General features: G+C 40.6%; 6 protein-coding genes and 1 long non-coding RNA gene across 13 annotated transcripts; 3 read left to right on the top strand and 4 right to left on the bottom strand.

Annotated features, from left to right (window-relative positions):
- Positions 1 to 18,464: 18,464 nt before the first annotated feature.
- On the bottom strand, positions 18,465 to 49,712 carry RTF1 (RTF1 homolog, Paf1/RNA polymerase II complex component). Its single transcript, XM_032188208.1, is given in 19 exon segments — positions 18,465 to 21,289; positions 22,607 to 22,718; positions 23,005 to 23,100; positions 24,208 to 24,285; positions 24,861 to 24,918; positions 25,270 to 25,391; positions 26,520 to 26,597; positions 27,174 to 27,281; positions 27,367 to 27,454; positions 28,956 to 29,038; positions 30,000 to 30,177; positions 30,680 to 30,815; positions 31,666 to 31,777; positions 33,302 to 33,416; positions 36,060 to 36,264; positions 37,768 to 37,915; positions 47,158 to 47,268; positions 49,501 to 49,611; positions 49,614 to 49,712. Coding segments are annotated over 19 exon segments (2,145 nt in total). The 3' UTR covers positions 18,465 to 21,182.
- Positions 49,713 to 49,742: 30 nt separating this feature from the next.
- NDUFAF1 (NADH:ubiquinone oxidoreductase complex assembly factor 1) lies at positions 49,743 to 55,066 on the top strand. Of its 3 annotated transcripts, none has more exons than XM_032188391.1 (5): positions 49,743 to 49,758; positions 50,245 to 50,866; positions 52,673 to 52,858; positions 53,014 to 53,088; positions 54,631 to 55,066. In XM_032188391.1, the coding sequence occupies exons 2-5, from the start codon at positions 50,357 to 50,359 to the stop codon at positions 54,769 to 54,771; spliced, it is 912 nt and encodes a 303-aa protein (XP_032044282.1). In that variant the 5' UTR covers positions 49,743 to 49,758; positions 50,245 to 50,356; the 3' UTR covers positions 54,772 to 55,066. The 3 variants fall into 3 exon arrangements, with proteins under 3 accessions (XP_032044282.1, XP_032044281.1, XP_032044280.1); XM_032188390.1 differs by lacking the exon at positions 49,743 to 49,758 and adding an exon at positions 49,834 to 49,949; XM_032188389.1 differs by lacking the exon at positions 49,743 to 49,758 and adding an exon at positions 49,956 to 50,035.
- A 69-nt stretch (positions 55,067 to 55,135) lies between these two features.
- Positions 55,136 to 68,588, bottom strand: NUSAP1 (nucleolar and spindle associated protein 1). 3 transcript variants are annotated; one of them, XM_032188386.1, is made up of 12 exons: positions 68,479 to 68,588; positions 67,166 to 67,231; positions 65,911 to 66,096; positions 64,703 to 64,877; positions 63,023 to 63,112; positions 62,263 to 62,375; positions 61,507 to 61,569; positions 61,128 to 61,315; positions 59,072 to 59,247; positions 58,150 to 58,260; positions 57,481 to 57,592; positions 55,136 to 57,013 (listed from the first exon to the last, which is right to left on the bottom strand). In XM_032188386.1, exons 1-12 carry the CDS (start codon positions 68,569 to 68,571, stop codon positions 56,926 to 56,928), a joined length of 1,461 nt encoding a protein of 486 aa, XP_032044277.1. In that variant the 5' UTR covers positions 68,572 to 68,588; the 3' UTR covers positions 55,136 to 56,925. The 3 variants fall into 3 exon arrangements, with proteins under 3 accessions (XP_032044277.1, XP_032044278.1, XP_032044279.1); XM_032188387.1 differs by having other exon boundaries at positions 64,718 to 64,877; XM_032188388.1 differs by lacking the exon at positions 61,507 to 61,569.
- A 324-nt stretch (positions 68,589 to 68,912) lies between these two features.
- On the top strand, positions 68,913 to 73,282 carry OIP5 (Opa interacting protein 5). The gene is made up of 5 exons (XM_032187993.1): positions 68,913 to 69,171; positions 69,251 to 69,317; positions 69,803 to 69,925; positions 70,487 to 70,568; positions 71,312 to 73,282. The coding sequence occupies exons 1-5, from the start codon at positions 68,913 to 68,915 to the stop codon at positions 71,477 to 71,479; spliced, it is 699 nt and encodes a 232-aa protein (XP_032043884.1). The 3' UTR covers positions 71,480 to 73,282.
- A 1,232-nt stretch (positions 73,283 to 74,514) lies between these two features.
- Positions 74,515 to 88,518, bottom strand: LOC116490018. 2 transcript variants are annotated; one of them, XR_004253330.1, is made up of 5 exons: positions 88,413 to 88,518; positions 87,032 to 87,267; positions 85,550 to 85,586; positions 84,758 to 84,984; positions 74,515 to 83,538 (listed from the first exon to the last, which is right to left on the bottom strand). It is a non-coding gene; the product is annotated as an uncharacterized LOC116490018 (long non-coding RNA). The 2 variants fall into 2 exon arrangements; XR_004253329.1 differs by lacking the exon at positions 87,032 to 87,267 and having other exon boundaries at positions 88,413 to 88,511.
- Positions 88,519 to 90,156: 1,638 nt separating this feature from the next.
- CHP1 (calcineurin like EF-hand protein 1) lies at positions 90,157 to 108,196 on the bottom strand. 2 transcript variants are annotated; one of them, XM_032188433.1, is made up of 8 exons: positions 107,989 to 108,053; positions 104,593 to 104,730; positions 103,283 to 103,355; positions 96,928 to 97,008; positions 95,515 to 95,642; positions 94,752 to 94,813; positions 93,605 to 93,727; positions 90,157 to 92,156 (listed from the first exon to the last, which is right to left on the bottom strand). In XM_032188433.1, the coding sequence occupies exons 2-8, from the start codon at positions 104,651 to 104,653 to the stop codon at positions 92,103 to 92,105; spliced, it is 582 nt and encodes a 193-aa protein (XP_032044324.1). In that variant the 5' UTR covers positions 104,654 to 104,730; positions 107,989 to 108,053; the 3' UTR covers positions 90,157 to 92,102. The 2 variants fall into 2 exon arrangements, with proteins under 2 accessions (XP_032044324.1, XP_032044323.1); XM_032188432.1 differs by lacking the exon at positions 104,593 to 104,730 and having other exon boundaries at positions 107,989 to 108,196.
- Positions 108,197 to 108,309: 113 nt separating this feature from the next.
- Positions 108,310 to 128,128, top strand: EXD1 (exonuclease 3'-5' domain containing 1). The gene is made up of 11 exons (XM_032187992.1): positions 108,310 to 108,436; positions 109,117 to 109,185; positions 110,209 to 110,260; positions 111,852 to 111,988; positions 113,302 to 113,366; positions 114,531 to 114,617; positions 115,697 to 115,801; positions 115,920 to 116,000; positions 119,922 to 120,065; positions 121,681 to 121,872; positions 127,635 to 128,128. The coding sequence occupies exons 1-11, from the start codon at positions 108,310 to 108,312 to the stop codon at positions 127,941 to 127,943; spliced, it is 1,368 nt and encodes a 455-aa protein (XP_032043883.1). The 3' UTR covers positions 127,944 to 128,128.
- The last annotated feature ends 5,117 nt before the right edge of the window (positions 128,129 to 133,245 follow it).

Here is a 133,245-nt window from a genome sequence, read left to right as displayed (position 1 = left end):
GGAGAACTCTTCTGCCCCCTAACCTACAACAGAGACCAAAGCTCTGCCCTGCTGCAGAGAGCTCGCACCCCCAGGGTCGCTGCTTCTTCACCCCTGACAGTGAATGCTGCACCACGTGTGCAGCAGTGGCCAGGGACAGCCAGAAAGGATGCCTGTCATCCTCGAGGCCAACAACTGCTAGAGGAGTGCTTCCAGAAGTCTGGCGGGCACACATTAATCTCTCAGGAAAATATATCTTTGATTTTTGTCCCCAACTTTTTCCCAATTAAGTCATAAATGAAACAAATTAAATTTATTTCAGACATCACCCGTCAGCATGCCAAGAGGATTATCTCGTCACACAACTCTATGGACATGAATATACTCCAGTTTGTGCTACACAACATGTAAAGAGAATGCATTAACAAGACAGAAGATTCAAAACATGCAAGATGTGAATGCCACAGAAGACTTGGGAATAAATAAATCTGTACCTGCCTTGCAGCCACCACTTTGAATTCCACAAAAAGCTCAGCCCAAGCTCATTGTAGTGAAGCACTAGTTTATAATTTGGTTTCTCTCGTTGCTGTAAGTTGGACCGCTCTGGAACTGGCTGGCCAGCAGTGAGAGGGGAGGAGAACTCGAAGTTCCACCAGCTGTGGCTGAACTGCAAAAAGTGCTGGCACCAGTCACTATAAGCATATCAGAAAGCTTCTGATAGTGCTCTACTGGCTGTGACAAATGCAGTAATCAGTATTGTGGTTGTCATAAGATAGAGTGATTTTTTATTAGCACCTAATTAGTATGATTGTAGTGTAGGTGAACAGTGCTTGGATCCCAAGCACTACAGCTCTTTACCCACAAAGCCAGTCCTCTTTTATTTGAAGAAAATAAAACTTCTCCTTGTCCCAACTCTATCCAAACATTTTATCTAAACTGAGATCAAAGTTTTCCAATAGCCTGTATGATTTACTTGGAATATTGCATTCTCTGCTCAAATCCTGCCATTGTGCTGATAGGCAGTAAGTCAAAGACTATGCAGTCACCAGAAAAAATCCAGAAAAGTTGGTCAGAAGGGGTCTCTGGACATCACCTAGTCCAACCCACCACTTGAAGTGGTAAATCACCAACACCAGATCTGGTCAGCTTTGTCTGGCCAAGATCTTACAAACTTAAGGACAGCTAGAAGGTGCTGCAGGAGGGTACCTGGCCTACCGCCCACCACAAGGGCAGACCAAGGTGTGAAACTGCTGCCTGCCTGTTCCTGCTGCTCCTCTCTTCTAGTGGCAATACAGCTCACAGTGCTTGTGCTTTCTCAGTGGGAACACTGCACTAAGAAGTATTAATGGTAAGAAGACAAAAGCCCTTGGACACTGTTCTGGACACAGGCGTTTCTACTCCGTAGTCTGTTACAGCACACGGGTGTTTCAAGCCACCGCGCAAGATACCGGCTGTGATCCCAGTATGTCAGCATCACTGTCTGCTACTGAGAATAGGACATAGGACTTTAGACTATTCTGACTTAGAAGGCATACACTTTACCACTGTCTTTCTTCAGGAAAACAACAGATAGGAAGAAGAGAACTGCCAATTAAAATTCATCTTTGAGGATCTACATTTACGTTTGCATTAGCTGTGTGCTTAACATTGCTGTCATAAAATCTTAGAACAAAGTTCGTATTTGTGTTGAATGATCAACAAGGCGTACTAAGATGTGAAGCAATATTAGACAATGCTATTTAGTCTGTTTCATTGTAATAAAGTTTCAGCCTAAACAATTGTTCCAAATTATGAGTTAAAGCCTCATGAATGGTCGCAGATGAGGCTTCACTCCTAGTAGAAATGTCAGCTTCAATGAAAATAGACAGTGAGACCAGAAGTGAAATCAGAGATGGGGCTGTCAGCTAGAGGGTTTGGAAACTGCTAATGAGAAGTTTTTCCCAACTCTTAGAGTCAGTTATCCCATTGAGGAGGGATCAGTGCACACTCACTAGATTCAGGCAAGTTCAGGAAGGCATTATGCCTAGTGAAGTCTTGCCAATAATCCTAATACACAAGGAAAGCAGTGCAATAGTATCTCTGGTAATAATCACCCAAGCCTTTACTCCTGACCACCTCCACCTGTCCCAAAAGAGAAAAGAAGGGTGGTTTTTGGTTGTTGTACGTCTGAGAACAAACCAATGAGTTAAATCAAATTGCATGTACATTGTGCAGCACCAGTGACACGGTTTTATAGCCTTAAACAGCACTGAAAGCGTACAGTGCTTACTACGGAGGCCCGTTAGCACTTTACCAAACAAACACTTCCTGATGGGCTGTGCTGAGAAGCCCAGATCATCTTGAACGAGCCTGCCATATCCAGATAGAGTCCCTTGGCTACTCTGCAGCTGGTGTTTACATTGAGGGTGGCCCTTCCTCACCATCTTACACCTGCTCCTGAGAAGAGTGAGCCAATGTGCCACAGAGTATAGCCATCAAGTACCTGCAGCCTGACAGAGGGGCTGCCTTGGTCCCACACACGGCACCTCCAAGAGTGCCAGGAAGCTGATTAAGCCAACTTAATTACCAGGAAAATGGTTTGCCACATCCCATTGGTGATAGTGAGGAGAAGCAGTGAAATCAAGGGCTTGGTATGCACAGCCAGTAGTCCTGATGGGAGCTGGCAACAGTCTGAGGAGGGAGCTTTCTGAGGAGACAGAGAGTGCTCTTGGCAGGCTGCTTTCGAAGAGACGACGAGCTAATATACTTTGAACTGTCACCTCAGAGCTGGCCTGGAAATCAGCGTGTTAAAGGAGGGAGGTAGCTCAGGAACCCCTTCAAAGATGCAGAGAACGTTTCCTTTTTATCACCCATGTTTCACAACAGTAGTCTTTTTTTTCTGCTGCCACAAACAGGCCTTCAACCTTTGCAGAAGAATGGGAACTTGCACCAGTATCATGCGGTATAACACATAAGCAATTGTCTGAGAAATTGGAGAAGAGGGTAAGTAAGGAAAAAGAAAGAAAATATATGACTGAAAATAAATAAAAAGTATCTTCCTACACCAATAACACAAAATAGGATGTGCTTTTGCCCACAGCTTGGAAAGATTGTATCTGAGGTCTTCAGAATTTGTTGAAGTACTTAACTAAACAACAATTTACCTACTCAATGTATATGACTGCTTAGGACAACCTTTACTACTGTTTATCACTTCATACTGACATGCTCGACAAACATTAACGAACTTGTAAAATCCTATTAAATAAAACAGGACACTTGTGCCTACAGAAAGATTAAATATCTCCTCTAACAAGGTTGCCTAACGGGCAGAGTGGAGCTGGGACGTGGCTCAAACAAGTGCAAGTACCCTGCAAGTATTATGTTTTTTCCAGACACTCCTATCAGATCATGGCCTGAAAAACATCCTTGCAGATGCCCAAATAAACTTCGGAAAACAACTGAAAATGGTAGTGATTTCAGGTATTTAAAAATAAATCTTTCCTTCCCATAGTGAAACTAATAAAGCATGGCTGTCACCTGCTGTTCCTCTGAAGCAACAAACAAGTCTCTTCTTCTGAAGGAGCAAGTGGCATCATCTTCAGCTTAAGAAGTTCCTAGCCACTGACTGTAGTGTGGAAGCAACATTTGAACCTGTTCTATTTCTTTTGCCCTTTTTTTAAAAGATCAACTATTGTCCTTTTAGGACACAATACAGAGCTAAGATGAAGCTTTTAGCTAGCATGATCATTTCAAGGCTTATGGAGGCAGCACCATTAGTATCAGAAGTATGCATGTTTTTCTTATGTGCTTAATATAACTGCCTGCTAAAAATTCTTTGCTAGCAAGCAGGGCACCGTAGCTCTGTGCTGCTTTGGTCATTTTGATTCAATATCGTTTCCCTTTTCTTCACAAGAACAGAGCCTTGTCTCAAAAAACTGCTGGTTCTTTCCTCCTGTGCCCTATTTTTGCTCAGATTTCTCTATAATTAACACCACATAAGAAGGTAAAGTAACAGCCCTGTAGACACACCTCTCAGTTACACTGAGATGCAAGTATGACTTTCCAAAAGTCTAGTATTTCCTCACCTAAAGCACAAAATGTTGGGCATTCATTAGAAATTCATCATTTTACTCATGTTCACAATGTCTGGAGGACTGGGGGAAAAAAAAGATCAAGGCTGCACCTACGCTGCTGAGAAGCATTTGAACTCAGGGTGCCTGATACAGCCTGGTACACATAACCCAGTAGGAATTTCACTGGTCCTCGCATGGCTCGTAACATCAAGCACTGATAGAAAGGACTTTGTGACTACTGCAAGAAGAGATCCTGGTTTATCTTGTTTTTCTTCCTTGATATCACTACTGCAAGCACACATGGATAACTGGATTTTTATTGCCATATGTACTCCTGGTGAAAAAGGCACCCTGAGGCACCCTTACAAGAAGGTAGTCTTGGCTTTCCTGTCAGAAATCTCAGAAAAATTGAAGATCTAGTCCCAGTTGTTCTTCTAGAGGAGGAAAACATGTTTATTTTGCTCTCAAGACTGTCCTAGAAGGTGAGGGTTGGGCCCCATACTCCAATATAATATACTCATCACCTTATCTGATATTAAGCACTGTCTCTGTACTATCCTAATTTGAAGCAATATGGTTAATAGAAACAAACTAATACGGAGGATCTGAGCAATCACCACATATTTTTAAGCATGCCTAAATACTAAGGAGGCTCTAGAACAGTAATTCTAAGTCAGGCTAAACATTGCTGATTTTAATCCCTGTACTCTGCTTAAGAGAGATACCAGACACCCAAGAAGTTTTCAGCCAGAAAAAAACAGAAACCACATCTGATAGAGATTTCAGACTCTGTTGGCAGGAAGTTGGCTGAATATTGTTTTGTGAAGGCAGCCAAAAAAAAAAGAAGCGAAGAGATGAGAAAGTCTTCCCTAAACATAGGTCCCCCACACTTAAGGAAAATCCTAAAGTAGTACAACACTGGAGGTGCCTACCAAAAAGAGGTTAGCTGTGAAATGGAAAATTATCTTAGTTTTCATTTATTCAGGAATGCATGACAGATATCTTTACGCACAGAATTAGACAATTTGCATATCTACGTTTTCTGCCAATTTTTCTCCCTCCTACATAACTTTCAACGCTGGCATCTGTCTGTAACAACAAAAAAAAGAGGGAGAGGGGGGAGGATCATTCCTGAATTTGATGTGCTCAAAAGCTGTAGTATCTGGGTTTCTCCTGGCTTAGCTATCCTATAAAATCTAAAATTATGTGTAGTCAAGAAAGCCAGTATAATGTCTTTAAAGTTTTGTAGTGTAACTAAATCATCTGAATTTCTCCATGAAGGTGGGTCAGAACTGACTAATGGGACTTCTGCTGAGTGTTTCGCTGATCTTGGCAAGTTCTGCACTCTATTATTAAAAAGGCAGTGAATTAGAGAAGCAGTTGTCACACTTCAGTGAGGCTTTCTACTGATCGCTGATGTCAGACAGTCATTTTGCCAGGCATTTCTATAAATAAGGTGAGCTGGATCTTCTAGTATAAGACAACCAAGGACAGGAATTTTTACAGATTCTGCAGTGTTAGATTTAAACCTTCCCTTATTAATCTAGAACATATTGGATTCTGTTTGGGGAAGAAAAGGATATGTTTTAATAGAACAAAACAGAAGAAGAATTACAGATAAAGCACTCTAATGTTCAAGGAACCACCAAAGCAGAAGAAAAATATATTTTAAAAGTACAGAATATATAAGAATTTACAAATCAAGGTTTTTAGCATAAGCTATGTGGGAAAGGGATTTAAGAATTGCAAGCAATCACCCCAGACATGAGTTAGGTGGTTCAAGTGACCACAAACAAATATGAGGCAAAGTTTTCATCTGTCTTGCTTAGAAACAAGGAACCAATTAAATACAACTACTCACCCCCTTACTTATTCACAGCCGCACATCTTTGCACTGGTGATTAGATAATAAAACTGCAACCTCTCCTCAGGCCAGCGTTTCTGGCATGAAGCCTGTGTTTGCAGAGAAGCTCTCACCTCCAGACCATCAGGGGCTCCATGGGTCATCAGGGCCTGCCCATCCACCCCCTGGCAGACATGGAGGCCATGTCCCACCACAAGCCCAGGCCAAACAGGCCCAGCATCACGGTGCTGGGGCAGGCCAGGCCAGAAAGACAACTCACGGCACAGGGCTAAGGCTGGGGCTGTGGCCAGCTCCAGTCAGAGCCATAGGGACAGGCCACATGGGGATGCGTCCTGAGGTCCCGAGCAAGAGGCACCAGAGGCACAGCTGAGCCAGGGGCCAGCAGCCCTCCAGCACGATACAGCCCAAGCAGGGACTGAGGGCCCTGGGCTGAGCTTAAACAGAGGCCTTGGGCCCATGGCTGTGGGGAGGCCCCAGGTGAGGCTTGCCAGGGCTCGGTGCTGCCCTCAGGCCTAGCACTCCTGGTCCATAGCAAGCGCTCAGCTGGTGTTTACAGCAAGCTACGGACCTGAGATATGGCCAGCTGCCAGTCTTCCTTAATATCTTTTAAATTGCTTGCTGCACTTTGTGAAAAAAACAATTTTCAGTAAAGTTCTTTAAAATCGATCCTTTCACTCAGGCCAGTTGGTGTTGGCAGCGGGTAGGTTCCCGCTCTCCCCTGAGGAGCTGCAGCTTCTTCACATCTATGGCTGTGAGGGAGACTGGATGAGCGCTGGGGAAAGCCAGCAGCTCCCAAACCCTGCTTCTGGCCATCCTACTTCCCCTAATGTAATTCCTCTACATCTGTTCTTGTAACTGAAGCATCCATAAGGTACCAGCCCTTCAGTGAGTCTTTGTGCTCTAGGCACAACATTGCTCCAGGAATGGTATTTTCTTCATCCTCTAAGTGCGTGTTTTTTTTTTTTGTTTGTTTGTTTTTTGTTTTTTGTTGTTTTTTTTTTATCAGGGCCTCTATCACCAGATAGATTTACAGCTTAGATGGTAATTATCAACTAGATGGTAATAATCAACTTCACCTAGTACAAGCCTGCCAGTATACATTATTTTTCCACATGCTTCTTTGTTTCTGTCTACGCTAGGAAAAAAAAAAGGATGGGTGATGGAGCGGCCTCCTTTTATGAGAATACCCTGATGTCCAGGCACTGGAGAGCCCATATCTGTATCAGAGCTGAACATTTCTCCCACTTAAACCTCAGTTAATGCAAATTCTCTGGGGCTGCAACAGTCTTCACACCATGTTCACCTCATGCACCCATCTCCCTTGCAGTGCTAAACTATTATATGGATGAGATAACAAGGCGTTGGTTTCCAGTGAAATGCCCAACAGCTCTGTTTTTCTTGTGTGCTTGGAGTTAATCATTTTTGAAAAGCAACGTTCTCAACAAATTTTCATATCTACCATTGTATTTTTAATCTCATTTGCTGAAGAAAGATAAACAGTGAATGGAAATAATCATGCCACTGTGCCATAACTGCATGTTTTCTTTTCATTCAGCTTCTAACAGACCTTTAGTTAATCCTCTGAAACGTTCAGTTAGCAATTCAAGTTTAAAATCTTTTTTTTCTTCCTTGTCTTATTTGTTCAATGCCTCACTCCCACTATTCTACTGAAAAAAAGGACAGTGTGAATAACTAAGCCAGAAATAATGCACGTACCAAGCTGCTACGATCAATCCACGAGTAACTGGGTAATATAATTAGACAAACATGGTCTAATTTTAAACTCCGGACGGTCTTCCTTAATTTACTTTCTGTATACAACATAGCAACCTCTTATCTATCACACTGAAACCTCTGCACTCTGAACCTAAAACTAGTAAGGAAAGTGATTTTTAACAAAGTTAAGAGACTGTAAAAGAGGAGCTCAGGTTGGAATGAAGTAGTGACAGAAATCCTGTGTATCTAATACTGCCCCACATCAACAGCTGATTTGGATTGCTCACATCAGTTTCAGAAAGGGAAAATTATATTTACATCTCTGCCTTAAATAAAAAAAAAAAAAAGGTCACATAAGGCATATACCACTCATCCTCAAAGTTTCTCTGAGTTGTCTTTTCATTTCATGACTCCAAAACAGCTCCTAAAGTTTACTCTCTTCAGTCTTTGGCTCACAGTTACCTACCAATACTCTCAAATTTTAACAGCCTATGTTGTGTTTTAATTGGAAATAACTAGTTCTTTTTTTCTTTTCTCATTTTTATGCAGGAATGGAAATATTAGCTATTCCTTTTATATACCTGACCACATTAAACAACCATCTTGTAGGACCTCAATGAAAATACAGAAAGCCTAGTCTTTTTCTACCTTATTTGCTGTTGCACTGTCTCAGGTCTCCTTTTTTCCTAGAATATTTTCAGTTTTATTCTTCCCTTGTGTATGTAACAGATCACAATACTCACATTTTTAATACTGCCTATATTAATGTAAAGAAGCTCAGTTCTCAGCTTTCTACTAAAAGCTCCCTAGTTTCAAAGATTTTTAGCTATGCCAGTTAACAGTTTGGGCTTAACTCTCTAGTCTTTTAAAATGTTTGTTCTTTATTCCCCAAGACTATTTGACTGTGGATACTCTATACTCTATAGAAAATACATATAGTCATATCCTTTTGCAAAACATTGAACTTACAAATGAAATGGGGAACCCACTCTTTACTGGTTACAACTGGTAGGCTGTTAACACATTTAGCATGCCACATACCAGCTATAATTTTTTTTTAATAAGATTACAGATTTAGTACTTGAACTCTGAATTATGTCCAAAGAAAACAATCCAGACTGGTACAGAATTTCTTTCAGGCACATGCAAGAAAATCTAGGCCATTTTAAATTGCAGATCTTAAATTTCCACAACTGTCATGGCAAACATTTCTTTGGCATTTCTGATTTTTTTTTGTTACGCATTCTTTGATATACTTCTACATCTACCTTCATTTGAAGCCAATAGTTTACAATTTGAGCCATTTTTATATGGCTTTTTTCATTGAAGCTAAAGCTAAGCAAACCTTTACACCTTCATTTTCCATAATTACTACAGAATTCAGCCACTTAGTAGGCTTTTCTTTAATGTTCTATTTAGCAAATTCCTCTCTAAGTTTTTGCTGAAGCAGTAAAGATGCTGGTTTACATTTGTAGAATTTTTTTTTTTTTTTTGCAGTGTAACTGTATCTTATATCAAGCAATTTCCTTCTCACACCTTTAAAATATTTGTTCAGCACACCTGTGAACTCCTGTCTACCTACCCATCCTCCTGACACGCCCTGCCATGTTTATAAGCACAGAACAATCTTTAATCTCTAAAACAATCAGAAGCTATTTATTTACTCTATTTTATTTTACCTTTCTATCTAAATTACTTATGCATGGGCAACGGTTTCCCTGCATTACGTTCTGAACTGTGTTTAAGAGCAGTAAATTTTTCTATCCTCATTTGTTTTAATTAGCACACATGAACTTTATGCCTCACCACCTGATAAATGCATGTCAAGATTTCAACCAATAAGCAGATGTTCTAACTCCCTGAAACAGCTCTCCCTGTCTTCAAAATAACTTCTGTGTTGTACAAAATGTATGTACTTAGTGTCTTTTAACTTCCTTTAACGTCCTTTAACTTCTATTCTCCTCTGTCCACTCTCATTGTTTTGATTCTGCTGTTTAATACCATCCAGGATAACATAGGCTTTCTCCCTTCCAAGACGTGGTGCCTCAATGGTTTTATTTTGCATCCTGATGCAGTTTCATTGTACGTTTGTGTCTTTTTTTTTTTTTTTTTAAGTGTAATATGCATGCATATTTTCCTCAGTTTTAGATGTCCACATCCATTTGCAAAATGCTCTTGGATTAGATACCCTCCTCCAACATCTTTTTATTCATTTTTTATTTTTAAAGGCTGTACCTATATTTCTTTCCTTCTGGAAATACAATATTCTTTGACACCTGATTGACTTTTCTCAACTTAGCTTGTAGGTTTTGACAAATATCTTGCCTCTGATACAGCAACTTTTTTAAGAGCTGCTTTAGAGGTTGAACCTAAACCAAAGTCAGAAACCAAACTCTGCTTCTAGTAAGTGAGGGGAGCCCTGGCCCCCCATCTCTGCATCTTTCCCCGGTTTCTCAGTGGTGGGGCTGGTAAAAAGGCCCAGCCACAAGACAACAGTGCTGGGTGATGAAGCAAGCTGCGGAGCATGGGACACGCTCCTTGAATAGACAAAGGACTCGCAGGGCTGCAGGACAGAAACTGCTTACCAGCAGCGTTTGCCCAGAGTAAACACAGACTAGTTTATTGCGGATTATAACATTGGCAAACCAGGCTATTGTACCATTTCAGTTCCTCCTCAGTGAAATTTAAATCTTTCTGTAACGCCATTTTCCTTCTTTCTGGATTAAATTATTATCCAGTTTAAATTTATTATCATAAACCTGGACAACAGGCTCTTTTTGAATCCAAAAGGATAGATTCACTGTAGAGAACAGAACAGCTTTATTTATTCCTTTTACTATTTCCCATGAAATTCAAATTGTGCATCTCAAAAATATTCAGTCCTAACACTAATGCATTTAATGTCTTCATTTAGACCAGAAGGATAAGCTGAAAGCATGTTCAAACTTGAAGAAAGAGAGATGATGAAATCACCATTGAGGTACACCATTGTTTGACTACTTGAGAACTCTATGACCTTTTAGTTTATTGGGAAATATTAATAAATATGTGAACATACCAAACCATTTCTCTTTACTGAAAGAGTATTGTGTTGTTCAGGTTTTTGGAATAGACTTTTGTAACGTTTGTGTCAAAGATAAGAGACAATCCCTCTTAGCTACCTTTACATAGCACCATTGCACACATTGTGCAGTCTTTCCTGTAGAGCATGAGAAGAAACAAACTCCAGTAAGTATAAATAGTCTAGGAGAGAACAGAATTTTCTGTCCTGATCGTACATTCATATGATATAACATTTTTCTTCTTCTCCCAGGAGGCTCAAGCAATTCTGCAGGAAAGATATTTGAGAAGATGGCACAGAAAGTTATGCACATTATGATGAGGAGTTTTACCAGCAGCCCAGTGAAGGAGTGATAGTGCTCACAGGAAGGGGCCTAGGGTGATGTGAACAAAAGGAAATGTTTCCAATTTATACCACCAGTTCCTACGCTAATGAGATCCTGACATTTTTCTTATATTTTTCTTATTTCTGGTTTTAAAGCATCCTGAGATTTTAGGAAAAAATGCTACAATTAATCATCTAGTTACCCAGAAAAGACTGAAAAGAGAATATGTGATGCATGGAGTTAAATAAAAATAGTTCAATAAATAAGTGCCACTCATGAACATTTTCTTACCCTGCTGCATTTGTGCAGAACACAGTTGCCTATGGTGCTCTGTGATGGGGAATAACAATCCTCCGTTCTCTCCTCTGAGAGGAACCCCTTAAACTTGGCCTAGACTGCCTGAAGCACACTTTTGGCATCTTGCCCCAAGGCCTCCTACTTGCCTCAGTTAGCATAGTGAATATTACAGTGATCATGGAATGGGGACATCAGTTTCTAACAGCTGAACAGTATGGGCATAGAGTCATCCTGAAATCAGCAGATTCCTGGCATTCACATCATAGTACATTGTTTTTTTCCCCTCAGCCACAGCCTTGCTCTCATTTGCCAGCACAGGCCCATAGGAATATTGCAGGGTTCAGAAGCTCATCTTTGTAAGCTGAGACCAGCTGCTCAAGGGGATGTCCAGGAAATAGCACTTTGGTAGAACTGTTCAGAAAACCCTGTTGTAGCTCAGGAGGGAAAGGGCTTGATCTTTTCCTACACGATTCAGAAAGGTCCTGCTCAAGCACTTTTGGTGGAGCAGAAAGATGCTTCTCCAGCCTGCACAGCCACATGGCTCCCAGGAGGTGAGCTCGTAGTGCTGTTTTATGAGAACAAATCAACCTGAAATAACTTAATGGTTACTCTTTTTATTACCATAGACAAAAAGTTATGATATCACCTTAAGAAACCATAAATCTATATCCTAGGACAAGTAAATATTTAAAGCCAGTATTATTTTTTTTTTATATCTTTCCGATAGACAATCCATAGCACTGCAATTTCTGACACTGTGCCCACAACATCTGTGTCTATCACTAAAATAGTTCTACTAAAACCAAGTTATTACACATTTTAATTATATTATTGTATTTTGATTTATAAACACTGATAGTGAAAAGCAAATAGAGAACGAGGATAAAGAACAAATACTGAAGGTTTCTCCATACTAGTTATTCCACACAGGCAAGATATAGTTGAAGCTGGCCTTCATGCACTGTAGTAGCGCTGCAAGGAAACAGCAATACTTGAAAACAAGAAAAAAGAAAACTTCACAGGAAAATTCCAATTTTAATGGAACACAGTGTGCTTAACCATGAAAACATAATCAAAACCTGACACTTGGTTTGCCTGTAAAACACAAGGCTGCAGGAGCCTGGGCTGACTCTGCAGGTAGTGCCACTGCTGAATGCAGGCTTGAGAACACCGTGGAAAATCACTGCTGCTTGCTTCCTCTGGATGGCTGCAGCCCCTGCACTGAGCTGCTCTGCCCAGGGTGGAGCAGGGCAGAAAGCTGGGCCCAACAGGCTGGAAGGTGAACAGAAGAGATCTTGGCTGGAGGTGGCAGGGTATGGGACTGAGGCCCCTGGGCATGAAGATGCAGTCGAGCTCAGCAGAAGAAACCAAAGGGTGATTTCAGAACCCTTGAGAGAGTTTGCACAAAGCTCCACTGAAACCTGAGAAGCAGCAGGGCAGAAAGCATGAAGGAGCTTGTCTGAAAGACATTTAAACCGGCCATAGATTAGATGCAGGAGTCAGCATCTCATTAATGAGAGATGATTAGTAGGGTGGGGATAAGTGGCAGAGAGCCTTGAAAGTAAAGGCATATAGCCCACATTCAATGTGCTTAGAAAAGTATATGCCAGAAAAAAGGAATCAAAACAAAAAAGGGATCATACATTATCAGCTTGACTGCAAGAAATGAGATTTTATGACACATCCCCAACAGAACTGTCTTAAAGAAACTGGCAGTGTCACACAGACAGCATGACAGGCTCTCTAACCATTTCCCCACAATCTTTTCTCAAGACAGCACAGTTCAGCCAGCCCGGCAGCACAGGAGCTGGTGAACACAACTACCTGCCAGAGGAATGGTGCTCGTTCTCCCACATCAGCAAAAGCCCCGCACTGGTTCTGCTCACACCTCTGCAAGCAGCTCAGGCCAGCAGCCAGCTAAGCTTAAAGCAGCCAGGCTGAGGTTGATGGCCAGGCAGGTGCTCAGCCCGTACGCTGCTCACATTGCAGTTTGCTGTCTTGTTCCCAATAAGAAGTGGAGACTTTGAAAACTATCACTGTCATCTGCTCACCAGAAACATACCTGGGCTACCCAAACTGAGAAATACTTGAACTTCCATTTCCCCCAGTTATCAGAAACTTTGTTCCTCTTAGTTCCTCTTCAGACATTTATTGCATGGCAAAAGAAAGAGAACATCAAGATCTTTAGCAACAAGTCAGGTTCTTTAAAGTCTACAAACCCATCCCACAATTCCTCTGCAAATGTTGGATGCAATGAAGACCATCACAGTTTGTTGTTGCACTTCGCTCCTCCTCCCATAGGCTCTTACTGGTGAGTCTTAGAGTGCTCCTCTCTCATCTCTTGGCTTCTACCCACTTGGAAAACTGCAGTTGTTTGTGTCACTTGCTCTTATATTGGTTCCAAAAGAGACTGAACAAACCCAGAAAAGCTTGGTCCATTAGGGATTAAGTGTAAACCATTTCAAAACCACCTCTTGTTCCGGATGCCCCTGAACTGCGGATGTTGAGAAGCTGGAGTAAGATATTAAGGGGGAAAGAGAACTCCGTGCCCTATTTCTTATAACACTGCCCTAGACAGGATAACGGCCTAAAGGGATATTTGATTAGACTCAGCATCGTGGCTCTGCTGCCCTTCCCCACCTAGAAGAGGAATGCTATTTCTCACTAGAAAAAAAGTGATGGAATATTCCCTGGCAAAACTTCTGACAGTAACTGCCTTCTTGTGGGAGCCCTTCCCCATCTGGCATCTCTCTTTCTCCACTTGACTGATTTGCAGGATTTTAAGTCCCTCCTGTTGGTAATCTATTAGAAAACCTACTCTATTTCTCCCTCACCACAAAATTTTCCTGTGAAATATCCAGCCCCTTGATAGAAAAGAAAAATCAGTCTCTTACAGCCTGGTGAGACGTTTATGATGGCTGTATGTCTGTCCCTTGCAGGAATTCTTTACTTTTTCAGAGAGATCCTTACAAGGATCGATTGCAGAAAGAATATTCTGCAAAACTTCTGACCCTCCAGACTGATTAACAGCTTCAAGATTCTCCATGCTTAATTTGTGGAAACTGAATGCAGTGCTCTCTATAGCAGAGAGCATTCTCCCTTCACAATCCGCTATTGCCCAGAAACAAAAATTTCATCTTTAGATTTTGGTAAGTGTTGTACAATAACAAATAAGCATTCCTACTCTTTTTCTTCTTGATAATGTAAGAAGTGGCTATTTGATTAAATTACGTTTTTTTCTTAGGTCTGTTCACATCTATGAAGGTAAAGCCTAGGATCGAGACAGAGACAAAAATAAAACATCTAAACATTTCTTTGGTTGTAAGCTAGAGCGTCAGTCTAATTCACTCAGCAAGAAAGCCAAAAGATCCTTCCACAACCAAGCAAGCAAATGGAACGATTTCACTCACGTCCAGAGACTGCAGTCTTAGTCCTCCCACACCAAGAGAAATCCCCTCAAAAGCTGACCATTCACTGTCCTCTGTCAGCATTAAAGCACCTTGCCTTATAACAATAACCCAAGTGCTAATCCATTTAAAGGAGATTGGTCAAATCATGTGGCTCATTTCACTTTCAAAAAAGTAGTCCTCCCTTGATTCTGTTTTTGTACATGTTTGTTTCCTCTTTACTAATACCTACTCTATTGTCTCAAATTTTTTGAGCAGTAGTTTCAGCCACAGAACTTTTGGACCAGAGCCACTCGATGTTCTAAATACTGAGCCTTCATTGTCTTCCATTTATAGACACAAGTACACTAAGACATTTTCATCAACTTTATGTGAATTGTTTTATTGAAGAACCTACAGGCTTGCGATGTGGTTGATTTCCTGGATGATGTGCATGCTGTAGCCATTTATTACTCATTTAAAAAAAAAAAAAAAAAAAAAGATTTGCAAAGCCCCACAGGCTCCTCAAAGTGACATTTTTGTGTGTGGTTGCCCAGGTGGATGGTTACCAAGGCTACCTGACATGGCTGAGCGGTGCTTTGCCTCTGATTTGTCAGGTTCAGCTTGACAAATCGATTCTTTTTAATACTGAATGATTTTCTACAATACCATGTTGGTTTTTTCCCAGGATTAATTTTCAGCTACAGTAATAAGTTAAGAGCAAAAATATGCATATAGTTTTATAAAGAAACGAAAGGCAATAGGAAAATCCAAGCCCATTTTTTCCAGCATCTAATCAGGTACAGCTGTGCACACTGTACAAACCAGTGCCAAAAAGCTTGTGAAGGCAGTTGGAGAGGGGTGCTTAGAAACCACCACTAAGCTGAGGGAGTTGTTCAGCATATTCAGTAGCAAAAGTTGACTCCTCATCCTCCTGAACTCAGGTGACTGGAAAAACAAGTCAAGGGAGCTAGAGAAGAACAGTTCCCAGGTTTCTACAGGTCAGCCTTTGAGACGCTGCTTGTCACTCTCCTTGTGACTCAGGTACTGCAGCCCCAGTATTGCTGGATCGATGCTCCCTGCACCACAGACGTTGCTTTCATGGAGCCCAGCGCTGCCCCAGCACAGAGGGACATACAGGACAAGGGGACCATTGGAAAAGTTGCATTACTGACAGGCTCTCCCCTTAGTCCAGTTTTTTGGATGTGATAAAACAGTTGGTTTCAAGGTGGAAGTTGAGGAACAGAAAAAAACAAAGGGGCAATAAGCAGCCTTCAGAATGCAAATGCTCTCTAAATTTGAGGTCATAACTTATAGTTAACAACCAAGCATCACTAAGTTCATTATGACCCATTCTATGCTGGGTAACAGTGGATCCCACTATGAATCACTTCCTGAAGAGAGCAGGACCAGAGAAATCACCCAGGCTGTCTCTGCTCACCATTCAAAATTTTGGCATGGGGCAGTCTGCAGAGACCTCAGTCTCAGCTTCCAGTAAACAGCACAAAATAGGCACCAAGGGACAGTCTTGAACTGTGACTTTGCAATTCAGGTCACCTGCAAATGAAAATATTCTCCATTCTCTCTATTTACTTCACTATCCTCAGCTTCTTATCTTTGATCACAAAATATGATGAAACTTTGCCATGGAAATTAAAAAAGCAACTGAATTGATCAACTAATCCAGATACAAAACTGAAAATGATTGCTGTTTTTGAACTTCATTTATTCTTTCTCAGAGGAAGAATGCATTTACTCAAATCTTCAAGTTTGCCGTGATAATGGAAAAACAGATTTGCCTCTATAGCCTGTTATAATACTTCGTGGTGTAGAACCTCATTACACAAATATCTACTGTTTTTCATGACTGGTATGCCTTCAAGGCCAAAGAAATAAAACTTTTTGCTTTTTTAGTGCTTATGTTACATACAAGCTACTTTTCTAGTCACAGAGATCATTTTTCCCCCAAATCAAGGGGAGTCTACAGTGTTACACCAACTGCTGAGCATGTATTTGGGCTAACTGCAGCCAAAGTAATCACTGCATTAGGGACACTCTTGGGATAAGATCTTATTTTCTATCATGATGTTCCAAAGCATAGTTGGGATGCGAGCAACATTTTTGTTCTGTCATACTACCAAACATCAAAATAAATCAGTTGTTGCTTGAATAAAATGAGAAATACCTGGGATAGGTAAGGAGCTGAGGATGAACTGCCACCTTCGAGCAGTGCCCACATGTGAGCTGCCGAGTCATTCACATTCAGGCTGCTGCTTCCCAACAGCTTCTACTCCTCCACTACAGCTTCCAGTGGAAGGCCTAAAAACTGATAGCCATGCATCTGGTTTTAGGAGCTGATTTTTTTATTATTATTATTTTTATACAGCAATTTCACTTTGATAAATTATGCTAGTGAATTACCTGTTGGCAGACCTGCCACCAAGAATTACAAAGAAGTGATGAAGTTGATATTTATGCTGCTGCACTGGAGTCCAATACACTTTTGTCCCCATTTGGGGCATATGGAAATTACACATTTATCTGCAGTCATGAAGGAGAGCAAACAAATGATTCAATAACAGTCCTTTCATTAAACACAGTCACAATAATCAGGGATTTCAGATAAAGCTTTATCTGTTTGATTTTGGGGCATGTTTTACAGCTGTTGAAATCCCCCTCTCCCTCCTGCACTCTTAAATGAACATCTTAGGATTTCTTTACTGCAACTTGCACCATAGAACAAGTCACAATAATCTTACTTACATTGTCTGCAAAGGCAGACCTCTCATATTCTGGTCATTATATGACTACAGCCTCGTGACAGAAAATAACTTGTATTCTTTGCTTCTGTGTGCATTACTTAGCATTAGGTTGTACTTACGAATATCATCTGAAACAAGTAACGTTGCCAGTTGTTAAAACTACACCTGCAATGTAAGTTAAATACCCTATCCATCCTTTGTTTTCTGTAGAAAAAGCTGACAGAGGCTTACCAATAAACCAAAAGGCAAAAAGCCAAAATCCAAGATGACCTCTACATGTCTGTTTATTCCCCAGTACGTAAAACTAGTGAAGTATTCTGTAAGCCCCTAATTTTCAGTTCTCACCTTCTGCTAAAGCAGTTTCTCCTCACAGAAATTTAATTCCTTTTCCTTTGAGGGATAAGAGCACATCCCATATTTTCCTTTGAGGGACTATTCCTCCCAAAGCCAGTTAAAAATTAACAACCCACCCGCAAGACTGTTTATGCCAAGATTTCTTTAAAATCTGTGACCTGGCATGGCAGCTTAAAAGCATACTCATTTTAAAAAAAGCTCACGAGGAGGAAAACTTCAAAATGCATTTTGTTCAAGTACATCAAAGGAACACTTAGCTAATCAAGTCTCCGTTACAGTCCTGAGTATAGCCTCACTCCATCTCAATCAGTAGCTCTTCTAAGCTCAGTTACATGCTTTAGCAGCTTTGATTACAGGAATAGCTTGGATTTCTACAAGACAAGCAAAGTTTGTATATTTAACAAGATGCAGCAGAAATGCAAGTGAACTGACCTTCCAATGGGCTCCGTTTGATTCTAGTGGTAAGGAGCAACTCCAGTCATCAGGGAGATCCAGGAGTAAACAGCCTCTCTTGCAAAAGGCCTTGTTTTTCATTAGTTATTTTACAGTGTTAGTATTTTATTTCTTAAATTTCCAGTGAAGTGTTTGTTTCTGAAAAAAATCAAACTTCCACAAACAGGAAGCTCTTAGCACCTCCGATCAAGGGATAAACATAATCAACCTTATTAAACCAACAAACCAAGTTTATTTATAGAAGTCTGTACAATTGTAATGAACTATGCTAGGACACCAATGAAACAAAGCAAACAAATCTCTCCCTAATGAGCGGGAGGTGTAGTCACTCACCTTTACATGCACTTAAAGGAAAAAAGATTACAGCTTTCATACACAGTTCTGTAACTATTCAGAGTACTTTCTTGATGTATTATCCTCAATATAAGAGAGTTGCATGATACTTTGCTGACTGTTGCTTCTCTCAAAAACAGCATTTCAGCAGCATCCAGAGACTTTGAGAGGGTAAGTGGCAGTTTGATAGTTGCAGATAAATAGGACATAGCCCATCATTCATTTCTGCATTCTTAACTCCCTACATCTCCTGTTTTGTCTCCACTAAAAGTTTCTCGCAACACTGTACAGGTCAGGTCTCAGTGATATTTTTGACAGCAGTACAGACTACTTTTGTGTTACCAAACGTAGAAGTTCACTAATACCAATGCATCAAGGGCAAGCATATTAAAAATACTGAATCTGAGTTAACATTACCTTCAGAGACCACTGTTCACTGCACCCCAGAGCTCTGAGGCATTGCCATGGGAAAACCAATTTCTGAGTTGCTTGATTTTGCAATTATTTCTGCAAAGCATTGGAGAGTGATTATTTTGAAAACTGGCTATTGCAAAATAAGTTTTGATTTTTTTTTTTATTACAAATCTTTAACATCATTGAAACTGTTGAGAAAATTAAATCATGTCAAATGCATATCTACACAGTGAATCACAATGTCTCCTATGAAGTTATCACGGTATTCCATGGATTCCATAAATCCACTCCTAAAAAAGTTAAAAGTACATATACGTGAGAGCCTACAACAACTCCAGAGAAGCTGCTAAAAAAGGCCGTCAAATAAAGCAGTCTATGATTACATATTTACAGAATAATCCATGTGTGCTGGAACTATGGACTATTCAGTAAATAAGTACTGAAATATCCCTAATTTGTTTACATGGTAGATTATAGCTGCTTCATAGGTCGATTTTCTTTTTATACACAGTTCATAGTATCAATCTGCACACAATTACATGATGTTTCTTTAAAGCTACTGTTAAAAAAGGAATAAGAGAAAGTTAAATAAGAACTAGATTAAAGTTTCATTAAGAATCCAACAAGAAAGTATCAAACACAGGTTCAGACATAACCAGTGTATGATTTCAGAAAAATAGTAATGCTCTGACACAAAAAGAGCATCAGCATTTTCCTCCTTCGGGGTCCCCCAGAAACATTCCTATCCAGTTCAGTGCTTAAGTTAGCATATTCGTACTGGCCTGAGTAGGAACAAACACGTGCTTGCACGCTTACCTGAACGAGGGCCTCTAACCTTCTAGACTTCTAATTCTCTTTTAATTTAGTTCTTAGCTCCATATATTCAGTTGTATCTTGTTTGGAAAAGCTCTTTTTAAATGTCACTTATATTTACACTTTTTTTTTTTTATTATTTTTTAATTTTTTTTTAAAACACCTGAGTGATAATTGAGCTGTCACTTTGTGTCCAGTCAAATATTCCATAAAGCCATACAATTCTTGTGCTAGTGTTGCACTCCACTTGTACCAGTTTAGATATTAAAAATGCACATCAGCTACCTCTCATACATTACCCACTGACCTTTCTACTGTGTCCTTCCCCTTTCACACAAAGTGATTTTATTTTTTAAATTTTTGTTTGTTTCATAGAAGCCTGGTTTAAATGGTTCACAAAGCAAGAAACAAACATGAGCTAGAGCCCAGTGAAGACACAATGACTTAACAAATGCATAATATTGAAGGCTTGGAGAAGAAACTAAAGCCCAACCAATGAGCACCCCAGGGGCATCCCAGAAAGAGCTACTCCACTCAGTTAAAGCTGGAGACTCCAGATGTGGTACAGATGACAAGTCCCACATCAAGAGCTGTGTACCTCTCTCTCATCAATTAAGTGAAAGTAAAAAAGGGAACATGAAGTTAAACAGCTATATCAGCCAAGCCGTTTTAGTAAGAAGAATCACATTTAATGAGTTTCTTTCTTGCAATTTCAGATGCTCAAGTACAGCTGGTAGAAATTCAAAACAGCCGTAAACTGTGACAGACGGATACAAATAGTACTGCAGCTTAAAAATGATAAAAAACACCTGAAAAAAAGTCACACAACCCTCCCAAAAAAATTTACACTTTGAACCTAAGCCAGTTTTTGAAGATTCCCTTCTCCAAAGCTAGGATGAAGGAGGAAGAAGAGGAGGAAGAAAGTGCAGATGACCTTCCAGCCACAAAGGTCTCGCGCCAATGTTTATTCACTGTGCCTGTGGTGGTATGTAAGGGGAGATCACCAAGTGCTGATTCTGCGACCACCAAGAGATTCCTACGGAAATCCAGACCTCAGGCTAATACTGAACACAGAGTAGACCAACGAGCTGCATCAACAAAATAAAAAAACAAAACTCAAACTAAAAGAAATGGGAAGACCCCAAATAGCACAGATCCACATTTGTGAGGGGGCAGGAGGAAAGGGCAAGAAGGGAGGTCTATACAGTAAATAGTTGAATGGTTTATGTTACAGATGACTGGCAGTTTTAAAGAGTCTCTTCCCAGCTCCATTGCTGCTCCAACCCAGAAGGGAGAACTGAAAAGGGAGGAAGAAAAGGTAGGACATCATCATGGAGCATGCAGGATCAGAAGCAGCAGAGTGGGCATGCTCAAATAAGCCCCCGCCTCTTTTTGTAGTCCTCCAAATTCAACGATCTCCGAGGGGCACCATCTTTTGCTGGTGGAGCCTTGGAGGTGATGGCCAGCGCCTTAGATTCTGTTGGGGATAAGAGAAGAGTGAGGACTAAAATAAATGAGAACTACAGATTTTTACTTCTTGTTTTTACTGACAACTTCACCACAAAATCACATTTGGCTTCTCTGGTATGCATCAGGTTAAAAGTTAACATAGCCAGTATCTGGTTGCTTATCTTCCAAGGTAAAGCACATGCAAATTTCACTCCATTTGTTAACTTGCTTTCTGCCATGAAAAGTACTTTCATTTCTTAAGAAAACTACTCTGCAACATATTGAAATCACAATACACACGGAGCCTTCCAGCTCAGATATTTGATAGATCACCATCTCATAGGAATAGCAAGCACAAAAGAGACAAATAACGAGATGGAAGTAAGACTTCCTACCGATGTCTACAACACACACCTTACACACACTAAATAATCCCCATTCTTCCATTATGAAAGACGACTGCACTAAACAAGATAAAAGTGTTGGCAAAAACAAAAACACCATCCATACTTAAACCTGTATCTATATTGTCTCTCTCTCATACTCTTTTCAGCCTCCTTTCTAGTTTTCAGTGTTCTTCTGTGCTTAGCCTCTATCTGCTTGCCAGCTTCCTGAAGTTTATAATTCGCATTCACACTCCTATTCTTGCCACCCTACCAAATTCTAGTCTTACATCCAGAATTCCAATCTTGATCTAGTTTGGAAAGACTCAACATCTTCTACTTTCCCTTCTTTATAAGATTTTAAATGTATGTCTAAGTACACCTTCATTCCCTTTCCCAATATTTTGGTCCCCATTAAGTTTTACTTCAGCACTATGGGGAATACAAAAGTCAGTGAACAGCAGCTTGATTTTTGAACCTGCTGCTTTACCAATACTTGATCCACATAGTGCATACACAGATTATGGAATAGGACATTACAGATACCCAGAGCTTATCTGGTTTCAAAAGGGACTAGACAAATTTGTAGAGTAAGTATCAGAACAGATATCAAAGCTTATTAAATACAACACATTTAGATGTTCCTCAAGGATTACAGCAGCCACAGATACTGGAAGAATATATCAGACAAACTCTTGTTACCTCATTTTCTCCCTAGGCATTTGGAGCAAGGATACAAGTATATACAGGCTTTCAGTGTACCACAATCCAGCTGCTCTTGTTTTCTCAGTGAATGTCACTAGCACACATACCTCTCCTCCTCAAAAATAAGATACTTGCAAAGAAGACAAACACAGGTCCTTTGCTCCCATTTTCAAAAGCCCACCATTGACTCTGAAAGAGTCAAGTTCTACCATAATGATCTGGGCAATCACATCCCCAAACTCAACTAGAAAACGTACCAGAACTGGGAACCTGAAGATCAATCTTTACATCAAAGTCGTGTACTTTGAAAAGATCTTCCGAGAGATCACTGGCTGATTTAGAGTTCACATCCTTATCCTTCCCTTGACCCTGGAAGAAAAATAAGTAAATTTCCAGCCCTTATGTGTCTAGACAAAGGTAATGACAATACTTTTCACTCCAGCTTTCACCACAAACATATTTAGTTTAGCTTTCACAGTGCTGGAGAAACTTAAGTTTCTTTCCCTGTAGAAGAAAGAGCTGTTCTATAATAATGCTTTGCAGCATACTTATTTCTAGAGCTGAAGTATGCACATCTATTATTAGTCATAAGCTTCTAGAGCAAAGCTGCGATGGTAGGAGGGAACACGAAACAGAATCAGAAAATGAAACTTGCCTTACTCATGTCCTTTGGAGCATCTGGTAGTACACCAGATCCATATTTTGCATTTAGCTGTGCAAGGATGGCAGCTTGTACAGCAGGATCTCTGGACTGCAGGGGAAAATAAAACACTGTATGTAAAGTGGTGAAAAACTATACTGCCATTTTTTGAGACAGCACTCATATCCATTAATATAAAGCCAAAAGAAGATCTAGATCAGTTAGCCCAGTCTTCAGGATCTTAGACATTTTAAGACATCCTGATACCTATGTAATGCATCTGGTACTACTAAACTAAAAATTTCCTCAGAAAGTGTTTCTTTGAGAAGATACCACATTTCTTGTTGATGTGATCTGATCCTGTGACTGGTCTTAAAACTGTCCTCAGGTAGCATTGCTTTTATCTTACAGTTCTGGCTGAAACACTCTACTAGTGATGAAATTATTAAAAGACTTTTCTTTACATGGTAATAGTTGTCTACCATAATAAATCTACTCAACAACTATGATTCTTCTTTCTAATAATTATTTATTTCAGGCCCTGCAATAAAATCTATTTCCTTGTTAATTTGTAGAGACCAAAAAGATCTCACTTGACTTTTTTTTTTTTTTAAAAGTACTGATACCAGAACTGTATACTATTTCTGAACATGCTTCAAGTCAAATCATTTAGAAGTAAGAGCTGATCACTCAACTTTGTTATCCATCATTTATACAGCTATGGATTACAATAGCAGGTTTTGCCACTACCGCAGTAGAAGTTTGTGTTAAACTACTTTATTCATCACAGGCCTGAAATGTCTAGTCTCTTCTTTCCTTTCACATATCTTTAAAGAAAATCTCAACCAACTAGAAGCAAAACTCACACCTAAAGCAAGCTGTCTTGCCAAAGCTAACTAAATGCGTGTAATGGGTAATTCTACATATAAGAATTTGCTACAAAAATCCAAGGCAGAGTTGCACCTCCATGTACATGCTCATATCACTCATGTCTTTTATAGTTTTATGGAGGAAAAAAAAAGTATTGCTTTTTCCTTTTTGGGGCATAGTGAGACTAGGATTTCACTCAATTATATCTCACCCTGGAACCCCCTGAGCATTGATAGCATATGGCAGTTAGGAATGAATACAAATAACATTTTCCTTCCTAATCCCTGCATTGCATTGGTTACCATTTTTCCGCATATTGCTTCAGTTGAACTTGAATATTGCACTCACATTAGACACTATTGTGGGTTTGCACTGCCGCCTAGTAAAGGGGTCCATTTGTTGGTTTTTCATACTGTGACTTTCAGCCTGAAGAAGAAGCACATTGTTTTGCAGTTAGCTACTTGCATGGTTATAAATCCTCCCAAAGCACCACACCCATGCAAGTACTCACCAGCAATATATAATATCAAGGTTAGAGAGACAAAAATAGTAACAGCATTACGGACCAAAAAGATTGTGTAACACCCACAGTCCTACACTTCACAGAGCAAAACTGTCCTTACTGAATACAACAGAATATAGCCACCTAACTTGCAAGGTAACTGAGGCTTAAGTATTCATTAAGAAGCTTAACTATTCTTAATAGAAGTGTCACCACAGAGAATTGACTATTTTGTCTGCTATTTCATTCTCTGAAGTCTCCTTTCCAATTTTTTTCCCCCTTACAGAACGTGCAAAGTCACTATTATAGTCAGTAATCTCCTGACTGAGTTGATCATAAAGATAAAGCAATTAGCTTAAAACAAACAAAAAATCACATCACTTGCCTATATAAAAGGTGTTATAAGATCATTAAAAATGAGTAATTTCATCATGCAATTATCTTGCTATGCGTCATTTCATCTCTCTATGCACAGAAGTATTAATTTGCCATTATTTACCACGAGAGCCTTCTCAGACTCAACGATATTCCACTCTCTATTCCTCTGGTTGATGTAACTGCAGAAGAAAAAAAATAAGAGGGGAAAAAGAAAAAGAAAGTGGCTCATTTATCAACCTCTATAAAACAAAACGCCCATCAGTGTTTTCACATCTCTGTCCGATTACAAATTATGCTTACACAACACAATTGCTATCCCGGTTATGAGTTTTTATTTTTGACAGTTTTAACTGACACATAAAAGGAAGTGGAGGCAAAATTCACAAGTATCATGATATAAGCTTCATGAATACACTATACAAAAAAGGAAACAAAGCCTTACAGCCAGATCACTACTGATTTAACTGATTTCTCTGTGAGTGTTGGCTGATACTGTTTTAGAAAGAAAATTCCCAATAACTGTTTCTTACCTGATTGCAGAAATGTTTTTTGTTCGCTGACGATCCAGGGCTTCTGCTCTTTCCTCAAGTTCATTAAGCTGATCTTGAATCTGTTTGGCCTTATCTTGGTCCCCCAAGTCTTCTGCCATGGCCTTCAACCAAACAATAATTCATTAGGCACTACTCTTTACCACAGTGCCAGTCAGAGAAATGAGTGATAGACGCACAAATCAGCCAGCTAACCCTACTCCAGTTGCAAATGTTCTAACCCCATATACTAAGAATATAGTGGAGAGCTAAAATTTCCTTTCAACTTAAAGCAAACCTGGCCCTCTCATTCTGAAGAATTCCGTGAACCTTTGAAAACCCTGAAAGTAAAGACAACTTAGGAACACTAGTCTCAGCATGACTAGGACAACTCATTTAGATTAAGTTTTAATATTGCTGTTTGTCAGCCCAGGAAGAGACCGATTATTTCTTCGATTGTGAGTCGCCACTTATTTAAGCAAGTTGAAGGGTCCCCTACGAAAACATCAGACAGCCAACAGTAGCTTATTATGCCACCTTGTGGCAACAAGAGGCAATTGCACTCCTCTGCACTGTCAAACTGTTTACAAATTCATGCAGAGTAAAAAATGATCAAACACTACAGTTAAGTCAAAGAATATAGAACTAATGATTAACAATTCTTTGTTTTTACTCTGCATGAAGCATAAGGGTCTTGAAAAAGGTCTGCACAAACAAAAACAATGCTTTAGATCTTTGTCCTCAGAGATACTTAAGACTGGTTGTTTACTTGTCTTCTGGGCTTTGACTTCTCAGAACTGTTAGGTCTATGCATTCCAGGAAGTTTACACATAAAACAGTTTAGGGGCAAGTAAAACCCTTCAGTGTATTCTTTTCAACACAAATTACTGGTCATAACAAAGTAAAAACTCAGTCAACACTGAGCAAAAACAATTTAACACTAGATTTGAAGCCTAGTAACTTTTGAGTGTTACTAGTGAGTACCCTGCAAAAAAGTTAAAATTAGATCCTGAAGTAGAACTACTTAACTTCTAGTATCAGCTAGTATCGTTGGCAATTGTCCTTAATGAAGGAATGCAACAGCTTAAACTGGATTCTAAGTGTTCTGAACCCAGCAGTGAACCTTGAGAGCCGCTTCTTAACTGCATAGTTAAAGTCGAGCTTACTGCTGACTTCTGCCAAAATCCAGATGAGCTCCAGTTCTTCTAAATCAAAGACTGCATTAAGCTTGCAGGCATCATCTCATCTCTCACCTTCTCCTTTAACAGCTGAGTTTTCTTCATAGCATAATTTGGAGGGGCTTTTCTGAACCTTTCCTTCTCTTTCACAATCTGTAAGACCAGAAGAAACAGCAAGGATATGCATGTATGAAACGTCTACTTTAATACTTAGACAGCAGAAGCAACAGATCAGTATCACCTAAGAAATGTACTTACTGCCACAGAATTTTACTCATGCTCTTTCTTTGCTGCTGTTTTTAATTTGTGAGTTGGTAATGAGTTACAGCTCCATTCCCCACACTTACAACCTATAAAAATCTGATGCTAATCACATTCGGTCAATATGAAGCAAATATCAAGCTGCAGAAACTGTGATAAATGCATCTATGACGATGCTGTTAGCTTTCCAGAACATGAGAACTAAGTTGCCACACCTGGGTTAGGAGTTGAAAGCTCTGCAACACAAGTTGTGGAGGAAGGTAACAGGGCACAAAGGATGAAGTAAAGCAGCAATCAGAACCAAACAACAGCTGGATCACCAAGCTACTCTATCCAGTTATGCAATTTAGTTTTCTCCTTAGGAAGAAGATACCACGGTAATTGTGATTCGTAAGAGCTAGTGCTCTACTCCATACGTTCTTTCCACCTTTAAGCATTGCAAGAGCCTCACTACAACACACTGTTTACCTCCTCAATGTCCTGGTCATTAAACTTGTAGTTGAGGGCTTCTTTGATGGACACTTCCTTCTTGTTTATCTCATCTAGTGTAGGTAGCTGCATTCCAGCAGAGAACATCTAAATACAATAACAAGTTTAGTTTTCACTTCGAATACCCTTGGTGGAAGGCTGCTTAGAAGAAATTAAAGTCTGGCAAACTTACCGCTTCCTTCCACTTCATGAACTCACTTTCAGTAAATTCCTGATTTGAGACAAACTCCAAACGAAACACACGCTGATCACTGCCATGCCTGCAACAAGAAAAATGCAACATCCCTTTCTTATGGTACAGAGCTGTGATATTTTATCTTTAAGTAATAAATTGACCCATGAAGTCCTGAAACAGACACTTAAGGCTACTCTTGGCTCACGTGCTATATATTCTTAACTTCAGTAAGGTCTGACAGAGTTCAGGAACCTAAGTTAGCTCTTAGTACCAAACAGTAATACAAAGGAATACTTGACAGCAAGTTTGCAGGAAACAGTTAAGCAAGTAATACACTCAGTAGTAAAGAGAACCAGACTTAAAATCATAGAATGCGTCAGGTTGGAATGGACCTTAAAAGATCATCTAGGTCCAACCCCCCTCCCTGACAAAAAGTCCCTTCTCCTGCTTTCTTTTAGGCCCTCTTTAAGTAATTGAAGGATGCTGTAAAGTCTCCTCAAAGCCTTCTCTTCTCCAAATAAAAGAACCTCAACTCCTCCAACCTGTCTTCATAGGAGAGGTGTTCCAGCCCTTTTATCATCCTCAACTTATCTCACACCTGGACGATAAGTACCCTGTTTGGTGACCTATCACATGATCTTAGGAAACACAAAGTTATTTCATGTTTGGACCAGTAGAAATCCCCTGTAAGCAGTACTGAATTATACATTGCTGGAGCCAATTCCTGCATAATTTCTCATTCATTGGCTAATCAAGGGCCAGTAAGCCTTAGAGACTACATTCTGTGGAGCACTACCAGCTGAACTACCATACTGCTACTAACCAGTACTAAACGTAGTTGTCATAGTGTAAATTTCAATCAAAACACGAGCTGTCTCCTGAGGTAGCCTAAAAAGCTATTCTATGTCATGATGGATTTAGATAAGACTTTTTTTTGTTACTCCACATGTGCACCCACATCTATTCTCCACATACTTATGTTTCTCCCAAATGGTTAATATCTTCTTGACCTATCTTACCAGGATGTTTTGTATTGGAACTGTTAAACCTCATCACACAATCCTTAAAAGGGCTGTAAGAACAACTGAGAAATATTATACTGTATTCAGCTTCTTCCCTACAAAGTACTATTTCTGTCGTAACACATACACCAGACCTCGTCATGTATGCCTTTTGAATGAAGCATATTTCTAAAACCTGATTATAGCAATGGTGGTGAAAACATAGGAAAGAATATGGCAAAGTTCAATAGGCCTATATGAGCAATCATGGGTTACTAGTGCAAATAAACTGATCGGCTGTCAACACAAACACAAGTCCCTGCATGAGATTTTTTATGATTTAATTATGCATACGTGTTAGAAAACAGAATCACAGAATCACAGAATTTTCTAGGTTGGAAGAGACCTCAAGGTCATCGAGTCCAAAAACAAGCAATAAAAACACAAAAAAAAGCATCCTAACAGTAAGAGTCATTGCACCGCCCGATTTGTTTTTTTAGCTCTCATCTCCAAACCACCCAGGAAGCACTGAATGCTATAAGGACACTGATTCATGAACTGATGACGGTTACTTTGGTTTCTTACCGCAACTGTAGTCCTTTGTTTGTCCGGGTACCACCAAGTTGGTAAACCTTTGCGGTCTCTACCACACCAGTTATTTCAGCAACCTAGATGCAAAAGAAAGGATGCAAGAGGTTTTTGTGTGTGTGTTCCTAGAACATACCTGACACATTTAAGCCTTTTCACTAGACATCAAAAACCTTATTCTTATCAACAATTCTAACTATATCAAAGAAAGCAGTACTTTTCAGTGTACATTATCAGGTACTGAATCAGCTCATCATGTATCACCTTCCAGTTGGAAGGCTCTATAAAAAGCTTGATGCATTTTTGTATCTTTTCAGTCTAACTTCTAGCCAAATGATGTGCACCTTCCTGTTTTCTTTACAGGAAACTAAACTAGGGTTAATTGAGTGTTCTAAATGAAATACACCATAGCTATCCACATACTAAATGCAGCCCTTCTGGGGACCATTTTAATGCGATTTTAGATGATATTATTGCATCCTATGATTGTGCAGTTGGAGCAATGAAGCAGAAAAACAAAACTGTGTTCTAAATCACCTTCTATTCTGCAGCTCACTGATGTACTAGAAACCCTTTGTAAAGTGAGAACTGAGACCACACAATAACTTGGGAATATACCCAGAAATAAGGAATGACTCTTACTCATCCTTACTTAGTCAAACAGAGTCCTGAACTCTAGTTTGCAATACAAATGAAGAGATAAGACAGCATGAACCAAAGCTGAAAGAACAGGCTTTGTTAGTGCTCCATGCTCATTGTACATACACACATGTATATGTCTTGTCATCAATTAGTTTGATTTAAAGGTGAAAACTTGGAAACAATTTACTGGCCTCATTGGTCCCATTGATTTATTTACCTTTAATGCAGTCTCCACTACTCCTGCACCAATTATGCTTTCTGGTTATAAACGTTTAATTTTTTTTTTTTTTTTTTTTTTTTTACATTAACCACCCAAGCAACCATAGGTACCACAGTTTATGCTAAGCTGCAAATACTGTATTACAGAAAAAGAACTAAATCCTTTGGAACTGAACTCACCCGATAAACAGGTTTGCTGTTGTGATTTCCAATACCAATTCGGACAAAGCAACCAGTGACTGTCTTGGCAAAGAAGGGCATATGACACCAGCGTTCCAGCTTGTGTCGTGATAACCGTACTCGGTTCAGTTCTTCAGGCAAGGACACTGGCTGGGATTTAGGAGGAATTTCTTCTTTCCTGATTTGGTAAAGTTGAGAAGGACGAAGGATGATTATGTCTCTATTTTTTCAAAAAGGAGCCCTGAGCGAGATGCTGCGTAAATTCTACTTAATAAAATTACTAGTAAAAGAAGTAATTCACCACACTCTAGTTGACCATAGATATATGAATCTCGCATTAAACTTTTCTTAAGGAATACTAAGTCCTAGTGACTACACTTGTTACCCACTACCTCTGCTACCACAAAACAGACTTATTAGCTGCCACCAAGGCAGCTTATAAGCTAATGCTTTAAAATAAGTCAGCATATCTTTCTTATCTGCTAATATGCCAGGGTTCTGTAGCTGCTGAACTACAGGACTACACAAATCTGTAAACAGTGTAAATGGGGCTCAAGGCAACACCTTAGACACACTGATCTGCTCCCAATCAATTCTCTAAAGTAGTATGTACCTACATAAGGTGATTACCTGTGTTAATGAACGCACTCAATAATCACAGTCCAGCATTTACTACTTACTCTTCCTCTTCATCAGAGGATGACGATCTGGATGAGCGATCACTTTTCTCACTAGACTTGTCATCCTCTTCCTCCTCTTCATCGTCAGAGTATACTTCACTAGTTTTTAATGGCTGTTTTTTTGCAAGCAATTCAGCTGGGGAAGGGAGGAGAGAGAACAAGGAAAAGCAAGGTGTGATTTTTTTTTTTTTGATGAAAGCTTTCTTTTAGAGATGAAACCTCATTGATTAAAGAATTTTAGAAAGCAGCAGTAAAACAGATATATCAAATATAAAACTGACAGCTAAGTGCCACATGATTAAAGTCACTGATAGGCTAAGAATGCCATTATATATATTCAAACTGAGAAACTAAAATAATTTAAATGCATCTTAGATCTCAGTTATATTTATCTTCTGCCTCCCAACACAACTGCATGTGCCATACAAGATAGGCATAAGAATTGAATATATACAAGTTAAAACTATCTTGATTGAACACATTTTTGTTATGAGACTTTTTTCCTGTGTATAATATTTGGGGTGGACCACAATTAAAACCCAGCAGTAAAACAAAATAGGTCATGTTAAAAGTCCATGGCAAGAAGGACAAGATGACGTGCCAGTGAAAAAATAATCAAATGTATACAAAATAGCTTAAGTACAATAAACATGGTTTGGATTATTCAGAGATTAATTAAGAGAAGCTAAGCAGCCAATTCAAACACATGAACTAGATATAACTTAGTAAGTGCCATTCAGTGGACTACTAAGAAAGTTTGCTTTGTTCTCAGACCATTCCGCACAGGGGAAAACAATATGAATAAAGAGCCAAAGGTGCCAAGTAATTTCCTAGGTAATTACGTTGGTCAAAAGACCAAGGAAGATGCAGAGAAGTTCATTCATCCAAGACGCAGGATTACTACATTAGTTAGGAACAGATAGTAGCACTCAAAATATTGTAATAAGGTCTCAAAAATTAATAGTTAATGCAACAAGCCTTCATACCTGTTCTGTTCTTCCTTTTCTCTCTTTCTGCTTTTAGCTCTTCCATTGCCTGAGACTTCTTATCTAGTTTCTCATCCCGCTTTGATCGCCGCTCTTTGTTATGTGACATGACCTAAAAACACGCACAGAAAGTCACTCCACATTGAAGTGCAATTCATAAATTGAAATGAATTAGAACAGCTTGTTTGCAGACCTTGAAAACTTAAAATGGAAGCTAACAACAAACTCAATTTTAAAACTGTGGGGCTTTTTTGAAGTTTGTTTTTTCATAGTCTAGAGAAGGGGAAATTGATCTGAAGCCTATTTCTTTTTTGTATTTTGTATCAAAAATAATAAACATTTATTCCTCAACATTTCTGCCACCAAGTTTTAGTCCCCAAACTCCTCCTTAAGATAATTAAAAAGGACTAGAGAAATGAAATTGAACTAATTACATAACTAATAAATCATGAAGAAAAATTGGATAAACGTTAGTCTCACTGACTACTACTTCTGCAAGGCCAATGCACTTCTTTTGTCTTTCCTGAAGACAAAACATCTGTTAAGAGTACTAAAATCAGAAACAATGCAAGTCTTCTAATATTTTCAATTTCTTACAGGTCTGTCAATAAAAGCAAGTAACACAGAATGCAGCTTCTATAATGAGTATAGGATGCAGTCATTTAAGTCAAGTTGTTTCTGTAAGGCACCGTAAAAGAACCCTGCACACAATGGTTTTATATTTAGATCTGCATGTGTGCACATGCACTACATACTATGTATACATATATATGGATTATATGTGTGTACATATATATGCACATACATGTGTGGAGCTAAGAGGTGCCCAGAGATGAGACTCATTCTACCTAATATGTGCCTGAAGGAAAATTCATCTTATCCAACCTTATTTAAGTGTTAAACTCCTATTTCACTAGAAAATAATGTACGCTGAATTGCCCTCTGGAGATGTCCTCCTCTGTTGCACAGAGACAAGTGACAAATGCTAACAACTAGTTCGTTGACTGCAAGTTAGGCAAGATGAATCCCATCCTATTCTGGGAGTGTAACTGCCCAGACTTTTTAAGTTAAGGGTGGGATCTCAGCTTAGAAACTCAGCTATTTGAAAATATAGTTCAATTACACAGGCCTCAACCCACCCCCCAGCCCCCCCCCAAAAAAAGCAATCGTCCCCTTTATGCTACAGATGGAAAAACTATAGAATTACTACTTAGTATGACTTCTTATAATTACTTCCTTAGCATTCGAGCTTTGCCTTCACACATCATTTAAAAAGCTGAGAAATTTCTGGCCTGCTCTCTCAAACCTTGACTTGTAGAAAAGCCTGCATGCAAAAAAAATCAGACCACATAACAGGTCTCGTCCCAAGAACTTTAGATGTAGTCACAACTACTTCTTTGTTTTGCATTTTCCATTAAGTTATCAGTGCATTCCACAGCAGGCCAAAGATGTTAATCTCTTTAAATCAACTGAAAGGCTAAAGATAGCTCAAGCATCTAAATGAACCAAATTCTGACCTGCTTACCTTGCTGTTTGACATTAAGGGTAAAATGGCAGGGGTAAGGAGAGGCAGCATCCCATCCCCTGCTGCCAAGGGAAAAAAGAGTTTATTACTACAGGCAGTTTCATTTCCTACCTGGGATTCTTGTATCTGTGTGAGTTTTTTCTTCTCCTGCTCTTCCTCTTGCTTTTTCTTTTTCTCTTTCTTTTCTTTCTTTTTTGCCGTTTTTAGTTTCTTCTTGATTTCAAACCTATTAGCAGATATTTGAAACAAAAAGAGTACATGAGAGAACACTCCCTCCCTGAGTGAGCAAAATACCACTCAGATGCTATGTGAACAATTTATGCTATCTTATATGGTTAGTAAACCTCAAGGAACACTTCCACTGCTAGGAATGATGGTTTTTATGCTGTTCCCCATTCCCCATCTCTATCTCCTCCCTTCCTCAAGCAAGATAATATAAAGAGAAGCTGACCACAGAAAGATGCAGGCTTACCGAAGGCGAGAGCTAACCTGAAGGGCTGGGAAGATCACATAACAGAATCCCCAGAAACCAACCCATACTTTATCTTTGCCAGGAGAACGATCACTGCATGCTGCCTCCAACTATAAAAACATTTGGCTATTTCATGTAACTTGAATCTTAACAGCTAAAAACTTGGTTCTTTAAAACCATTATTATGCTAGCTTTTTCCTGTTTAAACTTGACCTTTCTACTGGCTTTGGTCTGAATAAGAAAAAGAAGTCATAGCGAGTACTCCTTCAGCTGCTACAGCACATTCCATCAGGCTCAGGAAGTTTCTTTCTGTGATTTAAGCACTTCCATTTCTAACTTCCCTAAACTTGTCATCCTGAAATCTCATTTTCAGCCCCTGTATTCAGAAAAATAGTGATTCCACTGGAACCGTCCTATGACAGATTCTACTGCAGCATGGATGGGATGTTGCTTTAGCGAAGTGTGCATGTGAACTAACACCAAAAAAAAGCAGCAAACCAAACAATCAAACACAAACAAAAACCACTTATCTTCCAGTAACTGAAATTTCAAATGTGTTATCCACATGCACATTACATGGTGCATTCCTTTCAGTCCTTTACAACTGGATTTTGTAGACAAGAAACTGAAGTGCCAGATGAGATTGTTGCCCTTTTATGCCTTAAACATGAAGCATAACACACAGGGCACAGGCATCGTACCACATACAAAGTCTGCTGTAATCCCAATAAACTGCCAGGAAGACATATATATAGGCAGCATTTTGAAAGATTCAACTTATAAAAAGTGAAATTGCTGTCATTCCCAGCCTCCACTTATTTCTACCTGCCAACTCCTTTACACAGAACAGGACAAACTTGTTTAAGATTAAATCAGAAACTCAAGCTTAAATTGTTTAGCTCATTTGTATCAAGTGTTCTCCAGTGGTCATCTTAAAACCAAAATATTCTGTTACCATGGACCTATGAATGAGAATCAGAGAAGCGGTGGCCTTTTACCTGATTTAGGTCCAACCTTTCACCTATTTTAATCCCTTTGAGGAGGGCAGCAGACTAGAGAAGAAGCTGAAAGTAGTATTAGAAGCATATTTAGACAGTGCTTTAGCTATGGTTTAGACAAATGAGTAGTTAATTGTACTGGCTTGATTCACATAACAGATGTTAGTCCTCTAGGGAAATTTCTCAGCAACTAATAGAAAGAAGTCATTGAAGAGGGAAGAAATTGGCCCAGACTTGCCCCACTTTCACCAAATCTTTTGTTAGATGTATGGGGAGGAAAAAATACTACAAGGAAACTGCCTGACAGGGCAATATTATAGTAACAAATAAAACTACAACACCTATGGTAGAAATCCACAAATGACCCCTTGAATATGACGTCCAACACCACTCACTCTTCTTCCAACATCCCTCTCTTTTCTATTAGTCTTCCAACCAATTTCATATCCACAAAGAGGTAAACCCTAAAACTATTCCGTGCTTCACCACTGTCTTTTGAAAAATTGCCAAAGCTCTTATGCGCCTTACGCTTTGTCTATTTCTAAAGTATCAGCATCTGATGGCCAATACAGAAAAGACAGAAGAGAAAGCAGTCCTACTGATTCTGTTTAGACACCTAGTATCTAAAATGGTATATACACAGCTAGAATAGTAGTTGGCAACCGCACCCATTCAACACCTAAGAAATTTCCAGAAACAGACATTTCCTAGAACATGCAGGATTTCTGTTACACACTTCTAAACTAGCCTTAAGGACAATTGATATGAAAATCTACCATGAAACATCATTTGCTTTAGCATGCTGAATGCTTGAACCCCAAACACGAGAGCCCAGTCAGCACAGTCTCCATACAGCAAAGTCCAAATTAAGAATAAAGAAAAGATGTCTGTAGAGAAATAGAACAAGCATTCAGCTGGAGAATATTTATCCTAAAACACTGGACACTTCCATCTCAGTTTCCTATACAGCAATAACTATGAAAAATAATGCGGGGAACAGCAATTTCACATGAACACACACAAAGTTTCTTTGCTTTACAATTTGACATTATGCAAACGTTAGTCAGACTCCACTGCTTGCAGTCTGATGTGTTGCCTAGCTGTTTTCCCCATTTTTCTGCCCCCACCCCGTTAAAAAAACAACAATCAACATTTAAATAGGCTGTCTGCAAGTCACAGAAACAGAAATTTGAGTTAGAGTTCCATGTCTACTTCATAGAAATGAGAAAATACACATTTTGTACAATATGAAATACACAGAATATGTTATATATCACTGTTAGTGTTGCATTTAGTTTCAGCTGTTTAACTGAGCAGTACATTGCAAAGGATTTAATTCAGAGCTGTTTACAGTACACCCTGTATGAGTTTACTATCAAATACCGACAGACAAATTTACCTTCTCTTTAGCACTTCTCTCTTCTCTATCCGGTTAAACAGTTCCTGCTCTCTCTCCTTCTCTGTCATTTGTTCCAATCGAGCCCGGTCTTCTTCATCTCCCATAAGATCTTCTCCATAGCCATCATGGAATTCCTCATCTTCAGATGAAGAATCTGAATCCGAGCTAGATGAGGAGCTGTTGCTTTCTGAGTCAGACACCTCTCCTAAAACAAAGTCACAAGACAGTGAAATTCAGCTGGGGCAAAGCCCAACCACTTCAGTGCAGCATGTTAGCAAAGGGTATTGAGAATGAATTCTGTGCTTGTCTTTCTCTATACTAAAAGTATGCGTATCATGAAAATTAAACCTACAAAACACTTTAGTACTGAAAGACATACCTGCTACAAAAAATAATGAAACAAGTAGTTAAAAAGAAACATTAGAAAATGTTAAGTAAAAACTCTTAGTAGAACAAAAAGATTCTAGGAGCTCTTTTGATTAGTGTTAGGGTCTGGAGGTTAGAGTTCTATGCCTACATACTTACATCACTTAGCAGTTGCTTGGACACCCATAACTTTTAAGTGCATATGTGCACCTCAAATGCCAGTACAAAACACCACCAATATTCCTTATTTTATAACAACTTGAGGAGCCAAAATTTGTCATTTGAAGACTGCAACAATATGAATTGCTACATCACAAGATGAAGTTAAAAACCACTACTCTTGTAACTGGCAAAGTCACGATGCTAGCTCCATCACGCTAAGAAGTCCTCCCCATTTACACACGGAACAGCTGAGTCCCCAACAATATTGGGTAACACCACCTTTAAACTTGATCCAAGTCCAAACACTTTGATTATCTCACCTAATCAACCGCATTACACCAAATCCCAAAAGCAAACAGATACTACAATTCTTTCCTCCACTTTCATTCAAGCCTCAGTATTTCTGGAAACTTCCCACTTTGTAACCTTACTCTGTCAACAGCTTTGATTACATGTGCTTATAGGTACAGGTTCAGTCACATCATGCATTGGTCTGTCTCCACTGTGCTTAATATTAATACACTTAAAGCATGTGAAGGATCTTACAGTCTTAACTTTACTTTTTAGTATCAACTGAAATCGTAACTAACCACCTGCAAACTGTCATAGCCACGATAAAAACATGAAAGAACACAGGAAGTCTGCCTAGCATAGGAACAGATTCAGCAGTCATGTAAAAAAAAAAAATGACAGTTGTTGTCATGATTTCTCTTCTTCAATTTCAGTATAAGCGTGCAAGTATTCTGATTCAGAGAAAACGTAAGATAAGCTCTTATTTGCATTATGTATCATACACCTTTCTCCTTGCTGTCACAATTTTGGGAAGGCAAAATACATCAATCAGAAGAAAATGCTACCCAAACTACAGATGGTACAAGCTTGAAATAAGAAGAGAATTCTCCAGGAGAAAGTCAAGTAATCAAGTATGTTGTACACTCTTCAGTTGAAGCAGTATTTGGCAGTGCTTTTTTAATGGTGCACTTACAGCAATGCAATGTGGAATTACATTATACGTACTTCAAGCCGTGGCAAGTTCAAGTCATCCAGACTACCAGGAACACAAAGAAAGCTCTCTGAGGGTAGTCTTTAACATAACCATTTACTTTTACTCTTCAGTGTGTGCAAAGAGGTAACTTCACTTGGAATTATGCTCTAAGTAGGTGCAGAGGTGTTATCTTACCCTCTTCAGGTGCTGAGCTCTCAGCTGAGCTGTCTTTATCTGAGCTGCCTGAAGAGGCAGCTTTGTTTGTCTGTTTCTTCATGGCTCCTTTCTTCTCTGCCTTACCCGCTTTTCCCTTTTTCTTGTTTTTAGAACCTCCAACAGTCCACTGCAAGGTAAAAACACACAAACAAACAAAAAAAAACAAGAAAGAGATCATGAGACAGAACTATCACTCTTTCCTCCCTCCCCAAAAACATTGGAGTAAAAATGACTGAAAAACAGTCTGATATCTGACAGCAACAAATCAATCACACAAAAAGGAAAAAAAAATGCCAACAGGTAACTTGTTAAATGAAAGCATTTTATGGTGGCTTTTTGTTGTTGTGTGTTTTTTTGTTTTTTTGGTTTTTTGTTTTTTAATATAAATTAGCCCTGCAACCCAAAAGTTGGCAGAAGAGTCCTTTTGAAAACAATGAAGACTTCAGAGTTCAGTCTGCAATATCCACTGGGGAAAGAAATTACTGAAAACGTTTTCCTAAGAAAACAACTTAAATAATAGGAGTCTAACTGTATTTGTAAAGGCTATTTTCAGTTAAATACTGTGAAATGGAAGAAGCAACAAATGTGTTTCCAAAATTAGTTCACTGAAGGGCAAAATTTAGATTACATGAATGCACACCAATTGCATGAGTTTTTCATAAATCTCAGTTTTGGCAGGAGTTCACAGTACCTGTGTAATCTTTAATGCAACAAACCAGTAGGATACTCATTCACAGACAGTACTGCCACCTTCTGCACCTTATGTACAGCGCACAAGTCAATAATCAAATCAGAATCACAGTTAGGAAAAAAAAGTCTAGGCTTAATTCTAATTTTGTCTTAATATCACATCTGCAATTTAGGCTGCAATTTCCAAGTTCAGACTTTATGCCAGCACATATGCACAGGCATCAACTTTAAACACCAGAGTCCCAGGAGAGGAGGCAGTATTCACTTTACCATGCAATTCCTAGTTATATTTTTCCATTGTCCTAACCACCTGGGTAAAGCCAGAAGGGAACAGAAGCAGTAAAGACTATTTATGCATGATTTTAAGGCTTTACAATATTTTGCACCTCACTACTTCTAGAAATTCTTCTAGGGGGAGCCTAGATTCCCTCTTCAGGGATAAGGTATTTATTCTGAAGTGAACTATTTTGAATGTTATCTTCTTCATACCTCTATATTACTCTCACCCTTCATGCACATCACCTGTTCAAGCAGGCAGTCTACGCCCCCCCCCCCCCCCACCCAAGAAAATTATAAAAAAATCATAATTTAAATAAGCAAAGATTCTTTTGCATTACTGAAATCTTGCACTGAAGAATAGTTTAGTTAAAAGAAATTCTTTACATTTGACCTCTGTTGCATACAAACCTCAGGCTCCATCACCTTTGACTACTACTTTCTGAAGATGCACCACCTTTAGATTGTTTTGAACCTTGGGGTTCTCCAAATAAAACTCAACCCAGAAGCTACCACCTCATCTCTTAGCACCCGTAGAATTTCCTAGCTTTTGATTACACTCACAACTGGCTTTGTACCGTCCATATTAGCGCTCACTTCACCATAGAATCATAGAATCATAGAATATCCTGAGTTGGAAGGGACCCTTAAGGATCATCAAGTCCAACTCTTGACACCGCACAGGTCTACCCAAAAGTTCAGACCATGTGCCTTAGTTCACAGTCCAATCTCTTCTTAAATTCAGACAGGCTCGGTGCAGTGACCACTTCCCTGGGGAGCCTGTTCCAGTGTGCAACCACCCTCTCTGTGAAGAACCCCCTCCTGACGTCCAGCCTAAATTTCCCCTGCCTCAGCTTAACCCCATTCCCACGGGTCCTGTCACTGGTGTTAATGGAGAAAAGGTCTCCTGCCTCTTGACACCCCCTTACGAGGAAGTTGTAGACTGTGATGAGGTCTCCCCTCAGCCTCCTCTTCTCCAGGCTGAACAGGCCCAGTGACCTCAGCCGTTCCTCGTACGTCTTCCCCTCCAGAAGTCATCATCACCTCTAAGTGTCAGACATGCATTCAAATTTATCTGCCAAAGAGCAAGCAGTTCTCTTTTCTGTGGTAAAAGCAGAGCTACCTAGTGGTGAGCCTTTGATTGCAATCTGTTCCCCAATCCATTATGCTCCACAGGACAGGTGAGAAACTCTGATCACAAAGCATCTGGCTTTATATCAGCCTAAGCTTGCATTTAAGTCTTTACTGGCTCCCATATTCAGGTTTCACTTGTTCGGTGTTCCAGTGCTGCTGCCTGGCTTCCCCAGTATTGCCAATAATTCTCCTGGTCAATCATGCCCAAGTAAATCAATGAAGACCAAGCTTGTACACAACGCAAACACGCTCAGATCCCAACATCATGGAATCACCTCCTAGGACTAGAATAAGTGCATTTTGACTATTAGTTCAACAGCTCACCTACTGTTAGCAGACCGATGAAAACACAAGAGTGAGAAAGTGAGACTGAGCATTCACTAGGGAGGAGCAGAGCCCTCTGAACAAGGGATGCAGAGGTGCTTCTTTCCCAGAGCTCTGTCACTTTTTTAGTGTTCCAACACTGACTTATAGCTTGCTCTTTAGCAAGTAAAAATAAAAGCACACAGAAAGCCATATTATACGCACACAGATATATCAAGACCTTGAGAGGTCATGCTGAGATGAAAGAAGTTAAGATCAGATGGAAACAGCAGGACTTCAGTAGTTAAGAAAATGTTTAATAGCTGTAGATACACGCATTACAGAGCGCTGTTCTCAGCCTTCGACTCACAAGCAGGCTTGTGGAGAGACCTCAGGGCCTAAGAGATGGAACTGAAGAGAAAACTGGGTGTCAACTTCTGAGCAACATCAAGAAATCTGTCCTCACCTAGGAATTTTCACTTTGGTTTCTATTAGACCCTGGAGATTACACTAACTTGCTGTGCAAGTGACAACTGCATCTTTCAAGTTACAATAACAAGTCACAAAACCTGCCAGTTTCAGTGCTGCCATAAAGACAAGTTCTTCCTCAACTGCCTCAGACACTTCAGGGGCTTTTCAGCTACCCCGGTCTTTCATGAATGCCTGGTTATTCCTGCAACCACTACAGGACAAAAAGAAGGATTGATCAAAACTTGAGGACAAATAAGTCACTTAAACCAGGACGTACTCGGTGCAAGGGCTCTTTTAGGCTCACAGTTTGCTCTGCAGACTCGGGAACCATCAGTTGTCATTTGGATACTGAGTGGCCACTCAGTGTTATTCAGCATAGGACTAGCCAACACCAAGTTTCTTCTTACATCAGAGGAAGAGATAGCAAAGTTTAGCAGGTCAGGGGGGTGTGAGGAGGAAATAAGAAGAAAAAGCAGTACAGGAAAGCCATGAGCTGCTTGGCAGCTTGCAGCCCAAACCAAAGTCCTGAGCCCCTTCCTCATGCTCTAGGCACACCTGCAGAGATCAGAAAGGCAGCCACACGTTCACATGTAACATCAAGTAAAAATGCACACCCAGCTAAGAGTCGGCAGCATTTGGTTGTTCTGCTTCTCTTCCCTCCATCTCAAACAGCAAACAGTAACCATAGTTTCCAAAAATCTGTCCTCTGCTGCAGCTTCTCCAGGCTCCTTCTTCTATGCTCTGATCAGGCAGAGCCAGTCAACGCTCCTCACATGCTGTCCACAGCCATACCTCTTTGCACAGCCCCTCTGGTCACCACTGCCTCCACGGCCACCAGCTGGAACCCTCCATGGTTCCAGACACAGCAAGTCAATAAACCTAGGCAGAAGTGTGCTGTAACATTGCTTTCTGCTTATTGTTCAGCACAACTCAACAACAGAACATTATGGCTCAGTCACAGGAAGCAGCCAGAAAACATTTCAGTTTCTCCTCCTGCTTCAAAGGTTCACAGTGCTAATCACTCACATATTTCCCCAAGTTGTCCAAGTCAAGCCACAGTACCCAGAATGGACTGTCAATAACAAAATGCCATTAGAAATCCACTGGATTTAGTAGTTAGCTTCTACAAAAGCAACTACACAAGATGACTGAGGAAAATCATTTATAGTTCAGCAAACCTAGAACACATTTCCACTAGGGAGATGAAATGAGATCGAGGTGAGGGAAAAAAAAGTGAGCTCTGACAGTACAGTAGCCTGAATGCAGTAGTGTTTTTACTGATGCTGCTCAGATAGTCACTATTCTCTTCTATTCACACAGTACCCAGATGTATTATCCACTGAAGTTTTCTTTTGCAAGCAGGTATTCTCCCTGCTTTTTACATCAAACTGAGCAGAGGTGCACAACTGATATCACCAGCCTGTCCTTGCTGTATTTTTCCCTCCTAGATACATCTTTTATAAAGGGCAAATTATAAGCCCTAACTTCAAAACGAAACAGATCCCTTACCAACATGTTCCTTTCTTGGCCAGATAAACTTACACGCCATGACAACACAACAGCTTATGTGTGGGAAAGTACCTAGCGTTAGCCCAGCTTACGAACTCTTATCTGTTCTTCTCCATTTATACCTGAAGAAAAAAAAGGCAGTCCTCCATGCAAGCCATCACACTGCATTTCCAGCCTGCAGACAACATCAGACAGCTGAGATGTTACGATACAGCAGCAGTTACTGTCTTCAGGGCTTCTCAAAGCAGGGAGATCTCTGGAGAATTCCAAGAACTACGAGGAAGAAAATGCTCTCTGCAACTATTGTTAAAACCAAAAACTGAATAGAAAACCCCCATTACTTCTCTTGCCTTTCAGTCTGCACCTGTCATTCAGGGGGCCTCAAACAACTCCACAATGACAAAAGTCCGGCAATTAGGAAACTTAAAAGGGCTGTGCTAGGCAGGGAGAGGAGACTTGAGATGTCAACACCAAAAGGAAAAGGAGACACAAGCAGGCAGAGGAAAGATGTTCTCAAGTCACAGAAGAGGTTTTGCCAGGAACTGGCTGAATGAAGGTTTCAGGGTTCACAACTCGCTTGGTCCTCCCCTATTGTCTGAACAGCACTCAAATCAACTCACAACAAGGTAACTAAGAAAAAAAGTATACATTTAATGGGTTTAATTTAAATTAAGCTGCAAGTTACCATTTACTCTATAATTATTCTGAGATGTCCATGTATTGAGAAACATGGAGACCTACTGAATAACAGCGTGGAGATAGTAGATCCCAAATGCCAATGAAGAAACACATAACACGTAATCAAAACAAACCTGGGGATGCTACCACCTGTAAAAACCCAGGAAGTTTTATTTTAGAAACCTGGACCAAACAGCTGGAGATGGTGACAGCCATAAAATACTTGGACAGCAAGCATTGCACCGCTGTCACCAAGCTACCATCATCCAGACCAAAAAAAGCTTAATCACTGCTCTAGATATGACAGTGCCTCATGAATGGATTGTTTTCAGAAAAAGTTGCTTTCTTGATACAAAGGAAGAAGTTCCTTCTCTGAAAATTAAATAAATAAAATCACATATTCAATTCAAATAGCTATGTGAGCCCGCATCTGGAGCGCCCTGCTCCACCTCTGAGCTCTTGCAGACTCTCATACCCTGTAATCCACACCCCCAGAAGTTATTCCCTCACTAGCTTGGGATTTGAAGTTACTTGCAGACCAAACTTTATACCTATTTTGTTCCCAGCTGGTTTACATTACTTGTGTGTGTATGTTAGCCTCCACACAATTAGTCCGCACGATCCAGATTTGCACTTGCACATTTTGGGGTGTGCGTGCTAACAGCAGCAACTCCCTCTTTAAGGAAAGCTTTATTATTCTCCATGTTAATAGCTAAAGAAAGCTGTCTCCAAGGAAATCAAAATTACAAAGCACACAGCCTGGACACTTGTGTACAGGAAGATTAAACACACACTGCTTCAGATTCTTTAAGCTTGAAAAATGTACGTATGGCAAAGACCCCACCAGACTAGAGAACCCACTCAGTCTTGGAGGCCTAATTAAGCAGTGTTATGAAATAAAAGCACACAGGGAAGACATTTAGCACAGTAATCTCTATAAACCCACAAAAGACGCCCCCAAAACAGAAGGAATACATGTAGATTTCTGCTAATCTGTGGTTTACCAAAGTGCTTAAACTTGAATGCAGGAAGATCTACATTTTCAACTCCTCTCCTAATAATAGAGGCACAAAGCCTCCTCCAGGCAGACTGCTATTCAGGACTGACTTACTGCCTGCACAAACTCTAGGCACTGTTTCCTCTGTCCCATAGCTATTGAAAAATCTTCAGCCATGCCACCTCCTCCTGAATCTGCACATTTGCAAATAAAGGCCTAACACCAGATAATCAGTAAACTCCAACCTAGTAACAAGCATTCGTGATCTAACTTTTCATGTCCCAGAGGTACCTTCCGCTGTCATCCTACAGATGTTAAAAGGCACAGACAAACCCTTCACTACGTTAGAATGAGTGTGTAAGAACAGTCTTATACCAGCATTGCCAACAACAAACCTTTCAGGAGAAAGTGTATTGCTGCTTTCTGTCTAATCTACACTGATGTTAGCAAAGCTGTTTCAACGGTCATCCAGGCTTCACTGCACAACAGAGAGGATCCTCTTACTGTGATCAACACTGCTGGGATAAAAAGAAGAGCAAGAACCCAGAATTAGCCTACCACAACTGAGGAATACCATCCATACAATGTCTTCAAGATGCCATGAGGGTAGCTTGCTGACACACACGTCCCTAGCACAGTAGACTCAGCAGCAGTTTGGCTAACACCAAACTGGTTACACAAACTGGTTACTCATCGCAAGCTAATGAGTTGGGACAGAGGGCTTTGGGGTGGTCATGGCCACACGTTGCTCCACAGATAAAGGAGCAGTCTGTCTCCATGTCTCTGAGAAGGTGGCACTTCTTATTGCAACGGCCTGCAGTCATTGCTACTCATCTGTTGTCTGAACAGCAGTTCAATCAATTTGGTCATGTGTGTTCCACAGACACCAGGAGATGATCAGTACACATCTACTACTTTGCTGACTGCAACTCACCTTCAGTCCCTTGGCTAGGTGATTTGACTCACACAACACAGGTCTTTGAAATGTTATAGAGCCCAGTATCTGCACCATGAACATCTGACGTGGCCATGAGATTTCACAGAAGTGCATTTGCACTAAAAATACAATGGTGACAAAGGTCTCATGAAATCCCTTAGGCACCATTGTATACATGGCATAATTTGTACAAGTTCTTATTCTGTAATTCCAAAAATGCATCGTCTCTCTCTACACTATGTTCCCCCAAACTTTCCTCCCTACAGAAAAACAAAACGCAGTGTTTAGCTTCCGAAGCAGAGATTTAGACTTCTTTCCTGTACGTGCAACATACTGCTTATCCCAGAACATTTTGTGCTTGCCAGGAACCACAAAGGATGCACACGCTACAATACCTGCATGGAAGCAAATGCATGATTAAGCATATTTGCCGAGGGCAACAATTTCCATGCTGTTGCCTCCAAGTCCTCATCTTACAGGAAATCCAGTAAAACCGTTTCAACTTTTAGACCCCTGCTCCGAACGCCTGAGATTGAGCAAACTTGAGACCAACCACAAGAATACTGAGCAAAACCAAAGTCACTCATGCAGGAACACCAGGCGGGGAGTTGAGTGTAGGGATGTACACACCTGAGTGGCTGGAAGAAAAACTGTCATAACCCAGCCCGTCTCGCCCTGCTACGACAAGGAGCAGTTCAAAATGCATATTTTAGGCACAGGAATAGAAGCAAGTGTCCTAATTACCTCTTCTCTAAACCTTTCCCTCTTGCTACATGGAAGCCAAAGAGAACAGTATCAGGAAGAAATGATACACAGATGAGAAAGTTTCCATTGCACACCCTGCAACAGAGATATTACTGCATCTGCAAGTCTGTGGGTATAAATATCAGATTTGACTTCAAAATCACGTTTTCCTAGTGCATTCATGAAGACACACATTGCCATACTCCACATTTAACAGAAAGGTGGACCTCATTTGTAGTTACATATGCTAAATATGTCTGTTTTCAGAGATAAACATAGTACGGAAGAGTTTATAATCAAGGTGCTCTCCACACTCAAGTCTACATTTCCAGACAAGTTGGTCCCCAGGCAGTGTGCTGTCAGATCAGAACAAAGTTTCAGGCTGAGTGGTCACCCAATAACACATGTAATGTCTATAGTCTGTTCATAATTTTCTCATCCCTTACGTCTGAAGCACACACTAGATACAACAGTTGCTATTATTTCTCTTTTAAAAACTAAGTGCTTGAAACAGCATTCAAACTATATTTATTCCAGAAGCACCTCAGTAAGAATACTAAACCACTGAACATACTAGAACGCGAACGTTCTTCACGTGTATTGGAAGAATTCTCGCCAGAATCTTGGATTCTCTTCAGTTTAAGAGTTTATCGTTGGCCAACCCTGCACGTCTTTGAGTTGCCACAATGAATAACTCTTGCTGTGGCATCAGGGAACAGAGGGAAGCAGCACAGCTAAGTTTTTAAGAACAAATGGAGTAAGAGACCCCTACATAGTACAGATGTCTTCGCAAGCTTTCTGCAACACTACAAGAAGATCTTCTTATTCAAATAGCTACATGACCAGTTTGTCAGATGCTCTGTTTTAACACATCAATTTCAATTTTTGCTTATAGATGGAAGCAGAGGCTTTTAACCAGCTCTAGAACATAGCACCAAGACCAAATAATAAAAACAGATCTAGCAGATACGCACTCCTGTGCAATAAGTTGAGAAAACCCTAGAACAAAAGTAATTCTAAACTCTGAGTTGCTTCACTTTCTTCAGAAATGCCAATAAAAACACACTGTTCTATGTGCAAATGGCCAGACAAGCTACTTCACAATATGCTTTTGCTACTCAAAGTAGCAAAGTAGAAGTTCTAACGTTTAATAGTCCCACCTACCCTCCTCCTCTCCGAGGAGGAAAGCTCTCTCCCAAAGCCAAAACCCACTCCCTTGAACTCAGAGTCCAGGTTCAGCAACTTCATTGTTACTTCAACCACAAACTTCACACAGGAAGAACACTAGTTTTAAGCAGACAGATCACCAAATCATTCAGACCTTATGAACACAGGATCGTAAGGATTCAGACCTTACGAGCAGGCAGTCAACTTTTCTACAGCCATACCGACTATTTTGTGTGCAGTTACAATTCTAAGCTTATTAATTACAAGAAACCAAGAAGAATTTGAGTACATAACCTCTGGGCAAAATGGTTCTCTATCAGTTTAATCAACAGCTCGTCCCACTTTGTAACATCAGCAAGCTAAACATACTGTATGATACATCCACATCTTCCATACGTCCATCACATAGATACACTCAGACAAATAACCCATAGAAAATTCACTGACAACATAACCTACTCACCTCATCATCACTGTCTGACGTCTCAGAGTCTGAAGATGCTGTAGGCTTGCTCACAGGTGGCTCCTTTTCTTCAGAGTCGCTGCGTTTCCGTTTGGCCAATGACAAGAGCTCCTGGTGTGAAAAAAACATGTTTGTTTTAAAACATCGCTATTAGTTTTACCATTTCAGGTCAACGCATACATACCTTCTCTGTGATATTTGAGCACATCCCAGTAACACAATTATCCCTACCACCTAGAGAACAAAGTCTACCATGTTTCATAAATACATACACGAAACTCTGCGTAATACAGCTGAATATTATGAAAGGATTTTTAAAATTACAAGCCATAAAGAGAAAATGCTACTGCCATCACTTTCTTGATATAAAGAAGATACAACAAATTACTTCCAGGTCTTTGGTATTTATATACAACATTATTAGATGATAATTAAAAAGAAAAATACATTGTGTAGCACTAACCCAAAAAGCCGAATGCCACTAAGGAGTCTAGTACAATAAATACTTGATCAGTTCCTTTCTTTCTTTCAGAAGACATTTGCAACTATACACTTACAAAGGAAATACTTTGAGTATCACCAAAATATCATGGCTGATGTATTTAGTAAGATCGTTCAATTCCTTTTCACCATTCCTACTTGCCACAGAACGCACTTAAAGCTTTGGACAGACACAGAGCAGGCACCAAGCTCAAAGGCTGTAAAACTAAGTAGAGCTGTTCTCTAGTGGAATCACCCTCAAAGGCAACGCAGGCCAGCAGAAAGAGCTAAATGGCTTGCAAATAATCTCATCATTTGCTGTTCACAGCTTGTTCAGATGACAGAGGGAGGCAGTAGTTTAAAGCAATCATTTCTGAAGCTGCATTACTGTCTTCGTAATCCATGACAAATAATTTAGTCTTAAAAACATTGCTTTGGGGCTGATGAATCTTAGCTGTGAGGAGAAATAAAGCCACACCAACTTCTGCAGTCTTGGGAAAACAATACTGGATTGGTCTGCATTAGTTTCAAAACTGGAAGATTATCTCCACAGCAGAGGGATTTGAATTTAGTACCTCATATGAGAACATAAACATTGCAGAAACCGATGGCCTAAGCTACTTACCAACAAAGAAATCTTCAGTTATTAATGGCACTTTACAAACCGTTTTCTGAAGACGACATGCAACATCAACAGAACAACAAACGGCTCTCCTTAGGAAGTTCCTGATGTTTTCTATAATAACTTTCTGAAATTCCCCCTCTCACAAGTGTCTTCAAGTATAGTTGAACCCAGATTACCTTCCTGCGTGATACCTCGGTGTCAATATTTAAGGCTTTTATTGCAAGCAAGTTGCCTTGTTTCCTTCTACCCTCATTTTTTCTCTTTTCCAACACACTACAGGAGAAAGGCTCCTGCTCCTTTAGATTCAACCCGCTCAGGTCACTAAGGGAAGCTGTCAAACATTTAACCTACAAGGGCCTCACTCAGCATGCTCTCCTCCTGAAATCACATGTCAAGAACATCACTGCTCTGCTACCTAGCCTTCATCCTTGCACATACATATGTTACAGTGGCTACAAACAACCCCAAGCAACTCAGGTAGGGTAGCAGATGCATGCTTCCAGCACATAACAGAACAGATGCAGAACCGTGCAGCTATTCCACCACCACTCTGGGGCTAGCTCAGCTCCTCGTGTTTTCAGACCGAACACACACATGGCAGGAAGGTGGCAACCCTAGAGGGACGCAAGGGGCATGCTCTGCTGTGTGTATTTCTGTATTGGTTTAATGGAGTGTACAGCTTGAGTTTTCTAAGGCTCCACGTTGCAAAAACATTTTGGAGTGCTTGTTGGTGGCTTTTTGCTTTTACTTTTCCGCAACGCAGCACCAGCTCCTCCGCTGCACACCCCGCAGGCCCAGCACTACACCCCCTGAGCCGTGCAGGCACAGTTAGCCAGACAAACTTCTGCACAGCCCGGGCGCTGCCCTGAGAGCCCTGCCGCCCTCATTTACCACATGCAGCACATCGCCAACCCCTGCCCGGCCCAGAGCTGCAGCCCTGGGGGGGGGGGAGCACTCTCCTCAGAGGGGGGGCTCCTCCTCCTGCGAGCCCCGTGCCGGACCCCCGGGAGGTGCCTGAGGCACGGCCGGGGCTCACCGGGAGGCCCCCGGGCACCTCCCCGGCCCTCCAGGGGCCCCCCCCGGTCCCGCCCGGCAGCACAGGGCCCGGCCCCGCCGCCCTCAGCGCCGGAGGGGCCCCCCCTCACCGGGGCCCTGAGGACGAGGAGGAGGAAGGGGGGAGATGGCGGCACCGAGCCCCGCGCGGCCCGGAGGGCCCAGGCCCGGGCCTCCCCGCGCACCTGGTCCAGGTTCTCCTCGCTGCCGCTGTCCTCGGTGTCGGAGTCGATGAGGACGCGGCCTTTCCGCTTCTTCACCATGGCGGTGCCGGCTGCCCCCCTACCGCCCGCCCTCCCTCCCCGCCAACGGCGGCGGCGGCGGCGGCGCGGCGCTTCGAGCGGCCCGGCCTGCCCCGCGCCGCCCGCCCGCCCGGGACACAAAGGGCACGGCGCATGCGCAGCGCGCCGGGGCGGGAAGCGGGGAGGGGCGGCTGAGGGGAGGTGAGGGGCGGAGGGGGAGGGAAAGGGAGGGGGGGGGCAGCGCCGCGGGCTCCGCCGCCGGTCCCGGGCCCTGCGGCTGAGGGAGAGGCCGAGGGGGGCTCGGGGCTCGCTGCCGGTGGCGGTGCTGAGGGGCTGAAGCGCCGGGCACAGCGCGGGGGGACCCCGGTCCCGCCCCGCCTGCCCCGGAAGGAGTGAGGCGGCCGCGCCGGGAGCACGGGGAGGCTGCACGGGCTCTGCGCTGTCGGCCGCTGTCGCGATAGAGAGCGGGGAGGAGGAGGTGGGGAGGGGAAGGGAAGGGAGAGGAGCGCCCTGCCGGGAGCCTGGGGGTGATCGGTGGCCTCCCGCGGGGAGTCAGGGGGTAGCGGTGTGCTGCAGCTGCTCGGGCCAGCAGTGCTGCGGAGATTTCTTTTTCAAAGCTTCGTTTAAAAATGAACACATCACGCTTGTAAAACTCTAATTTTTGTCTTTTCTCTTTTTCATCTGAAGGTGAAGATAAACTACGGTAGCTACGGATAGCGCTGGATGCCGGTTTTGTTGATGAGTTGATTTCAAACCCGCTCGTTGCCTCGCTGGGGGCGCATCCCGCAGCCTTACCGCGATGGCTCTGACTGCCACGGTGCTGAACGGCGCTGGGTTACGCGGCCGATGCTGCAGGCACAAGGTCCTGCACCCCCTGCTTGGACCAATCCTCGCTGATCCCACGTCAAAACTGTACAGCAGTTACAGGAGGCCAGGGTCGCCGCCTGAGAAAACGCCGTCTTGGCAAAAGGTTGATTTCAATTTTAAGAAGGGCATCGATGCCTTAAAGACTCAGCTAAGCTTGCTGAAGAAGGAGACCAAAGATCACTTAAGAGGACCCGAAGGCCGTGGGTTTGATCAGTACCTGTTGCAACAGACGAAGGTGTTGTGGGAGTTTCGGAGCCAGGAAGATATAAATAAATGGGTTATTTCCTCTGATGTAGAGATCGGAGGGAAAAGTGAAGTTTACCTAAAACTGGGTAGGAATAACCAGGCTGCTCTGCTGTATGGAACTCTCAATACCGAAGTACCTCGTGATGGGGAGACAAAATACAGCGGATATTGTAGCATGAGAGCCAAACCACCAGTGGTAAGTGCAGCTTTGTGCTATCATAGCATCTGTTATTTAATCAGAGAGCATTTTTCTGTGATTTGTGGTTTACTGCAGTTGTAACTGATTGCCTTCAGGAATATTAGACATTCCTTCTCAGATGTGATTGCTGCTGTGTCCTTTGGCTTGGCAGTAACTTTTACTCAGATTTTGTTCTCCTTTCTTAGAAAAGGAACAATACATTTGATCATTTGCTAATGTACAATAGGACGTCATTAAGACAGCCCTGTTTGCTGCCTCCTTACTAGTGAAGGATCTGTAATGAACCGTTAGATCTAAAATTGGTACAATTAAAATAGATGAGTCTCTCTAAATTGGAAGTTAATTGAATGTGTTGTAAGGGCAAATTTTCTGGGCTTTAGATTGGCCTATTCACCAAACTTGGTTTAGGTGAACAAGCTCATTGTTTTTTTCCTTATAGGTACAGAAAATAATGCTTTGAAATGTTTGTTTTAAAGGCCTGACTCCTACTGTGTATCAGAAAAAGTGAGACAAATATTTGATAGATCTAAATTGAGCAAATCAGAACCAGAAATTGATGTGCTTGTTATAGGTACTGCTTTTTTCATTTCTTATATTTAAACATCTTCAAAAAGCAAAGTGACACTTCGAGTCAGTGTGTTAAAAAAAAAAAAAAATCCCTTTATAGACTCTTCTGTTATTTGCAACTTGGATAGCAGAGGACTTAAGCAAGCCAAATCAATGGGCAAATGAGAGGCAGAGGAACACTGCTTACATTGGTGACACAAGGTCAGGGGAGTGGAACAGGGGGTTGAATCTTACCGGAGTTCCCAAGATTGCTACGAACTTGTGCAAATGTGGTTCAAATGTTCATTTCCTAATTCTGAGGTAGTGAAGGGTCCATCAGTCCATCTTTATAATACAGGTTGAGATTAGACGGTAAAAACATAAATACAAAGGCTCCACTTTATATAAGTAAGAATGCTCAAAACTGGCAAAACCATAAATTGATTATCTGCTGATCCTGTGACTTACAAGATGAGTTCGTAGAAGAAAAGGTTAATAGGTAGCCGTAGTGGTGCTGTAAAGTAAAGGGGAAACCTTTACTTCTTGGTGCTAATTTTGACTTGGTTTGAGCAGTTCTGGTCACGAATAGCCCTGGCAACCCCCTCTGGCTCCAACGACCTCTGTAACTCTCTGAAGGTTATTTGGTCAGCCCATGTGCAAATCACAACGTTGGGGCTTCTAAGATCTTTGGAAAAAATGCACTCGAGGATTCAATATGCTTGTAGTCTGGATCATTATGCACAGTTAATGACAAAAAGTGTTGGAAAGCATATAAATGCTTTCAGTGATCATGTCAGTCTTTAGTAAGGGAAGTAGATTACCACAGGGGATAAATTATTCCACATATGCAATTTCTTGTAACCTCCTCTGAGTAGCCTGGTACCAACCGCAGAATATTAAACGTAATGAGCTACAGGCCTGATCTGCCATTGTAGCATTTGTGTGTGTGCCTGGTAGGGAATCTGGTCCGAGGAAAGAGATCTCATTTCTGATAGTTATGAGGCTGTGATTTATAATTAGCTTGGGTCTTCAGAGCGGTGATAGTAGGTTTTGCAGGCTCTCGTGCAGTGCTGAAGGAAGTTCATAGAGATCAGCGCCTGGTATGATGAAAGAGAAACCTCATTTCCAGCGTGTCACAGGAGATAGTATTTACAGCGAGAACAAGGGCAGCGATCAAAGCAGTAGCAGTGTTCTTTGTAATGGAAATTTCCCTTCAAGTCTGAAGGAGGAATAATTCTGTTTATTAATAATTTGTAGGGATCTTTTGCTAGGAAGAAGTATTACGACTGGTCGAACTTCAACAGTCTGCATTTACGTGTCCGTGGTGATGGCAGACCTTGGATGGTAAACATTTATACAGACCCTTACTTCTCTCATCACAAGGACGATCTGTACAACTACTTCATGTTCACCCGAGGAGGGCCATACTGGGAGGAAATAAGGGTAAGCTCATGAACTTTTCTCTGTGCCACTTGTAAGCACCTGAACAGTGCTGGAACCAAATGTAGTGTGTGACTTCATTTACTAAGTTTTTATTCTATATACTAGTGACACTGAAGTCTGTTTTTTGTTGGTTTTGTTCTTTTTTTTCCTGTCAGATTCCATTCTCCAAATTCTTTCTCTCCAGTCGAGGAAGAGTCCAGGATAACCAGCACCCTATCTGGTTAGACAAGGCAAGTTTTCTGTAGGCTTAATCGGTCAGAAATTTACTTTCTATGAATACTTGTCATTTATAAATGACTTGGAAATCCTTGAGGTATTTAATTTTAGTGAATTTGAAATTGAGGGGTCTCTTCCTGTTATAAGTTAATTATTCTTGAGTGCTTACCCTTTTCATTTAAATTATCCTGCTTTGTGATTACAGTGTCAGTTTACTTCAAAGTAGCTCCAAAGATATTTTTAAGATATTTAGATAACCAAGAAACAGCTCACTACTTACTTGGCTGTTCAAAAATACTTTTTTTGGAGGAATGATCAAAGTGATGGCTGAGAAATCTAGTGTACAAGTTGGCACAGTACTGCCAAAAACATTAAAAGCAAACTTATATCATAGACAATGTATCTAGGGCTTACAAAGGAATAAATTCTTCAGAGCACAGTTTAGGTGACTCCTCTAATAATCCATAACCAGAAAGATGTAGCTTTAAAACCTTTGCAGGCTCTGCAAGTCAATGGCCTGACTTTATAGCTTGCTTCTGGGGAAGATAAAGTAGTTGAAACCCTAGATCAATCTGAGAGGAGTGATGAAGTGATCCATTTAATCACTTTAGCGTTGCTCTTTTACTTATATAGCATGCGTTTGCAATGTATGTTTATCCTCAATTCTCAGCCTACAGTTATTCACCCTTAATCTGACACATCCCAGGCATTATTTTTCTGCATGTACAGCAGTCCTTATAACCATGAGTACAGATCAGAGCTGCACTTTTAGCAGAGTTTAGGGTTACTGAGAGCTTAATAGGTGACTCACCACTAGTTACCCAACTTGTTTTGAGAAGCGATAACGCTGGAGTCTCTGAAAGACGATTGTTGACATACAAGAGCTGAGAAAGCTTTCAGCCATAGGCTAAGGGGAAACATCCCTGAGCCCCAGGGATTTTATGGAGTTTACTAATACAGTTGGAATAAAACAGTGGTGATGGTTGGTTGTTTTTACTAGCGTAGCAGTGGGGAAGGAACGAGGGGTATTCTATTTAAGAACATTATTTTAAACAGGAAAATGTGTCTAGGTCACTTACTGAAATATAAAACTCAGCAACAAAGCTTCTTATGTTTTAAAAATTCTGTTTTGGTGCACTTTCACATTATGCCAAGTCTATGACTTGCTCTAGAATGAAAGTTCCCTCTTTTGTTACATTTTTATTTCCTGCTCACACTAGAACTGTAACAGACATGATGAAAATGTTTGTACACCTAATTGTGACAAAACTGGCACTATGCAATCTTAAAAGATTAAAGTCACAGTGTTGCTCTAGGCTCAGACCATTTGTAATGCACAGTTCAACATAGTGGTAGAAAAGCAAATGTGAAATAGCTTCCCCTTGGGAGTCTGTATTGAAAATGTGATAGGTAAAGCCCTCACAGCTTAAGAAATACTGCTGCATTTCAAGCAAATACTGAAGTGAATGGCTGCAAACTGTAAAAGCTGCAAGTAGCAGATAACTGTTAAATTGTAATGTTATTTTAACCAATACTCTAATATGTGTATCTTCTAGGTTAGTACCCTTGGATTCACCCTGGGAGATAAAGTAAATGGTCCATTCCAGCTGGAAATTGATTTTATTGGCCTGATAAATGATAGAGCTCATACAGAAGAATTTGCCTATGAAATATATGATAGGAACCCTCAAATTTGAACGGCTCACGTCCTTTGGAACATTCTTCAGCTGCCTAGTTAATTTTTATAGAATACTTCAGGTGTGGGTTCTAACAACTTGAAGGTTCTATTGAAACATTAAAAAGTTAAGTGCACGAAGCATTGACTGTAGCAAACTGTTGGTGTCTTTCAGCTGCCAAATACAGAGTTCATGAGACTACACCTACACAGCCCAAGGGGAGCTGCAATACATGGTTACAAAGTAGTAACTATTGACTGGCTGAGTTTTGACTTCTGTTCTGACCTTCACAGAAATAAAAATGTCATGAATGCAGTGTTGTTTCTCAGTACACAGCAATTTCATTTTATATTGCATTGTTTATAGACCCAAGTATTTTGCAACTGTCTAGGTTTATTACAACTGTATAATTTTAAAGTGAAAAAACTATGCTGGGAATTAATACAGTGAAGGACAATGGTTAAAGGATGGTGCAGTCTGAAACTTACAGAGAGCAGGACTAAAAGTATTTTAACCTTTAGCTTTTGGCTCCTGTGAATAACTAAAAAAAGAAAAAGCTGCTGCTGCTGCCAAGATTGAAAGAGTAGCTATGAACTGGATTTAGCTCTTATTTTAGAGCTGTTGATGATAGCCTTATGCCTTTAGCTCTACAACAGTGAAAACTCCAGTGGTGGTTTGAGGGGAAGTCCCTGTTAGTGTTTGGTGCCTGCAAACTCATACCTTAGCTTAATTAGCACCATTACTGGGGAGTAGGCAGATGATGTTTTTCTGATGTGTATTGTAAAACATTTTTGAGAAGTCTGGTTTTCAGTAACTTTCAATAACTCTTAAAGAACAATTGCTCAATTGTTGTTTTAGATGTCACAAACAGCCCAATCAAAGCTTTGACATCCTTCAGAGTTTCCTTGTTACTTAAATGTACCTTAAAAATGCTGAACATAGCTATATTGTATATGGAAGAGACCACAAATATGCAAGCTGAAGTTGTCTTGTACTATCCTTTTCTTCTTGCACAGAATTAGATCATTTAAGAGCAGAAGAATGGTAACATTCATCCTTTCTAAAGGTATTAGACACATGCATTCAAGAAGGGGTAGGCAGGCAAATCAGTAAGGAAAACTAGTCACTTACAGAAAGAGAGACTGGGTAATAAAGAAAAATGTGAACAAAACATGCTACATGGAAGAGGTAGTTATACACAGTAGATCACAAATATTTTGTACATATCTTTATAGTTATTTATAAAAAAATGAGCTTGACATTTCAGCATATGACAATACTAAATTCATTTCAGTATTTGCTCACTAGAATAGCTGAGATTACAACTGCTACATTACCTTTCCAGTCACTGTTTCATCCATAACAAATCCAGACAGCTTTTCTGTTTGTTTTTTTTTTTTTTAAAGTAACATCAGTTTTTGAATACAAGGCATTGAGTAGTCTTCAGCACTACATTCACATCCTTTAAGCATCATAGAGAACAAAAAAATTAACATCTGCTATTTACCATAGAAAGGAACAAAACCAAACTTAACTGTTCAAAGCACAGAGCTGTTAACTTGTAAAGCCACTTCTTGATTACAACCCTTTTTTAAAAAAGGGTATTTCACAACTATGCTATGCTGTAAGCTTTGTAGCTTTCCAGAAAGCATGAATACTTTTCTTCTGGAAGTTCCCTACTATTTCACAGAGCTGCAGTTAGGAATACAGAACAACTGGCTCTTCCAGTTGCTACAGGATTTAAAGATTGATTTGGAGAACAGGGCATGCAGATATCTCCTTCAATTTACCAGTGGAACATTTTAACATTTGCAATTCAAAGCATACACTCCAGTGGGTAATAAATGCATCCTGGTGGAGAAGTCTATACTGAGTCACAAGGAGGCTCCTTGAGCATCTCTTTTCCACTTATATTTTCTGCTTTAACATTTTTTTAGTTAAGAGAGTTATTTACATTAAAGTATTATTAGGTTCTAAGGTCCTAAAAGGTTAGAACTCTCATCTCATTGGAGAAGTTGATCATGAAAGCCTTATGCTCAGATGCATTGTAAGGTCTCATTCAAAGCTCTCTGGATTCTACTAATAAGCAACCTGACCTATACTCTAAAGTACAGACAAATATTTACACGAGAGGGACAGTATTTACAGTCAGATCCTGGCTTTTTCTGATTCTTTTTAATCTACAGATAATCCTCTACGGTTTCCAAGAACCTGAGCCTTTTTCTTTTTTCTCTCCTGCTCATGCTTCTCCCGCCTTTCTTCCCTGAAGGAAAAAAAAAAGAATGAGACCACATCAAGTTATGTTAAAGGCAGAGACACAAGCAACCCAAGGAATATGAAGGTGACCAAGGCTTGACATCTATTTAACCAATATGCCACATTAACCATGTGCAGAGAGAACAGTTCCATTTTCAATCAAATCTAACCAGACTAGTACTTCTGCTTAGATGTACAGGTCTAACATTCAAGGTCACAGCTTGTCAATATTCATTTTCTTTTGAGATGAAGGCAAGTATCCAAATGCTAGAATTGGAAGCTCTCATAGAATAAAAATCTATCAGATTCAGAGTTGCATCTTCCTTGGCCTTTGTGTTACTGGACAGATACTGGAGGCCAAAGTGAATACAGAAGTATTCTTTTGTGAACTGTACATGTTAATACTAAAAAAGTAAGTGAGCTATCACATTATTTTAAATAACACTATTAATAAAGAGCTAATGTTATACTAACCTTGTCTGGAGACGTGGCTGTTTGTAATCTTTCTTACGTGAAGAGATGTTGCTACTGACAGACTTATTTATAACAGTATTTTCTTTGCTTTCTCCCCAAGGTTTTAATCGTCCTACAAGTCAGAGGCAAAGACAGGTTACTGAATTACTACAGTTTAGTACTTATGTGCTTAACTTACTGTGAATTTTATACTAGCTAGTTTGTTCTTTGCTGTCTGCCTGCGAGACAAAATGCCTCTTCAGTTGTATTATTAGTTTCAGCAGCCCATTTCTTATGAGTAGTTTTCCAAGTAACAGTAATTACACAAAGAACATTTCGGATGCTTTGCTTCTCCCACAAATATGCACTTTTAATAAAGAAACAATCCTTTACACAATAAGGTTTTTATCTCAAATTCCTTGTGCATACACACATTCAGTGCAATACATGGATGTTTATTTCTGTATTCATGAGATTTTGTTCATTGAGATATTTTTCAGTAATGAGGCTCTTAAAGCATGCATCATGTAGAAATTTAACAACAGCCCAAAAACTACTTGGGAATCTCAAGAGAAAGGGACAGGGAAAATAAATAAAAGATGAATACACAACATGATGTAGCAAAGTAGCTCAGTGCCTTATTTTTATGAGCATTTAATAAGTGATATGACCAATAAAGGATCACTGTACCTTTATGTGGTTGATAACGAAGTGGCCTTGAGAGACTTGCTTTGAGATCAAATGTCTTCTTTGTGCTTGTAGGCTCTGCAGAGTGAACTCCAAACTTGAAGGGGGTAACAACTACAAAAAACATTGAATTGTTGTACTTATTAATTGTAGCAAGAACATACTTTACAACTTGCTACGTAAATAGATCAGTGAGGACCACGGTACAACTCTCTAGACCAAAGAGCCATTAAATGCTACCTTCTGCTACCACTGAAATCAATATTGTACAGATGCAGCTCACTGGACCTGCCACCCCAAAAAAATACCAGAATTATCATATAGCAAGATAGGTAGCATAGGTCAAGAACTTGGAGTTGATGTACCTGGTGATGCCAGGATATCATATCAACTGTTAGCAGAGCTGTGGTGGTGCAGAGTACAAATGATCAGAAGAATTCCTCTTTCCTACATACAGGGTTCTGAATCCTGACCTAATTAAGGTTGCTGAGGCTGATAATATCAGGTTGTCCTAAAACACAGCTAGATAACTGGTGCAAACCCATCCCACAAGGAGAATGAGACCTTTGAGAAGGCATCAGAAACACCTCCCACCATAGGAATCTCCCCATATGAGTTATGTCAACCTTCTCCTATGTGATCCATAAAGGTCCAGAACTTTTTCTATCCCCCACAGGCTTTTCTGTAGGTAGCTAGGCATTCAAAGTCTTTATGCTTACTACCTGTTTAGATTTTAGCAGCTAAACATTTAAATTTAAATACTGGAAACTGAAGGAAATAAACTGCTGCAGTTTCTGAAGAATCAGTCATACATTAGAGATTGAAATTAAAACACGGACCTACATTATATTGTGTTATAAGAATTATATAACCATTCAGTACAAATAAGTCTTGATGCAAAAAACAAAATCGCCATCCACTTTACCCTTTGATGCAGCCAGATCATTATTTCTTGTATCCCTCTTCCTGCTTTTCATACTAAGGCGTTCGCAGCTCTTCTGGCTATCAGGTGTGCAGAACTCGTTTAAGTATGGAGACATTCTAGATGGAGTCTTGGTAAGAGAGCGCTTATGCTCATTATCTTTTGTGGCTTCTGAGAACCTGAAAGTTATTAGAAGCGTAAGGACAAAAATTAGTCACCTACAAGGAAAGTAAGCCATGTTACAGAACGCAAAAGGAGCAAAAGTTGCATTTTATATATAGAAAAACTTCCAACGTATAAGATGTTCACAGCTAACACAAATTACACTAAAAATACCTTTGCTGATAATTCTCAGGTTGTGATCAAACATTAAAATTCTTACTATTACTTACAGCTATTAGAGCTAACTGTTGTTTTGGAGAGAAAAAGTATTTGAGTGCAATAAGCTAGATCTTTTTACCAGCCTATGCAGCTTACTTAATCTTTAGTTTCTCTAGTAAAACACTATGATTTATAAACATTATTAATTTGAGTTTTCAAATTCAGAAGTTAAAAAAATAACAGAACTCTAGATCCACGAGGAGAAAAAATATTCTAGTCAAAACACAAGCTACCTGTATACCAAGACACACATATGCTGTCTGTGTGTGTAAATACTCACACACTTCTTAATGTGTGAGCATGTGAAAGAAAATTCAAAAGCTTGCATGAATTAATAAGTCTCATCAATAACATTACTGAGCTGAAAGCACTGCTTTTTCCATATCTTGCAAAAGTTTATTATTAAGACCTATATTTTGAGGGCTAGGAAGTTCATGGATGAAGTGTAGCTTGCAAGATCTAGCACAGCGTATTTTTGGACAAGTGAAATGGAAGTAAGTTCTGAAAGCATTGTTACATTTTACATAGTGCTAAAGAATCAAGTAGGGCTACAGTGGAAAAAAGTAAGCAATTACTAAAAGGTAGAATATTATTTTCACTTGATGATTACACTATCATTTTTCAACAGAGAACAAGATTGGATTAATAGAAGGAAACCACGGAAATCAAAATTGTCACATACAAAATAGAAATAAAGCCAGCAAGAATGAAGTAGTTATTGCAAAGGACTCTCAGTCTCGATCTCCAAGAAGCAAAAGAACTATCATGGAAAGATTAAAGGTCTCATAGTTATTTATTAGTTGTACTGACATATAGGGCAGAAGGGAGAAACCAAAAAAAAAAAAAAATCCTTTCTTCAGAGACAAAAAGCGTCCCAGCAACTATAAACTTGGCACACAAGTGTTAAGAAGTAAGTGTTATCAGAAAAATGCAAAGTAATGCAACAGAGACACAAGATTAACCTGATACTATTAGCAGGGTGAGAAGGACAAGGGTAAAATTTAGAATATCTAAATCTGAACTTCAGCTATTGTGAAAAGTCAGGTAAATGGGGGAAAGCCAGCATCAACAATTGGTAACTGGCAAAGAAAATAGTAGATAGAATGACTTTCACTGAGAGAAAACTGGGCAAAAGAACATTTTTCAATAGAATACCATTAAGGACTATGCTTTCAATTCCTTTTTTTTTTTTTTGTTCAAGACTCATTAGCTTATTGGTAATAAGCTAATAAAGTTTACTGATAACAAAAAATCAGAAGACATTAACATAATTGTGTATTAGATTACTGTGTAGGAATAATGAAGTGTGTGTAACATTTTAAAAGGAAATGAGATCAGATATAATAGCATCAAGTATGAGCTCATTCATTTAGCAATTTGTGACTTTCTGGTGTCAGTTTGCTTCTAGCAGATGGGAACAAATCTGCTTATGTTAGTTGATTATAAGATGAGGCCCTACTCTGATCAACAGGTATCAAGATGAAGAATCAAAATAATATCAATATAATAAAGTTTAAAACAGCCCTAAAGTTAGGCCAAAAGGTAGAAATCAGAATTAATCTTGTGTAGGTCATGCTTGGAACAAAAATATAGTAGTCAAATCACAGTCAATGTTTATTATTTTAATAAGTGTATCATATGAAATTGCTCACTGATAACTTGGGATTGTTCTTTTTACCTGACATTCATTTTGGTTGTGGAGAGGACTGAAGCATTAAATGAAGATTTCCTAGATAAAATACTTTGACTTGCAGTGTTCAGCAAACTACGTGGTGAGCGTCGCGGGTTACTGGGAGTGCAGGTGGCAGACAATCTACCTCTTTCTGGATTTGGGCTGAATAAGAATGTTTTGCCAGCAGTACGTTTCTAGGGAAAAGCAAATCACAAGTTAACATACTCCATTAAATGTTTAGTCAGGAATGTATCTAAGAGGAAGGGAAAATACACAATGACTCAGAAGCATACAGTCTTTTATGCTTTTAAAGTGGGAAGGGTGGGAAAGGGAAAGACATTTTACACAGTTTTCTATATTATTAAAGTGGTTTGAAAACATATACCTTAGAATTATGTGGAAGACCTTTTTCTGATGCCCTTAGAAGATTAGATTTTTTGGCCAGCACCTGCCAAAAATAATTCGTCTGAAGCATGCATTAAGCATATACCATATGCCACAGAAAAGAGAAATGCAACTTTCAGGAGTTTGTGTTACGTTTTGATCTATATACTGGCATTCATTGATACATTGTAGTTGCTCTTATAGTACCTGCCACATCCTGGAAGAGGCCCCTTTGTAGTTTTCACATGTAAGAACCAAAAATCAGGGACATTGAAAGTAATATACATTACAAGTATTTTAAAGGAATCATACAGAGACATTGGACAAAGGCTTTTTAAGGCACAAACTGTTTAATCCCTGCTTTTTGAAGAACAATCCATCACCTTTAGCTCTGCAGCAATTCAGACACTTTAACAAATGTTCCAGGAGATCCTTCACAAAAAAGTAATTGTGGCAGTTATTTTTACTTAAAAAATGACAAGTTGTTTATTGGTTTCTACAGCCATTTATAACCATACACCATTAATATACACTTTAATATTAAAAACATCGCTATAGAACTTATATGCAAATAAGTATATAGAACTACTCATATAGGACTCCAATTCAAAGTCTCACTGATGCTGTGATATTCCACTGCATGCATACATAACCAGCTTCTTACTGCTCTAGAGACCCTGAAGGAATTTTTACAGAGGTTTTCTGGAAATAAACAAAATACAGGAACAATGGATGTCTGTCCTGTGTTAGCACTTACCTTGACTTCATTGAGTGAACTGCTGCAGTTTTCAATCTTTTTTCTCTTCCTCTCAAAGTAGTCATCAATAGACTCCATTTTCTTGAAGTGAGCCTCATGTAACTTCTTAAAGTCTAAGAAATTCCAAAAATGATAAGTCACACATCTGACAAGCTCCTAAGGAAACTTGCTACCTAACAGAAAAAGCTTGCAACATTTATTGTTACAACTTCTCTCCAGAAAGTATCCCTCTGCGTATCCACAGGTACCTAAACAGTTCAGACAGCATCTACTTCAACTACATAGTCACATGGTACCTGCTCTAGAGAATTCTACAAAGAAGGAAGAAAACCCAAAGCTTCAATTTTCTAGTAATCCAACCATTTTAAGTTAACGTGTTTTATGAAGTAACGAAAGTGAGCTAACTTATAAATACTACAGTTACGATATTACTATAAAATGAGAACTAAATACGCAGGAGTCATAGCATGTCTTCCTACTCTTTGTTATGAAAACTGTGAATGCAAGTATAACATCCAGAAGACACCAAAGCACTCCATAAGCCAGTTTTATAACCTATACTTAAATAATTTACTGCTGTGAATTTACAAGTGGGAAGCTGTACCTCCACGTAACCTTCTGGCATTTTCATTTGTTCGCTTTTTAAAGAGAAGGTGGTCTCTTGGTTCAAGCAAAAAATGGAAGTCTGGTTCGTAAAACCTGTAAGTCTCCCTTCACACAGGCAGTACGTTCTATTTACAAAGGTGGTAGATTCTCTTACTTGGTGTAGTAGCTTTCATTCCTGTTTTCCCAGACCTCGATGCACGGCCTACATGTATAGGGATCTTCCCTCCCACAGGATGAATATCACCTGGCACAATAAGATTAGACAAAATGATTAGAACTAATAGGAAATACTTTAAATGTCTTTAAAACCTTTGTTCCATAATATACCTTACCTCCTCAGAGCAGCTTTAGGTTTTTAGAAATCACAATCTCAATTGGAATAGGTACATCATAAGACTCTCAAAAGCTTTTTAAATCGTATGTCAGTAACAACGTGTCATGACATACTACAAACCCAGAATGAGTCTGACAGAAAATAGCCTGACACTACTTTCAGTAGTAAAGTATTTTACAGAAGGAGTTAACAAGCAAACTCTGCTTGTGGTAAACAAGTACAACCCACAGGTCTTTATCTAAAAATATTTAGAGCCTAATATTTGAAGTTTTTATACCTGTAAAAATTTTGACCAGCTTTTCTGCCATTGCCTTAAATATAGGCACAAGAACCTAAGCTATTTTGATTATCTCTGCCCTCAGGTCTGCTTTATTTTTTTTTTATTTATTTTTTTTTTAATCTTGCCAGTAGCTTGGTTTTTAGCATAAACACACCATAAAGCCGACATACAGAAAACTGCACTAAATGTAGCAATAGTGTTTTTCTGTTACACAGCTCTCTTGCTGTCTGAAATTACTGTTAAAAAAAAAAAGTCAAAGCAATATGGATACTTATGGTTATGGGAAGAGACAGGCACTATACCAAATGTCAGGGTCAAATTCATTATAATGTTGCCTCAGCCAAAGCATCCTCTACACATTTTATTGCATCTGCTTTTATAAGAAACTTAATTGAAAACTCTCATTTCTGTAATTTTTAAACTGCTTTAGAAATAGCCTCCAATAAGAATGTTCTTTAAGTACTATTGAACAGCAAGGTTATGTTATACTTAATACGTCTCAATGACTATTTACATCTAGTCTAACAGGAGAAAATAATGGCATGTATCTGAAAACTTATTGTGAATGTCAAATAAAATTGGGAAGACGCTTATTGCCTCTTTAGGTCAGCTGCATGCACAAAGGAGCGGGAAAGCAAGTCCATATTTTGTCAGCATCATGTTTGAAGGTCTAAAAAAGCTACCAGATATAAAAGTGGTCCACCATAACACACACAGATAACGTTTGGCAAACAAACTAACAAGGGCTGTCTTTATGCCTTTTAATACCCGTACTACTCCCACAAAGGAAGTGATAAAACCCATTTGTGAGTAGAAAAAGAAGGAAGCACGAGGAAGGGAACTCTCCCTTTCTTGCTACTCAGTTCCTTTAAAAAGTGGCATCTTAAGGGTATTCCAGAAAGCACAGATCCTAAACAAAGCACAAGAATTAAATACACTCAGACCATCAAGAATGCCTTAACTGAAAATATTTCATTGGTCCAGATTTACGAAGTCAAAATTAGCAGAACTACCAGACTGGAGAGTTTGTGTAGTTGATTTATGATGTGTTAAATAAACAGGCCCAAATGTCAGATTCTTCTCTGGCATCCTCAAAAAGGTTCAGATCACCAGAAATGTCACCAAAAAAAAAAAAATATTTGCAGACAACAAAATAACCAGCAAATGTATTTGAATTACTATGAATGACTAAAGTTACTTTTATGGAAGTTATTACTCACATTCCTCTCTAGTACCTTTAGTAGAAGTCTTCTCCGGTTGTTCCTTCTCTCCAGTAGCCATCCCTGGATCCTCAATAGTTCTCCTTTTAATTACTGGTTCCTCATTTTGGAATACCATCTGTCCCTTTTCTTGCTCACCATGGGGGACTTCATTTTCTTTCATTTCAGAGTATTCCTACAGTTAAGCATACTTCATTTAAACTGTTTGTTACAAGTGGATATAAGGAAAAGATTTCATTCTAAGAGCAGTTGGTTAGTGGAATAAGCTGCACAGAGAGGTTGTATAGTCTCCAACCTGAGAAGTTTACAAGACAGGATTAGATAAAGCCCCAACTTTATAGCTGACCTTGCTTTCAGGGGAAGATAGAGCAAGAGGCTTTCTGAAGTCCAACCTGAATTAACCTAGGAAATACTTATTCTGTTATTGCACAAACGGATCTATATTAGAAAGCTTTTACCCACACAGTTCTAACATTTTAGCATAAATTGCCTCTGTTGACAAAGTACAACTATCTGCAAGTAAAAATAAATTCACTGGCTACGTTGCTTTTTATTTCTGTAGCTTTGGTTACTGTACGCTTTCGCTTATTTAGACATGCTGCTGAAAGATTAACACCTCTCATTTTCCCATTTCCCTCTAACTGTACTGTTATGTTTTTCACATAGTTCAGAGCTCACCCACCACTTGCACATTATACTAGAGAAAAAATAATTCCAACCCCATATCACCCTGAAATCTCTCCTCCATCAGTCATACAACCCACAAATATATACATACACTTGCATTAAAACACTGACAGCAACAAGAATAAAAAGAAAGTTTGGGCAATCATCCAGTTTCTGAGAATCTTTTCTATATCAAAAAATGCCAATTGCTTCATTTTAGATAAATTGTGCAAGCAGTCTAACGTTCAGACAGAAACCATGATGAACCAGTGAAAGCAATCCTACTTCCAGTGTTTGGGATGGTATCTCTCTGATGAATTTAACTTATGTCATTAGTACAAGAAAATAAATTATCTCTGTTTGTTATGGAATAGCACATGGTAAAAGTAGACTAAATTAGTCTAATAGCACTAGTACATCTGCATAAAAAATCTCAGGTAGGTGTTACCTATTAATATGGTAGTAGAATGAAACAAGCATGTTTCACTTATTTACTGGGAACTCCCACACAAACACACACAAAGCCATGCAATACAAGTCACCTTTTTCTCAGCAGAGAGCCCTGTAGTTTCTTCATTGGTTTTAATTTTCTCACTGGAGTTCTTCTTTTTTCTGGTTGCTTTCTTTTCTTTAGATCTTTTTGTGACAAAACACGCTGGATCAGGTTTAAATTCTTTCTGACAGCTCAATTCAGTGTCCATGGAAGCAGATGCACTTTTTTCAGCATCCTGTATCAGATAAGTACCATGACTTGTAACATATCTGATATATATCAGATATTCCAAAGAGACAGCTTCAACATTACCATTGGAAAAGGCATTTCACATAGTAGTATACATTTAAGTAGCACTGTAATTAGAAAAACGGCAGTATCTAAATTCCTTAACACCAGCTGTTTTCCAGCCTTAAAATGCTACAGAATGAAACTGTATTTCTTTTCAGTCAGAGACTATGAAAAATAAAAACAAATAATATTTGAGACCTGACTGAAATGACGCTGCAGCCCTTCCCAAATTTGTAAAGATTATCACATAAAAAAGGTACACACATAAGGAGAGGAAAGAGGGTGAGGTAAGAAGGAGACTTTTCCATGCTAGTTAAAAATTGGCTAAGATTACACCATTTCCTCACGATTTTTAGAGAGGCAAGTTATAAGCGAAATATTTAAAAATAGTTGGTTTAGAAGAAGTGGTTACCAACTTCTTTAATCAAAAGTTAAAAAAAAAAAACACACACGCAATGAAATAATTTAGTTCACAGAAATCTTGAAAAAAAACAATACATGGAAAGTAAACATCACAGTTGTATTGCTTTTGTTATGTCAACGTAAGTAAACTGTAGTATATATAAAATGCTTTGAGATTAGTCAGTACAGCACGTATTTTAATTCATTTTGCATGCCTAAATGAAAGGGACTAGTGTCTGGAGATAAACAGGAAAAATTAAGATTCATTCAGTGGAATGTAAACATTACTGTTCATAGAGAATAATTTTGTATGCATGCTGAAAATACCTTGTTAATTTTAACAGGTGGAAGGGCTAGAAAATACATCATTAAATTAACAGCTGGAAGGGAGCCAGCTTTCAGCCATATAGTAGGCCACTTCAAGTATTCACACAGCTGTTTCTAGCAGTGCAAGCACATTAAACTAAAGGCACTATTTAAAAAGAAGTGTGTTTTTTTTTTATTACCATTTGCATCATGCTAAAACCAATGTTCATTACATGCTGTGCTAGACTAGTTACAAAGTTAAATCTTTCTTTCTGAATAAGAATGGCTGTTTTATCATCTATTACCATATTTTCACTTTCTTCTTTTATTCCTTGAAAGTGTTGCTTCAGTGCTTTCAACAGTTTGTCTCCCTGGAGAGAAATCAAAACAACAAATGAACCAAACATTGCATTAAGTCACCAAACAAAAACTGCATAAACCCAATTAGTGTCTACAAACCAATCCAACAAATAAATGGAATATTTGCTGAATCCAAGAGAATGATTAAGGCATGCTTGGAGGGAAGCGACTGTCTCACTCTGCTCTCTCTCTTTGGCTCTACTCAAAGCCTCTCTTTGAGTATCGTGTGCATGTATGAGTAACACAATATAAGACATGAAACTATTAGTGTCCAAAGGAGGGCTACAAAGGCGGTGAAGGATCTAAATGACAAAACATAGAAGGAGCAGCTGAAGTCACTATGCTTGTTGAACCTAGGACAGCGGAGGCTGAGGGGAGGTTTCCTGACAGCCTGCAGCTCCCTCACGAAGGGAGCAGAGGGGCAGGTGCTGAGCTCTCCTCTCTGATGACAGCGACAGGACCCGAGGGAACGGCATGGAGCTGGGAAGGGGAGGGTCAGGGTGGATATGAGGAAAATCTTCTTCACCAGGAGGGTGGTTGGGCACCAGAACAGGCTCCCCAGAACAGTGGTCATGGCACCACGCCCACCGGGTACAAGAACTGTTTGGACAACAGTCTCAGACACGTGGTCTGATTTTTGGGTGGTTCTCCTCCAGCCAGGAATTAAATTCAATACTCCTTGGGGTCCCTTCCAACTCAAGATATCCTAAGATTCGACAATTCTAACTGAAGAGCATATTTAAGACCCCAGGTAAACATGCAACGTGTATTTTCCACGGGGGCACAAAGACAAGTCTCCCTGGCCAGGTTCCTTTTGGTCCATCTGAGCAAAAGGAGAGGCAACTGTTCACAGCCGAACGAGCCCGTTTCAGCAGCGCTGCCCAGCTGAGCAGGAATTAAAATCGCACCAGGCTTGGGCAGCAGCTGCCCCTGCCTTGCTCACCCTGCACACCCCGCACCCCTCGCGTACATTCAACAACAACAACGGAACAGCTCAGCGGGGAGCGACCTCCAGAGAGTTATTGCCCGAATGCGTCAGAGCCAACCGAAAGCTGACAAGTATTAACGGCAGCACTGCCAAACGCCACTCGGGCACTGACAGGCGCGGGGCACCTCAGGCGGGGCACCGCCGCCTCACGAAGCCGAGGAGGCACCAACCGTCCCCTCACGGCTCCCTCAGCGCTGCCCCTGCCCGCCCCTCGCCTACACCCGCGGCTCAGCCACCCCCAGCCCAGCCGTGCAGCGCCCCCCGCCTCACCCGGAGGTTGGCCTTGAGGCTGGCGGCCTTGGCGAGCTGCTGGAGCTCCGCATATTTGAGGGACTCAAGGTGCTGGAGCGCGGGGAGCGCCATGGCGGCCGCAGCCCTCAACCGCCACACTTCGAATCTCGCGCTCAACCGCCGCCCACGCCCCGCCCACGCCGTTCGAACTCGCCTTCCGCGCACCGCCATTGGCTCGGCGGGGAGAAGGAGGCGGGTTTTTTGGAGGGGAAGCCACCAATAGCGGCGCGGCCGCCTCCGCGCCGGTTTTTTCAAACGCGCTCAGGCGCCGCTTGAGCGGGCGCGGCACCGCCCTTTCCATGCAGCGAGGATTGACAGCACGGCCGCCCAATAGCAGCGCGCGTTCCCGGAGCGCGCTCCAATCGCGAGGCGGGGAGGGCGGGGCGCCGCGCCGGAGCGCCGGGCGGGAGAAGATGGCGGTGCGGCGGCGGCTGCTGCAGGAGCCGCTCATCGGCGGCGTCATCACGGCGGAGCGGCCCCCGCCGGCCCCCCCCGCCCCGCCAGCGCCTCCGTCCCCATCCCCAGCGCCGGGGGAGGCTCCGCTGCGGCGCCGGGGGCTGCGTCCCGAGGACTGCGCCGTGTTCCAGTGCCGCGGGTGCCGGGCGGTGCTGGGGGACTCGCTGCACCTGTGCGCGCAGGAGGAGCGGCGGCTCGGCCTCCTCGCCTGCCTCAGTCAGTGCCGGGGCGGGACGGGCAGGGCAGGGCCGGGCCGGGCGCGGTGCTCATCCCGGCGTCTCTCCTCTCTCCTCAGGAGTCACCGGGGACGTGGCCTGGGAGGACGCGCTGCTGGTGGGCCTGGAGGGAGCCCTGCTGGGCTGGTGCGTAGCAAGGCCGCCTCGTCGCGTCCGGATTAGTCGTGTCTCTTTTTCTGTCACGATAAAACAGCGCTTTCAGTAAAAAACTGATTGTTTTCCTCCTCCTCACAAGGCGGTGCACTGCTTTGGCACGGAGAGCTTTCAGATCACCTGTCAGAGGTGCAGGCATCGCCCTGAGTTCACCACACACACCTGATCTTTACAACTTAAATATCCACATATCATGTTTGATCTGTACAACCTAACTCATTTTGAGACAATGCGCTGTGGATTTTTATCCCTAATTGCGACTTCACTTATTACACGGATTTTCTTAGACAACGTGCCCAACGTCCCATGTTCATACACTCTGTATTATTTAAGCATAAAGCATTATATTCTATCTTACTGTCTCAATGAAACTTTGATTTGATGTCCTCTGACATCTCCCCAGTATCCATGGTTTCATAAGTTGTTTAATAACGTTATTTTTCCATTTTTCCTTTTAGTGCCTACAATGCATTATACTGTCGGTCGTGTGGCTTGATGGTGGGCTTCATTCTTTATTCTGCGTTCAGTAACCTGGCTCATCTCCGAGGCTTATTTTGTTTCTTCAAGGACAGCATCCTCTGGTGAGTGTCCTGTATGTTGATGGTCAGGGATTTCATGGGAATTTGCAAGTTTTTAAAGCAGGATGTACGACGAGTCTGCAGTTTACAAAGCTGCTTTACTTTTGACTGAGAGCATTGATGTGGGATTTTAATATTCTCTGTGTTTACATTGTTTGTGTTGGCATGACTCCATGTGATTTGCCTTAAACTTTTTGAATGTCCTCACATTACATTAAAAGTTTAAATTTAGTTGTTTCCAGTGCTGAAATCTCCTTCAGTTCCAGATCCATTTAACTAATGTAAGATATCAAAACAGTTCCATGATAAATGGACTTCATTATAGAAACTGTAAATTATGATTGGCTGGTAATGAGGGGATCTTATGATTTGAAAGTAACATATTGTTTTTTGGTTTTTGTTTTTTAAATATTTTCGTAAACAATGGAGTACTTCAGGGAATAATTTTATATCTGTTTTAAAATCTTGTTAAATAATCTTTATAAACAAGGAATACAATTGTGTGATCTTTTTAATTGTTGTTCTTGTTGTTTTTTTTTCCCCTTTTCCCTATTTGTTTTCTAGCTATCTTTTAAAAAACAATATAACAATAGAAGCATCTAAGGTGAATTTTCCTGCTTTGACCCTAAAGGAACAACTGGGGAAAGTAAGGTTTCTACATGACTTTGTATGGAAAATAGCAAGAAATACTATTTTTGGATATTAGCCAAAAATATGGATACAATTACCATATTTGCAATGCTTAGAACTTACCAAGTTCTATCTAACTTTCTGACAAAAGGTTATTTCTTAGTGAATACATATGTTCTGTGCTACTTCAGTGCTGTCATGAGGGAATGGGACTTTAGATTTTGAAAACAAAAATAATGTTTTTCTAAATGCTTCTAAATATTACCAGTTGTGCTGTCCCTGGAATTGAAAAGTCACTGTTGAATGATAATAATAATAAAAAACCATAATACTCTGTTGTTAACTTGAAAAGGATTCTAGCAGTGTTGTATTTACAGCTATGTAAACTCAAAACAGCACAACAACATCAAGTTGTAGTTTCAGAGACAATACAAGATCCTCTCTTCTTTTTTGATATTTAAATTGGTTGTTCTATTATATAATATGGTTATTTGATAACTTAGTAAATTGTTTGTCCCATAGTTCAAATATAGTTACTGTATGTAGGAGACAGCCAATGCATTGGGTGTTTATATGCTTACTTGTTCCTTTTGTTCATTTATTTATTTTGGTTTCCTTTCTAAGCATGAAAATGGGCCCACAACATCACTTAAGTTTTGTCATCCTCAAGTGTGTTATCATAACAGACAGGCAGATTGTTCAAAGATCCAGTGTTAGAATAACATTTTTCTCTAGTTTTACTATTTTTTTTTTTTCTAGCTGAAAGAAAAGCTTGTGATGGTCCACATGCGCCTAGAATTGCTGATAAAGAAGATGGAGGAATTGAAGCAAAAGGACATGGCACAAAACTATGGCTCTGCATCAGATGCAGTTGCCCTAATGCCAGGATATGCAATAGTCAAGACCAAAAATAATAGGCCATTTTGAAGAACTACCTGGGCCGTTTCTACATCTCTACTGAGTTTGTTCGTTACGAGGAAATAATGCAGCAGAACAGGTTTGAGAGAGCTGATCATTTGCTCTGTCTGTATACAGAAAGAATTGGGACTTAAATGCACCTCTTTTTCTGAGGGGAACGGCTGAAAACCTAACGTTCTTAAGCTGTGCTCAGAAAAACGCGTAGCTTTTGGCTGCTCCACGAAGCTTGGGCTGTGAGCCACTGCCTTTGATAGATGTGAGCCTTTCCGTCCAGGGTTGAAGCTGTGAAAGCAAGGAACAGTCTTTTCTTCCCTTTTACTTCTGGTCCATCACAGGAACACTGCTCTCCTGAAGCTGTGATGATCTTCCTGCTGCCTTCCCATGGCCTGTTGAGATGTCTTGTAAAAGTTACCTAATGGGTACTTATTAGCTTTGCTTTTTGATTGGGTTGTGCTTTTTTTCCAAGCATCTAGAAAGTAATTTGATGGAAAAGAAAGAAGGCTACTTACCCCTAGTTACTGAGACAGAGTATCTTTGTCCCTACTTCCTGTTTGTTGGAAGACTGGGGGGTCCTTTTCCTCCTCCATCTGCTGCCTAAAGGGCTGATTTTTGAAACTGTCTGTAAAATTTAATAGGTTCATGTAGCAGTCTGGAGAGGGTTGTATTTACTTGATCAGATTCATTCCAGTGATTCAGTTTGCCATTGCCTTTTTTCTGCCTTCCATATGTGATTGGCAGATTGCATTGTGTTGCTGATGATACGAGCGCTCTCTGTACTTCATGGCCTTATTTTACAAATAAATAACTCCTGTAACAGGCTTGGAGCAGAGGGGATGAAACTCACTGCAAGGCACCTTGCAGCCTTATGTGGACAGCTGGTATTTATGCTACTACTTATGTTCAGTGTGCTGGTTTTTGATTAAAAGTCCTCAATTGTCTCCATTTATTCTGATTAAGCAATAACAATATCAAGAGCTATTCTGCTGGGAGAGAAGCAGCTCCCTCTGTTAAATTCTAACAGTACCTGCTCTCTAAATGATGATTGTCATCATCAGTGTTTTACAACTGTGACAGGTGTAAGCACAGAAATGCAGTACTTCTCAATGACAGCTAAATTTGGGCTATCAAAAGTAACTACCTGAAATAAATGTTACACTCTAGTAAGATCTGCTTCATTGCCTGTAATGACTAATGCTATCATCTTCTCCAAAATGTGCTCTATGAATCTTTATGTTTATAATGAACCTTTAACTGGAGAGCTGTTCTTCTCAACAGTTGTCACTGTACATTCATGTAAAGTTTGGAGTTGCATATTAACTCATTATTAAGAACCAAGACTTTTAATTTATTTTTATAATACTTCTGCATTATGTTTAACAGCCTCTTTGTCTTTAACTGGGGTTTTGTGACTAAACTCACCTCGTGCAAATATCCTTCCAATCTCATATAAGTGTTTTCCTTTGTAAAACTTCACCTTTGTGCTACTTTTTAGGTGTCAGTTCTTCTGTTGTATCAGTCCAAGAAACATGGTAGGTAATGGTACTATTCACTTCTGCCCTTTCATTCTGGTTTCTGCATTGATGTTTTTCTTGTTATACACTTCACATTTCTACTGTGTATAATAAGCGTAAAATTGTCTTCCTTTATTTAGCAAAGTATGCACCCCTAAGAAGAAAAGAAAGTTGTCAGTTGCATTTTTTTTATATTATCTTTACTGTTGTAAAGACGACTTAAAGAATAAAAATGCTGAAATTCAGAAATACATATCTTGTGTAATAGCGTGAGTTGTAAGCTTTTAAATTGTATTTCACTAGTCTTTGAACTGGGAAGACCTCAGTTCCATTGAGTCACCCTGCAGTCCTTTGTGTCTGTCAAATCATGGTTCTTGTTGGCACTATTGCCTGTTGCATCTGCTGACACTCACAGCAGTAGAGTTCTAAATAAAACCTGTTTCAAGAAGCAACCCACCTTAACTTACAAAATGCAAAATAAGTGCAACAGCATCTTTACTAGTTTAGGCTTAACAGTTACTAAGACACCAACTTAAACTGTAGTCTTAGGTTTTAAGTGATGTTTAAATTTTTCTTCCTAAAAGATTTGATTCAGATTTTGATCCTACAGTCTGTCCCAGATTCAAATTCCACCTGAATCTACAACTGAGTGATGATTTTTTTTTTTTTTCCCTACTGTGGAACCTAATCTCCTCTAGCTAGGCATCTTGAGGGCTGTATTGATACTTTCAGTGCAGCCACAGTCAGTCTGGCTCAGGAAGGAAGGATTCTCTTTAAATAAATACCTGATTTAAAAACGCATCTCAAGGTCAGGCCACAGCTCTCTTTATTCTTATGTGAGCTAAAGAGCAGCTGTCTTCTCTGAGAAAAGCAAGCAGAAAATGGAACAACTGAAGGTGGTATAGCAGGTTACTGAAGTAGCAATCATACAGTGAATCTTTTATAAGCTCACATAAGGGTCAGTAATCCCATAAGAGGTTTTGGAAAGCTGGTGGTGTTGGGAGCCATGGCTTCTTCAGCGTAGTCCTCATGAGGTGGCATCTTGCTGCTGTGTTACAGCACTTCCCAAAACCGCTTTCAGCAGCAAGGAAAGTTGTGCCTCCCTGTAGGTTGTGAAATGCCAACCACCAAAGGAATTTGAGCTGCCAAAACTATAAACAATCCACATATATGTGAAACAGTTTTGAGAGTTACTCCTTTTAGGTTGTCTATCTTGCAAGCAACAGAAGCTTCCTGCTACCATCTAAAACAACCTTTGAAGCTTCTATTTGTGAGTTGCCTGTCTTGAGTGGAGTGCCAATTTTTCTTCAGCTGCCTTCGAGGAAGTCGTAGACTGTTGTGTCTGAAAATTGCTGAAACAGCTGGATCCAAAGCTGATATTCAACATATGCAAGTTTAGCTCAAATTGTTAAGCTTTGTCAAAGGCACAGCAAGTACATCTCAGAAGCGGAAGCAGTTTGCACCTCAATGAAGACACAGTGCATTGTACCTTGGTTAATCTATCTGTTGAACAAATGACACACCAGGTTTTAGTGCATTCTCAGCCTGTGCTGCTTTATTGCTAAAAAAATTTGTATACAGGTGCAGAGTTTCCAAGTTCATTTTTAAACAGTTCCTCTTTACAGCGTCAAAAGAATAAAATCTTATCTTGAAATCCTCAAAGATGCATAGATATAAAAGCAAGCTGCCTTTTGGAAAAAAAAAAAATCAGAATTTGCAGGGAAACATTCTTTTACTGTTACCATGTAAAATGTGTGCAATGGGAGTATGTAGTGATACCAGTAATCTCCACTAGCCCATGTGAGCAATGCCATCAGAAGTTCAGTATAAGAAGTCTTCTCTAACCACTTTAAGTATTAAGATAATTTTTAAGAAACTATAATTAATACTTCTCCTTTGCTGTTGTATTTCTCAAAAGGAGGATATCTTCACTAAAGTCCTACAATAGCTTACTTCCCCAGGTTTTATATTGAAAGGGATAAGCATTAACAACAGATACAAGTGCTTACTCACCACACAAAAGAAAACATGTAACAGGGTTTAAAACCACATGAAGTGTTCAAAAGAATATCCTCTAGGCATTAGGTGGCCATGGTTACCTGCCACGCCAAGCCCTTTTTAGAAATAGACTCCCTTTTAGCTTGAAGAAGTTGGCTCAAAGGATTTAATTTAACCTAACTTGATACTGTAAAATAGTTAAATATTCTCTAATAATATTCCTATCTTCATTTGGCAATTCTTGTATATCTAGAAAGCATTCATGAGAAAAACACAGCCCCCATTCTAAACCCAAATCATGGTGCTTTATGGATGCTTGGCTACGAAGCATGATCAAGATTTAACTCGACACACAATTTCTTCCTCCAAGACACTTCCTCTTTCTGCTTAAGAAAGGGGACTGAGCCTCTGTACATGGAGAAGTGTTCTGCACAAGTTAAGCCCACCTACAAAATTAAACTAAGCTAAAAGAATGGAGTTCTGCAGTAACATGCTAGTATTCTATGTGATTGAATACTTTAAACTAGGAAAAGTGTAAGTGACGTAGACACTGCCACACATTCTATGTTATTTTCAAACTGCCAGCAGAAATTCACTGCAGTACCCACTAAAAGACTTGGAAAATATTACAGAGAGCACAGTAAAAGTTTACGGAAAAATGGCACCCAAATTCCCTTATATTTAATACGTGAAATAAAGAAAAAAAAGACTATATTGCAACCTGTGTTGCAGAAGATAAAGACCTTCAGTGATCAAATCTCATTTTCTGTTTTTAAAAATCTCTTTGTCAAAGAACTTAAAAAATATACAAGATTACCAGTATTTTCAGGTTCGTTCCTGCAGGTGCCATTATTGCTGGCTGGTACCAGTATGCTTCAGTACAGCTGCCTATGTGGCTAGAGAGTTACCTGAAAATACTGTCTATTAAAAAGCTATTCAACACCTGAAATATTTGTACTGTGCTTATTAATTTCAGTCTTCTCCAAATAATTTCTCTCACTATGCACAAGCTTATCACCTACTGTCTGGCAAATACTACACTCAATTTGAGTCCGTTGTTTCTGTTACTGTGGGTTTTACCAGTTGCTCCCCCCCTGCACCTTGAAAGAAACTCTGCACCCTTTTCCTTGCTACAGCTGCAGCAGGTGAGAAACCTCATCTCGCCCTTAAACATGCTTAGTCCATGCCCTGCTTTTTACATGCTCAGGGCACTAAAATGAACCAGGCAAGAGGTTATAAAGGCGAGTTCTGCTGATCCTGGTTCCTGATTTACAGTTTTGGTGCCATGCTTCTGTCCCTATCTATACATTCTGCCCCTTTCTCTACAGAGGCAGCACATTCTCTAAAAAAAAAATAACGACAAAAAGAAAAAAACAGTTTGAGAATCAAAGTTTGAGAATCAAAGCAGGAAGTTCAAGCTATTGGTATATTAATTCCTATTGCTTCGTTATGTATAAATGCATATCTCAATTTACTGGTAATAACTACATTACACTAGACATTTTGAATCATGCATAATTAGAATACTAGCTCTAAGATTTGGTTTGTGGGCCTGTGCCACTTTCCTTCAGTTTCTCCATGCACTTCTTTATGCCTAAGGCATCACAAACTGGCCTTCTTTTATTTGACCTGCAAACACACTCGTTTGGAGGGGAAGAGGAAAGAAGCAGATAAGACTTACACAGGACACACTGAACAGTAAGTTACCTTTTATCTTTAACCTTAAATGTAAAGCCTTAGGGAATCTGTCTATCCTATAACCTGGTACATAGGCTCAGAGACGGAAACACGCTCCTTGCTTACGTCAAGTACACCTACGCTTTCTCTAAAACTCAGGAGATAAGTGCTGAGCAGACTGAAAGGGAATAGAAAGCAGAATTCCTGGGTAGTGTTCTGCTCTGTTAAATGAGACACCCTGGTTCAACTGCTGGCTTTTGTGTGCCAGTCTAAGTGCTATAGGGGCAATACACTGGATCATTCAGTAAAAGAAAAGCAGGGGAATCTAACTCGAACTGCCATTTATGCAGCTCTGTACCTGAACAGCAAGCAGGATTATTAGGTTTTGAAGGAAGACAAAACTCTTTCCTAGGGAAGTTATTGGTAAAATTGGTTATCCATCAAAAACTCTTCTCTTCCACCCTTCTCTGCTCAAAACCACTGTCAGCTCTTGTCAATGTAACCCTTGCATAAAGTGTCAATGTCCTGAAGCAAGGTACAATTTGTTGTCACTCACTATCAAGTTGTCTGCAAACCATTTTTTTTTGTCCTAAATTTGATAATTATGCTCAGTTGCAGAAGTTGCAATCCTCAAGCTGCAATTCCCAACACAAGTACTGGCTACATCTTCTACAGCAGAACCACTGGGTAAGGGACAGTACCCACACGTATCACCTGCATTCAGTAATGCCAGCGGGGTCATGGCAGTAGCGGTCACTGCACTTTTGATACCCCACGCTGCAGTGTGGGAGCATGTAGCACTGCTACTTAGTTTTAGCAGCAGTGAAATCAAGGGGTTTGGAGCAAAAGGCATACCGTAGCATGACAGCTGAAAGGCAATGGGGTTTCCTTTGTGGCTGTGAATACTGATTTTTAATATAGTACCCCATGGAATTCAGATCACTATTAAATCTGAACTGGGAAGAATACGCAGATAGCTCGCCTGGTTACATCAGTCTCCATTTCCCTTCCTACCCCCTTCTCTAAATGAATAAAGCCTTGAAAATTTCTACTCAGCCGCAAAGTTCATACTTCTGAAGTCTGAACGTGACCATGTTTTCATTATTAATTCATTATGTAAATGTACTTGCTGACCACAGACTACAAGAAAGTTATAATTTATTTAATGTAATCAGATCACAATCAAATTAAGGTTCCCTGTGGCCAGCTTCCAAGTTTATCAATAATGCAATAGCTGGAATTTAAGCTGATTATAACTTTCCAGATCAGTTAGTTTTTCATACACATATTAGCCAACACTTAATTTAGATATGCTCATGCTTATCTTAATTACATTATGCTGTAGAAACATTCACAGCCCTTACCAGTCCCACTATCAACTTACAAAGAGCCAGAAGGCTTCACCTATGGAATTTCAGAACATCAGAGGCTTCCCTTCAGCTGGAAGTTACATTCCAAACTCCTTCAACTTTCTAGAAGAAATCTAGCCAGATAGATCTCAACTTCTGATGCAACACTTCTGTTAGGAACACACTATTATCTGCTGGGCCATGCTGTCTCTATAGATCATGTATCTGCACGGAAAACAGCATCAACTATGGACATTTTAGCACTTCTGGGGCTCTTCTATGTAACCCTTTGATCGCAGATACTTTGCTGGTACAGAGGCTACAGCTGTAGATCAATATCCCTTTCTGTTACCGGAGGCTTCACCGTACTTGTCTCTGCAAAACTTCAGGCATTAACAGAAATCAATGGCTTGAAATAGAGTGTTTAGCAAGTCTAAAATTATTTTTGCTGCAGGGTAACATTTTTAGTATCCTACAATTGTCCTTTGGAATGAACAGATGTTTTCAGTGTCAAATAATTAGATAATGTGTGTTTTTTTTAAAAGGCCTGTTGCTATTTCAGGTTGGTCTTTTTAAACAAAAATAAGTACCACCTGCAATGAAATGCATTCTAACTTCAGAACCAAGTTCTTTCCACAGTCCAGTATTTGGAAGGGTTTAGTTTCCCCTCAGAAAAACTGAGCAAGTGCTAGACTATAAAAAAGGGAAACAAGCTACCCTTTCAGAAAGAACTGTCTGCGCTTCCCCCAGCACTCCCTGACAGTGCTTCAGATGTGTGACAAAGCTAAACAGTTTGTTTTCTAATATCAGGTTCATTAACTAAGTATTCAAGTGCCAAATTCCCTCCAATGAGAGGAACATTAAGAGGAATTCACCCATCTTAGGAAAAGAGACTTTTCATGCAACTCCCTGCAGCACAGAGCGCCACAAACTTATTTGGTTATTACCCACCTACTCTACTGTACAGTCTTGCTAATGCAAGTTATTTACTATCACATGCAAAACAGTTATTGCTACTAAAGTTCTATTTTCTTATTAAATCATCTTATGGCTTTGTTTGCATCAGGGATTCTTCCCCCTACATACTGTGCTATTTTGCATTCCAGTTTCAGAGGTATTTTTCAATTGATTCTCCCAAGCACTAAACTACTTTATTCAATGGTACAGCTACTTCTGTTCAGAATTGAACCTAACTCTGAGCACAGGTCCCCCAGAGCTCTGCTGTAAATGGCCCAACCACCCAGTTTTCTTGAAAACTTATTAGATGCAGAGGGTCGGGGTGGGGGGTTTGTTACATACATTAACTCTGCAAGGATTACTGGTTTTGCACCAAAGAACATGCTACTTGATTAATTACTTTAGCGATACATCCTATTAAAATTACAAAACCAAGCTACCCATTCCCTCCCTCCTCCTAGTGGCCATTTACAGGCAGGTCTCAGGGAAAAAAGATGCAGTATCCTCTCTAAAGTGACAGAGAATTTTGTTCTTGTAAAAGAAATGTGTGAAGAGCAACACTGGTATCAAATAAGACTTATTTTTTCCTAGGAAATGAGAGAATGCCATCCACAGAGCATCACTCATCTCAGGAATCATACCAGTCTCTTATTTCACCAGTCCAAGCTGCCCATTGCGTGCTAAATCATTTGAACATTTCCTGGTCTAAACTTTCCTTCTGAAAAAAGCAGAGGGAGAGACATAAGTTATTAAATTTGAGATTAGAGCTGGAAAGCAATACTGGAAGTTACCCAAAACACAGGATATTGAATTCTCAACAATACAGGGGTGGGGAATCTATGACTAGATATAGCCTGCTGAACAGATGCAGTCTGCAATGTTGGTTTTCAACAGCCCTTAATCCTATTATATTCTCTCTTATTAAGATGTGTGTAAATGCAGGATCCACCAAAGGTGTTAAAAGATTCAATAGGACTTCAGGAGAAAAAAAAAAAAAAAAAAAAAAGGTTTTCCATTCCTGCAATAATGGACAAAAGTATTCTACTTATAATTGGAAGAAAGCATTTTGCAACCAGTAACTAACTTAGTAGATGAAAAGGATAATGTTTAACTGGTTTTAATAATTATGTAATTGGATTTGTTGTTTTTTTTTTTTCCTACTTAACAGATTTTGTAAATAATATTAAGGTAGTAGAGATGTGCACAAAACACACACAAACTCTTTATCACATTCTTAATTCTGAGTATATCGTAGGATGGGTAATAATTAAATGGAAAATGCTGCTCATAGAAGAAAACACCTTCAACAAAGACTAAAATGAAAAGAATCACTGGTGACAGAGATGAGAATTCTGGACGCTTACATACACTAGTTTACTATTGCAGTTGGACAGAAATACTAAAAACAAAGTTAAATATGACTCTATGAAGCCCATTAAGTGAATGCATTCACTTTCTAAAGATAGCATTACCACTGTCACAGGGAGGATACTGCATATTTAGACCATGTTTGTGACATTTCTACTGTATCCTTTCTATTGTTAATTACATTATCATCACTGCTTATTAATAAATTTGTCACTCTGAAATTGTAAAAATACTACTAGGCTCATGCACTGATCCTAACATGGCACTACTGTTTGCTACAAAGCACTAATGCTTATGGAACTATACACATCTCAAAATGGAAGACATTGGTGATTTTGTTGTTTTCAAACAACTTGTAACATCATTTTGTCCACAAGTATTAAAATATATATATGTATATATATATGATCTATTGCACATGCCCCTTGTTTTTGTAATCTTTCACATGGGAAGATTTCCAACCAACATAGAGAAAAAGTGGAGCAAGAAAAAGTAGGTAGGCTGAGGCAGCATTTCCTAACACAGCACTTTTATAAAGAAGCTGGCTGGAAAGGTACGGCTGTGGGGGTCTTCTGGGCATGCATTGTTGGAGTATTGGTTCTGTGAAAGCCACAGATCTTTAGCCCTGCTAAAAACGTTATGTTCTAAAAGTAAACTTGAAAGCTTATGTTCTTACGTTATCTGGGTTAGGAGTCAGGAAAAAATTGTAGGTTTGTTGTTGTTGTTACAATGCAGGGTTACAAAATGTTGAGGGTTATTCTTATGGATGTGGAAATCAAGTAACGTGAATTGTCCACTCTCTAGTCAGAAAAATTCTTAGTTTTTGTACATATCCACAGAAGATAAAAATACATTCCTGTCCCCCAAGTATTTTGTCACCCAGCTATGCAAGAAACAACTGCTAGCTCTAATGTCGGAAGGACAAGTATGGGCAAAAGGAAGAAAAGGAATTTCCCACATTTAGGATCAGATGTTTCCTATACCAGATACCTTCCAACAACATATAATCCTATGATATTAAAAGTATTTTCCATCACTTAGAGATGGATCCTGCTTCTACAGACATCTACATTAAATCCTATTGGTTTCAACAAAAGCAGGACCTAAAATTAAGTGTGCTTTTCTAGTTGCATCTAAAACCAGAAAATTCAGACCATTTTCAGCAAAGACATCCTATATTCTTAAAAGAAATCAGGCCAAGTTGGTGGTTGCCTCACCAGGATTAACGTAACTCATCTAAACTAATAAAAGAAACGGCTCATTGCAATGTTGCATACAATTTTAGTGCACCTCTCTGCTCATTACAGTTGGCATTATTTTGATACACAGTGCCTTTCCTATTCTCCTTAGCTTTCATGTCTGATCTTTGCTTCTTGGAAACAAACAATGGATAAAGCTGCCATTAAATCTTACAGTTACAATGCAAGTCTATACACAGATCTAACTTTACCCCAAAGACCAGGATCACCACCAACACTCATCCTTACTCTGCTGTGGAACGTGGTCCCCATAAAATTCCACTACATTTTAAGTATCGCAATGCTGCCCTCGCAATCTACCATGAAGATTTAAGAAGGATTTCAACTGTTGGCTTTTTCAGCCATTTTCAGGCTGTCTGGCTCTCTCCAGCAGTTTTCTAAAATGAAAAATACAACAAACCAAAACAAAAAAACACTCCACCCCCCGACCACGCTATTATTTCCCCAAACCTATTAACAGAACCTATATATCTTTATTTGATCCAAATTTTAAAATATTTTAAGCTAGTAAATCACATTTTCTAAATCACAAGTGTGGATTAAGGTGCAGTAAGAGCTCCAGACTTGAAATGGAGATTTCTTTTTGCCAAGAAACCTTACTTGCCATATACCATACCATAGCAAGGAGCATGTGAACAGTACAAACTCCCACCTCAGAATGATCGAGAATATCCTATATAATCACAAATGATGTAGACAAAGAATCTTGTGTAAACATAAGAACAACAGATAGCGCCTTAGATTGGGAAGGAATAGGGGGAACCAGAAAAAGGCCCGGCCTAAGCATTTCTGCTCTCCGTCAAGCCATACCTCTTACATGGCTACCAGCTCGTTCTACCGGGCCTAGATGATGGAAACATACAGGTCATCTCAGTTCTCAGTCACAGAAGAATAAAAAGTATCTGATTCCATCAGCAGTATGAAAAGCTGAAACTGTGGAAAGGAAGCTGAGCGGACAAACCGCAACTTTACACCTCCGGTCTCTTCCATCCCACCAGTTAATTTCTTTAAATAAAGAAAGAAATTCTGCCCCATCTTTTCAACTGTAGAATGTTCCTTTTGCTGCTAAGGATTTATAAAAAGCCAGAAGGAGAGAATGATGTAACACAAACCTAATCATTATCCTGTAACCCTGAAGGTCTTTAAAGCTTCATTTTTCTTTGCTAAAAATGAAGTGGTGCAGAGTAATTTCTCCTTCTGGTGCAAGCTCTTCATATCCAGCACTTACGTGGGTTTACACATGCAAATCTACATTTTGATCACAGATTGGGATGATGCTGTTACACGCTATAGACAAGGTGATTCTGCTTTTGTTCCTCTGCATTAGCTGCTTTATGTGAGTTGACATCAAGACATCTATCTACAAAGTCAAGCCAGGTTCCTGGGCTACAAAATACCTGTAATGGGACTTCTCCAATTGTTTGCTAAGTTTCTTCTGTATGTCAGAGCAGAAAATATGTCCTCGTTTCCTGCTGAAACTTTTCATACATGTCAAGTTTGGCATGGCAATGCATGCAGACACTATATATGCCAGGAATTCCAGTATGACACAGTGAAGAACTTATCCTTCCTAAAATGAAGAAGGAGATAGATATCAGAACATCAGCTTCCACTTCCATCTGATTTCAAAGTTTTTCTCATTTTAAAACAGAATGCAGAAAGCTGGATGAAGAGCTGGCACAGAAGACATTTCTTCAGGGAAACAAACGCTGATTTCTGTTACTCTGCTTTTGAGTTTTGATACAGCAGCAGGGTTGCTTTTGTGGGAGAAGTCATCTGGGGAATTAAGCATTGGGTGAGATGGTTGACGCAGGAAGTGAAGAGATCTTTGTTCATGCAGCTCCATGGAAGTGAAGGACAAGTTTTTGCTTGCTAGGAGAGACATGTCCACATCTCACAGCCTACAAGCAAGCAACAGGACTATCATCTTCTTAAATTTCAGCAAGGATCTGGAATTCCAAAATGAAAGAGAGGAGAGGTCAGGAGACAGAATAAAATACATTACACATTAAAATGCCTGCTGGTTCATTACTTTAAAAATCTGAGCCTAACGGAAAAAAAAAGTTGGCTTCACAAACTGCAATAATCCCCTGTTCTATAAGGTTTTATATCTAACTGTGTATGTCCATAAGCTGGCTAATGCAATACTACAGAAATGCTGAACTATACGCCTACTCAGAAGCAGTGCACCCAAAAATATACTGGTGTTAACAAGCTCTGAGGCTTCATAACTGTGGCTCTGACACGTAACATGGCAATACTGAGGTATTCACCTAAACACACACAGAATCATCAAATGGTTTGGATTGGAAGAAACCTTAAAGATCATCTGGTTCCAACCCCGCTGCCATGGGCAGGGACACCTCCCACCAGACCAGGTTGCCAAAAGCCCCATCCAGCCTGGCCTGGAACACCTTCAGGGATGAGGCAGCCACAGCTTCTCTGGGCAACCTGCTCCTGTGCCTCACCACCCTCTGAGTAAAGAATTTCTTCCGAATATACCCCTTGTCCTAACACTACGCTCCCTGATAAAGAGTTGATCCCAACCCAGAGAAGAAAAGGCTCTGGGGAGACCTTATAATGGTCCTCCAGTACCTAAAAGAGGCAATAGGACAATGTGTAATGGCATTGCACACAGAGAGAATAAGTTCTGCTATAGTGGGTCACAATTCAAAAAGACTACAAACAATCACCTAATTACTACAACACTGTCAGTGCCGTAGAGGAAAAACACACTTATGACAGCTGTAAAATCCACAGATTAGGTCCTTTTTTTTTTTTTTTTTTTTTTTTAAACCTATTTCTCCCCTCTTGTCCACAGTGTAGACATACTTCAACAACCGCTGTCTTGTCACTGACCTCCTGGCCTTTCACCAGTGGCACACCTGGTACTGCCTAGTCACCGAAACTGTTAAGACATGGATTTTTTCCTTTAAGTTTGATGCCAGCTTGGATTAGAAGGTAACATGAATGCAATTCTGCATAGTGCCAGGAAAAAAAAAAAACAAACTACCACTCTCCTGTACAACAATGAGTGATGTGAAAGAGGAAATGTTTTCTTTGGTTTCTCTTTCTCAAATATAAGTGCATGAGGACACATCATATTTTCTACCTCCTTCCTCTCTTTTCTCTGGCCTTTCGTTGACTTCCTTTTATTATTCTAATTACCTTAATCCTTTAGTTGATCAAGTTCAGAAATAATCTTCTGGCGATAATTTTCAACTCCTGTGTTAGAAGTAGTGAGTAGACTATGGAAATGGCAAAACACCACACGTCACCATCACTTGCTCTCCGAGGCACTCAAATACTTCAGCTGATCATAAGCTTGACCATCCATGCCCATGCTGATGGGTCTTACTCTTGATATGAAGATGGTGAAAAGCAGACCTGCGGAGCTGCAACAAAACATATAAAAGGTTTGTAGCAGAGCCAAGGATAGAATCTAACACTCTGTTATATACCTTAACTACCAGAATATCTTTGCTTAATTTACTGGGGAAATAAATAAATAAATTGAAATTTTAGACTTTGATCGTTATCCTTAGAATTTTTGAATTTACTTTCTTTGACTTGATAACTGACATTTGGTTACATTATTGTTCTTCCACTCCTAGTGTTTAACAAATAACAAACCTTTAAGATCACTACTCTAAGCTAATGCAATTGCACAATTAGTGTCTCTTAGCAAAGTAAAATGACAGCATGGAACAGGTGTTTTGTAACTTTCTAAGCATTTATTTTTGTTAAAATATATATAGTTAAGTAGAGGTTTATTTCAAGTCAAGCACAAGCTGAAAGTTGACGCTGTGGCAGCATTCCAGTTCTCTGAGTGTCCTAAGAAAAAATAAAATTTCAATAACTGATTTCTTGGTAAAGAAAAAAAAGAAGGGGAAGGGAAAGAAAAGTGACAAGTTTAGTATTGTGTATTTAGTACCTAAATAACCTTATGGCTTTACTCACCATCATTTTTCACCATTCAACATTCTCTTTGGGGAACCTAGAAAGAAAGAGATGAACAAATTAAATTTGTATCTATGAAGCTCTTCAGATAACAGATCATTACATGCACAAGGCACAGAAGATTATCTATACCTTCTGGGAACCAGCTAACATTGTCAGATAGTCTACACTAAACATGTTGATGTTACTTTTCAAATGTTTACAGCCACGCTCCTCTTTCAGAATAAGGAAAAGGATGGTCAAGTGAGTCACACCTAAGTAGCGAAGATCCAAGATCTTGTTCCATCCTCTTGTCGTCAGTTCTCACCCACCCAATTCAAGTCCTCCCCCAAGAACCTGACAAGCACTATGAGACCTCAAGACATTAAGGAACCAAACGATTCACAAAAAAATTAATTTGACAATTATCAGTTACATATCATACATAAGCTTACATATCAGGCTGATGGAAATGAGACAATTCCCGGTGCCAATCTTTGAAAAGTTAGGTTTTCTTTTTACTCATTCTACACCTTCAAAATAACTGAAGTCTTGTTTTGACCTATTGGGCAGTCATATTTCTTTTGCTCTACAGTAACTACAAGTTAATTTCCACGAACTTTGGGGGGAAAATAAAGTCAATCTACTGACACAACCAGCACATGAGAAACGGAAGGGATACTACAATGAAGAGTATGCAGCTATGCTACTAAGTTTCACCACACCCCTAACACAGTTTTAAGTTACCCAACAGATCTGGCTTTCCAAAATGGTTCCAAAAATTTCCCAGTGTTACCTCTCTACACTGTCACTTGCCCCCACCTCTCTCTCTACTTTTAAAAAGGTATATAAATCCACTCTATGCAGCACTAGAGCAAACTGTAGTAGAACTGGAGAAAGAAAGGGAGTGCCTGGGCACGGAGGCTCCAAACAGGACACAGAAGAAGGACAGGGCTCTCAGGAGGGCTTGTGTTGCCAGGACCCCACATAGCAATTCCTCCAAACCCCAGCACATCCCCCTGCAATTTTAGAAGATGCACAGATCTGGATACAGAGAGGGACAGGGTGGAGACACAGGTCACCGTCACCTCCAACAGTGTACACTAGGGCTTATTGGGAACACAGAAGTCACCAACCTAGGAGTCCAGAGGACACGCTGATGTCCCTTGTCCTCTGCAAGGGGCCCCTGACTGCTGGACACATGGCTTAAACACCTCTGCTATGATGCCTGGCTGGCAGATAGATGTCTTGGGCATTGCTTATGAGATTATGAGCCTAAGACACTGTAACCTGTTTTGTTTCACTTTTTATTTTAAATAAATTCACCCTCTCCTCCTATGAGGTTTCCAATGCATATTTCCTATGCTTTTAGCACAATAGGGTAGGAATAATAATAATACTTCCTACAGCAGGAGATGACCATTTTACAGCTGAGATTTCTATTCCACGATACACACACCAAAGGGCCCTTTGAATGCTGTTTAAGCAAAGAAACATCCCTACCTGCACATCCCATTTTAGAGAGTTTTTGTGGTTCTTTTTTAAATCAATCCTCCAAAGACTGTGTGGGCCTCTGTATCTTGCATTCAGCTAACCGCCAACACATCAAGACTCCTTTCAAAGCTCGTTCCGTTTCAAGTTTTTAAGAATGAACGTGGGAGGTGTTCAAGAGAGACTCCAGACTCTTCACGGATTCAGGCAGAATGCTTAGCCTTAGTTGGCCCCTGCTTTTTGACACCCTTGAGATGAGAGGTTACCATCGTAAGAGACACAGCTTACTCCTGCAAATCTCTGTATTGCACAGGCTCACAGCACTGTGAGCAAAATTTTAAAGCAGTGCACAGAGTTGGTTTGACATAGCCAGGGTAACAGAAAACTCTGGTTATTTTTTTGATGCTAATTCTTACAGTTCTTAAGCATTCAAAGCAATTAAGAATAAATATTAATCCAAGTGTACTTACTTACTGCTAAAAATACTGTATAACTTCACATGAAAGAAAGTTGACAGCTTATTATTCTTCTAACTATAGCATAAAGCAGAGTTATCTTTGTATGTAACGTGCCAAAGGCAAATCCCTTGGCATATTCTAACAGCTCACACGCAGACCTGTACACGTAGGCATTCACCAGCAGCAGCACACTGTGCCTTAATGCTGTGTTGCCCGCGAGCTGCTATTACCAGGTGAATAACATAGCACAAGGCACAGATATGTAATATATCACACGGTAAAATATTCCTTTGGAAAATTTTCTCTTAAGTGGCTACCGCTTTCAGAAGTAGTTGCCACAACCACACTTGTTACGTTTCTTTTGCGTTATTTTATCGGTTACAAACACCTTCTTTATCGGTTATGTAGGATAACAGACCACGTCTCTTCAGGATCTGAAGCTGTGCTTCTCATTTAGGTGCTTTAATTATTATTATTTTTTAACTTTTACCTGACATTCACACTGAAAACGCAGCCACTCAGGATAACGCGATGAACCAGAATTCTCAAGCACTGCTCTAAGACATAAACCGCGAGGACTCCCACGCTGGATGGATCCCTCCGGTTTCAGGAGGGCTCCCCCCGCTCACAACACGGACCCGACCAGCACCGCTCCGTGGCGCAGGGCACTCCGAGCGTGCCGCCCGAGCACCTCCGGGCGCCCCAGAGCCGGGCGTGCAGGCGCTGCCTCAGGGAAAGCCCCGGCAGCCGCCCCGCGCTGCCCCCGCTCCCCTCAGCGCGCCGCAGCCCCGCGGCCCTCCCGGCCGGCCCCTGAGGGGTGAGGGCGGCGGCCGGCCCCGCTCGCAGCCCGGGCCCCCAGCGCAGCGGGAGGCCGGGAGCCGCCCGGCCGCACCCGCTGCCCCCGCCCGGCCCCTCGGGCGGCGGCGGGCGCTCACCTGAGCGCGGCCCGAGCCGCGGGGCCCGGCCGGCCCCGGCCGCTCCGCCCGCTGCGCTCACGCCGCCATCTTCCCCTCCTCACCCCGGCCACCCGGCGGGGGGCTCGCGGCGCCCAGGCGACGCCGGGCCCGCCCCCTCGGCCGCCAGCCTATCGGGCGCCGCTCCCGCGCGTCTACCCGCCAGGCTTCGCGGCTGATTGGTCGGCAGCGCCGTCCATCGCGGAGGCTCGCCGCCCCTCCGCGAGGCTTTCCCCTCCGATTGGCCGCGCGGCGGGCACACGGCTGCCAAGCGAGTGGCTGCAGCCGCGCGGGCGGGGCCGACCGGAGGAGAATCCTCCGGTGACCTCTGAGGGGATTTAAAGGGGCCGCCAGGCGCTGAGGGGGCCCTGCGGCCCCTCAGGGACACCCCGAGCGCCCCGCGGGCCCGCCTCCCGTCACGGCGGCGGTGTCTGTGGCACTTGCTGCCTTTATTTATCTATTTTGGGTTAGAGCAGCAATAATCTTATACTTGAGCTGCGCTTACCCCCTGAGGAACGCCGAGGACCACCCGCAGGCAGCGGCGATGCGGTGCTAACGGCCCGCGCTGCTGGAACCTTCTGACGTCCTCAGCCCTGTAACGCCCGCTTTACCGGGTGGCAGTTTAGTGCCCATCCCCACCCCAAATAAAACCCTGCTGCCAACTTAAACATCACAACCACAGCAGCATTACATCCATATCCCATCTACACAGCAGTTATAACTGAAGTTGTACCTTCAAAGCATCGAATGCAGACCTTTATTTTTTCCCTTTACAAGTCAGGGAACTTAACATTATTTTTACTTCCCTTCTTTACAAGCCAAGCCTGTGATCAAATTCGTTCGTTTTATGCTAGAAATTAGACTTTAGGGAACTGCTTCATTTATGTTCAGCTTAAAATCCATCACAACTAACACCTATTCTGTAAAACCCCCTTATCAACTACCACATTTTAATTCACAAGTCAAATACACAGACTAGTACAGTAAATAAGATACTCAGTTGCAGGCAGCCTGAGCTCTGAAACCAGCACATCACGTTTCTGTAGTTTATCCTTGGCTACTAAAGGGCACGTTCAAGTCTTTTCCTCAGGAAGGTTACTAACAACACTCCTGTCAGCACCTTCTCAAAGCAAGATAAAAATCTTAGCATCTTGAAGACTTAACTATCTTTGAAACTATGTTTGAAGTCTATAGACTTCGAAGAAAACTGAGGAAAAAAAAAACAACACAGGATTCTACAAGCTTAAGCTTGCCCTCCTTTAGCTTTTCAGTCCCTGTGGCTTCCAGACAATTTGTAGAGCTAACAGCAAAGTTAGATTCCGCTCCCATGCACTTAGAGTCTGAGTTGACATAAAAGCATGTTAGCAAACATATCTTGATCTCTAAGCTGGGGACTTAAGAGGACAGACTTCTTCACAAACTATTTCTGGCATTGTATAGTCCTCTGTAGGAACACCACTAAGGAGACAAACAGAACCAAAGCCACACACCTTGTCTGGAACTATGGAGAAATGTGAAGCTCGTGTTGTTATGGGATCCATACTGTAGTATCGTAAGTGCATGTCCTCTTCTGCAGGTCCTGTTTTGCACTAGTTTCTTCCACACTACTAGTGGAGTGAAGGATTTTTGTTAATACTGAGAACACACTAAGTTTTAACAACTGAACCGTAAGGCCAACTAGCACTATTCTAGTACTATTTAATCTCTTTAGTCAGACAATCAGCAGTTACCATACAGGGATTTTATTTTCATTTATTTATACAGTGGAAGGTTTTATTTATGGATTGATAAATACAATATCCAGTCTCACTGGGACAATAAGGCACAACTGTAGGTTACAGCTATATAGCCAGAAAATAAGAGTGCAACACTTACTTTAAAGCAGATCACAATGCCTACAAAAAAAAAATTAAAACTTTTCTGTTAACATTGTTACATTCCTATTTTACATGACAGTCAAAACCATTTCACACGCAGAGGTTTTTAATTTACATTTCTTTCTGGACTTGTTATTCTGCACTCTGCAAAACAAAGTGCAACATTTCACTTCGCAAGTCCTTAATTTAAAACAAATCAAAAATCCTTCAGAGACTTGCATGTTATTATTGAACACAAGTAATGATTCAAGGAACCAAGAACAAAGGAAATACACATTTGAGAGTAGTTTGAGACTGGTAAGTATTTATAGAAGTGTTAACACATGACAAAGAAGCAGTTATAACACCGATTCTTCAGTAAAGAGGCTCTTGTTTTGTTGTTGTTTTTTTTGTTTGTTTGTTTGTTTTACTGGAAGGTCCTCCCAGACCAGAGATGTTCAGCTGAACGAGATGAGTTGCCAATCCAAACACAGAAGATTACGTTGGTGTTGAATTTTCAATACTTTTATTATTTGATCAGGATTGTTATATTAACTGTGTCAATCATCCTTTCATTTAATCTTATACTTGCAGAGAGACTTGAACAGAAATGAGATAATATGTTCTTTTAATAGAAATTAGATTAATATATTCTGAATTATCCCTATTACTCAAATTTGGGATAATATGCACTTCCCAAATGATATTCTTATGCCTGAGCTTTCATAAATATGGCTACCACCACCAACACAAATCTAACAGACCAGGACTTCCATACTGGAAAGTGCAAATAATTAATGCCCAGGTCACTACAATTAAAAAAAAAAAGTCAGTCATGTTTCATTACACTGTTATCAGAGGGCAGTGACAGAACTACAAATCCAGATTTTGGCATGGCTAGTTTTCTTGCATTATGTAAGCTGGTAAACAAGTTTATACCTTCAGAGGCAAAAACCACCCTGATAGGAAGTGGCAACCTAGAGTAAAGCAACCTGGAAAAGGTACTTTGTGGTCCACCAGTTGTCAAGCCTGGAAGCTAATCATAAGAAAGAAACAAGCTTGTGCATTTGCTACAGGAACAGTTTAAGTGACTTAGTGCAGAGTTCCTATTTCCTTTAAGGACACCATTGCCTGTCTCTTCACCAGATTCTCCTGTTGTCCCTGTGAATTCATCCCACAAATAAAAAGAAAATCTTCACCATACCTCTGGACTGTCATCATGCAATTAGTGCTAGTTTTACAATGAAGCCATAGGAGGAACTCAAGTCCTCATGCAAAAGGCAGATTTGGAAGCAGGGAAGAAACAAATCTGCATGTAAAGAGCCAACTGGGGAAGAAAAAATAAAGGTGGCTTTAATGTGGTATTGCTACTGGAAGCAACGGTGAATAATTATCACTACACCTAGTATCTGAGTAGACACTTGTCTCCAAGAAGTGTTTCAAAAGGCATTTATGTGGTATTTTCCCCTTTTAAAATTCTCAGATTCAGGGCTCAGAAGAATCAGTTTGTAAATTAAACAGCAGTACATAGGAAGGAGAAACATTTTTACTCATGGTAATGCAGGAGACACAGGAGAAAGCAATTAAAAATGGAAGGAAATTTTTTTTTTTCCTTCCTTTCCAAGTTCCACAGCAGCTATTTCCCTTTGTTTCTGATGCACACGGATTGTTCACATTGGTAGAACAAATCTGTGAAGGGTTCGAGATGATGTACTTTATATGCACCAGTAGCAATGCTCTGGGGAAAGGTGGTAAGGAAAAAATGAAGTTCTAGTCATTATATAGGAAGGGTAGAGAGGAAAAGGTTCTCCATCCATCAGTGAAGAAAACGAATACTCATTTTCTGCTCTACATCCACCTTCTCCAAAACCTGCAATGAAATCCATAAACAGCTATTTCAGTTAATTTCCATAATATTTCTTTCCTACAGGTTTCTTACTCCAGTATAAAGGAAATTCGCAGAAACATGGGGTATCTTCAATTTGGCATGACATTTTCTCCTAGAGTGCTATTTTTTGCTCTGAGGACTGAGGTCCTCCTGATGAAAGAAACTTTAGCCATTAAAGCACAAAGAAAGCTGTCAACCAATATGCAACTGATACACTTTGCCAATAGCCCAGAAAGGGTTGGACTATTCCCTTTAGATAGTGTGAGAATGCATGGTGAGGAGGAGAAGGAAGAACGGACTAGAGAAAAAGGGCACAAGCAGTCAATGAAGAGCTAAAATAAAGGTCACAGCATCACTAACATAGATCGTTTTAAAATTGGGGTGGCAACTTCATGCAATGAATTGCCATCAACATTGAGATAAGATGACATCATCTGCTTCAGACAATTTTGGGAAGACTTCAGTGTTCTAAGCTCAGAGTAATTCAAGTTTGAAAAGACCTCTAGAGGTCTTTTAGTTCAACTCCTTCAACCACTGCTTAAACCAGGGCCAGCTAGATTACTGCTCAAGGCCTTGTCCAGTTGAGTTTTAAATCTCTCCAAGGAAGGAGGCTCTCTTTTCAACACCTGTGACCATCCCCCAGCAAAAAAAAGTTTTCCTTATGCCTAATAAGAATTTCACACATAACTTCTTTGTTACCACATCTCATCTGTCCACTTCCGAGGTGAGTATGGTTCTTGTCAATGTCATCCCAACAGACAGCTGAAATTGCTCCTCTATAGGACAGCTTTCTCCACTGACTCTATAATGGTTCCTTACTACTACATATTTCTGACAACTATCAGAAGATGCAATTCACAGGACTAGAGCCAGAAACTTAGTGGCTCTAATTCACATTAGTGACACACACTAATGGTTAAAAATCTATAAGTGAAAATGGATCAGCAGAAGTTACAGCAGCAGAATTACTCAGTTGCTGCTTCTCAGGCTACTTGAGTAGAAAGAAGTGCTTGCAAAAGAGAAGTTAGATTGACTGCTGCATTGAAAGTCTTATTTCATCACCTCATCAGCAGCAGGCTTTGGAAGTACATGACAATTACCTGCCTGTAACTCTAAAGCTCCCTGTCACCCTTCATTGAACACCCTACTCTAGTAGAAAATACCTTTTAGAACCTAGCATCCGAAGTCTTCTTAGCATGGTGTGAAAATTCTCCAGTATATTTATTCAGTGCTGTAGCTTACACTAAAGTATGGAGAAATATATGGTCTAATTATTAACACCTTGACAATATATGACCTGTTCTAATAAGCCAAATGTAGGCAGAAAGAATACTCAAAAAGCTTCTTAGTTCTGTCTGCATTTAAGCCTGAATGACTTGCCCATTACTGAGCAGTTTCATTTACCCTTGTTAAAAATGTAATTTACCAACCTTTACAAACTCCGCAAAGGAGATGGCACTATCACCATCTTGATCAGCTTCCTGGATTGTTCTGTCAGCAATGCTGCCAAGCTGTTCGTCTGAAATGTTTACACCAACCATCATCCGTAACACCTGTAATGTACAGAAGGCCCCAGATGATTTAAAAAAAAAGATGCTGTTGATATAGGAACAAAAATTAATGCTGTTTTTCTCATGCATACTGTCCAGATAACTTCTTGCAAGAACAGAGGAAGATTAGCACAGAAATCATTTCTCGACAGATTTTTCTCCTGATACATCAATGTTTCCAGTGAACATCTTCCTTCTGTAGCCACCTTTTTCACTAGGCAGCACAAAGACGCAGGAGTATTAGAAAGTTTATGGAACTAGGAATTAATGCTTTATTCCAATGCTTTTGTCTATTTTTCCATATAAAACATACCCACTCTAGATTTAACTATCTGCTGTTTGAAATACTTCCTACAGGAATTTTATAAGTATACAGTCAGGTGATTAACAGCCATTACTTTCTACATTTAGTAAAGCATTTTCTGTGCAGATTGGAGTGGGCAGTTGCAGTTAAAAGCAAATCCTTGCCCTACATCAGGAACCACAAATTGCCGTGTCTACTTCAAGATTAGTAGTATGTAATTACTCCTAGCTCAAGCCTAGTTTAAACATGCAGCCACTGATGAACTTTGATTACCTCTGCTGCAGTTTCAAGAAGTTTTATTCTACTTAGAGAATACACAGAGGACTAGAAAAATGACCTCATTCACCTCAATGTCCCTATGAAGTCTTGTTAGGAGCACCTTCAGAAGTTGCTGAAGGTAGCTCTCAGGAGGCTTGGTGTATTTGTTGGATATTTAACCATTTTTTCCCAGTAAGACCTTTCAGGAATCCTTTACAATTAGACCTTGTTTAGCTTAACACTTTAAGATGTGAAACTTGCACCCCAGTCTAACAAAACAATCTGGACTACCAAACGAGGTTATGGTCTCATACCATATCTAAAACCTTAAACCAGAGATAACAAAGAGCCAAATTCCTACAAGAATTTAAGGCTATTGAAACACCTTTTATACTCTTCAGAATGAAGAGCTGATAAAGAAGGAAGGTCATGATGGGATCATCCAAAGCAGCCCCATGTTATTACCTGAAGAAGCTCATCCCTGGAAATCTTGTCATCTTTATCCAGGTCATATAACCGAAAAGCAACTACAGGAAAAAAAGAGGAACAGTTGAATTCAAGTGCCACTGTTTTCCTTCCTTTTGTCCAGGAAAAGGAAATTTACAAATAACTAACTACTATAAAAGAGAATTAACAAATTCTCTTTTAACAAATTAACAAATTAACAAAAAGTTTCAGAAGCACTGTACTTAGAGTTATTTCTTCAAAGCCATGAGCCACAGAGGTATAATTGCCACAAAGATATATTCAGTCCTTTAACTTCAGAGCCAACCATTTTTACATTTTTGTTCATTACCTTTGACTATGTTCTGGCTGAGATTTATGACAAATTTTAAGTGCTCTGAGGACTGTTGCCAAGGTTGTTCAGTGAGCGCTGTATTATACAGAAGACTGGAGAAAAACAGAAAAGATCATTCATGTATGGGATGTGGCTCAATACAGAATAACTCTGCATTTTTTTTCAAAACATTTTGTTATGAGACATTTGGAAAAGACATCTAGAACTCAAAATTTAACCAATTTCATCAGATTCCAATTCAAGTATAGGTTGACTGATATTCTGAACACGGAACCTTGCAAGTGGATTTAAAAACAAGATTTTTTTTTTTTTTTTTTTTTTAATATCTTTCCACAAGAAGAGACCACGCAAAAGATCCCAAACCCTTTACTCTTTTCCTAGAAAAAGGAAAGAATGAATTGCTTTTATAAGAAGGCTCACATTACTTACAGTGGAGCTTGTTACTTCGGCTGTTCAGTGGTTCTGGTCCATTCTGGTCTTTACTCTTTTCATTATCTTCTATGGGTCGGAAGTGGGCTAGTGTCCTCATGAATCCACGGAAGTTGACTTGGTCCTCTCTGCACAAGCATTTTAGCAGGTCAGCTTCACCACAGCTTATACTTTTTTAATTTCAGTAAAGAACAGTATGAATGTTTAAAGTGCCCACACAATGCAAACTAACTTCCACCTCCCCAGGGTTTGGCAGCCTGTGCTCAAAACCAGCTCTGACAGAATGCAGTTGTAACCTGGGATCATATTGCTGTGAAGAATGATGCATGGGGAAAAAAGCAGCAAGACATCTTTTTGGGAGCTACACGTTTCCTTGACTGCAAGTTGTATTTAAGCTCAAGCCTTCACACTTTCTGCCCCTGCCTGAGCTATCCTGCAACTATGCCTGAGACCAGCAACCTGTCTTGCTGATCTGGAACCTGGCCTATGGAGTGATTTCCTGGACTGACCCAAGACTTGCTTCACCACTGTCAAAGTGTTCTGGCAACCAGCGCACTACTGACTGATGTGACAACTGTCCCTAGACCTGCTGCTGCTCTGCTTTTCATTTTCATGTGCTGTGCCCTCTGTTGATGACTGTGTTGCCCCTACCAGCTGTCATCTAGGGCTCCTGCCCATGGGGCAGCCACCTCTTGCTGCTCCCTGACAAGTTGCTCACTTTTCTCTACAAAAAGCATGGAAAGCAGCTATGTGCATACTTCCCAGGTCTCCTACTTTCCATTTAGGTACCTGTGTGGTATTAACTCACATTAGGAGTAGATGAGAAAACATTCCTCGTCAAATCAGTAATGAGGTGTTCAAGAACAGAAGCAGATTCCATAGAACTATCTAGAGACGTACAGTGAAGGGAGACAGTACTGGAAATATGATTGTCTCTTTGGAATTATGTTAGAAGCATTGTAAGCTACATCTTAAATGTGATCCAAACTAAAAAGAAGTTGATTTGTTGACAAAGGTACACTTAGAAGGCAAAAGGTAAAGAATGGAATTAATTGCAATGCAGCTTCATATAAAAGAGCATTGCTACAAGTTTGCTGTAGGAACCAAAGTCCATGCACGCCCTTGACTTTCTTTAGAAGTGTTTACAGGCATAGCAAGAAGAGTGGAAAACAGTGACACACGGCCAGATCTTGTCAATGAATAAAGCTGCAAAACTCATGAGGTAGGGAAGTCCATTACTGAAGAATGAAAACACAGGAAACAATGTGCCAACACACTACTCAAGACAAATTTGAGGTATTCTATTATTACTAAATTCAAATTCTGTGTTTTAGTTGTCAGCATTTCACTTCTAATAGACCTTCTGACAAAGTACAAGTTTTGAGACTGTTCACAAATCCAGTCAGAACTCACCCTTCTGGAAAGAAGGCATTGATAATTCGGTCTCCCAATGGATTGATAGCAAGCTCTGGAATCCGCTGGAAGTCTTCACGACTAAGTAAAGCAAGAACACAACAAATCTATATAATAAAGTCTTCAAGTCAAAGGAAAAAAATGCTTAAAAACAAATAACTTTAGCATCTAAATTCTTTGTGCTACAAATCTTCCTGAAGTGATGCTAGTTTTCAATTTAAGGAAAGGAAAGCTTCTGAAATGGCTTCAAAATGAAAGCAAGCTCTTTCATACATATTTAGGAGCCACATCCTCTGAGTTAGAATGATTTTCCCAGACTAGCCCATTCCAGATTCTAGGATAATACCATGCTATGCTTCTCCAAGTATACTTGCCAGCAATCCACTTGTTTTAATTTCATGTAAGAACTTCCTACATTATGAATGCCAAATGTCAGATTTTAACTTCCTCCAAGAAACACTCCTATTTTAAAAATTTAAATTTAGTCTTTGACAGGGGCCTGTATACTAGATGCAACGTCACCAGGTCATTGCAAAGACTCACTGCTCTCTCTCACCAGTCACTCTCTTCTCTACTTATGATTAGATGTACACAGCTAGTATAAGCATAGCAATGCTTGCATTGTTACAGCTTCTTCTGATCTGGAAGACAGAAGCTGTACTGATGTAAACACATTTTAGACATGAGCACAGGGTTCATTTTATAATTAGAGTTGCTCTAATTCTTCTTCTTTCAACCTAACAGAATCTCACTAACAGGAAAGTGAGATAATCTTGGTGTTTCCAAGGTAGGCTCATGTCTTAGTGAGTATTTCAGGAAACAGGGTTTGTTTTTTGCACTATACATCATAGCAATTTATCAGCTAGCACAAGGCATACTTCATAATCATCTAGGCTTTAGAGTACAAAGGTAACAGCAACATGGTAAGGCTGTGGAAAAAAAAAAAAAAAAAACACACAAGAAAAAACAACCCAGCCTCCCACAACCTGTTTTGTCTGGATGCAAAACTTGGCACTTCCTGCATGATCTCAAGAAATACTGGCTATTCTCTTCAATAGAAATGCAATCCTGCTGTTTCTGAAGTTTTAGTCTCAAATGTGGTCATGGAGAGCTTGCTACTTTAAGAATTACGCTCACTAAATGAATCAATAACAAGCTTGCGCTGAAGAATCTGGAAGAGAAAAAAAAATCTGCTTGTTCTTGTTTACTTAAGTACACTACCATGTTATAATACTGTGATCTTAAAGAAAGCAGGAAAAAGGAACCTGCTGGCCTCTCTTATTACTAGTTTAGCCTAAGACAGAGCAAGATGTTCTAACCGTAAATGGATTCTGAAGCACTGCTTGCACCTAGTTACACCACAGCACTGTTAATCTCAATTGTAGTACATCTGATACAACAGAGTTAAAACTGTTTGACTTTCTACTGAAGTGACCTGATCGTATTTTTTAATCTAGTCCAGAGAACATCTACTCTGATCAGGTCTGAATTATTTTTAATAGGCAAAATTACCATCTGCATAACATGATTAACTTGTTACAATACCCTTCAGGACTGCTGCATTTTCAGCTACAGCTGAAGGGCACAGTATGCATTAGTGACTTCAGCAGGAGATGCACTGATGTGGAAAACCTATGTTGCTAAAATATTATTGTTAGTGCATGACTTCAATGCTAATATTTACAAGCTAAAAGCAGCAACTGCTCTCAGATTACATTCAGCACAAAATCCTAACATTTCAAAGCATACTTCTACTTGCATATCACTATTTCTGAGTATTAAGCCTTAATTTACACTCAGCATTTCAGTCTCCAGTTCTGCTTTATAGCAGATTAACAATTAACCACAAATAACTCTCCAGGTTTCAAATCTATTTGTCCTGTCATTATCAGGATTGCAGTAGACCATTTTTGCTTGTTAAGAGCACATTACTGAGTGAGTGTTATAATTGAAATAGCTCAAATAGCCATAAAAGTAAATGAATGCATGATGCATTTATAAACTCAGGCTTCCTGCAGGCATTTGGGACAAAACTTCACCTGGCTGAGGCTGGAGCTCATAGGAAATCTGATGCCCTGTACTTCTGTTTATGTGCCATAGCAACAAGGCTCTTCTAACGTGGTATTTCTAGGGCCCAGATTACTAAATCCTTACTTAAACATAACATAAAGTAGCCTTTAACTGCATGTTATCATTATGCAGACCAAATGGTTTTTATATGCGCCACAGCATTCACACTTATACTTTGCAGCAAGGAATCTGTGGATTTTAAGATAAGTATTTCTAAGCACGAGTATACCCTTCAAGGCATATCGCAGATCCCTATGCTAGAGGTGGCTGTCTTATCCTAAAGGCTGCAAGGGACCTACTGGACCCTCTTTATTTCTGGCTGCCCTTCTACTTCTAAATACTAAGTCACAAGCACCATTACCTAATGGGGATGAGCGTGGGGCTATCTTGAGCCCAGGGCAAGTAAAAGAAAACAAGCCATACGCATAACGAAAGTTGTGGAAGAAAGGAAAAGTGTCCACAGGGTATAAGCAGTAAAAAATAATTCAAAAGAGGGAAATAATTCAAAGAGTAGGGTGGCAAGATGGTCAGATTTAACAGTATACTATTATTTCACTACTCCCTTCCCTTGCTAACATTAGCTTTATCATTCATCAGACTTTCTGGAGGTCCAGGCACCTCACTAACCCAAAAGAGACCTCTCCATTCTCCTGGTCATTTTCCTGTTGAATTAGACTAATTTTTGAATTGCTTCAATTTACTAACAGCACCACAGCTGAAAAGATGTGTTAGGAGCCTGGAGAAGTAATAAAGAGTGGTCATTCTCCTCTCATAGTTGTGTCAGCCACCTCATCTAACTTCATCCTCACACATGGTCTATAGGAGTTTAAAAGTTTAACCGTGACTGATGTTTATAAAGCAATTATTCCAAAGTATACCAAAAGTAAAAGTGATAATTGAAAGAAAAGCAACAGGAAAAAAAACTTGCATAAATAAAGGAAAGCACAGGCAAGGTCAGGAATGTGAATTAGTATAGTATCCTATCATTCAGCAACCCAAACCATATGATGCTTGTTTTGTGTGTTTTAGACAAAGCTAAAAATCCTTTGCATTTTCTTAAGCAAAGGTAAAGAATTTCATGTTCAGGTTGCTAACCTGCACATTCTAGTGTGAATACATGCAGTATCAGTTTGAACTATTAAGAACAAACCTAACACTTTCCCAGACTGAACTGATTCCATTTACTGACAAAGATCAACAGATGGCTTTGATAGCTCATTACCCTGCTCTCAGGACCAAAGGCTTTCTGAAGTTCTCTAGGATACACTGCCTTGTGAACAGTTTTTATAAGTGCAAGACATACATGAACAGCACTGTGTCTATTCTCCTAGTATCAGCTTTCAGAGCATTTGCTTCCCTTCCTCTTCTATACTCACCAGGGTAAACTAATTGCTGTTCAGTAAAAAAAAAAAAAAAAAAAAAAAAAAAAACAACTCTGAAGTGCTTAACATGTCATTTCCTCAGTGCAGAAAAAAGTATTCTAAGTGGGAGGCTCCATGCAATAGTTACATGCAAGAGTAGCAGTTAAGACAAGTGTCTTGTTTTATAGTTCACTACAGGACTGCCTAGAGATACTTATACTGACTCATACGTAGGGTGTAGTTTTGGAGCAGGTGCATGATGTGTGGTGCACACTTCAGTACCAGCTCTCAAAACAACCCTAAGACTCACTGAATCAAGCATATGCTTATCCTGTTCACATACTCCAGTACCCTCATCTTTGAGATCAACATGAAAAGGAGAGGTGCGCACGCTGGTTTCCTCCCAGCCTACAGTCAGGATGTAGGCAGCACTGATATGGATCAGATTTCACAACTGTATGTAGCTACAGATATTCCAAGGCATCAGCCCTTTGTTTTGGCAACTCTGCCTGCCACACTGTTGAAATCAAAAGAAGTTTTGTCCTTGCTTTTACAACCTGCTTTCATTCATACAGTACAAGCCAGAGTTTAGCCATTTTGTTTAGGAAAAGTGAAAGAAAAATATAATTTTCTCTACACTTTTAAAGAACTGATAGCACTTGATCAGTAACTGAAGTTGTAATTGGAGGATAAAGAGGGGAAAGAGCCAAAAGGCACATGAAGCTGTCTCCATCAATACTCTTCCTTTATATCTCATATATCTTTGAAAAGACACCAACTTAGAACTGCACATCAATACAATGGATGGAAACATCTAGCTAGGAAAGATCTCCGCTGTGGATTATAGTCCCAGAATGAGCTACCTACCTTCTCTAACTACCATGAGCAATAATCATTTACCAAACCTGCTCACAATGCTCTTTACTTTGCCCATTTTTGATACACAGGTAAGGACAACACAGCTCTTCCCCTTCTTCAGAAGCATGGCCCATATTTATGGATGTTTCATGCCACAAAAAACTGCATAACACCTGACCATGATCAGAAAAAGTGATTTTAGCTATGTCAGATTTACAAGTCAAAGGTATAAGAGCCTTACAGAAAATCATTCTTGCTTACAGGGAACAATCAGAAGATACTGCTTCCAAATTGTTTGATGGCAGTAAGCACATAACTTCATCTTGCTTATGTGAAAGTAAGGAGTTCTTTGATAAGTATTTCCGAACCAACCATAATTTCTAAGCTTCCGATCTGTAATTCTCAACCTCTTACCCCCCACACCCCACCATTGTTTTTTCAGGAAGTACTTTTCCATTACTTAAACTTGATGACTGTTTCCACATATTGTGGGTACTAGGACAGGACACAAAATTCAAATGCCACTCTAAGTCAGCCATGGCTGGGTGCTGGCTATGCTTAGAGGCCCAGACTGCAAGTTAATAGATTACAGTTTGCATGCTTGCTGGGATTTTCCAAAAGAACTTCCTTTCCCTAGAATCACATGATTATCAACAATGAAAGTTAAACTCCTCCTGATACCTAACACTGAAGCCAACCATTGTGCAATAGATACTCATAAAATATTTGATTAATTATCCATCTTACATAAATTGAGTACAACACTTGAAATTTATACAGTTTTTGTCCGCATTAGGTGAATTTAAAGTTGGAGGGAGGAGCTGAGAAAGAGCATGTGCCTACATTCAGTTTCAAATTGTGCTAGACTAGTCTGGCAGCCATCATCTTTGATAATCAGTAAAAGCTAAACCCACATACAGAGTCTGAAGAGGCTGTCAGCGTTCTCTTTAGTTCTGAGAGTAGTTGTAGTCTTGTTATCTACAGTCAGCTGGTCTGTATGTCACAATAGCCAATGCTACAATTTATGATGCATTGGCTTCAGTGGCAGAGCAGGCTTAAGAAGTTCCTGCCCATGCCATCGCAAGCCAATTGTTTCCACACCCACACTCCATTTTCATCCCTTCAGCTATGGCAGTCCACATATTCGCAGTGCAACCACAGTTCAAATCACTGGAGTCAGACTGAAGAATATCTGAACAAGCCAAAAAAGGATGGAAAGCTTTTTTAACCAAAAATAATCACTTAGTTTTGTTTACAGTATAACAACTGCACAACCAGTTACTTAAATGTTAACTGAGAAGTCAACAATTTGTGGCACCAGAAGGAACTGCATATGAGTCAGAAGGAAACTGCAGGCAGCTAGTGGTACTGCCAAAGAGTATATCTTACAACTTTGCACTTTCACCTTTTCAACAGTGATTCTAGCATTCTGCCGAGCCAAGTTTATAGGTAGGTCTAGCTTTGTATGTTTATAGTGCATCCTACAGTCACATTTCGCAAGATCATATCATACAAAACCCTGGGTGATCCCTGAATCTGTATTCACTGGGTCAGGATGGAATTGCTATGAAGAAAATTAACTCCATCTCAGCCAGACCCCATATGCTATGTTACAAGGTCCCTTTCCGCTTTCCACTCTGTCCTATATTGTCTCAAGCTTCCTTGTGCTCTGGTTCTGGCAGATGTGATTATATGGTGAATGTGAAACAAAGGCAGTTGCCCGTGTTAGATAAGAGCAAGTTCCATGGTTCAACATTTCTGAACATTTGTTGAGAAACCCTGAAATCAACTCTGGCCTTCCTGGTATTAACTACTACAAGCCTTCAGCTCTACAGTAAAGGTAAATGATATTTAGAGCACCCTTACTCAGTTCAACCATCAGATTTCTCCTGACCTCTCATAAAAGAACAAACTTGAAATTCCACATAGACGGTAGGTATGAAGGAACCTGTTATAACAGCCTCACTGATTCACCATACGAGGAAAACACGCAGGCATCCTGCAACAGCAAGCCACCATTACAGATGTGTCAACACAAGGAGAGCCAAGTTAGTGATGGTACCTACCTCAGAGTGCCATTTTCTCCTTTGTCGAGGCTAGTGAAGCGACTATACAAGCGAGTGATTTGACTGTGGGAGACTGAAGGACGAAAAAGAACAGATTAGCACGTCAGTGTTTCCTTGTAGGCACAGAACCCATTACATTGAATTACTGTTACCAGAATATTTGAATTACAGTTCTACTGTATTTTCTTACATTCCTTTGTGGCTAGAAATAGTTGTAACACCTCTACCAATCTCTTCTACTTCATTCAGAACACTAAAACCTTTCCTGTAGCATCTTTCCTTCTCTCTTTTGTTCATCTCTACTCCTGTTGTCTGTTTTCTGTCCTTAGATGGAGAATGTACTGTTTCTCTGCATTTGGCAAATGGTCAAACTTTATTCCTGGTCACCATTTGTCCTTTAGAGAACTGCCTGAATCTAGACACAATTTTTCATTTTAGGTTTCACAAAATGAATTTGCAGGCTTCTGGGACAATGAATTAAAAGTTGAAAAGTCTATTTTTAAACAAGTTCAGGAGGAAGTTGGACAAAACAAGCAGAAAGTTATTGCAGGCTAAATCTCCAGTTTGTAATAAAGATGCCAAAGCCACTTGTTAGATTTAGCATAGTGGTGTCGATATTATCATGATTAAAATATACCAGACATCTAGATTTTTGGATTAGTCCATGGTGGGAACAGGGGGGAATCTGTCTAGAACATCAGTTCCTGTAATATCAGGAGATTGTCTAACAGAAGATGCTGGCTCTTCAGAATCCCTTCAAAAGTTAATAACTAGATGGAGTAAGACTGCATTGAGCTGTAATGTTTACTCAGTAAAGGTGTGATTTCACACAATGTTGAACCAGTACTTCGTGTAATGTTTGGATTCAATTGTTTTAAAAGCCTTCACCAGCCCATGTATAAAACTTATTTGGGAACAGGTTGCACAGCAGTTGTCTGACCTGTAACTACTGAGGCAATTTTGTTGTTTCAATCAGGTTTGTTCTTTCTCTAGCCTATTTGTTTAGGTTCAAACATTCCTTCCAACTGTTCCTTCCTTTAGGATGACCTGCCAGTAACTTTTTTTCCCATATCTACTCAGCAACCTACATTCTTTGCACTGGGTTGGGCAATTTGCTCAGTTCCACATAAGGCAACTTCTCTACAATCAGATCAGACAGCTTGCTCAATTTCAAGTTAAGCAACACACACATAGAAAGCAGACACCACTATTTTAAAGACTTCTAATTTCTGTGTTTCTAATTTATTATTTTAGATACTACATGCAAACACAACAATGGATTATGAAACAAGAGTAGCCTGGGGTTACACCTCTGGTAAGAAGCCTTGCACTTCCACAGCTCCTGGAAAGAGTGATGAGATTTCCATTCATCTACCAGTTTCAAGCCAGTGTATGCAACTCCATTTTTTGAACACCTCCGTAATAGTTAGAATGGGATGAATTTGCAGCTATTGACAGGAGAAGCGGTGTTTTTGTTAACGTCATACTAGACAAACAGCAAATCATAGCAATATGACAAAGGAAGATGATTCAGATCAACCACTGTATTTTCAAAATTTCCTTTCAACCCCCATCCTTCACATAAGTTGCAGCACTGGACACTTTTCAAAGCTTTCTCATGCAAAATAAAGATTCCTGACACACTCTGCTGACCAAAAGAAAACCAGAACAAGATTTGCAATTTATGACTGCTTCTTAAAATCAAAAGCTAAGGCTTAAAGCTACTTGAAACAGGATTTTATCTATTCTGCTGTTATTAAGGCCCTTCTAAACATTTAAGTCAAGCCCCCTATGTTAGTAGTTGTATGCTATTTTACTTCTGCCAAAATCATTAGCAAGTTTTTTCTAATTAGATACTCTGAAACTTTTGTCCAAAACAGTAGCACAAGATATATCTTTATATTTTTCCTAAATACACCATAGAGTATAAAATAACAGGAAAAAAAGGGTCAAACCTTCTGGAAGAGCATTCCAGATTCAGGGTTTGTTTTTTAAAGCATCTTTAACAGGGAGACTGCTTGTACTTTCTGATACATTTATTACTTACATATTTTCTAAATATGTAAATAACCATCAGAAAATCCATCACCTTTGGCCACTGAAATATTTTTTCTCCTATGCTGTCATTGAGCATTAGTTTATTATTAAACATTATGTGAACAGTTTCAAAGCATAGGAACAAAGGCTATGAATTAGAGTTTGAATACTGTCACATTCCAAAGGCTTTCCAAAAAAGCTTTCAAGAGTGCTGACAAGTAACATCTTGGTCCTTTCATTTGTTTTTTATAGTCATACTGAAATGAAAAAATAATTAGGAGTACTTGAGGTTTTTTTTCAAACTCAAATTTCAGAATACTTATATGCAAAACAAAAGTTCCACAACACATGTAAGATTTCAGACTGTCAACTTCAGACTTAACTCTTATAACTGAGAGCCTACTGAAGATCACCTGCCACTAAGTAGAGGCTTTCATGGACACGTTATTCTTCAGTTCTTGGAAGCATTGCCTTTGTAGATATTTCTAAATTTATTCTGCTAAGAAGTGTTCTTAATCACAATAAAATCAAGTAGCATAGAATTTGACTCCAAATTTGTAAGTTTATTCAAGAGATTTTTAGACATCACTGTATGGCTTGTAACACGCTATGCTTCTCAGAGCTTTCAGATTTTTTTAGTCTCTTCAGCTAAAGAATAGTTTATCACCCATTACTATCATCAGCTATTCAGTTTTGTGCTATATAAAAATGAAGCATGAGGATAGCAAAATTCATTCCAATAGGTTAAATGTAATATTCACTCTGTTGTACTTACCCCAGAAAAACTGGAAAAAACATTTTTCCATAATAAAGAAACCAAGACAGAAAAAATCCTTAGTAGTGTTCACCAGAGCATCAATTCAAGATGGACATGTATTACTGCCAAATCAGGTCACTTCTACAAAGACCATTTCTCAAACTCTTTAATAGGTGAAGTATCATCAGCATTAGGTTTCTAACAAGTTACAGGATACTCTATTCAGTAAAACTACTATAGCATTCCTGCTGTGAACTTCATTCCAGATAACCTACAGTCCTGTTTTTCTCCCATCTTGTACCTTACTTAAATATTTGCACTTACGTGAAGTGTTTAAGTGCTAAAGCTTGGTGGAATTTTCCATCTACCTATAAAAGTACAGAAGGCAAAGGAGAATCACATTCCTGGACTGTTTATAGATATAGGAAAAAAGATTTGATCAAGCCAAAGAGACACCCTATGATGACTTATAAGCATGAGTCAGAGAACAGCAATACTTGATTAACAAAATTGTATTTAACAACTGATAGAACTGAATAGTAAAAACACAGGGAAATGAAGTAAAATTCAGGCCACAAGGCTTAAACGTGCTGATCACAATCTTAACCCTCCCTAATTTGGGATATGATCCCAAGATATGATCAAAGCATTTAGAGCTGAGTAGCTTTATGGCTTAGAATGTCAAGTCTATGCAGATATCTTAATAGTATTTATTTAGCCATCATATATGCAAAATTCTAGAGATCAAACTGCATCAATAATAAAACAAGGGAAGAAATAAGTGCAGCCTTCTGAAAGAGCATTCCAGATTTGGTGTTTGTTTTTTAAAGTGTGATTAATAGCCAGGCTACCTTTACCCTATAATTTTCTTGTTTAAGAAGAAAAAAACAGTAAGTTCTTGCTGAATAAGCAGACTTCTATATTCCAACTTGTTTATTGTGACCCTCCTGTAGAATGTTCCCTTGACAAATGGAAAAACAGTAATGATGGAAAGTATGTTAACTCACTCAGCTGTCCATTACGCTGGCCAATATAGTCTTAATTTTCTTGCATTCCTTTTCTGTATTCACTTGTTTACCTGACCCACAAAATGCTATCACCTAAAACAAATACATGATGCTTTTGTTGAAAAGAAAACAAATTAAATTATTTATGTAGCATGAAGAGATGGGCAAGCATGAGGACAAACACATGACCTGAAAGACATTGTTACCTGAAGAAAGAGAAGAAAAAACAAGCAGCAAAATGATACCATGATGTCATGACCTTCCTATCTGATTAGTTTAAAGTGTACCCTGTGTTTATAGAATTTGTTTGCCAGAATTCTCAACTTAATCCATCTGAGTGGAATGGACAGCAGCAAATTTGAGTTCTACCTCTTCTGAAGTACTTTATGAAGAACAACTTGTTCAAGTACCATACAGCAGAAGGGTGAATATATTCTGGTCCAACTAGAATAATACTCTCAGTTTCTGGCTAAAACAGGAATTTCCTTTTCGATGTGTTAAACATGCCCAACTTACACAAGTGTCACTACCTCCTTTATGCTCCCAGTGCCAACGAGGGTATTCACTCTGAATACCCTTAAGGCAACTTTTTTTGAAAGAATTACAACGAGAGCGCTTTGGGGGGGGGCTCCAGCTGCTACAGACAAACTCCAACCCCAGAGCCCGCCTCAAATCGCGGCAATGGCTCCTGCGGCAGCCCGGGGCCGGCCGGTGACAGCTCCCGGGGACGGCTGCGACCGAGGGGCACCCCCCGAGCCGGGATTTCGGTCAGGAGGCACCCCCAAGCTCCACACAGGCCTACGGGAGGCGCCTCGCACCCCCACAGCCGCCGGTGCCCGGTTGGGAGCGCGGCGCCGGCTCCTTCCCTCCCCGCCCTGAGGAGCCCCCGGCCCGCCCGCACTCACAGCCCGTCTCCTTCTTGATCTCCTCGATCTCCTCGTCTCGCAGCAGCGTAGACGCCCGGGAACCCATCTCCGCAGGGACCTCACCGGCGCTCCGCACCCACAAGACGTCCTACAGCTAAAAACCCACAGCGGTGCCGGTGCCCCCACCCCCGGGCCGGGCCCGGCCGCGCAGCGTTTAGTCAGAAGGCCCCGCTGCGGAGCCGCCTCTTATCGGCCCGGCCCGGCCCCGCCGCCCGCCCCTCGGCCGCCCCGCGCACGCGCGCCCCGCCGCCATTTTGTGTGGCGCCTCAGGTGCGCGGCCGGCGGGACCGCACCGCCCTCATGGCGCTCAGCAGCCCGCAGCTCGGTGCTGCCCTGGGCAAGCCCGTCAGGCTCACCGTGCGTGGTGGTGCCTTCCAGGGCGTGCTGCAGTACCTCAGCCCCGACCGGAGGCTGCTCCTGCGGGCAGGTCGGGGCCGCCTGTGGTTCCCCAGCGCACCGGCTTGGTGTGGGGCTGGAGGCTGAGGCGCTGTTGTGGGCATTTGGTGCCTCACAGCCCTGGGGCGGCTTGCCCGGGGGGGCTCCCGCTCTTTTTTTGTGAGGAAAGCAGCTCTGTGTGAGCCTGACTTCTGGGGGACAAGCACCAGTAACTCATTCCGTCGTTAAAAGCGGTGTTTGACGCTCCTGTCCCCTGCTGTTTGAACCCCTTGGTCTGAAAATAGCCGTGGGTGACTTCTGCAGGGACTGCCCAGGGACAGCGTGTGCGGCCTCCAGCCCACAGCCTGTCCAGCACTCACTGTGCCCAGCGCAATGCGTGTGTGTGGTTCCCCAGAGCCTAAACAGCCCTGGGATAAATAAAACACAGCCTTAAAGCTGAGATAAAAGTAGCTGGATCTGCCTGTGCTCTCTGGTTCGAGATTATGTGGGTATAGCAGACCAAAAGTCTGTCCTGTTAAGCATGCAGAGTAATTGTATGGAAGTGCTGTTACATAGAGTGAACGTACTGTCCCTCAAAATCCCCATTTTACTGACTTTATTGTAATTAATAGAACTAGCTGGTCCTCTGTTCTTGCTTTGTTCAGTAAATGCTAAGTTTTACCTGTACAGCAGAACTTGACATAACCTATTTTTTCTACTCCCTGATTGCAGTGAAGAACTTGGAAACTGGCAGAAGCACCCCAGGAGTAAAACTGTTCTTTGAACACGAAATAGTCAGTGGTGAGGCCCTAATGTGTGTTATGACACGGGGATCATGGACACTTGGTTCAGCATTTCAGTTTTGGTCACTGCTGGAGTCTTCAGTTGCACAACTTTTTTCTAAAGTCAGTAGGAATCAGAATGTTTTAGAAATCACACACCTTTTGTTCCCCAGTTACCTGTTAGTGAAATAGTAATCGCACGCTTCGTGAAGGTCTTGTGACTGTACTGCATTAAGGCTTACAAGTAGATGAGCTAATTAATAAAGTTCAGTAAGACCACTAATGGAAATAACAATCAGGAAGTTGAGCTATGCATGCTCCCTGTTTACTTCCTGAAGGTGGAAGGCGTAATTACATGTTTATTGTGCGTTCTCTTACAAGTGCAAGATGTTCTGTGCTAGGAAGTTAAATTGCTGAAAGTTCTAGTTAATTTGGTTCTGCTTTTACTTGCACAGGTGAAAGGAATCTCCACTAAGTGGTCTGCTTATGTGAGCCTTTTTCTGTGATTCACTAGTCATAAAATACAGAATTACTCAAAAAAAAAAAAAATTATAGTGTTTAAAGGTCCTATGCATTTATTTCTATGGGCGTCTGCTATCAAGTTTTGCTTTGGGGACAAAGGGCAAAGTGCTGAGGGGAAAGTAGTTAGAAGGCAGCTTATCAAGTACTTATGTGTACTGCCTTTTTCCATTGTAGTTTTTATATCTGTACTGTTTTATGTTTTTAATAGTAAGTAGCATAATTAGTTGTAGTTCAATATTGACTTCATTTTTGGTGGGATGCTAAGCCCACAGCTTATTGTTTAAATATTAAAGTTCTGATACCTTTTTTGTAAGTTACTTATATGAGCTATTTTATATAAGTTGTACATCAGAGTGAATTTAAAAATATTTAAGCTGTATTTTGAGTTTGTTTTCTTTTCTTGTATATATGTCTGTCCTATGCTGTTTATTATTCATTATAGTTCTCCTTTTTTAACACTTGTTATTTCCTGAAAGTTGCTTGTCAGCAGCAGAATGTAAATTGTTTATTTCTATTGTAGTGGAAGTGCTGGATGAACTGGATTCAGGGAATGGAGCAACAGTGCTGTCTGAGTATGTTGAAATGCCTGCATCCTTTTGTGGTAGGAGATGGGGATAGGAATGCAATTGGTAGGGGAGGCACCACCTGCATTTAATATCTTACAGATGTTCAGACCCAGCTGTGTAAAGTTTGTATTTGCTCTAAAGAGTTTAATAAGGTGATGAGTAGAAGGCCTCCACTGTTTAAAAGACTCTTTCAAACTATAACTTAGTATTTCTCCTCTTTTTATTATTATTTTTTTTTTAGTTCCCATTAATGTTCCAGAGTAGAATAATTTTCATGGTTTGTTTGCAGATCAGCTTGTGGTTTCAGGGAGGGTTTCCCATGAACATTTCTTCTGCCTGAATAGTTGAAGGCGAATTGTACATGGAAGTTATGTTTATATACGTGCTGTAAAATGTTTATAAACATGACTTTAGGAAGCTGGTAAGGCTATGTTTCAGACTTCTACAGTGTCCTGCTCTTAAATGGCTTTGCTTTGGGTCTTCTCACAAAACCACATTTATTTATTTTTTTTCTCCTAAGAAAAGTAGGAATGAAGAGATATCTATTGTATAGTCCTTCAAATATAGTTAGCACATAGAATTGTGATTAGCAGCACTTGTCTTGTTTGCTGCTGCCTCGTCTCTTTCTTCCCTGTTAAATAACATACATACTGTGCTCACTTGTGTGACAGATTTATTTTTGCACTAATCTTTTAATATGCCATTTTAGATGCAAGATTTTTCAGCTACATCTAAGTGTTGATCATTTATTTTTATAAATAGTTATTTTTATGTTTTATTATATTGAGGTAGGGATATACACTGTAGGAGCTCTATAATCAAAATGGGAGGGTTTTATATCAGTACACAGAAATTTATACTAATAAGGTGTATTTCACAGTAAAGTGCTCTTGATGTAGGATTGTCCTGTTTTAGAAATTAGAGTTTAAGAATTTAGAAATCTTATACGTGAGTTGGTAAACATTCACCTTACTGAAACGTCAATTTCTTGCCTCGATGTGCTACCATCTCTACTAAATATGTAATAACTTCAGCTTGATTATAGTAAAGTTTCAGTGGGTAAAGCTGTTTTACTGATCTATTAACTTGTAATCCAACTTGTAACTGAAACCTCATTACTTGAAAACTGAAACCTCTGATTATAATCAGAGGGTGATTATAATGATTAAATAATGGATCGAATATTAAAGTTTCAGTTTAAAAGTTTGCAGATTTTTCAACTGTGTGGTTCTCGGGCTTAGATCAGGTACTTCATTCATGGTACTTTTAGCTCTTTCTTCTCTTGAAACCTTCATTGCTGACCTTTGTGGTGAATCTGTTCAGGTTCTGTTTTCACCTTTTAGTTTTAGAAATAAATCTGAAATTTCACGTGAAATAAAGATCCTGTGAGCAAAATAACCATGTAGTGGATTAGCTTCAAAGTCTCCCATAAGAATCATGTACATGGGGTTAGGAAGTTGCATCAGTGCAGCAGTTTATTGTCTAGATGCAGGTAGATGGTGTTGGATGGAATTATTTTCTTTATTAAAATATCCATGCTGGTGAAATGTGTAATGTTTTGACTTTTGTGCTATGTATGGCTGTCTTGCTCCTGCAGGTGCACTTCAGCTGCTGAGGGGAATGGGGACAAAGGAGCAGACACAGGACAAGCAGATTGTAGCCCATGGAGTTCTCCAGGCATTTTCCCCGAGAGCCAGCCCAGAGCCTTGAATAGCTTAAAGTACTCCCTCTCAGGTAACATGAATATTAGTCAAGCAATGTAGTTAGTGTGTGTCACACAGGATCTTCCCCCAAAGCTGTGGGCTCTTGGCTCGCCTGTATCTGGACAGGCTGTATTCTGAAAGAACAGTGGTCACAGGCAGATAGGCACAGAGCTCGGTATCAGCACACGTGCCTTTTGCCTGCAAATATGTACACAACATCAGAAAAACTTGTTTGCTTTCCAGAATGTTAATCCTGTGGTTCTCATCAGCTGTAAAAGTGGCTGAGCAGCATAACTAATTTTTGGAGAAGTCAAGCGCTTCAGCCAGTGAGCATTCCTCTGTGGTGGCTGTTTAATCTTATCCTTGTACCTGAAATGTACATGGCACGACAAATAAGTGAAAGCTCACTAAGACTCTTGCTGTTCTGTACTGCACTGGCTGTTACGCTTGGAAGGCACTTGCATTGATTTGATTGAGCGGTTCCTGCTGTATGCACACCCACAGGTGCAGATCTAAAACGCAGTTGGCTCTCCCTGTTCACATAGAGCTGTGACAGGCATGCAGGGCCTGTACAGGCTAAAGGAAGGTTGGTTGCCTTTGCCTGGGAGGGGGGGAAGAAAATGAGTGAGACTGATGTACTCTGGGAGAGCCTTTTAAAATGTTGTCATGTGATTTTGCAATAGGATGTTATTTCAGAGTTTGGAAGACTGTCCTTGTGTTGTCATGGGTGCGTGTTATTAATGTTTGCATCTTATTTAAAAGGAAAGAAAATCTTTTGAAAGCCCTTTATCTGTTCATTAGACTTGGTTAAGCAGGTGTTCTGAAATACTAAAATCTGGCTTAAATTCTGTTAGCCCTCTGTTAACAGATGCAGTTTCTTGAACTGAAATCTTTATTTTCTTTATACTTCACAAAGACAAAACAAAACACTGCAACTTTTGAACAGTCAGTATTTCTGTGAAAAATTTAGAATTTTGGCTCATGCTCAAGACTATGTATATCTGAAACAGACAGTCCAGTAAACTGAACCTGAAGTTATGGCTGTTCCATCCCTGAAGGTGTACAAAGCTGGGTTGGATGGGGTTTTGAGCAACCTGGTCTAGTGAGAGGTGTCCCTGCGTGTGGCAGGGGGGTTGGGACCAGATGATCTTTAAGGTCCTTTCAACCCAAACCATTCTGTGATTCGATGGTCTGTTTGGATGTGTTCAGGGAGTAGAGAAGAGCTGAGAAGCTAAACCAGAGAAGTAGAGTGATTATATAACTGAAATACATACTCTGTGTTCATTCAATTCAGAGTTCATTCAATCAGATGAAGCTTCTAATGCTTTTTTAACTTCATTTTAGAGAAAGAAGAAGAGAAGGTAGAGTACACAGTTATTGACTGCTTCCAGCAGAAATTTGGCCCAGCAGTAAGTATTAACTAAAGCTTTTGCTCAGCATATATGACTTTTTAAGCCCATTCTGTTTGGTTTGTCAGTAGCTGTTAGGTGCAAGATGGTGAGCACTGCTCCATGAGGTATTGTATTGGAAATTGTTTCTGCAGACTGTAATGAAAATTCAGTAATAAGTAGTAACTGACTTCTTAAGTCAAGTAGAAATGGTGTCACTGGTGGTCTTAGAGTATATTTAACTTGTACATACACGTACATGCAGGGAAAGAGTGCAGTGCACATGAGTTTGTAGCAGATATGAATTTGTACCATTGTGTGCTGGTTGCTGTTTTCAGAATGTTTCACCTGTAAACTGTGATGAGGAGTCAGTATTACTAGTTAGTGAGCAATTATTTTCTTTAGAAAGAGAACAACATGAGGAATTGTTGGTGTTTGGAGAGGGAATCGTTTTCATGGGTGTTTAGAACTTCAGAAGCGTCTGGATGTGGTAGGAAGAATTTCAGAACCCATGATAGATTTATTGAACCTAATAGTATTTTTAGGTCTGACTTAGACCAGCAATGCTATGCCTTCCAAGCCATTTTCTCTTGCAGTTACATCATCTGGGATTTGGGTTTTTATTATGATAAATGGAGAGCGCACACAGAGGAAAAAGCTCTTTTACCACAGGGCAAGATTTCCCTGCTTACAGATTAATTTATTTTTTGCTTGAAAAAGAAGCTGACTTTTTATTTCTGCCACTCTTATGCAGCATGTGCAGTATGGGTTAATTTATCTTAATTCTCTTGAAACTTCTTGCCTCTGTGAGGGTAACAGGTTTATCTGAATACCTTAGAAGATGAGTTCCTGTTTTTATCTAACAGGAATGCCTTCTTTGTGATCTTGAGGAAGTTCCTTAAACCTAGTTAAGAGAATTTCTTCTGAGGAGATATGGGGAGTTTATAATCTTTAGTTAATGATCTCTATTAAATGTGTTGTTTCTAGTTGTGGAATACCCAGCTATCTATCTGTAACTGGACTGATCCTGCATCTGTTTGGATCGCTATATCCGCAGGATTCATTGTGTTCCTGATTTGTATTTATCTTACATATGGATCGTGACCAGAAAAATCCAGCTTTACTATTTGTCCTTCTGCTTATCGTTCTCTGGCACTGATTATTTTTGTCCCTGTTTTTCATTAGGTGCTACACCTGAAACAGCAGCATGTTGTTAGTGTAGTTGGGGAAGGTGTTAATTTATGTCGTCATGGAAAACTCTCCTGGCTTCAGGTAAGAAGCAGGTGTTTCCCCAGATGTGCCCCTAAATGGATGCAAAACTAATAAATGTTTGGGGATTAGCCTGTGCTTAAGATGTACTAATGTGACTCTTTTGGTAAGGGATATGATTTTCGTTGAGACAATTAAGTGTTTTCATGCACTACCTGTTACAGGAAGAATTATGCCATTGTAAGGCAATATAATAATTACTTGTATATCACATATATTTGTATATAACAAATAATTTGGTTGGTTTGCCATCTTTATTTACTTGAATAGAGGTAGAGGTAGTACAATAGTACAGCTGTTGCCTATGGAACAACTGCAAAACCCACCTAATCACAATGCCAATATAACTGGAGAAGTAAAATGCAGCTAAAGATGATAAAATATCTTGATTAGCTCTGATGATATAAATATCTGACCAGGAAGGGATGGAAATTAATATTGTTTTATATACTCAAAAGTATCCTGGTTTATTTTTAAGGAGGTTTAAAGTGGGCATGGTTAATCCAAAGCAAAAACTTGTGTGGGAGTTCAAACTTGCAGAAGTAAGTGTCTACAGAATGTTTGCTTTGGCATGGCTAAACTGTATTCATATATCAGCTTTTGTTAAGCCTTTATGAGTTTGAGAATAGACAACATCTAAATGTTATGGCCTATGTTGAATGGTGTAGTGGAAAACAATGTCCTTTTTTTTTTTTTTTTTTTTTTTGTAGCAGTTTTTGACACCTAAAGGAATGTCATGGAAACAATAATTTTTCTTGATCGGATTCCTTAGAAATGACATTGAGGTACATGTAGGAATTTATGCAAAGTGCTTTGGATAGGGCTTGCTCTTAAAATGCAGCAAAATGCTACCTTTAAATGTGTATAGTAGACTACTAGGTCATTTTTCCTAATTATTGTGAGTTATCTGTGAAAAAAGCAAGTCTTTCTCATAGATTAGCATTAAGGAAACTGAAAGTGTGCTGCTTAATGTGTACTTGTATATAAGGTTGTCTTGTATGTGACAGTGTGCTTTCTCCTACCTTAAAATCCATTGTTCTTGTCTCTCTCACTCATCTTCTTTCTAACTCAATTTGTCGTAGATAGCAACAAAGAGCCGTATTTTTCTGTTTGATATTTTCCTTCTGGGACCTCAAGCGTTCAAAAATGGATTACAGATGGTGCTGGAAGATAAAAACATCTTGAAGGTAAGGGTTAAGGGTGTGTGAGGACATCTGAGGTAGGAGGGGTTGCATATAGATGTAGTGATTACCAGAAAAATTGCAGTTGGATACAGGTTTGTCTGACAGCTCTTTCTTTCTCCAGGTCATACATGACTGCCGTTGGATCTCAGACTGCCTTTTTCACCAGTACAGCGTCCTTCTCTGCAATGTCTTTGATACACAGGTACGCTTCACATACTCTGGTTGGCAACAAAAGTTTTGATGAGAGAAAACTGAGCCTTATTCAGAGCCTTCTTTCAAGGAAGGTTTAATGTCAGTGGAATGTGGTGATAGTTGAGCCTTCTAAATGTATTTTTGTTCCAGGTAAGAATTGCCAGGCAAGGCTGCTATTTAGAGCTTGTCTTGTGTAGACCAGAATAGATTAAAAATACTAGTTTTTCACAGAACAAGCTTTTATCTTAGTCAAGAGAAGCATCAATCTATGAGAGGTGCTTTGGGTATCTCTAAATCCCCATTTTAAGAGATTGTTAATATCTAATACTAGCAGCATTTTTTTATTATTATTTTTTTTAATATATGTAATGGATCTTGATAAAACTTGGCACAACCTGATGCTACTGTGGCTTTAACTGGAGCCAGATAGACTTGTGTTTTATATTTCTGGTTACCCTTTCTGACCCTTTCACAAGTGCAGAAAACAGTCAGGCTTACAGGTATCTAGGAATGGAAGTGTCTGTTAATAAACACAGTTGTGGAATTGAGAGTATAGGCCAGATAATCACAAAAATCTTTGCTTTTGCTAGTGCTAGCTCTGGTAATTGTTGTAGTTAAAATGTTGCATGACTAAGTGGAAAATTAGAGCCTTTTCAGAGAAGAAAATAACAGAATGTCTATCATTGTTTGTAGTGGTTGTGGGTGTGTTATTCTTGTCCTTGTGTGTGCACTGATTTTTCGTGTCATAAACATGACTGTCTGTAGTAGTTCTTCAAAGTCCTAGTCTGGGTTATATAGTAAATGTTATACAACAAAACTTTCTTTCAGTCCCTCTCTGATGTTAGTTTGGCCTTCTGCCCCTAAAAATTTGTAGTGTTCTACTACAAGTCAAGTATCAATCAATGTCAGTGTTAAGTCTGGACTGCATGAAAAAGGTCAAGAAGAAAATTGCTACCAGTGCTGCTAATGTATTAACTAGGCAATTGTGCTGCCTAGAACATGTAACTGGTACAGTGGAAATGCCTAACCAGACCGACCCATGCTAGGACCTCTGAGGCCCATAAATGGCTCTCATAGTTCTGTTTCAGTGTGAGCTGACACGCATGCTTTTCTTGCATTAATAGATCTTTAGGCTTAGATTCAATTACTCTGATCCATTGATCTGAGTCTGAATCATACATCCAATATAAGTAAGCTAGGGGAGCAGTTTGGTTTTGACTGCCCTAAAGCGTGCCTGTTATTGCAGTATGGAGCTGTCATCTACTGTCTGGAGACAGTAACTGGGAAATTCCTGTGAGCAAACTCTCACAGAGGCTCTTTGTGAAGCACTTAACACTGAGAAGCAATTCTTAAAATTGGAGCAGGCTGCGTACACAAGTGCACGTGCAAGTGAGACTGTTTAAAAACACAGCAGTGAATTGAAGAATTCTGGTTTAAATGGGATTCTGCCTGCATCATTTGAAAAGTTTAACCCATGGTTTGGCCAGTTGCTGTAACTGTTTGTTGCTTGTAATAGTATACATGTAGTGCACATCAGTGAAAGGTTTCTAATGTGCATCCATAATGCTGCCTTCTCAGACTCTTCTGTGCTGCACCATCAGATTAGAGCATTCTCATGCTCTGAAATCTCTGCTTCTTTTAAAATGTTGTTGGCTGCATAGTTGTTTACAATTAAATGAAATAATGCAATTCTTCTTAGATGTGTGTACCAGAAGAATAAAGAAAGGACAACAACTTGAGACTGTCCATAAAACAGAGGTTCATGCTAAGTTTAATCATAAAATATGAAAGTGACGTATTTGCAGTCTGGTTCCACAGATCAACACACGTACACACCTTTTTAGCATGTAGTAGTCAGTTTCTGCCCTTGAATCCAAGCCATTAGCATGCAATGACTAAGATTTTCTGAGAGAGTTCAGTGATAGCTAAAACACTGTTTTCATTGTTAAGTTTGTTTTCTAATCTTGTGCATTCAGATTAGGCTTTTTATGAATAGACTGCATTTTTGTTTAAATATTTAAGTCTATTATCTTCTTGTTTGGAAAGCATTGACTTTTTTTTTTTTTAAAAAAAAAAACTAGTAATTCCCTCTCTAACCTTCTGGAGGAATGGAATATTCATCTCCATAGATTTGAAAGTCTTTATCTTGACTTTGAGTAAAAATAACTGACTGCTTCAGAAGGTCTTTCCTGAGGCTCCTCTTCATCTGCATTTGGCCATTGAGAGCTAAAAGCCAAATGAGTTTTTAGTGGTCAGAGGTACAGTAAAAAGGTCTGTTCAGTAAGAAATGATGGAAACTCCCTCTTTACCTGGTTATTTGTGCTTACAAACCAGTGAAAGTCAGCTTTCACTGGGTCTTAATTTTCCTGTCTTCAGTGAATTAATCAGATCGGATTACTTCAGTTCCTTTCTCCATGTATACTGTTACTTTTTAGCTGATGCTTGTAGACTTTGGACTACAGCAGCGTAGTCAGCATACCAGAAGTATAGGCAGTCCTAGATCCTTTGTTCTACTACAGAGCATCGGAGGTCTGACATCATTTCTTTCCTTAGTCCAAGATGGCTTGTTCTACTTCTGGTGCACTAGCATTTTTCATCTTCCTCATAATACTTTAGTAAAAGCTTTTATTCCTTGGGAATTCAGTAAATGGATTTGCTTACTGCTTTCTTCTGATAAGCACAGTAAATACATGGCTTCTCTCCCAGAGAAGGCAGCTGATGCCTTAGAGTCAGCTTTACTCAGTAGTAAATCATACCAGTTTGTTTGCCTTTGCTATTGGATGGGAAAATAGATGTATTTTCAAAAGACTTAGTTAAGTTAAAAGACTTAGATAAGTCAGGAACTGGGGGGCTAGTCTTGGCATTTGCACTCAGTGTAAGTGGCCAGAAGAAGTCAAAGCTAGAAAATCCTGTTGTCACCATTGCAGGGGTTCGACTGGGGCTGTAAAGCGCTGTATGGCCTGGTCTGGATAGCACATGGACAGCTCCTGGTAGAACAGCTCAAACAGCAGCTTCAGCTGTAACGCTTGCAGTAAAACTGGGCTAGCATGTAAACTCCAGGTTTTGTTGGCAGGTCTGTAGATACTTGCGTTAAGAGTGTTGGCTTCAGGTTTCGTAACAAAGTTAGAAAGGAGACAAGGATTATGAGAGGTCAGCGGGGATTCCAGAGGACCAGAGTAGGAGTCTGGGGTTTTGAGTAGGAGAGAAAGTCTGAGAACTTGGTTCTAACGATGCATCACTCAAGTATTAGATTTTGAAGGTGGATCTAGCCTTTTCAGTTTCTCTTCTCTGCTTCCCTGGTGGGTAGACTCTCTTCCAAGCTTCTGTTTTCCATTGTCACCGCTCTGCACCTGTTAAAATAGTCCCAGTCATCCTAGTGTTCCCTAATTAGTAGCAAAAATTGGAGCCTGATACTGTGAAGGGTAAAAAGGATAAAACCAGCATAGGAAACAAGCAAAAAATATGCCATGCAGTTACTGCTGTAGGTTGTTGTCTCTTTCAGTTTTGGGTCTGTATGCTGTCAAAGATAAGTTTTACTGGCAAAATCAGTTTTTTGTCAAAAGGTTTTAGACCATTTACATATTCTTTCATCGTGTTTTCCTTGCATTGCATCACTACTTTGTGTTTAAAAAAAAAAAAAAAAGCAACAAGAAGTAGGGGAAGTATCACTGTGTGCTTACTCTCTTCTGATACTATTCCTAATGTGCTGTCTGGAGAAATCATTCTTATAACCTGATTTACTCTTCATTTAACTTGATGGCTTTAAGGAGTCAGACTACTACTTCTGCAATTGTATACAGTCAAAATGAGGATTAATGTGTCTGCAGTATATTTTTTGTATTGTAATATGCTTCCCCTCTGTCAAATCTCCACATTCTCTGCTTTTGCTCATCAGACACTGGGGAGGACATACTGATCTCTTCCATCACAGGTGGCTGATGTTCTGCAGTTCTCAATGGCAACAGGAGGCTACTTTCCACACCGTGTCTGCACGTTGCAGGAGTGTTTGATGCAGCACTTGAAGATACCTTCCAAATGGGATGCCCTCATGAAGTGCAGGCAGGAAGTGGCTTCAGTGAGTTGATTCAGTGAGGCACCTCTGAAGACTGAATTGTGAGCTGTGCTGTGCCCCTTTTCAGATTCTTTTTTTTTTTTTTTTTTTTTTCTTTTTAAGAGCATGGCACTCTTTAGTAGTCAAATTGCTGTAGTTAAGGACATTTCGTAATAGTCATTTGGGAGACAGATGCATGCTTCAGCTCCCGTCAATGCTTATGCTAGTATTTCCTAATAGTACATTTGAAATTGAGTATTGAAGAAACACAAAGCTTGTGCAATAGAAGTTTTGCGTAACTGGTAAAAAATGGTCTGGATATCTTAATATACTTGACTAATTCTGAAACCTAGCTCCAAAAGAACAAATCGGGTAAAATGAACCCTGAGTCATGTAGGGAAAGAGGAAACACTCTAGCCAGCACTGCGAGAATGGAAAAATGAGAGTAACAGCACAGTTCAGTGTCATTTGCTATATAATTGTCCGTGTTTTTGTTAATCTTTCAGAGAGGGACAGGCAAGGGAAGTCTTAATAGGCAAGAAGTTCCCAAGATCTGGGGAGTGTAACCTGGATAAATAGCATGTAAATAGGCTGGTGCCAGGTGTGATATCTCTTTGTTGAATTTTTAATCACCTGACCTTTCTTTTAGTTGAGGGGGCTGGGAGGAGGACTTCCAAAGATACTGTTAAATGTGGGAGGAGCTAGATACTTAATGAGACCCCGCTATGCAGACAGGATTTCTTTTGTGAATGGGAACAAGCTCTGTTCTGCCAGACCATCTTTTTCTGCCTTTATACTAGTTTTGTAACTTCCTGAGTAAATCTGAGGGGTTTTGCACAATCTATTCATTGATAGGAAGTTTTCATCAAAAGCCTCAATTATATATCTTTTGATATGGCTATAATTTGTTCAGGCAAATTATTTTTAAACTGATAGCTGCTCAGTGAAATCTCAAATTTGAACACGTCTTTATTTTTTACTTTGGTGTCTGAATTCCAATAGCGTCTGTCAGAATTTCATTTTAGAGAATTCTGTATGGCAAATCTAAGCCAAATGACAACAGGCTTGCCTTCCATGTTTAGCTTTCACAAGTCATTCTATTGGTCTGAAGATGAAAAGTAAAAAATGACTGTGTAATACGTGTATAGTAAGTATACCACCATAAGGGACTGTAGCGATACTTCTGCTCACAGTATCATGGTCATGCTGCTTCACTGGGACTTACAGAACATGAGAGTTAGTTTCAGTTGTGCTGACTGAAATTGTTCCTATCCCTGGCTGCTTCCCTGATGGGAGATTTTTTCCAACTTGATCTTTAGGTTTCACTCTTTGAAAGACACACCTAGTTTCCTACATTGTTTTAGACAGATGAGAGACAACCTAGCATTCATTACACACTGTAGCAGGTGTACGTTGTTTTTTCTGTTGTTTTTTAAGAAGTAATTCCTCCCAGAGTTCCTCTTCTCTGATATCCCCAGGGTCGTATGCAGATGGCCTTAGAAACTGCAAGCGTTCAATAGTACTGAAATAGAGATCAGGATCTGGCAATATTGTTTAAACTGCAGTAGAACATGATGAAAAGTTTTGTTATAATTCTTGCTACTGGAATAACTGTTTTCATTTGTATTGGGATACACAGGAGAATCCCAATATATGGTTCTTGAGACCCTTTCCACCTTCTCTGCTTCAAGCGCTTGCTCTGAAGGCTATGTACCTTCTGATGGTCCACTCATCTCTAACGGATAATTTGATGTCTGACCTAACAGCTGTGGTGAATGATTACTTAAATGCTTATCGGAATGGATCTGGAGATCACCTTAGGAGCACAAAGGTGGGTATGTCCTAGCTTGTATCTCGGCCTGGTAATGTGATCTAAGGCTCTGATGGATGAACTCTGGAGGACATAGTTAAATTAGCTTCCTCTTCTGCAGCTGTGCACCCTACTTCATGCCACATCTTGCTTCTGGAGCACAGCAGCAGAAGTGATGGTGTCTGTCACCATCCCTGGAAGTCTTCAAAAGACGTTTAGATGTAGAGCTTAGGGATATGGTTTAGTGGGGACTGTTAGCGTTAGGTCAGAGGTTGGACTCGATGATCTTGAGGTCTCTTCCAAGCTAGAGATTCTGTGATTCTGTGATCTGCCTGCCTTTCACGTCAGTCTATTTGCACAAATGCACGTTAACTTAGTACTGTGGGTGGTGAGCTGCAACTGTTAAGGAATGGACACATGCCTTCTGTTCATTCTGATCTGAGTTTGAGAACCTCTGGGCTCAGTGGAGGGTATGTGTGTTTGTGGACATGAAGAGCAACAGGCAGTTGCAAAGTGGTGTTATTTGGAGCTGCCAGAGTTGCTTTGGTTTGATAAGAAGTTTTACTCCCCAAAAGTTGTTAATTTTTTTTTTCTTCAGTTGTTCACCCTTACTGCTGAGTTATTTGAATATCCTGTGTGTTTCTGAGAAATGTTATGTTTTGTTGCCCAAAGGTTTTTATTTCTGTAAGGACATGAGTTACTTTTTTCTTTCAAATCTATTGTCATCTGAGTTATCTAAAAAATCCAGTCAAGTAACACTTTTAATCTTTGGTTACGTAGAGCCAGTAGTATTGCTGTCCAGATAACTTTTAGTGGCTTTTGTATGGCAGACACTTCAGTAATTCCTTCTTCATTTATAGAGGTGGTGGGGTGCAGGATTTTTGGTTAAGGAACTTGACCTTCTTCACTGATGGGAAGAAAGTTCCATGCAAACCAAATAGGCAGTGGTGATGGTGTGGTCTTTTTCAGTGTCTTTAGTGAAGAAATCTTAGCAGGGCTTGTAATAACTATGTAAGATATGGCTGCTGTTAAGATAGAGCAAAAGGTAAGTTGCCAGATATCTTCATTCATCATGAGGAGACTGAACTAACATGATTAGATCATGTCATTAGCTCATTTTTGCGGTTGTAAATACCTTGAAATATTTGTTTGGAAAAGTGAATACAGGTCTATCTTAAGGAACAGGTTTATCTGTTTCTTTGCCCTGGTTTAACAAAGCATTTGAGTGCAGACTTGAATCCTTTGAGAACTATGTAAGGGCTCAGAGCAGTAAATCCCATTAGTGAGGATTTAAGAGGAGATGAATGTAGATAACCACAAGAGGTCACAGTTGCTTCACAGATCATATCTGAAAACCTTTTCTTTTGAAAGAAGAGTTTTCAAAAACAGAAGGTTGTGTATACCTCATTGAAAAAAATGAGCATGACATCTGAATTTCCAGTGTAAAATGCATGCAAACATAGGACGGATAGAGGGGAAAATAAGTGTTTTTTAAAAGTGAAAAGATTACAGAGTAATTCTACTTAACATTGGGCTATTTGTTTGTAGAATTTTCAAACAGTAGTCAGGTTAACAGTTGCTGAAGCCAATCCTTTCTTAAATCCATTTACTGCATAAGATTAGCCAAGGGATTAATTTGATCATGAGCATTTCAAATGGCATTTTTAAGGCTTATTTAATATCACATCTGATGGTCATACTTGCAGTTGCTTTAGGAATCTTGTAGTATGGACAGTAAGAATAGCCATTTTTACCATCATTTCACTGTTAATCATTTTCCTTTTTATATCTTGTAAGAGGATCACACAGATGAAAGTCCCATACTAGAACAAAAATCTGCTTGATACGCATTTAAAGCCCAAGCAAACCTCCATGGTTTGGTGTTTTTTTTTTCTGTTATTTGTTTGTGTTTTTTTTTTTTATTTTTTATTTTTTTGATTTTTTTCAACAAAGTAAGAAATCAAAGTTAATTTTAAGGACATCCTTTGTGAGTTGACAAGTTCAACTAAATCTGGTTAAAAATAATAAATAGTTTTATGCAACTTGTAGTTTCTCTGACTGTTTATTAATTCCCTGAATCAAAGAGCGTTTATTCAGATCCGGTTCTCTTGTGGAGCTAAAGTATAAAGCTACTTGGAAAATCCTTTTACTGTAAAAGAGCTATTTTACTTCTTATACCGACTAGTTAAAATTTAAGTTAAGCTCTGTGGGATTTACTGGCTTGTAGTTGGGATATAGTTCTACCAAATATCACTTGAAGAGGTCTCATACCAACTAAAAGAATATGGAGCAATCTGATTGAACGCACTGAATGAAGAGAGTCAACCTCTTGAAGTTACCTTTTTCTTTTTTAAAGGTGACCTGAATCTAGCAGGATTTATACATGGCTGGACATTGTCCTTTCTTTCTTATTTGACCTTCCATAGTTAACTTCTAGTCTACTGTACTTAATTGTTCAACATCCTAATTCTTCAATGTAGCTGCCTTTCTTTATTAGTAAAGTGGGCCCATTTTTACTTGGAATTTGCTGGATGTAGATCTTCTAACTGTTCAATCACCATTGTAGCAAAAACATTGCTGGACTCCTGGTGTACAGCAGTTTGGTATGATGAGCTTGTCTTATCTTGGAGCCAGACTCCAGCAGCAGCAGAGTCCCTGTGCTTGATGACTTTGTTCTCCAAGCATCATCTGACGCAGTTCTAATGCTACTTCAGGAGAAACAGTGGATCTCCTTAGATTCTGAAGTAAATACCTGTGCAGGGGAAACACTCTGAGAACATGAAATAGGAGTCTACTGTGCTCTCTTCATGCATTATGGCAACCGTGGAGAACCAGAAGTGAGTCCTCAGTTGCTGAAGCAGGACTGCAGCAAAGCCCATGAATGCTCCGGGACCATAAAGTTATTTTGCACAAGCTGCCATGGTGAATTGCAGCTTCCAGATCAGAGCTGACACCATTGAACTTCAGCTCAGACTAGTGTTGTAGCATCCTCCTAATCTTTCCTGGGTCACTGCTGCATCCAGAAATTCATCATGCCAACAGCTATTGTGTGTCTTACAACAGTATCAGGATACATGCGGTGAAAAAGATGTTTTGGCTTTCCAGACCAAGGTTGCCTGTGAATTGAGTAATGCTGAGTACTGAGGAATAATGCTGAACAATGGCTATCAGGGCAACTAGCAACTCCCTCCTTTCTCTGTCTAATCAGGGGATTCTGCCTCTGGGAGCAGATTCTGCCTCTGGGTGGGGCCCTCTGTTGTTCCTATTCTCAGGAACAGAAAAAGAAAGGAAAAGTGAACATGCATAATCAAGGAGAAAGAGCCAAGCCTCCTCAGTTGCCCTGCAGCGAGGTCACTGCGTTCCCTTAGGGGTTGCTGCATCCAGTACAAGATGAGGAAAGATAGGTGTGAATTAGGCTGATGAATGTAATTGTGCTGTAAAGTGTAACTTCTTTACCAAAAGGGTTGTTAGACTTTGGAACAGGCTGCCCAGGGAAGTGGTGGAGTCACCATCCCTGGAGGTCTTCAAAAGACATTTAGATGTAGAGCTTAGGGATATGATTTAGTGGGGACTGTTAGTGTTAGGTCAGAGGTTGGGCTTGATGATCTTGAGGTCTCTTCCAACCTAGAAATTCTGTGATTCTGTGTGATTCTGTCTTTCTCAAGTGGTGATCTTCCCTCACCGCTGAGAGCGAGCTCATCCTAGATTTCCCAACTCTGGGTCTCTGCTATTTCCTGTATTTTCAGCATCGCTTTCTGCCAGGAGTAATTACTCTCTTTGTGGACGCAGCAATGAAGTAAAATGGATTTCTGTGCCTCTGCAGTGCTGTCTCTAGAAATAAGCTAGTACAGGAGCTGTGTGTGAAATTTCCAATTGTCCTTGTAGATTTCTGTTGTATGTGGTTAGGGGTTTGGAAGTATCACTGCCTTTTGATGTGTAGGACTTAGATTCAAAGAAGCAAATGCTGCCTGGGAGCACATTGGTGTTAAGAAGCAAGTGATCTCTTAGAAGCGCAGCACTCTAACTGGTGGTTGTTCACAAGCAGAGCTTTGGTACTGTAGCACAGTTGTGGCAGTCGGGAAGCTGGATGCAAGTTCTTCTGGCTAAACAGAACTGAAGGTGGGGTGTTTGCAACTAAGCGCTTCATCTGCTTTTTTTTCTTAATGCTGTCTGAACTATTTTGCCTTCCTCTGGATCTGTGCGGACTTCTAGATGCAGGTTTTGTGAGGCATGGCTTCCCTTTACAAAGGCTACGATGACTCCCATAGAGTATCCTACCTGTATTTTTACTTCTCCTGCTCTTGGTGTTTCTGCCAGTGTGCCCATACCGACAGCTGCCTGAACCAGCATGAAGCTTTCCCCTGTCTTCCCCTGGCCTGTCGTTAAACATGCACCATCGTCCAGTCCCTGGATATCAAGGCAGGTTTTAAGCAAGTTACTACAGTTGCTTGTTCAGCTGTTTCATCACTGTTCCAGGAATCTTGGGTGAAATGCACCTCGCTGTTTCTGTTTAAAGTATCAGGACAAATATTTATGCAACAATCTGAAACATTCTGGATACACAACAAGTGTTTTTGGGGTGGGAGCCTCCACATTTTTTCATGTTGAATGCAGAAGTGAAAATATGTTGTGTTTGTTCCTGTGCTGCTTTTGTGTTCTGACCATCGCTTGGCCCAGCAGCATGGCTGATGTTTTATGTGCTTCTTGTGTTTACAGAAAGTTTTGTTTTGTTTTTGCTAAATAATAATTAAATTATTCTGGCCTGCCTTTTGTTTGTTCTGCAACTTCATCCTTCCTGATTTCTTCATTTGGATGGGGCTTCACTGTTCTGAAGGGTAATTATTTAATAGTTTCTGTTCCCCTGCTCTGCAGTCCTGCCGGTTTCCTTTCACTTTCTGTGATGTTTTGCCGTTAAGTAATGTTTGCTCTGTGCTGCCTGTGTGTTGTCTTGAAGTTGTCCCCATGCAACCTGCTAGAACTGAATTTGCTTGGCTGCTTGTTAGCAAGCTTTCTTATTTATGTGCAACTCCCCTTTCTATAGATGAAAGCAGTTGTGGATGTTTTTGTTGTTCCTACAAACACGGCGAGCACTGCAGTCCTTGTTAATAGCAGATCCTCAAATGTTTTTGAATGAAAATGAATGAAAGTGTGATGTTTTGTACAGAGTTCCATGCACTGCTCAGAACCAAGTCAAGAAATCACAGAATCATTCAAGTTGGAAAAGACCTCCAAGATCATCTAGTCCAACCTTTAAGGAGAGCATTTCTTCTCATGTTCTTCCAAAGCAGCTGTTCTATTGATTTATAAACTATGTTGTTGTTTTTTTATATATATACATCTGTTTTTAGGATACAAATACCATGTTTTTAAAGAAAAGCCAGAAAAGTTGCCTTTGCAGTGGCTCCTACCAGGAAACCTGAACTGGTCATGCCTCTATGGGGTCTTCACACCTTTATAGTGCAAAAGATCTCAGGAGAAATCTAAATCCCATATGCAAAATATTACTTAAATCTTGAAGATCTGTGTAATAAAGGAACAAACAATAAAGCAGGCCTAATCTTTGGGTTGCCTTTGAAAGGGAGAGGAGTGTCTCCCCCTCCCTCCCCCCAAGATAGTGTTTGCAGGTAGTTAATGCATTCAGTAGATGTAATGGGAGATGATTATTCTATTTCATTGGCTAATTACAGAGGGAGCTCTTATCTGATATTAACAAAAGTAGAGCATGTGTATGCATATGTATTGTTTTGATTTCTTTTCTCTTTCTTTTCTTTTTCCCTTATCAGCCCACTTGCAGGGAGCTGCCAAAGGAGCTGCGTCAGCTGGCAGGCGACCAGAAGCTGCGAAGGGAGAAAGCAGTGAAAGACTACAGGATGAATGAGGATGGGCTTTTGATCAGGCCAGCCATGAAAATAAATGAGAAAAACGATCCACAGAAGGATGGGGCGCATAGAGATGACAGGGACTGTCTTCCCCCAAATGGAGCAATGAGTCGAATATCCTTCAATAATCAGGATCTACTTTGTCAGGAAAAGCATGAGAATCAAAATCAAGTGGCAAGACTGTGGGAGAACTTCAAACCAACCTCAAACTAGTTGTAAAAAAAATCTTTGATACAGGTGACTTGGTGAGCTCAAATTGCAAATCTGAGGACATCCAAATGAATGAAAAGGGGCTGTTCCCCGTGTAGAAGTACCAAGGGAAAACTCCTCTCTTTAGAAGGACAGATAAACAGGTTGTTGATGGGAAATAATGATGGTCTCTCTAATGCTAAGGCAATTCCTGCTGTGTGATTTGTCAAGATCTGTTTTGAGATCTTTTTTTTTTTTTTTTTTATGAGCTGGTTTTGCTCTTGACTTTTTTATTAGACAAGTGTCTTCAGTTGTATTGGTTCTTTTGTTGTCAACTGTTGCAGCGTATGTAAAACTCCCACACAGACCAAACATCTAAATAGGGGAGCTCCTAACGTGTCTGTTCATTGAGATTAGAAAGGGATTGCTTGGAAAAAAAAATACGAGTTCTGGCCAACTAACGTGGGCTTGGTTTATACACAGATAAGTCTCTTGGTATATCTAAACAACAGCCACGATTAGGAGAGTGCAAAGGATCCCGCCCTAACCAACAGCTGTCATGGCAAAAACGGCAGAGGTGTACTCACTAAAAGGACTCTTCTGCCAACTCAGGGAGATTTTAGGCTAGCTGACAAAAGAAGCATTCTGCTTATTATGTTGCACTCTGCCATTGTGTGTCAGCCCTACTCTATCAGACTTGTGTAGATAAGGCAGTAGCAGTAATGTGTGTATATGCACAAGTGTCTGTATTCTGAAAGTGGGAGGAGAACAGTTAAATTAGTTGCAAAGGTGTCTAGCATTTTCCTCCAAGTAAGATATAACAGCAAAACTAGTTTATTCTCGGTGTGCTTGCTTTGGCTGTTATTCAGTAAAAGTAAAACTTCTCCAGCTGATAGTGCTCTGCCACAGTGACAAAGGACGTGCAGGCAGTGCCTGAGTCTTGGACCATTTTTTGGTGTAACCTTAATGGTATTCTGTAACTAAATTGTATAGGTACTTTGTCGCAGTTTGCTGTAGAAAAAATAAACCAGGTTTGAAACAAGTTTCATACAGGTTTTTATGTGGAGACGGAGTCTGTTTCACTTGGGCTGCTAGGAGATGGGCCCCTTCTCAGCACTGGATTTCATACCGTTCATCTGGAACAAGACTTCCCTAGGCAGGTGGATGCTGTGGAACACGCGGGCTGCTCAGAGCCTCGCATTTCACAGCTGCACTCCCCTGGGCCCACCCGCTCCCCTCAGAACAGGGCCCACGGCAGCGAGTCCGATAGGGGCGGGGAGGGCTGCTGGGTGCAGGGCTTCGAGGAGGCCCAGGCGGGGCCGGCCTGGGTGCAGGACCCAGCCTGAGCTCCACGGGCGGCCTCCCAGGGGGGAGGGAGCCCGAGCCGCGCTCTTGCTCTTGGCCTCCTCAAGGAGCCTCGCGGGGCTGGGGGGGTCGCTGGGGGGGTCCCCGCGGGGCCTCCCCGGTGCCGCCCGCCGGCAGCGCCCCCCTCCCCTCCCGCTCCCCCCCGCCCTTCCGGCGGCTCAAGGGCGAGCGCGGCCCTGCGCTTCCGGCGCCCCCCCCCTCCCAACCGCGTCCCGCAGGCATCGCGAGAGCTCCCCCGCCTCCCGCGAGACCCGCCGGCTCAGCCGGCCGCTTCGGCCGAGTCCCTTCGGCAATTTCCGTCAGCGCCAGACGCGACCAATCGCGCGGCGGAGCGCATCGATGCGCGCGGGCCCCCCGCCGGCCGGCCGCGGGGCCGGGGCCCGCCGAGGGGGCGGCGGGGGCGGCGGGGAGGCGGCGGCGGCGCGGGCGGGGCGGCGGGGCCGAGCGGCGGGCCGGGGGCGGCGGGGGGCGGCGCGGGGCTCGATTGTTCAGGCCTGGGCATGGCGCCTCTCCTCCCCCCCGCCATGGCTCCCTGTGTCCCTGCTCCTCTCCTCGCAGTGAGCCAAAGTGGCCGCCGCCGCCGTCCCCGCGCCCGCAGCCGCCGCCTCCTCCTCAGCAGCAGCAGCAGCCGCGCGGGCGCCATCTTGGCGAGGCGGCAGCCGGCAGCGCCCCGCGCCACGACACGGGCGGCGCCAGCCCCGGCAGCGCGGGGCCAGAGGCCGGGCGGAGCGGAGCCCAGCGGCGCGCACGGACCCCGAGACGCCCCCGGCCCTCCCGCCGCCGCCGCCGCCGCCCCGCAGCCGGAGCCGGCTCCCCCCCGCCGCCACCGCCGCCGCTGCCGCCCAGGTGAGCCGCGCGGCGCCGCCGCCTCCGCGCCGCCCGCACCGGGGGCAGCGCGGCCGGGCCGGGGCCGAGCGGCGGGGACAGGCCCAGGCCCCCCCCCACCCCCCCATCATCGGCGGCGGCGGTCGGGCCTCTTCTTAAAGGCGCCGGGCCCCGCAGCGCCGGGGGGGGGCTCCCCGGTACCCCCCCCACCCCCGCACCGGGGCCGCGGGGGGGGGGGGTTGGGGCGGGTGGGGGTGGGGGTGGGGCGCCGCCGGCACCTGCGGCCGCACGTGCGCGCGGGGGGCGGCGGCGCGTGCGCGAAGCGGGGGGGGGGGAGGAGGGGGAGTGGGGGGGGGAGTGGGGGGGGGGAGCGGGCGGTGCCCGCGGGCACGGATCGGGAGCGGGGGGGGAGGAGGAGGAGGAGGAGGAGGAGGAAGGAGGCGGCGGGTGCGGGCACCGGGGGCAGGGAGGCGCTGCGGGTGGTGGGCCCGGGGGCGCTGCACGGCCCCTGCCCGCCCGGCCCCTCCCGGCCCCGGCCCGTTGGCCCCTTCAGGCACCCCGGCCACGTGCTCGCGAAATAATTAAACTCAAGCCCGTTTTTATAGTGATATTAACGTCCGTTTCTACAGCTTTACTTTATTCTCAGATGAATCTGTCGCGTGGAGCTGTGCGGCGCACCTCATAACGCTCGCAGCTCCCCAAAACGTGATAAAATAAAATAATCGCCTTTGCACTGTCACCGCTCTCACGCCTACACGGCAGCATAGCGCCTGATCCCCCCCCGACTGCCACTGCTGCCCCCCATTGCCGAGGGAGCCCCAGGAGGCCTGCCTGCACCCCCAGCCCTTCCCCAGGGGTTAGGAGCCTTTCCTTCTGGGCATCTCTGGCTCGTACTTGATTAAAGTTGCTTCAAACCCTGCCTCGCGTTTCTTGGCTGTCTGAACGAGCAAGTTGTGCTCCGCTTGGGGATAGCGTAACAAGCTGTAAATTCTGCGGCAAGCACGCTGCCTGACGAGCTAAATTACATGCTAGGGGTTATTTTAGATGGCAGGAAGAAAATGGTCCTCTCAGAGCTTGCTTGGGCATAGTTCCCCTTCCGTGGGCTGGGACGGAGGGAGCAAAAACCAAACCGTCCGTCTGCAGCTGGTGCTCTGTGTACACAGCCAGGGGTGAAGCAATGTCAGAGTAGGAGGGTAACAGGCGTGTGCTTGCATAGTGCAGGGTCTGGAAGCGCCATCAGAGGTCTCTAAGCGCTGGAGGCTGCCCTCCTGGGGCAAGACGTAATCTCCCTGAGCGACTACTATGACATAGTTTGATGTCTTGCTTTCTTCTGGTTGGTTTCCTGCTAGTTTAAACGTGGAAGCAGAGCCGTGACATGCCAGCTTCTGCGCTTGGTATCGCTCAAGGTGTTCTGTGGTTTGCTTACGTGTGCGCTTCCAGTAAGGTTTTTGCAGAGCTGTACAGCATTTTTTTCTTTTTTAATAGTCTGTGACCATTATTTCTGCAATTAGAAAATGCAGGGCTTGTATCCCAGTGGCTCTTCTCTGTGTTTAAAAGCAATTAAAAAGTGGAGCGGAGATCAATGAAGTGCTGTCTCATTCCTTGGAAAGCAATATAAAACCTTGCCACAAAAGCAAATCAGCAAAGTACCATAAATAGAACAGTATCTAGGTTTAACTAATTTAATTACTCAGAAAAGCAATTAAAAATGACTTCTTATCCATTTCAAACCAAAAAGGTGCAAACGTGTCTTCAGTTGCATGTGCTTGTTGTTTATTCATTCAGCTTGAATTTAGTGGAGACCGAGGACTTTAAATTCATATAAATATCCTTCTCTGGTTTTTGAAAAGCAATAATCTCTTGTGTATCAAAGTTATACTTAAGAAACTTACTGCCATAAAAAGACTAGACAGGGATTATGTTTTACTTTAAGATCTGGCATATAGTGTACCACAGAGAACAGTTGTCAGTGTAACTATACGCTTATCAAAGCAAATAAAATGCTCGTCTTTTCCCTCTCAATGTTTTAATTCTCTTCCAAGCAAAATACCTTTTCAGGCTGTTTTATGCCACCGCAATTGCCTGTATTAGAGATTACATGCATGTAAGGAAATTGACAAAAATATACCAAACTGATAGTACTGTACTCATGTACATTTTCCATGTAAATCTTGATTTATTTGTGTAGATTTACATGTTTGTCAGGAGTTGTTTTGGAGATGTTACTAAGATGTCCTTACAGTATTCTGCTATTTTGATGAGAGTTTGCCTGATTGATTCGTAAATTTCTTCAAGGAAAAAAAAAAAAACAGGATTTTAGATGTTCGTTTCAGTTTGGAAAGTCTTGGTGAGTTGGTGCCAAAATGCAAAACATGAGAAGACCACACAAGAAAAAATAGAGGATTGCTAAAGTTGTGAGAGAACAAAAAAAAAGCATAGAAGGTTATTTTCTTGCTCCCTTGGCTTTACTTCTTCATCCCGGTCTATGGATAAAACTTTGAATGATGTAAAAAGGGATTTGAGAGAGACATAATTTCCTTGGGTAAGCTGGGATTTCAGCTTTTTGTCCGTTTAATCGTGTTGCCCATGTGCTTGCACTAGTTAGAGGGAGGAGAGGTGAGAAACTGCTTTTGTGGGCTGAAATATTTGAGTATGTAAGTGTGCTCTCCTGCCAGCTGGTAACAGTTCATACACATATGTGTAGTGTGTGACAACTGAGACTCTTTGGATTAGTTTTACCTTGCTGATTTGCCTTGCATCTTAGACTTAGTCAGAGGCTAAGAACAGGCACTGTGGATTAGCTGCTGTGCTCTGCCTTGTACCTGCACGGTAGCTTGTGTTTGTGCATGTGCCCTCAGGAGTGCAATTACTGTCAGTATTTGCTATAATGTTTGATGCTGGCATTAGGCATAAAAAAAAAAAAAAGTAATCTGGGCCTTACCTGACATGTAGAGATGCCAGTGACTGAGGAGAAGGCGACTCTGGAGAACCCATCCAAAGCAAAAATCCTTCCCAGCTGCTGGGCAGGCAGAACTTCTGACCTGCAGCGTGCCCCTGCCGGGGCTTTAAACTGATACTGGTAGCAAAAATCTGCTGGGCTTCACTCAGAAATGGCCAGTAGTTATTTATTTAAACT

This window comes from Aythya fuligula, chromosome 5 (assembly GCF_009819795.1).
Source record: "Aythya fuligula isolate bAytFul2 chromosome 5, bAytFul2.pri, whole genome shotgun sequence".
NCBI classification, from domain to species: Eukaryota; Metazoa; Chordata; class Aves; order Anseriformes; family Anatidae; genus Aythya; species Aythya fuligula.
Note: the sequence above shows the minus strand (reverse complement) of the source record. Positions and strands in the feature narration are given on the sequence as shown.

Coding starts and splice junctions, on each gene's coding strand:
- EXD1 (XM_032187992.1), top strand. CDS start 108,310: ATGGCGCTCAGCAGCCCGCAGCTCGGTGCTGCCCTGGGCAAGCCCGTC. Junction 109,186..110,208: donor TGAACACGAAATAGTCAGTG/GTGAGGCCCTAA, acceptor TTTCTATTGTAG/TGGAAGTGCTGGATGAACTG. Junction 114,618..115,696: donor GAAAACTCTCCTGGCTTCAG/GTAAGAAGCAGG, acceptor AATTTGTCGTAG/ATAGCAACAAAGAGCCGTAT.
- CHP1 (XM_032188432.1), bottom strand. CDS start 108,055: ATGGGTTCCCGGGCGTCTACGCTGCTGCGAGACGAGGAGATCGAGGAG. Junction 93,728..94,751: donor CCAGGGATGAGCTTCTTCAG/GTAATAACATGG, acceptor TGTACATTACAG/GTGTTACGGATGATGGTTGG. Junction 92,157..93,604: donor CCTTTGCGGAGTTTGTAAAG/GTTGGTAAATTA, acceptor ATTTCATTGCAG/GTTTTGGAGAAGGTGGATGT.
- NUSAP1 (XM_032188386.1), bottom strand. CDS start 68,571: ATGGCGCTCCCCGCGCTCCAGCACCTTGAGTCCCTCAAATATGCGGAG. Junction 64,878..65,910: donor GGCTCTCTGCTGAGAAAAAG/GTGACTTGTATT, acceptor GCTTAACTGTAG/GAATACTCTGAAATGAAAGA. Junction 58,261..59,071: donor TGATCTGGCTGCATCAAAGG/GTAAAGTGGATG, acceptor TGTTTTTTGTAG/TTGTTACCCCCTTCAAGTTT.
- NDUFAF1 (XM_032188391.1), top strand. CDS start 50,357: ATGGCTCTGACTGCCACGGTGCTGAACGGCGCTGGGTTACGCGGCCGA. Junction 50,867..52,672: donor TGAGAGCCAAACCACCAGTG/GTAAGTGCAGCT, acceptor AATAATTTGTAG/GGATCTTTTGCTAGGAAGAA. Junction 53,089..54,630: donor ACCCTATCTGGTTAGACAAG/GCAAGTTTTCTG, acceptor TGTATCTTCTAG/GTTAGTACCCTTGGATTCAC.
- OIP5 (XM_032187993.1), top strand. CDS start 68,913: ATGGCGGTGCGGCGGCGGCTGCTGCAGGAGCCGCTCATCGGCGGCGTC. Junction 69,318..69,802: donor GAGGGAGCCCTGCTGGGCTG/GTGCGTAGCAAG, acceptor TTTTCCTTTTAG/TGCCTACAATGCATTATACT. Junction 70,569..71,311: donor TAAAGGAACAACTGGGGAAA/GTAAGGTTTCTA, acceptor TTTTTTTTCTAG/CTGAAAGAAAAGCTTGTGAT.